At 32.8% G+C, this 144,179-nt stretch overlaps 2 protein-coding genes across 2 annotated transcripts; both read right to left on the reverse strand.

Moving 5' to 3' along the window:
* Positions 1-17,350: 17,350 nt before the first annotated feature.
* On the reverse strand, positions 17,351-17,722 carry LOC126890213 (uncharacterized). Its single transcript, XM_050659067.1, has one exon. It carries the CDS (start codon positions 17,720-17,722, stop codon positions 17,351-17,353), a length of 372 nt encoding a protein of 123 aa, XP_050515024.1.
* A 733-nt stretch (positions 17,723-18,455) lies between these two features.
* LOC126889358 (larval cuticle protein LCP-30-like) lies at positions 18,456-106,228 on the reverse strand. Its single transcript, XM_050657604.1, has 4 exons — positions 105,885-106,228; positions 66,190-66,397; positions 53,718-53,985; positions 18,456-18,802 (listed from the first exon to the last, which is right to left on the reverse strand). Exons 1-4 carry the CDS (start codon positions 105,912-105,914, stop codon positions 18,568-18,570), a joined length of 741 nt encoding a protein of 246 aa, XP_050513561.1. The 5' UTR covers positions 105,915-106,228; the 3' UTR covers positions 18,456-18,567.
* Between the last annotated feature and the right edge of the window lie 37,951 nt (positions 106,229-144,179).

A 144,179-nucleotide genomic window follows, 5' to 3' on the forward strand; every position in this document is an offset into this window, starting at 1 on the left:
CCAGGTGCATGGCGCTCAATATTATTACTTAAAAATAACAGTATAGTAATAAAATAATGACAAAAATTTCTTCAGTATCTTGTAGGGGGGCATTAAACTTTGATTTAGTCACTTTCTGACTTTCATAATAATAACTTTGTTGTTTATTTGGGTTTATATGACTGCGGACACTAAATCCATTCGCCAAATAATAACTTTTAACGAGTTATTAAGCCTTGAAAATCGCCATTTTTCGTTTTTTTTCAATTTTAAATCGCTTATAACTCGAAAACGATCAACTTTAGAGAAAAATTATAAGAGACCTTTTTTATCCAGAATGGTATAACAACCTACAAAGAATTGTCCGGTCCAAAAATATTGATTTTTGCAATTTGATTTTGCAAAAAATTTTTAAAAAAAATTTGGCCCACTTTTCACGTGGACGACTTCTTGAACCTTATTCTGGGATATCTCACGAATGCAATTATGCAAAAAAATCTCATGGGAATATTTTTCCTAACGAACCCGCCGTTTTCGCCTTGTCTAGTTTATTTACAAAAACTTAAAATTTGTATACAGTGTAGAAGCCAGTTATAGAATAAACTTACTTCTGCCCTTGTTTCAAAAAATAATAAAAATGCTGAGACCCGTCCGTTTTTAAATAAAAATGTGCACTTTCTGAACATAAATTTAAATTTACAGGGTGATTCATGCAAGTCCAGCAGAGTCCATATGCTTTATTTTTAATGGAACACCCTGTATATTTTTATATTTTTAAAAGCTGCTATACCACCTGATTTCAACGAAGTATATCATGTAGTGTGTATTATGAATAATACAGGGTGAAATTTTGAAATTTTAAAGTATGGAAACCACTTATGGAATAAAATTGCTTGTGTCCTTATTTTAGAAAATTATAAAAAATGCTCGGACACGTCTACTTCTAAATTCAAAAGGGCGGTTTACAAACATAAATTTAAATATACAGGGTGATTCACGCAAGTACAACATAGTCCATGATCTTTAGTTTTAATGGATCACCCTGTATATTTTTATTTTCTTAGAAGCTACTTTACAACCTCACCTCAAAAGAGTATATTATGCAGGGTCCATTATAAATAATACAAGGTGAAAATTTGAAATTATTTATAAATTTCGTCCAGACCTTACTTACAAAACTCAATAGATTTATACTTTAAGTTTAGAAAGTTAGTGTATGCCTTTATTTAGCTAATTTAAAAATAATACCATTATTTAAAGTATGATAGATTATTAATTTCAAAATTTTATGTAGGTTTTTAATATCTTGACGAAAATTATTCATACTTTTAAAATTTCACCTTGTATTATTCATAATAGGTCCTACATAATACACTTTTTTGATGTGACGTTGTTTAGCGGATTCTAAAAATATAAAAATTATCACGGTGTTTCATTAAAATTAAAGATCATGAACTATGCTAGACTTGCGTGAGTCACCGTGTATATTTAAGTTTATGTTCAAACTGTGCATATTTGAATTTAAAAGTTGACGTATCTTAGCGTTTTTTTTAATTTTCTAAAATAAGGACACAAAAAATTTTATTAAGTGGTTTCCACACACTATAATTTCAAAATTTCACCCTGTATTATTTATAATATACCAAATATGACATAGTTCGATGAAATCAGGCACCTTTTACAAATATAAAAATATATAGGGTGTTCCATTAAAAATAAAGCTTATGGACTATGCTAGACTTGCGTAAATCACTCTGTACAATCAAATTTAGGTTTAAAAAGCGTATATTTATATTTAAAAATGGACGGGTCTTAGCATTTTTTTAGATTCTTTAAAACAAGGACAGAAATAATTTTATTCCATAAGTGCCTTCCACCCTATATAAGTATTTATTAACCTTTGGATGACCAAGGGGGGGGGGTAAATATTCACCCCAATTCATGGTTTTATTTAATAAATTCAAAAATATTTTCAATTTTAAACTCATTATTTTTTATTTGACTTTAATATCGTTCTGTTTTAGATACCTTCATATTTTGTAATAAAAAAAATTTCCTATATTTTACAAAAAAAAATATTGAATTTGGGACCAAAGACGAACTCTCTTGGCCTTCCATATTCCAATTTTATATTAAGTAAATACCGTCTATTATGTGGAACTGTATGTAAGAAACATTCCAATATTGAAAAAAAAAATTTTTGTTAAACCTGTGGCGACGTAAGTTTAGTGTACCTATATTTTAAAATTTCTTCAGTTCTAAGTTTAGAACGATGATTCCTGTTTTTGTTCAATTGAAATCAAAAATAAGTTTTACTAAATAATGGTTATTTATCATTTATTGATACAGTAGTAGCATTATAATTACGAATACATTATTTTATTTCATAAAGCAACGTAATTTTTTTGTCAATTGTCATTTTTGACTTGGGGCCGTTCTTGACCCCCGTTTGTCATCCGTGTAACAAAAAAAGGTTGGTCATCGGAAGGTTAAAAAATAGTCTGTCGAATATCGCATCATAGTAAAAAGAAATCAAAAATAATAATCCAATTTTTTTTCAAACTTGTTTCCATTCGGTAATAGTCACTAGAGCCCTGCGGGCTCTCATGTCTATTGCCAAGCAACAAGTTTTCAAAAAATTGTTGGAAAATTATTTTCAATTTATTCTCACTCTCTTATGATATTAATGTTGACAATAATTTGTCTCAAACGCACTTATGTATACAAAATAAGTTGAATTGTTTTCTTATCACTTATCACACATATTATTATGTCATTATGTAGTATGTATCACAAAGAACTATTAATAATACAAATTGTGATAAGAATATTACACCTATGACCCCGTACGTTGCAATTATCATGTAAATCTGTTGTATTTATTTTGCTGTTTCCTAAGTTACATTGATTTCATAATAATAGTAATTTCATGAATCATAGCAAAGCAGATTAAATTAATATGTATTTACGATACAAAACATTTATAGCTTTTTTTAAAATAACGACTACAAAGGAATACAGCAACGCCTTTTAATTAGTAAAATATAAGTAACTTTGTTTGAATAAAAAAAATTATTTCGGTTTCATATCGGTTATAGATTTCAAAAAAAAAACAACAACCTTACGTATAATAGTCTAACTATTGTGGTATTTTCCCTCTAAATTTTTTATAACTGAAGCAATTTAGTCTGAAATATTATTTATAGTTGTTAGGAAATTAGTCAAAAAAACTTATGTGGTGTCTCTGTCCCATCACTGTGGTGGTTGATACCTCTTCTCGTGCCAATCACTTTGAATGTGGTTGAAATTGGTTGAAATTGTTTCAGTATACAGTATATATTTCTCACCTTTCTGAAGACAATGGGATCTGTTTCAAGCTTTTAGTCTTATTCTAATAAAATTTATGAATTTTTTAAAGTAAAAGTGGCAGATTCCTGAATTGCAAAGTTTAATCGCAAAAGTTGAGTGACCAAATATGAAATTTACCTTTTTAACCCGGGAGCATTCACGCTTACTTCTGTCACGTAAGCAGTCGCGCGTAGAACAAAAAATCTAACAATACGAATTTAAATACGAATTTCTATTTTATAATATTTTTATTTACTTGTTATGTGAAAAATATCTATTTCTAACAATTTCAAAGCTAACTGGTTCTCACCAAAGCCATAAATTCCAGAAAAAAGAACTAAAAAAGAATTTAAAGGAATAAAAAAAAAATAAAAAAAAACAATGAAAAAAATTCCCACGCACTACTACAATCTTTCTCGTGGCACTTCAAGTGGAAAGTGATGCTGAAAAATTTTTCATCAAGTTATCACGGAAAAGGATGAACTGTTAGATCTATTCTAACGGCGCGACTGCTCCCGGGTTAATCACGTTTATATTCAAGTATGAAGTACAAAGAAATTTTCTGGGAAGTTTTAGAACAAAATGTTTTATAAAAAAAAGATGGTGCACCTTTTAATATCGACGTTATACATTCCCAAAATAACGCTTATTTTTAGATATACTGTCACCACATGGGTCTTCTTCTTTGAGTGCCTCTCCTATCGAAGATTGGATATCATTAGGGCGATTCTAATTTTGTTTACTGCTATAATAATTCGTTAGTGGTACAGCCAAACCACTCTCTCAAATTTCTCATCCAGGACATTCTTCTACGGCCTGGATTTCTTCGTCCTTGGATTTTTCCTTGCATTATATTTTGTAGGAATGTGTACTTTTGTCCTCTAATCAGGTGGCCTGAGTATTCAAGTTTTCTCTTTTTTTATATTCAGTAGAATTTCTGGCTCGTCATTTATTCTGCGTATTACTTCTTCATTTGTAATTTTATCCACCCAACTTATTCTTAGTATACGGCGGTAGCACCACATCTCAAAGCTTTCAAGATTTTTAATATTCCTCTGTTTAAGAGTCCATGACTCGACACCGTAGAGCAAAGTATTGAACACATAGCATTTTAACATTCTAGTTCGTAGATGAATACTAATATAACGATTACAAAATAATTTTTTCATGTTTATAAAAGTAGACCTGGCAATTTCAATACGTCTTTTTATCTCGTGATTTTGGTCACCTGTTTCATTGATAAGGGTTCCCAAGTATTTGTATTCGTTTACTTTTTCAAGTTGGGTACCGTTTATTGTGATACTAGTGTCATTTATTGGATTCTTACTGAAGGTCATATCTTTGGTTTTTTTGACGTTCATCCTTATGCCGTAGTTATTACATATCTCATTCATACTTTCAACTAGATGTTGTAGATCTTCCGCTGTTCTTGCCATTATCACAGTATCGTCAGCATATCGAATGTTCTTGATAACTTCTCCATTGACTATTATCCCTTCGTTTGCATATGAGAGAGCTTCTTGGCATATTTGTTCGCTGTAGATATTAAACAAGAGCGGTGACAATATACAACCCTGTCGTACCCCTCTACGTATTTCTATTTCGTCCGATGTTTGGTCTTCTATTTTTATATTAGCTCGCTGATTCCAGTACAGATTTAATATTATTTGTATGTCTCTGGTGTCAATGTTCTTACTCTCCAGGATTTCTTTGAGTTTACTGTGGCGTACTTTGTCAAAGGCCTTTTCAAAGTCTATAAAGCAGTTTTAGCATGTTTTACGAAATTAATAGAAAAAAAATGTTTGCTCTACCGTCTTAGATGCAGCACAAGCATTGGACAGGGTATGGCATGAAGATCTTGTGCACAAATTGAAATTAACACTACCAAAACAAATATCACTGTTATTCGAATCATATATTACAAAAAAAGTACTTAGAGTACTACAAGGAAATGCGTATTTAGACCCTAAAGAAATCAAAGCAGGAGTGCTACAAGGAAGTGTGCTCGGCCCGGTACTCTACCTTATATATACAAGCGACATTTCTCTTTCTGAAAACAAAACAACTGCTATCTTTCCAGATGACACTGTCATCTCAGCAGTAGGAGAAAATTAAAATGATCTCAGCGTCAAGAAAATTACAAACAGAAATGAACCAAATAAATGGTTGGACAAAGATGTTTAGGATCAAATTAAATGAAATGAAATCTGTACACCTAAAGTTCACAAACAAAAAAGAGCAATATATACCAATTAGAGTCAATAATGCCGATATCCCATTTGCTAACACTACAAAGTATTTGGGCATTACACTAGACCAGCGTTTCCCAACTGGTGGGTCGCGACCCACTTATGAATGAGGGATGGGTCGCGAATAGGAAAAAACATCAGAAGGTCGGTCGGCAGACATAAAAGGTTGGGAACCTCTGCACTAGACGATGGATTTAGATGGAAAGCCCGTGTCAAAAAGAAACGAGAAGAACTCGAAATCAAATATAGAAAAAGGTATTGGATGCTTGGAAGAAATTCCATGTTGTCAACATATTATAATAAATAACTTTTATATAAACAGATGATATCATTAAGCCAGTATGGACATATCGTCTGGGTATCAATCAAAGCAATATTATTATGATACAAAAATTTGAAAATAAAGTGCTGAAGAATATTATAAATGCTCCCTGGTACATCAGAAACAGCGATATCTGCAGAAATCTAGGTATGGAGACTGTGGATTAAACTGTAATCAAATTTTCCAAGAGTCACGAGCAGACTCCACCAACACGCGAATACCGAGGCCATTCGGCTTCTTTACAACAAAAACCTTACAAGAAAACGCAAGCCTCAAGGAGGAAGCCTTTTGAGTTGGCAATGTGATCAGTGTTCCGGCCAGAATTATATCAGTAATCAGTGATCAGTAATAACGTAAATCCGGCCAATAACGTTAATAACCAGTCAATATCGACAATGGCCTGTTGAATTATTCATTGTCGGCAATGCCGGATAATAACGTTATTGTCCATAGAAACTGGACATTGATGATAATTTTAAATTCTTGATAACATTTCCATCATTGTCCGGTCAATGTCAATAACGCCTGTTGTTAATTGGTCCATGTTGAAATTTAGACTTAAAGATAGGTTATGTTTATTATTTGTTTGATTTCTGTGCTCGTTCATGCTGAAATTACTACATACTAGTAAATTTATATAGAAAGTGTTACAAAATGCTATGGTTCACTATCTTGTCAAAATAAAAATGATTAACCTTCAAAAGCTATCTTATATAAAAAAAATAAGAGTACATCATACCTAACTTTATTTATTTGTCAACATTGGTCATTTGCTTTTGGCCACTGTCGATATTGACCGGTTATTGATGAAAACTCTAATTTTAGGTTCTTTTTTTTTACAACATTGGCCAATAGCTAAGGTTATTGTCGTTAATGGCCGAGCATTGTCGCTAATAATCAGGGAAAATGGACATTCACGACAATGCCCGGTTTTTAACGTCAAAGGACAATTTACATCATTGTCCGTAACATATATATTCTTGTTCTCATGATCATTTTTCAGTGCGTCACAGTTTTTCGATTTTTCTCTAATGCATTAAGTTAGATGAGATGAAAAAAGCGGTAGCTCCGTGATTAAACACAAAAATAATGCAGCATTACAATGGTTATATACATAAGATGTCTATTATTAACATACGTTTGATTCGTTGATATTTAGAATGCGCGTTTTTTCTAGCCAATCAAATACACGTATTACGAACATTTGACGAAAATTTCGTCCCTTTTGGCCATTTTTTAGAAGTGTCAAAGAGTCAAGTGACGGTTATTATTCAGGTCAGTATTTTGTGTACCTGTCATTTTGAAATTTCGAATTCGACTTCACTTGTGTTTCACAACGTCTTTGTGCATTATTTTGTGTTTTGGTTTAGAATTTAGTTCGTTAAAAGTTAGACATTGGCGTGAGGAGACTAGAGACATTCGAGATGTACCGAAGAGTGCTAAATATCTCATGAGTAGATAGAATAGCCAACGTGGAGGTAATGAGACTTACGCATAAGGAACGAGAACTAACAAATAAGAAAAAACTGAGATATATGGGACATGTGATGAGAGATGTATATCTAATACTCCAGGTCATTATGCAAGAAAAAGATCCATAGTAAGGAGACGTAACTCATGGTTGAAGAACCTTAGGAACTGGTTTGGATGTAACAACAATGAATTATTTAGAGCCGCGGTTTCAGAAATAAAGATCGCTCTGATGATCACCGACTTTTGAAGCGGAGACAGCACCTAGAGAAGAAGATAAAAACACAGTTTATGGATAGTTTTGTGTCATTTTTTAATGTTTCCATATTTATAAATTTAATTAACAATATTGTTTACTTTTTAATTTTATTCCCCTTTATAAAAAATACCTACTTACATGTTAACATATTGTAGCGTGATTAGTGTAATTACTTCTAATTACAATAAAACTAGCGGTTCGTAATTTATATACGACTTTATTTATATAAGTTACAGACGAATTTATCTTATACACTAAACTTATTCACAAAATATGCCCGTATTTATACCCAGTTGTTATTCTGGAACAATCGACTCCCATCTCGAGCTATCGGCTTGTTCCGCCTACGTGACGTACCTTCCAGAATTCTCCGGCGAGGCCTAGCACATCCGATTACGTCATTCTCGAGGTGTTTACTGTTATACGGGGATCGGCCAAGATTTCTCTTCCGCTACAATATTGTGTAAAAATCAAATCTACTAAATTACTAATTAGTTTAATTCCACAAGCTTTTCACCTATGGCTAAGTACGATTGTGGCATCTGTCAGATTCGTCAATAATTACATGAAATAAGTCTCGACACACCCAATACAGTATATGACGTCATAATTAATGACGCACTGAAAAATGATCATGAGAACAAGAATACTACCCATGTAGTAATGTACCTAAGTGAGAATATAATTATACATTGATCAAAAGTTGTGATCAGACTCTTATAGTAATAATAACCGCCACTAGTTGGTGTGTTAATTTAAATAAAAAAAATATATACATAAATATAGGATTATAGGGTTTAAAATTGTTACAATATTTTATGTTTTGACAAAAGAGGATATTCATAAGGGTTGAAAACAAGCGAACAATGAAAATAGTTATTTATGTACCAAGTGAGTAAAGTGACTCTTTATCGAAAGAGTCTGATATTACGAGAAGAGCGAGAGAGGCGAGTAACAGACGAGTTCGATAAAGAGTCTTTACTGACGTGGTGCATACAAAATTTTATCACCAACATAATTTCATATTGGTTTTAACACTTACTTGGAATTTATAATTTAAGAACTGTGTAATTTTAGACGTAATAATAATTTCATAACGGTGATGACAAATAACTTTTGTAAGGTGGCCGCTACTTTCGATTTAAAATCGATAATTATCGATATTGAATAATTACTAAACCGGTAAAGTTTTAATTCATTTTATATGAACATAATTAAAAAATACTACAGAATTTCACTTTTTGGCCTAAAAGGCCTAGCCGGGTAAGATGATGAAAAGTGCCCCCAACTCGATTCGAATTCCATATAGGTCACAATTAGCATATATAGTGAAACTAACTTTCTGAAATTTTTAGCCCCCTAGGTGGTCATGTGACCCACCTAGAGCCTAATTGGGCTTTTTATGTTTTTATTTTTTATCTCAGCCGCATCGAGAACTAGCGAAAAACTTAAAATAAAAAATTTGTAATATTCAAAAAGTTCTGTGCGACAATTTTTTTTTTTAATTTTTGGGGGAAATTTAAATTTTACGATTTTAAAATTTTAAATGAGTATAACAAAATAACTTATAAGACATTATTTTTCACGAAAAAAATATATAACATGTATTTTTGCATAATATTTCACCCTAAATTTTTTCAAATTTTTAAAATTGGTGAAACGTACCTTTAAAAATAAAAAACCGCATTTTTCGGGTTTTTTTTTTTCGTTTTTTGATACAATTTTATACATATTTTTCAAAAAAGGTAATACCGTCACTAGAATAGGTAAAAAACTGAAAAATAATTGAGGTTTGCTTAATAAAAATTTTTTGTAGTCCCATCCATTTTCAATATACAGGGCGTTGAAGAAAACAAAATTTTACACGTTTTTTACGATTTTGCCGAAACTACTGGCAACATTGTAATAGAATTTGGCGGGTTTTAAGAGGTAGTTGATGTGCATTTTTGACATACAATTAAGAATTTTATATTTATCATTGGCGCGTATACGGGTAATAGTCTGAACTTTTTAAAGAAAAAAGATAGTACGCCACTGACATATTTCAAATTAACAATCCTTTTTGAATTCCTCGTTTAATTTGTGACAAAAAATCTATCTTCCTATTTTTTCATACGACGCGCCATTTTTATTCAAAAAATAAAACATCTTAACCCTTACAAAGTATTCGAACTTCTATTAGTAGTTTCTACATCTATACGTAAACTCGTACGTCCATTATAAAAACTAATTCGAATACTTTGGAAGCGTTAAGATATTTTATTTTTTGCAGCAAAACGGCGCCTCGTATGAAAAAATGATAAGATAGTTTTTTTTATCGCAAATTGAATGAGGAATTTAAAAATGATTGTTAATTTGAAATATGTCAGCGGCGTACTATCTTTTTTTCTTTGAAAATTCAGACCATTACCCCTAAGCGCGCCAATGATGAATATCAAATCCTTAATTGTATGTCAAAACATGCACAATAACTACCTCTTAAAACTCGCCAAGTTTTATTACAATGTTGCCAGTAGTTTCGGCAAAATCGTAAAAAATGTGTAAAATTTTGTTTTCTTCAACGCCCTGTATCTTGAAAATGGATGGTGTTACCAAAAATTTTTATTAATCAAACCCCAATTCTTTTTAAATTTTTTACCAGCTCCAGTGACGGTGTTACCTTTTTTGAAAAATATGTATAAAATTGTATCAAAAAAAACCGAAAAAATGCGGTTTTTTATTTGTAAAGGTGCGTTTCACCAATTTTAAAAATTCGAAAAAATTCAGGGTGAAATATTATGCAAAAATACACGTTATAAATTTTTGTCGTGAAAACGAATGTCTTAGTTATTTTTTATACTCATTTAAAATTTTAAAATTGTTCTAAAATTTAAATTTCCCGCCAAAAATAAAAACAAAAAAATTTCTGACAGAACTTTTTAAAGCTTGCAACTTATTTATATAAAGTTTTTCGCTAGTTCTCGATTCGGCTGAGATAAAAACAAAAACTTAAAAACCCTAATTAGGCTCTAGGTGGGTCACATGACCACCTAGGGGGCTAAAAATTTCAGAAAGTCAGTTTCACTATATATGCTAAACGGTGACCTATATGGATTTCGAATCGATTTGGGGGCACTTTTCATCATCTTACCCAGCTAGGCCCTTTAATTGATAACATCGCAAATTTTATACAATATTTTTAACAATTAAAGTAAATAAATGTTAAGTTCATTCAAATAAACAATGGGTTACTGCCATCGACTACTTTACATTAAATCTCGGTTAATTTAATTAACAATCCCGTCAGGGAAAGTAAAATTCTTCCTTCAGAACAATTTCTTTACTGCCGCAAATGAGGGCAAATGAGTTCAATAATGGATGGCTTTAGTGACGGTTGGCGATAAAATATTTTAATTTTAAGAAAAGAATTTTGGTTTAAATAAATAAATTTGGGAATAAATTTCGATTTAAAACTTTCGAAGTTGTCGAAAATTTTTGACATGGTGGGTAGTCCTTAATAGTTAAAGTGAGGCATTTAACCAAAATCATTTTATACAGTGCGCTGGAATGTTACCCCCCCTTATTAACTTATTTATTTTTAGCACATAAGCAAAACGCTCGGAGAGGTCGATTTTTAATTTAACCATAGTAAATTGTAGCATCAATGTTTCGAACTTTACGCGATTACTCTTCAGGTGACAGGCATAACTTTGATTTTTTTAAATGGGAAAGTCAGCATCATAAAACACCTCATTTAAAAGCTTTTGAAATACTTATTACAAAAATGTATAATACTGTAATTCTTTTTGAGAGCGTAGGTGCAAAATTTCGGTCAAATTATTTTTAACTGTACCTATTTATTTTTTTCGAATCCTTAGAAAACTAATAAGTTTTTCTGAAAAATTAAAACGCAGAATGAAATACTACATTATTACTGAGGGTTGAAGGCCCCTTAGAATAAACAGAAGGTTTCTTTTGAGTGATAATTTGAAATTAAAATTACACTATATTTTTTCTTTTTTTCACCCCTGAAACTTATTAAAATAAACATTATAAAAGTTCTCAGGGACTTTATACCCTCGGTAATATTGTAGTCTTTCATTCTGCGTTTATGTTTTTCAAAAATACTTAAGAGTTTTTTCAGGATTTGAAAAAAAAATTCATTTAAAAAGCATTGGAGCCGAAATTTTGCGCCTACGCTCTTAAAAAGTGTTAAATTATTATACATTTTTGTAATAAGAAGTTCAAGCTTTCAAATGAGGTGTAACATAATGTACTTTCCCATTAAAAAAATCAAAGTTATGCCTGTCGCCTGAAGAGGGTTGCGTAAAGTTCGAAACATTGATGCTATAATATACCATGATTAGTTTAAAAATCGACCTGGCCGAGCGTTTTGCTTATGTGCTACAAATAATTAAGTTAATAGCGGTGGATCATTTATTTCAGTGCACTGTAGAAGCAGATAATATATTGTAGATGATAGACAACAAAAAACGTTTGAACTTGTTAAATTATTTTTTACAATTATTTTTATGAAAAGGAGTGGTTTAATATCATCCAAGCAAAATTATTGACCTGTTTTCCTCTACAGTGACTGGACTATAAATTTGATTGTTAAGAACACACGGAATATAGTTAACTTTCAAGACGTAATAAGAATGCGAAAACAGTATAAATAAGACTAAAACTAAAATAAATTAACTGCAGTTAAATGGAAGAATATTGACTACTGTTTGGCTATTGAGCAAAAATGACGGTTTAACTGGAAAGGAAAAATTATGGAAACGACACATAAAAACATAAAAAAATTACCACAAATAAAAACAATATAAAAGAAGAATAGAAAATAAATCAAATAGTAAAAAAATTAAAATGGCATAAACAATGCAACGCCCATAATATTTCTTAAAAATAAAAAAAAAATGGATATCTTTCCTACTTACCAGAAAATGACTTTTGATAATTTACACCGAAAAATAAGCTCAATAGTGCCATAAGCTCAAAGCTTTCAGTAAAAAAGAGAGCGTTCTTCCGACAGCACTCCATTTTCCGAGAATGTTTAGGTTACCGTTAATATTGATGGTTAGAGTAGCAATGGCGAAAATTCTGAGTCACAGGTACTGAGTACCTAATAATAATTGTTTTATCGATTTTGGACGCTAGATTGTTGACTAGCAGTCCAATAATATCTAATAATATGACTTATCAATAATTGGCCAAATAATTTGCAGGGAATCTATAATGTGCCAGCTTAGACTGTTAAATATTTTACTTTTTATCAGCACCAATTAATTATTACCTATCCTTGTCAGCTAAAATTGCCACAAACAAAGATCGTACCATGGATGCCGTTTGAACAATTTTTCTGATATAAGTTTATTGAAATATTTTCCGTATGCATATAGACGAAATAGATATATAGAGAGTAATTTAGTGCTAAATATTTATACAGTGTAGGTACACAAAATCTGTTAAAAAATAATATTTTAAATGTTTATTTTATGTCTAGCTCAAGTGAATCGCCTTATCTAAACAAACATACTTTTTAATTGAGCTTCAAATTTTAAAAGATAAAATAATAATAACAGTTTACATTTATTTAACAAATACTATATTTATACACATAACCAAACTTATATGGAATCAACTGATATTTCTTATTATTTCTTGTGAATGTAGGAAAACAAACACACGAAGTCAAACAGTATTTATTTTAAAGCAATTTAATCACAAATACATATCAATACTCGTAATTAAACAAAACGATAATTTAAGAAACAAATTGAAACTAGTGGTTTTAAAGTCAATAGCATAAAAAATTTCAATCTAAAACGAATAATGTTTAAATTGTTCTTATTTATTAATTTTTTTGTTTTTTTTTTGTGTAGTCAAAGTTATCATCTCTAGTTCTTGCTGTAAGCTTCAATTTGCGTGGGCACGCTACTAATCAAATTATCAAAATTTTGTTGTGATACGTTGCTCCATTCTTCAAGAGCAACTTGTACTAGCCGTGCGTTGTTTTGTGAATTATCCCGGCTAGCTCTAATTTTTCTTTTAAGTATATCCCACAAATACTCTATAGGGTTAAGCTCGGGTGAGCAAACAGGCTACTCCAAACAAAGGAATTCTTCTGCTTCAATGATGTCGCTAGTCGATCTAATGGTACATGTAGGTCCAGTATCATGCAAAAAATTAAATGTTACCTATCCAGTGCCTAACTACAGGTTATCAACATACCTGTGAGCAGTTAAAGTTGATTGGATTAAAATTAAAAGAGTTTATATACGGATCACAATGCCCCTCCAGAACATTACACTTCTCCTTTTATATATGTGAACAGATCTGAGAGTTTTCATTCTTGCTTGTCTTCCTCGACCTCTAAGTACACGATTTCATGGGTCATCTGATTTTACACTGTCTTTTTCTGAAAATAGCATATCTTGTCAATTCCCAATGTTCAAGTTTTGGTGGTGAAGACACCAATTTAGGCGATTAATTTTGTTCTGCCTGGATAACTCAGGAACCCATAACTCTATCCTACCCTACTGTATACTTCTTGGCACGAACTCTTCTTCTTATCGTTTCAACTGAAACAGTTACATCTGTAGCTTCCAAAAGCTGCCTTTGGAGCTGCAGGTGAGAAATGGTTGGGTGTATTCCAGCTGATTGGACAATTAAGCGATCGTGGCGAGCCGTTATTATTTTTTGGTGACTTTCCCTTGCTTTATTTTTGAGCTTTGCTAATTCCTGTTACCTAGCATAGGTTTTGGACAGAACGACCTGTGTTACGCCTAGCTCTGCAGTTATGTCCCACTTAGAACATTACTTGGTCCACTAGACCAATAATACTCTTTCCCCGTGGGCGCAAAAGATAGTTCATTTATTTTCGTTCAATTTGCAACTCAATGAAATAACCTATACCGTACCGAACTGTACTATCTAATTGTCTTATCGGTTTGTTTACTTTCAATATGAACCTTTATTCTTTGCAACAATAACAAGTTTTTTCAAAAGAAATAAATATTGCTTTGAAATGATTTCATATAAGTTTGGTTGTGCATATATGTATTATATACCTACGGCACCTACGGCAGCTATGGAGGCATTACTGGATCTCCCTCCTTTACATATAACAATAAGAGGTGAGGCGAGAATGGGCTATTACAGACTGCGAGAAAAACTGAGCAACGTACCAGTTAAATCAAGACATAGTAAAATAACGAATGAAACTAATGATGCCGAATGGATGATGATTTCTGACCATATGACATCAAGATATATGCCTGAAGTACCTTTTCAAGTGGACATTTGCCCACGAGACGAATGGGACAGAGGAAACTCTCGACCCAGACTGCAGGGTTGCACCTGATATACGGACGGGTCTAAAACTGTAGACGATTCGGGCGCAGGAATATTCTGTAGTGATGGAAATTTCAACATTTCTATTCCACTGAGAGAATGTACCTCCGTATTTCAGGCAGAGATTTTTGCAATCTTGCAGTGTGCAAGAGAAAACAACCTGAGGGCATTCGAACTGCAGCAGGTTAACATATGCACAGATAGCCAAGCAGCCATTGGGGCTCTTATAAGCCCTAAGGTGAACTCTAGGCTGGTGTGGGAATGTCGACAAGAACTTGATAGACTGGCACAACATAACAGTGTTACACTGGTATGGGTTCCAGGTCATCGGGGCATATACGGCAATGAAAGAGCTGATGCACTTGCCAAAAGAGCATCAGCTACAAAATACCTGGGTCCAGAGCCGGCCGTGGGAGTGCCAAAAAGCACCGTCCGTGAACGAAAAAAAGCCTGGATCCGAAGCCAACACAACTCAAACTGGGAGAGTGTACCCGGTCAAACACATGGCAAGATGTACATCGGACGGACATGTGCTAGTAGAGCTGAGTTACTGCTGAAAACAAGCAGGAATCAGCTCAGAGTCATAACAGGTTTCCTCAATGGACATGCGCCAGTTAAGGGTCACCTGCATACAATGGGGCTGTTTCATGGAGACTTGAGCTGCAAACTCTGTAACAGAGAACCTGAAACAGTCAACCATATTTTGCATGACTGTGAGGCATTGGATCGGAGGCGGCAAACACTTTTCGGAGACATCGAAATGACTCCAAATTTATATGGCACCCACCCACTAGACCTGTACAAGCTGGTACAGGGTTCCAGAATTCTGGAATGGGTTTCATAAACGAATGGAAGATGTACAATAAGCCAAGTGGCTGCAGTACAACCGGTTCAAAACAGACGGCTTCCAGGAAAAAAAAATATGTATTATATTGCTATAATTAAAATAGGGCTGCCATTAAAAAAGGCCATTTCTAAAGAAGGCTAATAGCAAATTTACAAAGACGAATGTTGTTCTGAACCTATTTTCTTGTGGCATTTTTGTAATTAACTACTTTTAAGGGGAAATAAGCCACACTTTGACTAAAAAATGATTTTATTAAGGTTTTGACTCCAAATCGGATGCCGTTGTCAAGACACCTAATAAAATAATTGTTTTACTAAAATTGTGGCTATTTCCCATTAAAAAACAGTTACTCGTACAAAGACGAAATAGGAAAATGTTAGAGAACCATTAAACACGCAATTTTCGGCCTTAACAGAAATAATTCTGAAGAGTGCAGATAGGTAAATCAACACGAACCAAAGGCCGACTAGGCTCAGTTCTATAGATTGGAAAATAGCCACAATCCCAGGACCAAGCAAAATTAGATGGGCTATAAATAATTTCAGTAATACATGTCTCCTGGGATATATGTCACACATTAGATACTTCGGCATATGGTATTAGAGATATTGATATCACATATATGCGGGCTCCTCAAAGTAAATTTAGTATGGACGTTTCTACCAAAAATATGGATAAAGCTAAGTCATATACTTGCTTAAAGATAACGTATCAAATCTAACACCAAAGTCATATATACCAATAAGTCTGTATACTGTCCGCACTCCCTTTAAGGTGAAAATTTACTCATCCCAGATACCTAGGTTATCAAAAGAATTGAGCTCTGGTGGGACTCTTTCCGTGTCCTAGGTGACTTGTTACGCCGGAGTATCTTCCAAAAACTATCGTACCCATCTGGACGTCGAGAGTAGCACAGCTTTCTGCATAGTATTGTAAAGATGAGGAGACTAAAGACTAAGTTTTCAATCTAATTACATATAAAATAACATAATGTTACTCTACATCCCACCAGACTGAAAACAATGGGAACCTTCTCTGGTTACACCTCCGAGGCTTCTACAATTTGCAAGCCGTAACGGATGCTGAGACTAAGGAAGATGAGGGAATTTTACAATTTATAATTCACGTCCCATCTGCTCAGCGCGGTAAAGTTCCAACGAGAATGGTCCCCTTCGTACTCCAATCAGAGTAAATGTAAATCAAAAATGAATAACCATTTTCAATTTCGTTGCAACACGAAACTACAGCCGCGCCATATTCTAGCCTAATCAGAGAGTGCCGCAAGCACCTCTACCGGTTTCGAAACTTATTAGTCTCTCATCAGGAGGCACATATGCTGCTCTCTCTGATCCAACCAAAACAAACCCCGGCGTGCAGTCACGGATTGCAACGAACGAAATGGCATAGGTGCCCTAGCGGCAACTGCTACCAAAAGACTAAGTTTTCAATCTAATGACATATAAAATAACATAATGTTACTCTACATCCCACCAGACTGAAAATAATGGGAACCTTCTCTGGTTACACCTCCGAGGCTTCTACAAGCTTCTCCGAGCTTGAAAATGGTTATTCATTTTTTTTTTGTAAAGATGTTTATTTAGACACTGCTTTTTTATGTTTTCTATGAGGTTCTTCGGAATGACTCCAGTAGTTGGAAGAATAATAGTTATTTTCTGGGTGCTTTCCATTCTCCATTGTCTTCTTATTTGTATTTCAAGATCTCTATATCTGGCGATCTTCTCGTTATGCCTAACATGCAGATTATTGTTGTTAGGTATCGCCACCTCTATTAATGTTCTTTGCCTAGTAAGTTTATTAACTGGTATGAGATCCGGTCTATTTTGTGCCACTGCTTGGTCTGTGAGCACAGTGAGATCCCCGTGTAGCTTGTAGTTGTCGTTTTCAAGCATTCTATCAGGGACGTATTGATAATAAGGTTTAGAGAAGTCCAAGTTTGGTAGTTAGTTCTTGGTGAAGAATTTTTCCTACTGAGTAATTGCGTTCGTTATAACCAGTTCCGACAAACGCCTGACTGCCTTCGGTAAGATGTTGGGTAGATTCTTGGGCTTGCCATCCATATCGGCATTTGTCGTTTTGGACCTGAGGATCTTTGACAATGTACTTCAGATAATTTCTATTTGGAATAACCTGATCCTGAATTGCAAGTAGCAAACCCTCTGTCTTGTGAAACATCTTTCCTGATACCAACCAATAGTTCGACGCTCTATTGTTGACATATTCTTTGTTGACCTTATTGAGATGCCGCACATGCAGTGGTTTACCCATCAAGGGGCGCATTTTTTCGTCCTTAGATAGGTGGTTTATGCGCGTTTCTTGTTCCCTCAGTTTAAGCGGCATTGAGTCATCTACTGCGCAGATTGCACGCAATTTACCACATGTCTGGAAAAGGGAAAAAGGGTGCCAAAATTGACATACTAAAGTTTTTTAAACAGTAAAAAAATTGCAAATGTTTTGCAATAACACTTGGGCAATAGTTCGCCCCACCTGGTAGTGGTACTAGGTGTTTTAAAATTAACCTCGTATTAGGAAGCTTGATTGAACGATTATTATAATTCTTACCAATTTTTTAAAAATGCGTATATTACAGAAATTATGTAAAATAATAAATATGTACAAAATACATTCTCTCATACTAATTTAATCATATTATAAAAATTATTTGTGATTTCAGTTTAAATTGATCTTAAAATTAGAAATAAATTACTAAAATATTAATTTAAAAAACATAAGAAAATTATTCTTTTAAATCTCTATTTAATGTTTCTAGAATCGCCTTTTGTAAGACAGGATGAAGATGATCTCCTTTTGGAATAAATCCGTTTTCATCAGCAGTGTATTCTACGTTATAAACTCTATTGTCAGCACCTGTATATTGGTAAAATCCTTTTGTTCTAATAGCTTCATTTTCTCGTCCACTATTGTAAATTTGGGCATTTTCTTCTCCTTTTATTTCATTTTCCGTCTCATACCTTAAAAAATTTAGAAATAGTTTTATTGTAATTGAAAATTGTACAATTTTATAGACAAATATTTAAAACCGTCGTAAAACAGAACAATAACAAATAAAATTTATTACATTAATCGTCATTATGAATAAAAAAAATAAGAATAATAATTATTAAGTAAAACAAAACAATATATTGCAAAATTTAAATAAATTGCAAATAATCAAACAGGCTTTGGCCACAGGGGCGATTTTTTACGGCGCGATAATTTACGGCTCCCATTGGTTTGACTACCTCCTCCACCAATTTTAGATGAAGGGATTTGTTGAAAAGATGAAATATTGTTACTAACTCATGCGTAAATTGTCTTCCCCGCACTCCACTGCTTGCCCGAACTCCGCTATCGCGTCGTTCGGGTCAACAGCAGTCTCGTGCGGGAAAGTATCACTTTCCGCACTAGTTAGGAAAATAACTATTTCAGTGCTTGTTAAACCTCATGTAGTACAGAAAACATATGGCATCAGTGGTACATTTATTATTTTAACTATTTATAGTGGGAAATAAGCCACAATATTATTAAAAAATGATTTTTATTAACGTTTCGACGCCCAAATCGGGTGCCGTTGTCAAAATACAAAATACTACTAATATAAACAAAAATGTTGTTGCTTAGTAAAAAAATTCTTCTAATAATTTATTTAATTTGACTCATTTATATCGGCAATTCAGATACATATGATACATTTTAAAGTAGAAGACTTTAAAATGATATTGCCAATATTTATGAGTTGCGTTCCTGGGACGACTTTACTGAAAGATAGTTCATTCGATTACATGAAATCAACCCCAACTCAAGAATATCCGTCACAAAAAAATCATAGCATGTGATCTGCCTTTAAAAAGACAACCACATGCAACGGTGACATTAAAATTCTCGCGTTAGAGATCTCATAGTAAATCACGAGGGAAAACCAGGAAAAACCTCGTGATACTATCCCGACATCGTAAGTATTGGTCTTACATTTAATTTACTCTCAAAATTAATACCAAATTCTAAATTACTTTGATATTAAATAATTAATATCAAAATAAGTATAGTCCTGAAAGAAACAGATAGTAAAAAGAGAAAAATCAAAGAAGCGGCTCTAATTGTGCTAAACGAAATCAATTGTGTCGCAAATTCCTCGGTGGAATGCAGTAGGATGTGGATACCCATACTGAAAGAGGAAGTCAATAGAAAGAAAATACCACAATTAGTAAGTCAATAGTCGAGTTAGTACATATTTTATATTTTAGTATTACTTATATATCCACGTATTATTGATATTATTTATAATTTAAACAAAATTATAGTAAAGTCAGAATTTGGTATTAATTTTGAGAGTAAATTAAATGTAAGGCCAAATACTTACGATGTCGGGATAGTATCACGAAGTTTTTCCTGGTTTTCCCTCGTGATTTACTATGAGATCTCTAACGCGAGAATTTTAATGTCACCGTTGCATGTGGTTGTCTTTTTAAAGACAGATCACATGCTATGATTTTTTTGTGACGGATATTCTTGAGTTGGGGTTGATTTCATGTAATCGAATGAACTATCTTTCAGTAAAGTCGTTCCAGGAACGCAACTCATAAATATTGGCAATATCATTTTAAAGTATTCTACTTCAAAGTGTATCATATGTATCTGAATTGCCGATATAAATGAGTCAAATTAAATAAATTATTAGAAGAATTTTTTTACTAAGCAACAACATTTTTGTTTATATTAGTAGTATTTTGTATTTTGACAACGGCACCCGATTTGGGCGTCGAAAAGTTAATAAAAAATCATTTTTTAATAATATTGTGGCTTATTTCCCATTATAAATAGTTAAAATTGTAAAAATGCCACAAGAAAATAGCTTCAAAGTACATTTATTATTTAAAAAGCCGAACCGATTTTGAGATAAATTATTGTTTTTAACTAGAAAGGAAATTAGTCGGGCGTTTCTGTCTCTCAATAATTTTTGAGAGTACCTACCGGTAGTAATTCGATAGGTCTATAATTGCAGGCATTAGATTTTCACCACCATTATAAAGAGGAAAAATGATGGCTGTCTCTAGGTACTCTGGAAATTTACCCTTCTCAAAAGTATTATGAGAAGGTGAGAATTTAAGTGATATGAGGACTTGTAACACATATTCTGGTATATTTGAGTACATTTTTATGGATAGTTTATCACTATTTATCAGTAAAACAGGAAGATTTGCTTTTGATACTATTGATTGTTTGGATCAGTTCAGATTTATCAACTGGTCTTGTGAAGAATGAATTCGAGACTTTTCCTGAATTAGTGAGATAGGAAATGGGATCTTCTTGTGGCAGAATAGTTGCTGTTATATTTTTACTCATATACATATAAGCAATTATAAGTATCCATTTAGATTTTCAGGGTCAGAAAGGGAAAAAGACTGAACTGTGTGAGTTTTATTTTGAAGGGTTATTGTGGACCAAGTTTCTTTTGCAACACTTTTAGAGCTTTCCAGACGATTTTGATAGTAGACCTTTTTAGCTGATTTAATAAGTTTTCAGATAGGTTGTCCTATACTTGGTGATATATTCAGTGACAGAGACGTTGGTAATAAATTTCTTGACATTGAGTACTGAACGCATATTCCTGGCTGATATAAGTCCATCGATTAAAGAAATTAATTTAAATTTAAAGAAGAACAAAGAAGAACGTTGCGTTAATTTGTCCTAGAAATGTTAAAATTAGTTTTAGATTAATTATTATAACAGCAAAAATTCCCAGTGCTTGGCTGTAAACCATAGTTTAAAAAACGATGGACGGAAGGGCCGCGCGAGAACTTTATCGTACGGATCTATTATCGTTATCGTATTAGATACTGGCATTCTATAAAAATAATAAAGTTACTCGTTATTTTGATATTTTAGAAACACCTTGTATACTTGAAAATATTTTATGGTTCTACGCATCATTAATTCCTGCATTTGAGAATATGTTCGATGCCATATTTCGGGGGGACACTATAGATGTATAAATTATTACATAAATCAATAGAATATCATGGTAGGTGAGCCCAAGCGGGGATTTTTGCAGTTACTCAAGCGCGTCAGATTATTACATGGAGAGAAACCTTGTACCCCGAAAATGTACCTCTACCATATATTGGCTCTTAATGCAGGGGAGTTGGTTAAGGGGGGCCGAAAAAAATATATCCTTAGAAAAACTCGAAATCGTCATATTAAGATACGGTAAGTTCAGTACATGCAAAACAGTGTATATTTCAAAAATCTGACCCAAATCTGAGTCCCAAAATTTCACAAGAAAAAAGCGAATATTTCGCGAAATATAAAAATCTATCGAATGATACCAAACACGACTTCTCACGGAGGGGGGGGGGGTAAATTTAATATTTTAAATACGAATCCCGCGATATTTCGCGAAATAAACATCAGATCAAAAAACTGAAAAATACACTTATTCAATATTTTTGAAAAATCTATCCAATAGCACCAAACACGAACCCCCACGGAGGTGGGGTGGGGGTTACTTTAAAATTTTAAATGGAGCCCCCATTTTTTATTGCAAATTTGGATTCCTTACATAAAAATAAGTAACTTTTATTCGAAACATTTTTTCGAATTTTGGATAGATGGCGTTATAATCTAAAAAAAAACGATTGTTGGAAACAGAAAATTAAATTTAAAATGGACAAGTCCCCAATAAAATGGAAAACTTTACTTAACTTTTTTTGGTTTTAGGGCCTAACTTTAAAGCGCTTGAGTGACCGCACATTTAGCATTCTTTGCTTCCCTACCATTATAGTCATACTTTTATTTCAAATTAGTTAATTTTTCTGAGAAATTAATAGTTTACAGTATTTGCATTTCATTCTATTTCTATTACGCCAGTCAATGCGCGAGATTAAGAACAAGATATTACCTCCGAATTCTATCCTACTGCATGGATTTTAATGAAATTTTGGGAGTAGCCCAATCTCCTAATTCAAAGTCTATCCTATATTATACTATGGCGCTTTTATCATATGGGCGGTTCCCACTACTTCTCGGGGGTGGAACATTTTTATTTTCGAATTACATGGAGAAAAAGGAAGATTTTTAAGAAAATTTAAAAATGCATTTTATAATTTGATCACATTTGTTACAAAAATCATTCATTTTAAACCCGTTCAACTTTTTAAAAGTAGAAATAACACTGTATTAAAAGGTATTGCAGAAGAAAAACAATGCATTGAAATTCTAGTGGATGAGGGGTTAAATGTATGTACTTCTCATTTTTCCTTAAAGTACATTAGTCATATATTTTTTGCACCATATCTCGCTTAGTTTGAATGTAACCGACATTTAACGGTGCTCGCTTTAAATGCCTTTTTAAACACTACAAAAGGCGTTGGTAGCATTATAGACCCAAAACCTACCATTCCTCTGTTATTTCAAGTTGAATACACCAATTTGAGCATTCACCAGAAAACAAACTCTTTTCACCTACCATATCTCTTTTGTATTATAAATAGAACATTTACAAAGTAACGAATCTCTTTGTTATTTATAATCTAAAAAATGTTTTATATAGTGTTTTTAGTTCGATGCATAGTTTTTAAGGTATTCACAAAAAACCGTCCGAAAAGGTGTCATTTTTCAATGAAAATGGCCAATTTTCAACTACGCATAACTCAAAAAGTATCGAGTTCTCAAAAACAAGTATAGACCAGTTTTTGCTTAGAAATAGGTTCTCTAGCCACTTCCGTGCTTATTTTGACCAACAAAATTTCCACCCCCTTGAAGTGGTGGGAACCGCCCCAAGATAAAAAGCGCCATAGTATATAGGGTAGATTTTGTTTCTTGAGCTATTCCCTACTTACTGTGAAAATATCAAGTGCATCGATGTAGTAGGATGAAATTCGGAGCCAAATACCCTCATTGACTGCCCTATAATAATGTTCTGCTACTATCGCGTGAGAGAGGACACACACAAGATTATAGCAAAATTTCTATTTACTGTAACTTTTCGAGATTTTGAGCTCTATCAACCAGTTTTATGTCATTGGAAAGGTAAATTTACATTCTTTCAAAATATGTAAAAATATACAAGGCGTATCTAGAAAAAATAAGATTTTTTTTTCATTTCCGGTTCAACCGGAAGCCATATTTTGGGTAAGATTTATTGTGATAATAGATAATAAATACCATATATATGTCTGCAAAATTGCAAATTTTAGTTTCTATTACAAAGGAAGTTACGGGTACTCAAATATTTTTTTATAAAAAATTCATAACTCCCCTCCTATGGGGAGTTAAGAAATCTGACTAATCTCATTCAATTTACCGACAGGATATCAAAATTATATCAAAAAATAAACAAATTTCTTTGAGCCATTTTTGAGAAAATCTTGTTCAAATTTATGTCAAAATTTGACCCCCTAAATACAGGCAACCCATAACTTTTTCTGAAAAACGATAGTATTCTTCTTATAGCCCCATCTTTAGGATATATAACAACTTTTTCAAATTAAACTTATCTTTAACAAGTTTTCTGATAAGTATGGAAATGTGTCGGGTGGGCGGTCGGCCATGTTGGCCGCCATTTTGAATTTGGAAATAATTCCGTATTTCTATTTACCTATCGATGAGCTAACTTTTAGTTAAATTTCATTCATTTCGGTCAAAATTTGCAAAAATGGGTCCCAAATAACCCCCCTATTTCGGCCCCCCTTTGAGAGGTTTTTTTTAAAAGCTTAGTTTCTCGACAAAATTCTCTTAAACTTACTCATACCGAATTTCATCAAAATCGGTCCGGTAGTTTTTGCTGGGCGATAGCGACATACGTACGTACGTACATACATAAGTACGTACATACATACGTACGTACATACTTCCGACATGTTTTTTTATTTGCTTTTTAGACTCAGGGGGTCTCAAAACGTCGAAAAAAAGTGAAACCTGAAAAAATTTTTTTTGCACGATCCTATAACTTTATCTATTATACTATACTATGTATGTAGTACGATAAAGTAAAACAGTTAACTGGTAACTTTTCTCAGACTCTTATGTCTAGTTATATACACATTTAAAAAACAATCAAAAAATGCTTAAGAGCACAGGCGCCAATATTTTACGGTCATCCCTACTTTTTCTTGGTTTACACGGCAAATTACGTGTAGTAAAATTTTCACTGGTGTGGATATGTACATAAAGATTATTTGACAGTGACATTGTCACCAATAACTTAGAGATGACTTTTGAATGTTCTTGGATAACCGTTACTTGTATAATTGCATAAATTATTAATTCAGTTAATTAATAGGATATTTTTTTCACTAACTATGTATTCAGTGATTAAAATAATTTATACTAGGTATTTTATACAATAATACCTAATACTTAATCGAAAAAAGAGGAAAATTTATAAAGTGATTTTTTTAATAATACATATTGTTACTATGGAACGCTTAGATAAAATTTGAACCTATTTAATAACAAAATATTTGGATCACAGAATATATCCTAGTGTATTCTCTGCTTGGAATCTTTCATAAATAATAAACAATAAATAACTTTTTATTAATTTTACGTTTTAAATCAATTATTTATCAAATACACTATCGATATTATTTAATAAACAACTCAAAATATTCCCGAAGCCGTGCCAAATATCTAAAATTTTCACTCTCTGACTGACACCATGCTGACAATATTCTATTCGACTGAGTGCGTTGTATGACAAACATAGATTTGGAAAATATTACCACGGATATTGTGTTCATTTTTTTTTAATCCTGAAAAAACCAATAAATATTTTTGAAAAATTTAAACGCAGAATGAATTCTAAATTATTACCGAGGGCCGAAAGTCCCTCGAGACATAAATACTAGAGACTAGAATACATAAAAATTTTATTTTGAATGAGATATTTGAAATTAAAAATCACACTAAACTTTCTCTTAGTTTTTCACCCCTGTAACTTATTAAAATAAACATTATAGAAGTTCTCAGGGACTTTTGCCCTGGCTAATAACGTAATCTTTCATTCTACATTTACATTTTTCAAAAATACTTATTAGTTTTCTCAGGATTCGAAAAAAATTTAAAAACATGTGAATAGCATTGAAGCAGAAACTACCCCTGCAGAGACTACCCGGCAGAAACCGATCCCCTTTGGTCTGATAAAATCAAAATCGTTATTTTGTTTCAATTTTAATTTTTACAACATTTAAAATAAAATTCAAAGGTGTTTAAACATTTTTTTCTACAACCGTGTTAAAAATGCAATTTTTAGCACTCCATACGAGCGTTAAAAATGCTAGTTTAAAGGCACTAGTGCTTTAAAAAACTTTTAAGGCACTGCAGTTCGTATTGACCGTATATGCAGTTTTGATGTAATGTCAAAAAAATATAAAATTGGAATGTCAGTCAAGTTCAAATAAAATTTTTTGTAGATATTATCCTGTAATTACGTTTGTAGAAAAAATATTGTATGATATGCGTGTTAAAAAGTACATTTTTAAGGCACTCATGTGAATTGCAGAACTCGTTTTCGCTCATTCTGCAAACTTTCACGTGCGTGCCTTAAACGTGTACTTTTAACACTTATATCATAAATAACTATTAAAGTGGGTATATTCAAATGCTCAATTGTTCACTGATCCCATCGAAAACGTTTTAAAAAACGTTTTTGTGCACGTCCAATCATGTGAGTAAAATTAGCCTTAAATTTTATTTGCTTTTATAATTTTATTTAGTACAAAAATATTTTTTATGATAATAGGTAGTCTAAGATCTTAAAGGTAGCTACATATATTATATGTACAATTCATTGTAAGAAATTGCTGTATTAGTTTCATTTGAGGGATATAAATATAGCAAATATTTTATGGCTACAGTGTTACACGAATTTGCTGATAACTTGTCAGATATCCAGGATATAGCGAACTTGGCGATGAAATGGAAGGCAAGGTTGAAGAAATTAATTTAGAAGACCACAACAGCGACCTATGGAAATACAGGTGTGATTATTCATTATACATTGTCGAATATAAGGAAAATATTAGGAAATAAGAGTACTAAAGCAACACCAGGTAATTAGTACTAGGCATAAACATAAAAAAGAACACAAAATAACATGGATGATACCAGGAAGAATGGATGAAAACCAAATAGATCATACTCTAATTTCGAAAAAGTGGACACGAATAGTACAAGACGTAAGGTCATATAGAGGGGCAAATGCGGACACTGATCACATATTGTTGATAGCAAAACTTAAGATGAAAATAATCAAAGCAAATAATCATAAGGAAAGAAAAATGAGGAAATGGAATATAGCCAAACTGAAAACGCAAGAAAAAAAGCAACAATATACAGAACAACTGGAACAGAAACTGGGCAGGTACGAGAACATAGAAAAAGAAGAGGAATGGAAAACCACTAAGAACAGCATAATAGAGACAGCAAAACATATAATAGGATTGAAAAAAACAAAGAATCGAAAGATTGGTTTGATGACGAATGTCACCAAAAAAGTCAATTGAAGCACCTCGCAAGAAACAAATGGCTACAGAGTGCCGAACAGGAACAATTGGACCAATATAGAAAAGAAAAACAAGAATCATTGAAACTCTATAGAAGAAAGAAGAACACATGGATCATTGAACAAATGCAAGAATTAGAATCGAATAATAAAGACAACAAGAAATTGTTCGAATACATAAAACAACAATACAACACCAAAAAAAAACTCACAAAAATAAACAAAAAAGATTGGGAAAAACACTTCACGAACCTACACAAAAACAACAACAAGGCAGATTCAGAGGATGAGGATATAAGAGATAACAGAGATGAAAAGGAAGGTGCACCTACTTATCAGGAATTCATGGAGGTACTAAAACAACTAAAAGTAAACAAAACGTCAGGGCCAGATGAAATCAACAACGAACTGATCATCAACGGAGGACAGGACCTCACGAAGAGAATGCACAAGTTAATGGTTACAATTTGGAAGGACGAAAGCATGGCCATAGAATCGAAAAATGGGCATATCGCACCAATCTTTAAGAAAGGAGATCCAACTAAGTGCTGCAACTACAGAGCAATTATGCTACTAAATACAACGTATAAGATATTGACCACAATTATAAGAAACCGACTAAATCAATACACAGAAAAAATTATAGGACCATACCAACAGGGCTTTAGAAAAGGAAGATCAACAATAGATGCAATACACGTCCCAACACAAACAATTGAAAAAAGCTATGAACATGACATAGAATTACACATACTATTCATCGATTTCCAACAGGCCTTCGACAGCATATACAGACAACAATTATTAAAAGAAATGAAAAAAATGGAGATACCGGCAAAATTAATAAGACTAACTAGAATGACAATGAAAGACTCAACAGCAAAAGTTAAAACAAATGAGGGAGATACAAACGACATCAAAATAGAACTTGGGGTAAGACAAGGAGACAGTCTGTCAACGACACTATTCAATATCGCTCTAGAAGGAATAATTAGGGACACAGGCCTGAAAAAGACAATTATTCAAAGCTCAACACAGATCATAGGATATGCGGATGACCTAGGACTGATAGCACGAGATAAAAAAAGACTAGAAGAGGCACTTTTAACCCTTGTAAGAGAAGCAAAGACGAGAGGATTAATAATCAATCAGAATAAAACAAAATACCTTATAAGCACAAGAGACAATGTAAATAGAATAACAGAAATAAAGATAGGTGAAAATACATTCCAGAGAGTAGATTCCTTCAAATACCTGGGGGTGATGGTGGACGGCAAAAACGGAAGGAGTATAGAGATAAACGAGAGAATTAAAGCAGGTAATAGAGTATATTGGAAATACCACCGACTACTCAAGGACAAAAACCTGAGCAAAAAAGAAAATCAAAAATATATACAGTAGAAATTAGACCACTGATAGCCTATGGAGCAGAAGTAATGTGCCTTACGAAAAAGACGAAGAAAAGTTAAGAATAAATGAGAGAAAAATTTTGAGAAGAATACATGGCCCAGTGATGACAGAAACAGGGGAATATAGAAGGCTGATGAACCATGAAATACTAAATATAACTGAAGGAGAAGATATAGTAAAATTCATTAAAGCAAAAAGACTCAGATGGTTTGGACACACACAAAGAAGAGGGGTAGAAGAACTGATCAGGAAGATAGTGAACTTGACACCACTAACAAATAAACCAAGACAAAGACCAAAAAAGAGATGGGAAGATCAACTGCTAGACGATATATCAAAGATGGAAATTGCAAACTGGAGAGAAAAGATTCAACACCGGAGTGAGTGGAAGAAGATAGTAGAGAAGGCAAAAAACATCACAACCTATGACCGATGACCTAAAGGAAACTGCGGACTAATCCACCGCGTGAAATGAATTATAAGAGCTCATAGTATTTGAGCGACCTATACTCTAATAAGAGTGAACGGTCCATATATTTATATATAAAGCAACACCAGGTAAAATCAAAAAGGATCAGCAAAAATGTCTCCACTAAATTCTAAATTGACGAAAGACTGATATGTTGTAGAATAATATTTTATTTTTGTACTTGTTATAAATAATAGTATATTACTTTATGAGGCGGAGAAGCATAGTGAGGCGCGTAATAGAGGGCAAGTCAAGAAAAGTCGCTTCTTTGCCGAATAAAGTATACTATTTTTTCTTCAAACGTAGCAATTTTCAACCATAAATAGTACAATTCATACGCTATTTTTACTCGAAATTAACTGTGACAACTATCAAAGTCGTTACTAGATGTTAGAAATTAAAATAATTAAGTCGTCGGAATGATTGCTGAAAGTTGTGCTCGACCATCAGTATCATCAACAATTACCAATGCGTATCAAGAGTCGGGAACATTTTTGCACGGTTTCAATTTTGAAAATGCCTTATTAACTAATTGTACTTTTAATATTACTATAAATAAAAATGATGTTTAATTGTTGTTAATGACATTTGTATTGTTGCTTTGTGACATGTTTCATATTGTTGCCATGACAACATTTTTCCCTCCGCCGTAAAGAAATGGGAAAAAAACTGCTGCCGGCGGAGACATCAAACTTTGACAGGATCAAGTTAGATAAGTAATGTCATCATTATTTGACGTTTGAAGAAAAAAGATTTTATTTACCTATATCAACTTTTTAATTATTTGTAATAATGATAAGTATGTATCTTTTTAATTTAATTTATACATTTTTCTGCCGCCCCGCGCCCTCTCTTGTGATTTTTAAAAGCGCGCCCGCACAAGTGTTAAAGACTAGATAAATTTATTTACTAAGACCAATGGAAATACAGTGGTATCTCGATATACGAGCGTCCTATTATACGAGTGTTTTGAGATACGAGCTGCCGAGCGAGCGATGTTTTGCTTTGATATGAGAGCAAAATTTGAGACAAGAGCAACCGATTTTTATTAAAATTCATGCCTCTTTTTGACTACCTACTTCTAACTTGAAGGAGGTGATAAAGGGTATAATGCCAGCTAAGGGCGTTACAATAATTTCCAAGCTCCGGACGTCTCTCCATGAAAAGATGGAGAAACTAATGATGGTGCGGGTGACAGAGCAGCAGCTTCGAGGAGGAACCTTAACACAAAGCATCATATTATGTGAGAAGGCACGAGCGATTTATGAAAGGGAGGAAGAAACAAACCTCTTTGGAAAGTTTTTTAAACGAGCTGCAGATGAAAATGAGCAAAATGTGACGAAAAAAAAAAAGCGAAGACCACTGACGAAAATTAAGCGCTTCCGTAAGCACCTCACTTTTTCTTATGTTTTTACAGAATATGTATGTATTTTTTGTTATTGATAAATAAATGGTTCTTCTTGTAAAAACATTTTTCTTAATTAAAAACACCTAACAAAAACAATTAAAGTGATTTTTTTGGGACTGGAACGGATTACTAACATTTTAGTTAATTTCAATGGGGAAAATTGCTTTGACATACGAGCAATTTGACATACGAGCAAGGTTACGGAACTAATTACCCTCGTATGTCGAGGTACCACTGTACTAATTTAAAAAAAAACTACATTAAATGCTCAAAATGCTCGTAATTCACATCTTAATAATATCCTGACAATAGTAGTCTATAGCAGCGGTTCTCAACCTTTTTGAGTGATGTACCACCTACAGTTATTTTTATTATTTTTGGTACCACCTATATTTTTAAATTGTAAAATCAATACTTACTAAGTACTACTATTTTAATTTTTTCTGTGTTTTGTGTACCACCGCCAATAATGATATGTACCACCAATGGTACATGTACCACAGATTGAGAACCTCTGGTCTATAGGACTATTTATATATTAAAATAAATATAGGCAGTCTATTAAAAAGTCGATGACGCCATAAGTTCTACCAATACAACTGAAAAAAATGGATATGCAACAAAAAATTAAAATTAAAAAACAGAAATTGGCCCATATTGTGTTTACCAAACCGTATCATGAGCAAAACTATGAGTTTTATGCGTTGCTTTTGGAACACACTGTATTGTATAATAAACTATCTACATATTATTAATTATTATCATTTATTTGCTTGATAAAAAAATGGTACTAAAATTTGGACAATATGAATTTAGTTTTAGAATTTTATGAAAAAAAGTTTATTAATAGCAAGCTGAAAATTGAAATAAATTAACGGTGTCTAGTCGGACAAACTTTGATGTATGGGAACACTGGACAAGGAAACTTTTATTTGTGGAACGTGATTTTAATTATGGAACGTGTCATTCAGACAATTTTATGATTGTGAAAGCTAGCAGGTTGTTTTATTCTTCTTCTTTTTTCTCATAATCCTTAGTGCCCTTCAGGGCGTCGGATGTCGGGTTCCGCCTTTTATCCATTTCTTCCAATCGCTTCTATTGGTGGCCAGGTTCTTCATATCTCTCATACACATGTGTCTCCTTTCACCTATATCCTGAATCTGGTCCATCCATGTCTTCCTCGGCCTTCCCTTTTTCTTTTCTTTCCCATTTTGGCTTTATGCACCTTCTTTGTAACTCTTTTTTGTTCCATTCGTTGTATGTGTCCAAACCAGCTTAATAGTTTCTTTTCGATCTCCTCATTATCGGTTCTTGTTCCAGCTCTCTTCTTATATCCTCATTTCTGAATCTATCAAACTTCGTAACTTTAGCTATTCTTCTCATGTATTTCATCTCGGTCGCGTTTATCATTGATTCACCTTTCTTTTGCACAATCCATATTTTTGCCTTATATGTCATTATCGGATTTACTATGTTGTTATATACTCTAAGTTTAGTTTTGTTGTTTATTTCTGACTTTCCAAAAATTGTATTATTTAAAGAGTAATACAGGTTAGTTGTCTTCTTCAGTTTATTACTTATTGCCAAGTCCGTTTTCCCATCATCTCTTATTATATTTCCCAAATATTCAAAAGTAGATACGTATTCTACTACTTGTTCCCTTACTATTATATTGGTATTCCTTTCTTTTTTCTTATCTTCATTTATTATCATAAGTTTTGTTTTGTTGAGAGTTATTTCCATTTTTAAATTCTGTATCTCTTTTTGCTAAATAACTATTAATTTTTGCATTTTCTGTACTGTGTCTGTGATTAAAACTATATCATCAGCCTATAGAAGGGAGTTGATCTTTATTGGGTTGTTTTATTCAATAGCAAAATTTATATAATATATCAAAAAATGTTGGTCCGACAAATAAAGTGGACATTTTAATAAGTCCGACACATAGAACATGTCAAATGAAAGGAAATATACTGGCCGACAAAATACATGAGACGTTTTCGTAGTCTGACGTTCGAAACCTGTAACCTGTTCCACAATTTAAAATTCCCTGCTCCAGTGTTCCCGTACATCAAAGTCTGCCCGACTAGACACCGTTAAGCTACTAATAAATAAATGTTCAGCTTGCTCTTAATAAACTTTTTTGGTACGCGGATCCAGACCTAATTTACTTTATTAAATTGTAATTAAATTTATTCTGAAGAAATTTTCCTATAAATCAATAATTATTTGTAAATGATGTTTAGGTGCTACGGTAAAGACAATTTAATATTATCGTTGATTTATCCTCACGACTTGAATATATAATAAATAATGTATACATTTTAATTAAAACAATGTATTCTTGTCGGTAAAATGAAAGAGCTTTTTAAATGTTAACACTCGTGAGAAATATTATAAAAATAATGAGAGTATTTTTATACAGGGTTGGGATAAAATATAAAAATAACTCTATACATAAATATTTATATCCTTAAAACAAAAACGATGCTACTTATGAACTTTATGCTAATTTGTTACCACTCTACGGGAAAATATCCATAACATATTTAATTTAAAAGGGGGACCCTGTATATTTTTGCAGGTTTTAAAAGAATTTCTTATTTCTAATTTATACACATCAATTTTTGGTATTGTAAAAACGAGAAATAAATCACTTTATGATTAAAGGATAGGTAGATTTTAGCGGCTTCATATCAAAAACAGACACGTGTAAAAAAATTAAAATTTAGTTAGCAGTGGTTTCTTACAGAATTTTCCTGTTCTTTTCAACGGTGATGATAGTTTTTTTTAAACACGGACGCAAATACGTTATTTTTATCTTCACAGTTGAATGTTCGTTTAAAAAAGGGACTCCTGCTATAAAGGTTTATTTCAAAAACCGACATCTCGCCAACAGCCCCAATGAGAATGCTGTATTGTGATCACATGCCTGAGAAATCAACAAATTTAATCAACTACAAAATACGAAGTGAGATTTTCATAAAAAGAATAATAGCAGTTGTCAGCATTACACCTAAAGGTAGAAAGGCTTAGGACTAAGAAGAAGAAGCAGTTGTGTACAAAAAAACCAATTTATCTCAATTTTTCTTACATGGCACATGTCCGTCTTTGATATGAAGCCACTCATTTATTTACAAGCCTAATAGGCCTAGATCCCGCGTACCAAAAAAAAGTTGATCAATAGCAAGCTGAAAATTTGTTAATAGCGTAACAGTGTTTAGTCAGACAAACTTTGATGTACGGGAACACTGGAAGAGGGAAAATTTTAATTGTGGAACAGGTTAATAGTTTCGAACGTCAGACTACGAAAAGGTCCCATGTATTTTGTCGAACAGAACTTCCAATTGATTTCTTATCCTTTCATTACACTTTAATGCAAAAATCAACATAAAGTTAGCTATAGAATAAACTTAAAAACAACCTGCTAGTTTTCAAAATCATAAACTTGTCAGGATGACACGTTCCACAATAAAATCACGTTCCACAATTTATTAAGACTTCCCCCATTCCAGTGTTCTCATATGTCAAAGTTTGTCCGAGTAGACACTGTTATACCATGTATTAACAAATTTTCAGCTTGCTATTAATCAACTTTTTTTCTGTATAATATTCGAAACGAAGGACGGATTATCAATGAAATTCAATATGTTTAGACATTCCATAAGCCGCCAAAGATAAACTGTTTCACATAGATAAGCTTTTCGTCCAGATAAACTGGACGAAAATGATTGAACAAGTGAAATTTAAGGTTTTAATAATTTTCTACTTTAATGACAAAAACAGGAAGTTCATTTGCGGAACCGAATTCCAAGTTATTTTGCACAGCATATTTGAAATATTATTTCGTTAAAACATCTCATTTTTGTTGACAAAAAAATATATTAATTGGTCTGGACTAAAGTACAGTTCTGTTGATCTTAGAAGAGATATGTTAATATTAACATTCACACAAACTATGAATGGCATATGTTGCCAAACTGAATGTTGTTATATTTGGTGTAAATTTTTCAGTGGATTCTCGCGCCGACTATACGCGGGATCCAGGTGTATAATAAGAATAATAATTAAAAAAACAATTCAAATATTTGAAATGCAAAACCCTTCGATGATAATGAGAAACCGCTCCATCTTGTTAAAACCAAAAAGCTATGCTATAAGCTTATTTTGGACAATTTCTATCCAAACATTAAACTTTTTGGATGCTAATAATAATAATATCGTATTGCATTTTTCCGGAGAGATCCTTTCGGATTGTTCCGGAGCCAATTGCATCTTTAAGGGCAAAAATAGACGAACTACTCTGCAGCGCCACGCTGTAGATCGACAAAGTTGTTTCCGAGGATTAGCCGGAAATTCTTGTAAATTAAAAGTACCATCCCAGACGAGCGATTGTGGCTGGCCACAAAAAATATATTCTTTATGTGCCTCTATATTGTGGTCACTGATCTCTACTTATTTCGTACAAAAAGTCGCATTTTGCGCACGAGCTGTAATAGCTATTTATGTATCAAGTATAATAGAATACCCGGAGGTATTCCAATTGAACTCATTAAGCACAGCACGACACAGGCAAAAGAAATTTTAGTTGAAATATTCAACGGATGCCTTTCAGGCAATAGTGGCGTGCCCTCTGAGTGGAAAAACTCCATAACTACCCCTATATACAAAAAGGGTGGTAGAAAAAATTGTAATAATTACAGAGGCATTAGTGTGACCAGCTCAGTTGGAAGACTGTACGGACGAATAATAAAGAAACGGATAGAAAAGGAGTGGCAAGATTCCGAAGAACAAAGTGGATTTAGGGCAGGTAGATCATGCACAGATAACATTTTCTGCATAAGGCAATTACTAGAAAAACGTTCTGCTAGAAATCTAGAAACTCACATGGTATTTGTAGACTTAAAAAAAGCATACGATACCGTTCCCAGAGAAAAAATGTTTGAGGTATTACAACAAACCACTTTAAATAGAAAATACATCCAAACAATAAAAGATCTCTATGCTAATGCAACAACAGCAATTAAAATTGGAACGAAACTTTCAAATACCTTTGAAACTTCGAAAGGCCTTTTGCAGGGATGCTGTCTGTCGCCCACTTTATTTAAAATTTACCTTACACATGTGTTAAAATATTGGACTAGGAAATGCCAAACAATGGGGATACCAGTAGGAGATTCTTATTTGTATACGTTGCTATTTGCTGACGACCAAGTTGTGATTGCTGCTGATAAAGATGACGCCAGTTACATGATTAGAAAATTGAAAGAGGAGTACCAAAAATGGGGTTTGGAAATGAGCATGGAGAAAACTGAATACCTTGTAGTCGGAGGTGATACTGAAGACTTAGAATTAGAAGGGGAATACATAAAAGGATGTGATGAATTTAAATATCTAGGTTCAATTTTTGACAAAAACTCCACATGCGATCAAGATATAGAATATCGAATAAGCCAAGGAAGAAAAGCTATAAAACAGCTAAATGGCATTTGGTGGAGTACAGGACTGCAGAATCAGACAAAGAAAAAAAATCTACCAAACTATCGTGGAAGGAATTGTCCTGTACAACTCGGAAGTGTGGGAAGTAAAAGACCGACAAAATAAAAGACTTCAAGCTTTAGAAATGGACGCGCTTAGAAGAAGCTGCAGAATATCTAAACTGCAGCATATCCCAAACGAAGAAAAAAAGAAAGAATGGAAGTAGAAAAGGATATTATAGACAGAATAGAACAAAAAAGATTAATATGGTACGGGCATGTCCAGAGAATGGGACCAACAAGATGGCCCAAGAAAATGATCCAGTATGTACCACCCGAGAGAAGAAAAAGAGGCAGACCGAAGAGAACATGGATACAAGATGTAGAGAAAGCAATGAACAGTAGACAACTCAACGAGGAAGATATTCGTGACCGAAAAGCATGGCGAATAGGATGCGGGAAACGGCGAATGCTGTAGAACACCCGATATATATATGTATCAAGTGCATTAAATAGATGTTTTGTTTATACCCTGATGTTTATACCCTAAGAGCGACAAGATTATAATATGTCGCCAGAGGGTATAAACATCTAATAATGCACGTGGTGTATACAAAACTGTATTAGTCTAAGAGCTAGTGAACCCTCCGACTAACGGTCTTCCTGTAAGGCTAGAAATTTGTATAGTGATAATTCATAGCACACAAGGCGTAAAAACCATGACCTGGCAGGCATCAGCCGTGCACGTGTATCTACCAGGTGAATCGAAAAGTGCATAGTTTAGGGGAAAAATAAACTTTCCCCTGTAAAGTTTAAATTTAAGTATGAGTTTGAGTAAGTCATTTAGATGAAATTTGTACAATGACAGGCGATTCTGAAGAGCATAAGACCTTGCCAGGCGAGGGGAAGGATTAGGGATTTTCCTAAAATTATTTTTTTCGCATCGAAAAAAGTTTTTTTAGGTTTTTTGAATCATTCCAAACAGAAAAGGTCTTTAGTGTTTTTTCTCTTAGTTTAATAGTTTTTGTTATATAAGCGATTATACATTTAACTAAAAATTTTAATATTGCCAAGGTAGGTAGATATTCTTTAAACATTGACTGATAAAATCCCGAAGAGTTTTTTGCAATACAATATCGAAAACCCCTTTGTTTTTTAATTACTAATCAAGCGGGCGCGACACTGTAGTATAAGTGAGGACGTTTGAGTTTGCATAAGTTCATTATCTCGAGAATGGGCAAATTTGAAGAGAAATCCTCAGACAGGTCGATTTTTATTTTTAAATTAGGACTTTTTAGCATATATATAATACTAGTGACGTCATCCATCAAAAGATCAACGACATATCCTGGTGCAGATATCGGTTCAGACCATAACCCTCTAATAGCTGACATCCAAGTGAAGCTCAAAAAAGTCGAAGAAAACCCCAAAACACCAAAATTACATATATCAGCATCCAAAAAAACGCTAATAGAAAATGACCTGAATAATCAGCTAAAGAATTCAACAAATGAAAACAGTACAGAAATATGGAACACGTTTAAAGGTCTTACCTGGAAAGTAATGGAAAAATATACGACAACGATGCAGAGGCACAAAAAACAACAATGGATGACTGATGAAATCCTGGAATTGATGGAGCAGAGAAAAAACTGAAAGATAACAAAACAGAATACAAATAAAAACAAAAACTAATTAAACAAAAAATAAAGGTAGCTAAAGAAAAATGGATGGAGGATAAATGCAAGGAATTAGAAAAGTTGAATGAAAAACATGATACGTTTAATATGTTTAAAAAAGTTAGAGAAGTAGCTGGTCTTTATTATAAGAAAACTCCACATACTATAACCGATTCGTCGGGAAAAATGATAATAGACGAACACGAAATCCGAACTACCTGGTATAATTATATAAATGAACTGTATAATGATGATAGACCCGAAGAACTGGACACTTTAGACGAAGGTGAAGGACCAGAAATACTAAAATCAGAAATACAACATGCTATAAAATTGGCAAAAAACAAGAAAGCCGTTGGTCCCGACAACATACCTACAGAAATGTTAAAGCTCATAAATGAGGAAAACATTGGAATACTAGTCAAACTTTTCAATGATGTTTATTCGACTGGTGATATCCCTGAAGATTGGTTAAAGTCCGAATTCATAACCCTACCAAAAAAACAACGTCCGAAAAACTGTAGCGACTATAGAATGATAAGCCTTATGAGCCACACCTTGAAAATCTTTCTACGTATCATCCACAGTAGAATCAGAGATAAATGTGAAGAAGACCAGGATGAAACACAATTTGGCTTCAAAAATGGACCGGGAACCCGGGACGCACTCTTTGCACTAAATGTGTTATTGCAGAAATGCCGAGATCAAAGGAAAGACGTCTTTGCTGTATTTATTGACTATGAGAAGGCCTTTGATCGAGTAGAACATCACAAATTAATTAAAATACTAAAGGATAAAGGAGTTGATAGTCAAGATGTACGAATCATAGAAAAATTATACTGGCGTCAAACAGCGACAGCTTGCATAAATGGAAAATCAACAGAAATATGCAAAATACGAAGAGGCGTCATACAGGGTTGTATACTGTCCCCACTGTTATTCAATTTGTATTCAGATAGAATATTTAAGGAAGCGCTGCATAATTTGGAATGGGGTGTGAAGGTTAATGGAATTCTGATAAATACAATCAGATATGCAGACGATACAGTTATTTTAAGTGATGATAAATATGAATGGATTACAACACCTTTTAAATGCCATTGACAGAGTGGGAAGAGAGTTTAGCCTAAATATAAACTGTTCAAAAACAAAGTACATGGTATTTAGCCGTTTGGCCCATCAAGATTCACGGTTATAATATAACATATTATGTTGATGGTCATATGATTCAAAGAGTACCCAGTTTTAAATATCTTGGTTGCCGTATTACTGAACAACTAGATCCAGATAAAGAGACAAAATGTAGAATCGAGATAGCCCGCACGACATTTTTAAAAATGAAGTCATTCTTCAACTTCGAAAGCGCAAGATTAAATGCTACATTTGGTCAGTCCTCTTGTATGGTGTCGAAGCATGGACATTAAAAATATCCACCAATAACCGCTTGGAGGCCTTTGAAATGTGGCTGCACAGACGTATTCTAAAAATACCATGGACGGCTATGCTGACAAATGTGGCAGTCCTTAAGAGAGCAAATGCTACCCGCGAGCTGCTTGATAACATCAAATATAGAAAGATGGCCTATTTTGGACACGTAGTAAGGGGAGACCGGTATAATATTCTTCAACTTATTATGATGGGTAAAATCGAAGGACGCAGAGGAATTGGTAGAAAGCAGGCCTCTTGGTTGAAGAATATCCGGGAGTGGACAGGAATAAAGAAAGCAGAACACCTATTTAGAACAGCTCGAGACAGAGACAGTTTCGCCATGTTAATCGCCAACGTCAAGGGGACTTGATAGGGCACGTTAAGAAGAAGAAGACGTCATCCATCTGGGCGTGGTGAAGTAATCCATGAATTTTTTAAATAAGAGTAGGGGTTGTGTGATAGCTCATTTGAAAGGTTATTTAATTCTGTATTCAGTAATATAAACAATAACATAATTATTTATACAAGGTGTACAAAAAAAATTTTTATTATATTAATTTAGACAAAAAGAAGAAAAGATTTTTTGTACACCTTGTGTAAATAATTATGTTACTGTTTATATTACTGAATAGAGAATTAAATAACCTTTCAAACGAGCTATCACACAACCCCTATTCTCATTTAAAAAAATCATCGATTACGTTATCACGCCAAGATGGATTACGTCACTAGTTTTATATATATGCCAAAAAGTCCTAATTTAAGAATAAAAATCGACCTGTCTAAGGATTTCTCTTAAAATTTGCCCGTTCTCGAGATAATGAATTTATGCAAACTCAAACGTCCTCACTTATATTACAGTTTCGCCCCCGCTTGATTAACAATTAAAAAACAAAGGGGTTTTCGATATTGTATTGCAAAAAACTCCTCGGTATTTCATCAATCGATTTTTAAAGAATACCTAACCTAATAACCTAACCTACCTTGGCAACATCGAAATTTTCAGTTAAATGTCCGATTTAGGGTTAAAAGTGGCCGATTTCTCAATTTTCAAAATTTTTAATTCCTTATATAACAAAAGCTATTAACCTAAGAGAAAAGTCACTAAAGATCTTTTCTGTTTGGAATGATTCAAAAAAACCTAAAAAAAACTTTGTTCGATGCAAAAAATATAATTTTAGGAAAAACCCCTAATCTTTCCCCTCGCCTGGCCTGGCAATGTCTTATGCTCTTTAGAATCGCCTGTCATTGTACACATTTCTTCAAAATGACTTACTCAAACACATACTTAAATTTAAACTTTACAGGAGAATGTTTATTTTTTCCCTAACCTATGCACTTTTCGATTCACCTGGTAGATACACGTGCACGGCTGATGCCTGCCAGGTCATGGTTTTTAGCCTTGATGTGCTAGGAATTATCACTATACAAATTTCTAGCCTTACAGGAAGACCGTTAGTCGGAGGGTTCACTAGCTCTTAGACTATATGTCATACTGGTTCATTGCATTAATTAAAGTTTTAATTTTATTTTATATTAATTAGAAGTAATATTGTATCGCAGCAGGTATTTAGTACCGTTGCTAGGAAAGTGATATTGGTTATCAATTTGTTATTAACGTAAACAAAGTTTTTGTATGTGATATTGTAAAAAAAATCAGAATGCAGGGTAAATTCAATATTTCTGAAGAAATAGTTAAAAATGCCAAAAAAGCGACTGAGAATCTGTTACCGAAAAAATCCAAAGAAACGTATGACAAGGAATAGGTACGCTAAATTTCAAAAATGGATGGCAGAAAATAATACTGAATGCGTAAATGAGACTACTGGCATACTTTGGAGACATATACTTTATGCCCTTTTTATTCTTTTTATTCAGCCTTCAGTAATCCAACTTTGGATATAGTCCCCCAGTTTAATCCAGTGTTGTCTATTTTGCGCGACCTGTTTCCAGTTGTGTCCCGCGCGGGCATAAAGTATACCATTATGTGGTTCGTAAGTAATAAATACACAATATTAAACCGGTATGACATAATAGTTATTTATGTACCAAGTCAGTAAAGTGACTCTTTATCGAACAAGTCTGATGTTATGAGCCGAGCGAGCCTAGCGAGCGAGGTGAATAACAGAAGAGTTCGATAAAGAGTCTTTACTGACGTGGTGCATACAAAATTTTATCACCATTCATAAAAAACATTAACACTTACTTAATTATATCCTAATGAAAAAATAGTGTGTGTATTTGGTACCCACGAAAGACGTTATACTTCTACTTTTATGATTTCAACGAAATAAATATATTTTAAACAGGTAATTCGTATTTTTATTTAAATATTAAACCAATTTTAACACTTAAAATAAAATACCAAAAATAAAATAAAATAAATACCGGTAATAGTTACGTTATGTTTATGAAATATAGCCTCACGCTCGCAGCGCTGTTGCTTTTCCCTTGATGAATAGTAGAAAATTTAAATAATATATTTGCTAACAAATTATAAGCAGTAATTGGACAAGAGCTCTAAAATTATCGATTTCTTCCCGAGTGAACTTTGACAGTTTTAATTTCACGACCCGAAGGGGGATGAAATTATGTCAAAGTGTCACGAGGGCAAAAATTCGATAATAATTTTAGAGATCGAGTGCAATTTGCTGCGATTATTTCATGAATAAAACTGTTCAAATCCAAAATTGTATTATAATTTATTTATGTAAGTACAAATTAGTACAATTAAATACACAGTTGTTATAAATATTTGACGGTTGAAAGTCATCACTTTTATAATTTTTAAATCATTAATTGTCATTAATGTCACTGAATGTATTTTTTTGTAGCAACGAAGGGCATTTGACGTAATATACTTGACCACGGGATATTATTAAAAATTATCAGTTTTTTTTTATTTCTGTAGCTTTCTATTGGTCAGAATCTCCTATGAATGAAATAATCACTAATATCTGTCACCGTTCTACATACATTTAATCGAATTAACAAAAACACCATTTCAATTTGTATTTGCATTAATAAAAAACTTAAAAGGTTTAAAAATTTTATTAATTTTAGATGAAATAAGAATTTCGTATGACAGTGACAGTAATGACGATGACAGAAAGCTTTTGAATGATGGCCGATTTCGATGTTTAATCGATAGTTGTTATCAATATTGAATAAGTACCTAATTGCTAAATCTGTAAAGTTTTGATTTATGTTTTATGAATATAATTGCAAAATACTATAACTCAGTAAATGAACGGGAAATACGGCGATACCGTGTAATTTTCAGGGGCAACTCCGAATTGCATGAAAATTTGGATATAGGTTCTACTTACCCTCCACTTCAAAGTTGAAATTGTGCCGTTGGTTGCTTTTACTTGGGGGGTGACAGTCACCCCTTCTCGGGGATGAAAAAACATATATTCAAGATAAGACCGGAAATGGATAAATTGACTAATTTTAAGCAACTTTTGTTCTATAGAGTTTTGTATCTAAGTCAATACTTTTTGAGTTATTTCCGATTGAATATGTTTATTTTTCGACAAAAAAACTACGTTTTCGGACGGTTTTTCGCAAATAACCCAAAAGTAAATACTTGATCGAAAAAAATATCCTTAACAAAAGTGTAGCTTATAAAAAACTGAAAAAAATGTGTATCAGTAAAGTCTATCAATCGAGTAAAAACAAAGTTGTAGCTCATGAAAAATACGTTCTTGTGCGTCTAATTCCAAATCGAATATTTCAAGGTGAAATCACAGAAAAATTAAGCACTTTTCGGGAAAAACCTATTTAAACTTTTTTAAAGTGTTTATAAAAATCTTCATTATCATTGTTCATAAAAGTTTCTAGCAATAAAAATAAGCGAGTTTCGCTCAAAATAAAGTTGGCTCTCTTTTTTTTTGTAAAAAAATCATGCAAATCTCCCAGTGTTTAGCTCCTCAAAAGAAATTAATCGCTACTGCTTCACAAACAATTTACTTACTTATCTATTTTTTATATGATCTGTCAGTCTCACCGGTTTAAAGTGCTTATTTTTGAAAGGGTTATAGTTAAACAAGCTTAAACGGGTCACTAATCACGAGTGTATGCAAATTTTGAACAGCCATATCTTAACCAATTTTTGTCTTGCAAAAACTAGCATATTTACAATAACAAAATCTATATTTTTTACTGTTTAAGATTTTTCTTATCACTAATACTTTTTAAGTTATTTTGAAAAAAGGAAATTTTTCAAAAATTTTTAGAAAATTTTGTTTTACTATTAAACCAATTTTTTTCAAAAATAAGCACTTTAAGCCAATCAAAACTTACAGATCATATAAACAATATACATACAGTTAAAATAAATGGTAAAGCGGTGACGATTAACTTTATTTAGGGTGCTAAATAGAGGGAGGTTTTCACAATTTTTCTTACCAAAAAAGGGGCAAACTTTTTTTCACTGTAACTCGTTTATTTTTGGTGCTAGAAACTTTTGTAAAAAACAAATATAAATCTTTTTTGGGTACTTTAAAAATGTTAATAATATTTTCCCGAAAAGTGCTTAACTTTCGGTGATTTCGCGTTGACTTATTCGATTTGGAATTAGAGGAATAAGAACGTATTTTTCATGAGCGACAACTTTGCTTTTTCTCAATTTATACACTTTACTGACACACCAATTTTTTTGTTTTTTTATAAGCTACACTTTTGCTAAGAATATTTTTTTCGATAAAATATTTACTTTTTGAGTTATTTGCAAAGAACGGTCTGAAAACGTAGTTTTTTTGTCGAAAAATCAACATATTCAATTGCGTATAACGCGAAAAGTATTGACTTGCGTAAAAAACTTTATAGAACTAAAGTTGCTTATAATCGATCAATTTATCTATTTCCGGGCTTATTTTAAACACGCGTTTTTCATCCCCTGAGAAGGGGTGACTGTCACCCCCCAAGTAAAAGCAACCAATGGGACAAATTCAACTTTGAAGTGGAGGGTAAGTAGAACCTAAATCCAAATTTTGATGCAATTCGGAGTTGCCCCTGAAAATTACACTCCAAAACGGTCATTTATTGGGATACTACAGAATTTCACTTTCTGACATAAATTTAAATAATAATAACGTAAATTTTGTACAATATTTTTAATAAAATTAAAGTAAATAAATTTTAAGTTCACTCAAATATATAAACGATTACTGCCATCGACCACTTACATTCAATCTCAGTTTATTTTGATTAATCGCGGCAGGTAAAGTAAAATTTTTCTTTCAGTACAATAAAGTGATACTTTACTGCCGCAAATGAGGGCAAATGAGTACAATAATGAATGACTTTAGTGACGGTTGGCGATAAAATAAGATATTATTAGATGTTTGGGGATTTGAATTAAAAAAACTATACTTTATAGATAATAAACTAATAAGTATTTTTGAAAAATTTAAACGCAGAATGAAATATTATGTTATCACTGAGGGCAAAAGGTTCTTAAAACTTCTATATTGTTTATTTGAATAAGTTACAGGAGTGAAAAAAAATTGGTGTGTCTTTTAATTTCAAATATCTCATTCAAAAGAAACTTTTTAGTAATTCTAAAAGACTTTCGGCCCTCTCTAATAATGCAATCTTTCAATCTGCGTTCAAATTTTTCAAAAATATTAATTAGTTTTCTCAGGATTAAAAAAAATGAATACATTTAAAACACATTGAACCTTTTGACCTGCGACATATTGCGCCTATGTCCTTAAGTTATGTTTTTATACTCCATAAGTTGTTTTGTATTTTTATATTTAATTTATACATATAACTTCTTCAGCCCCAGGAAAAAAGGTTTTTATTATTTTAATAATATTTTCTATTTTCTGTCCTCATTTGTGAAAATAATAAACGAAAATCTATAAAGACTATAAAAAAATCATTTGACACACATAATATGACAGGTCCAGCATAATGGACATCAGGACTTAGCTTTCATATAATTTAAGTATGAAACTGAAAAACAGTCTGGTTCAGGAGAAATACACATATGCATTTTGCATTTTATACAAAAGAATCTCGTCTTCTTAGTGCATCCAAGAGGTTTAAGGCAAGCGTCCACAGGTCCTCATCGTACGCATCGGACGCATCGTACGCATCGGATTAATTTTTCATACTGCGTCCACTGTATCGGCAGCGATCGGATTGCCGATGCCACTACCTGCTAGGGTAGAAAAATTACTAAGGTAGACTTTAAAATTAAATTTTAAAGTCTACCTTAGTAATTAATATACAAATTTTGTTGTTTATTTATTTATTGGTTGTTTATTTAATTTAATAATTAATTTATGCATATTAACTACATTTATTAGTATGATAGTTTAATGTATCTGTTTAGTAATAAAAAATCCACAAAAACGTAAAATGTTGAACGAAATATCTACAAAACGAGATATACAACCTAATATTAAAAGAAAGCCTGTAACATTTACTACAAAATATAATACTAATATATGTTGGAATTCAACTTTATTATTTTTGTTAAGTGTTAGAATACACATGTGGGGTCTCTCTTCATGGCTGGGCCAATTCTCCGAATGCATTAGGGCGATAAACTCTTACCTAAGATTGCACATGTTACAAGGGATGTGAATGCCAGAACTGTATGTTAGTGTTAGTTCTGCGTTCGATAAGTAGTCTGGAAGTATACGTTGTAGAAGACACATCTTAATTTCTTTGTTTGTATATTATCATAATACGGTTCGGTTAAAATAAACAGTTTGTTTAGTATTATTTGTACCTTTTATTATCTACTATTTCTAATAGGTTCTGGGCTCAGTTACGTTGTTAGCTTACCTGTATTAAGATAATAATTAAAAGTGTACAGTCGCGAAATTTTCGTGTTAACCGAATACATAATGGCGGAGAGTGCGAAATATAACGTCGAAAAGTTGAACGGCAAGAACTATCAATCTTGGAGTTATTTAGTGAAAATGTTACTCATCAATGCTGATCTATGGGAAATAGTTTCGAGTGAGTTACCATTAGAAGCAGATCGAAGCAGTTCTTGGAAAAAACAAAATGATAAGGCTTTGTCAACTATAGCCTTACTTGTTGACGTTAATCAATTAGTGCATATCCGGAACAGGGAATTCGCGCGCGATGCGTGGATAGCGCTAAGGGAGTATCATCAGAAATCAAGTTTGTCTAGTATGGTGTTTTTGTTAAAGCAAATCTGTAGGCTATCGCTAGAGGAGAATGGTGATATGGAAGCACACATTAGTTTATTCCTAGAATCGTTGAATAAACTGGCCGCCTTAGGGGAAGAAATAAAGGACAGGTTCTCAGCAGGAATTTTGCTGGGAAGTCTTCCAGACTCATACAGTTTTTTGATTACAGCGCTGGAAAGTAGGCCATCGAGTGAATTTACTCTAGAATTTGTTACAAGTAAATTAATAGATAAGTACAGGAGACGTCAGGGAGCTTTGGGAAGAAATCAGGAGGAGTCGGTGATGAAGTCAGTATACGAGGGTAACAAAAATAATGGTACTGCAAGGGCAGAAGCAAGGCAGTGTTATTTTTGTAACCGGAAGGGCCATTTTAAACGAGATTGCTTTAAGTACAAAGCGTTTAAGAAGGAAAAGGCCAATAAAGTCACTGAAGGTACTGATGATGCATGTTTTATGGTCAATTATAGCTCAAGGGACGGAAAAAGGGATTCTGCTTCGTGGTATGTGGACTCAGGAGCTTCGAGCCACATGGTTAATTTCAAAGGATTCTATACCCAATTTGGCGGTAGCAGAAAAGGCGTTGTAAGTATGGCGGAGAAAGGGCAATACTCCGAGGTTCAGGGTATAGGAACAGGATTTATTGGAATTTATAGGAAAATTTAAAAATCGACGAAGTGTTGTATGTGCCGGGATTAGACTCAAATCTGCTTTCGGTGAAAAAGCTAACAAGTGCGGGACATAATGTGCAATTCCATAAAAACGAGTGTAAAATCGCTTTACACGGAACAGTCGTCGCGAGTGCGGTGCCTTCACCGGACTTATACAAACTTTCAACTGTGGACCATGGATTGAGTGCTGTGGAGCACTCCAGCAACTGTCAACATGCATGGCATAGACGGTTTGGACACAGGGACATGGATGCAGTCAAACACTTAATGGAAAAGAAAATGGCAGTCGGGATTAATATGACAGACTGTAGGATTAGGGAAACTTGTGAATGCTGTATGAAAGGTAAAATTTTACGTAAGAGTTTTCCAAAATTTTCTCATAGCAATACATTTAATATTCTTGACTTATTACATTCGGATATTTGCGGGCCCATGAAGACTGTTACTCCAGGGGGTAAACGTTATATTTTGACTTTAATTGATGATTTTTCTAGATATACAACTATATATTTATTAAATCATAAAAATGAAGCGGTAAAATGTATAAAAGAGTTTATAGAATTTGCGAGTAATCAGTTAGGTAGGGTTCCAAAAGTAATTAGGTCGGATAGGGGTGGCGAGTACGTAAATAATAATTTAAGGGAATTTTTAAAGGGTAAAGGTATAAAAATTCAATATACAGCGGGGTACTCTCCAGAACAAAACGGGGTTGCAGAAAGAAAGAATCGATCTCTAGTTGAAATGGCTAGGTGCATGTTAATCGATGCGGGTTTAGAAAAGAAATTTTGGGGGGAAGCGATAGTGACAGCCAATTATTTGCAAAATCGATTACCTACTAAGTCGAAAGAAAAAACGCCCTATGAATTGTGGCATAAAGTAACACCGAATGTGTCGAATTTGCAAATATTTGGGTCTACGGTTTATAGCCACATTCCCAAAGAAAAAATGAAGGATAAATTTGATCCAAAAGGTGAGTCACTGATATTTGTAGGTTACTCTGATGAATCAAAAGCGTATAGATTGTTAAATGTAGATACAGAACGTATTACAATTAGCCGTAGTGAGGTGTTTTCCAAGAGAAATATATGCTTCGAGAAAAAGAAGGCAAAAAGTGAGGAAATATCCATTGGGTCCATGATGGAACGGGAAAAAATAGAGCCAAACGACGTAGAAGACAGAGAGGTTGCAAATTTTGAAAACACGGAGGAAATAGAAAATTCTACGGACACATCTAACACGTATGAGAACTTAAGTTGGGAAGAATCCCATGACGATGACGGTGATTCTAACTATCAATTAGATACAGATCTCGATATAGAGAATTCAGGTGATCGTAGATCTAGCAGAGTAAATAAAGGTGTTCCACCTGAGCGCTACATAGCAAAGTTGACAAAATTCCAAGAAGAAGAACCAAGAAACTTTAAAGAAGCGCTTGAAAGAACTGATAGTGAAAAATGGAAGCAAGCTATGCAAGAGGAAATCACGTCATTAAGGAAATTTTTTTGTAAAAGCAATATTGATACATGTTTATATATCAAGGTAATAAATAATGAAAGGGTTTACGTACTTATATACGTGAATCACATTTTAATAGCAGCAAAGGATACACAGGTAATAATTGATATATTTGAAGAGAAACTAAAATGTAATTTTTATATAAGGAGTTTGGGATTATTACAAGATTATTTAGGTATGAAGATTGAAATGTGCGATAAAGGGATATGTAGTTTAAATCAGGCCAGTTATATTGACAAATTGCTGAACAAGTTTATGATGAAAGATGGAAAAGAGTTCAATATACCGCTGGATCTTGGATACTATAAGCCTAGCAGAGAAAAGCCGGTGAAAAACAGTGAAATATATCAACAACTGATTGATGGTTTATTATATATTGCGGTAAATACTAGACCGGATATATTGGCAAGCGTCACCATACTAAGCCAACAGAATAAAAATCCAAATGAAGTAGATTGGAACGAAGCAAAGAGGGTGTTAAGATATTTAAAGAAAAGTAAATATAAAAAGCTTATTTTAGGACAAGAAGGGACATTATACGGCTATGCAGACGCTGACTATGCAGAAGACAAGGAGAACGGAAAATCAAATAGCGGGTATATATTTTTATTACGGGGTTCGCCTATAAATTGGGGATGTAGAAAACAGAATTGCGTGTCTCTATCATCAACTGAAGCAGAGTACATAGGATTGGCTGAAGGATGTCAGGAAGCAATTTGGTTAAAACAGGTTATAAACGAATTTGTGGGTTTAGAGCCGGAATTAGTTATATAGAAAAAAGGGGTTGTTAACTTTAGGTATTGTCCTTCCGAGGATATGATAGCCGATATGTTGACTAAACCGCTGAGTAGGGTTAAGTTAGAGTACTTAAGTAGTAAAGGGGGTCTGTTTGACTAATTCAAAAATAATTTTAGTTGCGAGGGGATGTTGGAATTCAACTTTATTATTTTTGTTAAGTGTTAGAATACACATGTGGGGTCTCTCTTCATGGCTGGGCCAATTCTCCGAATGCATTAGGGCGATAAACTCTTACCTAAGATTGCACATGTTACAAGGGATGTGAATGCCAGAACTGTATGTTAGTGTTAGTTCTGCGTTCGATAAGTAGTCTGGAAGTATACGTTGTAGAAGACACATCTTAATTTCTTTGTTTGTATATTATCACAATACGGTTCGGTTAAAATAAACAGTTTGTTTAGTATTATTTGTACCTTTTATTATCTACTATTTCTAATAATATACAATATACAGGGTGTACCGTTTAAAACAATGAAAAAAAGTGTATTTACACCTAGTGATCACATTGTATTTTATATTGATATACCTATGTCAAAGATATTAAATTCTCTCTCATCTAAAAACTCTCATATGTCATTTTAAATATTTCAGCTTATACACCAATTCTCTCGGTAGACCGCAAGCTATAGCAGAAACACGACGGTAGACCGCATAGTATCACCCATTTTCTAACTAATTATACATTTTGATATAAAGGAATACACAAAGCTGTTACAATTTGGTTTAAATGGAAAATAGTAACTACATCAGTAAAAGTTTCTTAAAGATAAAGATAATTAAAGTTGCCTTTCTGAAATCGATAAAATACTTTCTGTGTTTTTAAACAGTTTGGCCAAACTGTACTTGTAACACACTTTGAATGAGTAATAATTTTAAAATAAGTAATATTTATGATATTTTAATCCCCATAATTAACTTATCATGGTCTGTAATATTTTTACCTGAATATACCTATATATAAAATAAAAGTTAAAACTGAGTTTACTTGTTTCATTACGAAGATCATCATCAAATGCAAATTAGCCGTTGATTAGCTCCCACTGGGCCAAGCGAAATTAAGAACAGAGTGCGTCCACTGGTCGGCATTTCGAATGATTCATCGGCACGCATCGCAAAAGTTGCCTCTCGAAGGAACCCTTCGGCATTACCGATGATGCGATCCGTACGATGCGGATCAGTGGACGCAGTTACATAAGTTTTTGTACAAGGCAAACTAAAATCCGTTGCGTACGATGCGTGCGATGCGTACAATGCGGGTCTGTGGATGCTTGCCTTTTGGCAACGCGATAAGAATTTCTATGGCTGACAGAGCATATTGGCAAATGGTCATTACTGGTTTTTCTTACATCTATAGGCGGTAACTGGGAAACTGTAGACTTTGTACAGGAATTATGGTCACTTCATCTTCAGATGTCTCTGGTTATCTTGAAATAGACGCACTAGCTTGTCTCCCACTTGCAGGCATACCACATAAAGCTAGTGACCTTCCAACATACATCTTAAATTCCTGTAAATCCATTTCTTTGATCATTATCGCTATCTTCACTGAGTAAAAAATCGTTAAAATCGCCTCTGTCAAAATAGCCTCCAATTCACGTTCCATCAATATCCTTTTACTATTTGTAACTAAACTTAATAAACGTGAGTATGGTGTCATATTTTGCTAAGTCTAATGTCCGAAATGCTGAACAAAAAGTTTAGAGGATCCCTCACGTGTCCAGTTTTCATCAGTAATTATTTTCAAATATATATTTACCACAAATACGTCCAATCATCAAGTAACATCATTAAAAACAATCAATACGGTAAAGTACAGAAAAACACTACAACTTACTGTATTTTTGTGGAGCCACCATGATAACTTAAAAAATTTCACCACATGTAACAACAAACTACCGAGGTAGACGATATTGTCAAATTTTTCAAACGAGTAAATTTGACTGATAAATAGGAAGTCCAATATGCTTCAATATAGGACGCACCGATGCCCAACCCGAATAGTCACCGTGTAATAAATTAGTAAACATTGTCCAGCTGGCTGGACCTATAAACTTGGGAGGATAAACGCTTAGGCCTAAATGGCGTCATAGAGGACTCGAAAGCTCGGCCTTGTGAATATCGACGCGGTTCAACCGGGAAGCCTGGTGGGTTTAATTAATGAACTAATCCTTATAATAGTATTGGTACGTATTATTTTAAGGATTAATGGCACTAACTGCGGAAACCTTTCAAAACATATATCATACAGTCTTAAAAGACCACTGTTGAGCATGGGCTTCCTCCCCTTGTTTCCTTGTCTATCCTGCGCCGATCTCATCCAGTTTTTATTTATCCTTCTTAAATCGTCGGTCCATGCTGAAGGCGATTGACTGACGCTTCTCTTGTCTTCTCTTGGTCCCCGTTCCAATAACCTCTTTGTTCATCGCCCATCTGTCATTCTGCTCATGTGTCCTGCCCATCTCCATTTTAGTCTGGCTATCCTTTCGATGACGTCAGTTACCTTTGTTATTCTCCTGATCTCTCCGTTTTTGAGTTTATCTCTGTATCACTATTAGTTTGGTAGTTGAGACTTTAGTTAGGGTAAGTGTTTCTGCTCCGTATGTCAATACTGGAAGGACGCACAGATCAAATACCTTTCTCTTTAGGCATGTGGGCAACTCACTTTTAAATGTTTCTCCATAGGGTTTCCATATGTTGCCCACTCAAGACCGATTCTTCTCTTCATTTATTTTTTTTTCGTTCTTTCGTTCTCTTTCTTTCCCACCAATACTGATGTTCTGGTTGGGTACAAAAGTACCCCGCAGAAACCTTATGGGAAATGGCTCTCTGTCAAATGCTCTGAAACTTTAGGTTCTGGTAGTCCTTGATGTGTAGAACAAAATCCGCAATGAGCGCGTTGCTCCAAAAAATCATGGTTTCAAGATATAAGCCTCTGAAGTGATAGGTACGGTGAGGAGGTTTGAGTTGGAATAAATTCATTTTCTCGAGAACCGGTGACTCTGGAGATAAATTACGAATCAGGTCGATTTTTGTTTTTAAATTATAATTTTTTGGCATATATATCATACTAGTGACGTCATCCATCTGGGCGTGATGACGCAATCGATGATTTTTTTAAATAAGAACAGGGGTCGTGTGATAGCTCATTTGAAAGTTTATTTAACTCTCTATTCATTAATATAAACTCTAACAGAATTATTTATACAGGGTGCTCAAATATTTTTTTTATTAAATTAATTGAGAAAAAAGAAGAATATAATATATAATTTATTTAATTCGAAATACATTTTACTGTTGTCCGAAAACAGAAAAAAAAATGTTTATTTCATAAATAAATACAATTGTTTTTCGATTAAATTCAATATTAGAGCTGCCATCCACTTGCCTTTTAGCAGTTTGAACATTTAATTTAAGCGATAAGCAATGTTTATTTTTCAAATTAACATTTTTTTTCTGTTTTCTGCCAGCAGTAAAATGTATGTCGAATTAAATAAATTATATACATTCTTCTTTTTGTCTCAACTAATTTCATTTGAAAAAATATCTGGGCACCCTGTATAAATAATTATGTTAATATTTATATCAGTGAGAGAGAGAATTGGAGAACCTTTCAAATGAGCTGTCACACGACCCCTATCCTTATTTAAAAAAATCATGCATTATCAAATCATCAGATCGATGACGTCACTAGTATGATATATATGCCAAAAAATTATAATTTAAAAATAAAAATCGACCTAATTCGTAATTTAGCTCCAGAGTTGCCCATTCCCGAGAAAATGAATTTATTTCAACTCAAACGTCCTCACATTATAACTTCAGAGGCTTATATCTTGAAACCATGATTTTTTGGAGCAACGCGCCCATTGAGGATTTTGTTCTATACATCAAGGACTACCAGAACCCAAAGTTTTAGAGCATTTGACAGAGAGCCATTTCCCATAAGGTTTCTGCGGGGTCTTTTGTCATTATTTTTATTTTTGAGATGAAACCTACATTTTCTATAGCCACAACGAGTTCCTGTACCAGCCTTCTTGCCATACCTAGATCCTCAGCTAGACTATATCATGGCGAAACGTAAGTTGTTTAGGTATTCTCCATCTATTTTTATTCCCAGTGTCATCTAATCCAAATTCCTGAAAGCATGTTCTAAGACCGTATTAAAAGGTTTCGGTGACATTAGGTCTCCTTGTCTAACCCCCCGTTCTATTTTTGTATGCAATTAATGTTAGTATGTAATTTGACAATGGTTGTTCCTGTAAGTGTAATTTGTATAATAATTTTGTATACCCATAAGCTATCCGAACATATTATATGCAAATAAATACTTATTAGAATATAATAGAATACTTACTCCCAATGGAATCCATCATCTTTAACGTTATTGGCCAACTTGATAATTTTCCAGCGGTTATCATCATATGTTCCAAATTTAACGGGAGATGTATTTATGAAATTAGGTTTTGGTTGAACATATTGAGTTTTTGCTGTACTTGCAGAAGGAAAATTCCCTTGTAATGATTTATCACTAAGTAGTTTCTGTGACCTTATTATTTGTTGTGATTTAAAATTGTTTTGTGGGTTATAAGGAAATTGTTTATCCCTTTGATGACGATATTTATCTAAAAAACGATAGAATTATCCTTTAAAAAATATATGTTTATAACTTGCAAAATAAAAACTAAAAATCATAATTTAATTTACCTAAACAATTTAGTTTGTTTCTATTGCCAAACAAAATACAATATTTACATGATTATTCTATTCTATAAAAACATTCTTATGTTCTTTCGTTTTTTTATAGATTGGAATAATTATTTAAATATTGAATTTATTTGGCAATAGAAAAAAAAATGTTCTTTCGTATCAATCATCGAAAAAATGCACCGGGGTACGACCTCATAAGAGGAGAAATTTTGAAAAAGTTGCCCAGAAGAAATAGTTAAGCTATCAAATGTATTCAATGAATCGACTAGACTTAAGTACTTTCCATGATGCTGGAAAGTAGCGGAAATAACTATGATAGCAAAACCTGGGAAACCATCAAACGAGGTAACATCATAAATATTATCGGCCAATATCATTGTTGTAGGTAATTTCAAAATTGTCTGAAATACGCTTATTAAAAACACTAAAGCCTAGATATATGTAGAATAAAAATTTATTTTCTCTCTACATCAATTATTTGGGTTTAGAAATAATCACGCAACACTAGACCAGGTCCACAGAATCAATGATCAAATAGAAAAAACACTAGAGGGAGAAAAGTATGTTCGGCAGTTTTTCTGGATATTGCCCAGGATTTTGATAAAGTCTGACATGATGGGCTAGAATACAAACTAAATTTAATTTTACCTAAAGAACATAGTCAATTACTAAAATCGTTCAGTAGTGAAAGATTGTTTGGAATAAAATATGAAGACTGTTAATCTGAATTAAGAACAATAATTAGTGCTTGAGTACCCTAAGGTAGTGTTTTAGGTTTATTACTTTATCTGCTGTACACCTACGACATACCGGTATTAGATATAACCACAACTGATACGTTTGCTGATGACACAAACATATTAGCAGTTGATGGTAATGAAATTGAAGCAAAAGTAAAATTGCAAGAGACACTCAATGAGGATACTGCATGAACCAAGAAATGGCGTATTAACTTTTCGTTACTAGCGCCAATTTTTTGTGATCGAATACTCGCGCACGGTGCAGAAGACCGGGTCCAAAAATATGGGTCAGCAATATTTGAAATTTTTTTTTGCAAAATTGTGTACAAATATATTAGTTATTGAATATATAATCATATAATTTTGTAGATATGCGTTTGTGTCAACATTATATTACTTTAACAAAAAGTAACTTTGTTCATCACCATCTTCATACGTTTCCTCGTCAGTCGATACTTATTCAAATAATTTTAATAATCTTTGTTTCCCCTTCTCGTAATCCATATCTAAATATAAATAAACAAATATATAAACATTGAAAATAAAGAATGATCTTAAATTGTCTTACTAATTAAAACTTACTACTTTTAATTACCTTACTAATTAATAGGTGTTGCCTAATAATAAAAGTACAATGCTCTTTTTTACACTGCACGTGGACTTCAAACACAGTTGAATGATGACTGAAGAGGTGTATGCAGCAGAAATTCAAAATCTCCACTACAATCAGAGTTATAGCAAGTTATTTAGAGGGCCGGTCACATACACCGTGTGCGAGTAACGGAGGGTTAAACTCAATTGGGACTAAATCAGTACATGTAGATTTCACCAACAAAAAAATAAATAAAACTCCAATAGTAATAAATGGCACTACTATACCATATTACGTCAATACAGCAAAATATTTGGGTATAAACCTAGATATATCAGGCTGAGATGGAAAGAACACATCAATAAGAAAGAAATAGAATTGAACATCAAATATAGAAAAGTGTACTACCTGCTCGGAAGAAATTTAGAACTGTCAGTACATAAAAAGCTCATGATATATAAACAATTACTAAGCCGGTATGGACATATGGCTGGGGACATATACAGATCTGGAGATGTAACATCAAAATGATCCAAAATTTTCAAAATAAAGTACTAAGAGATATTGTAAATGCTCCCTGGTACATAAGACGTATCTACACAGATACCTAGGTGTGGAAATCATGGCAAATATCATTAAAGTATTCGCAAAGAGACATGAAAACAAACTTCATAACCATGCAAACGTAGAGGCTATTCAACTCCTGGATCAGCATGGAATAGTGAGAAGACTCAAAAGAACTAAACCTTTCGAGTTAGTGCTAGTTAAGTGCTAGGTTTAAGCTGGCTAAGAAAATTCAGGAATACCATTGGGGAGAACTCAACAAAAATTAGTTTTAAGATTGCCAATAAAAAAAACTTGTTCGTTAGTCTAATATTTTGTGACTAGTTGTAAATAACCAAGATACCGCCTCGTGGTAGTTTAAATTAAAAAAAATGTTATTTTGTAGAACATGACACATAGGAGATCGGACCTGATTCAGAACTACATCGCCGGTCCAGAAAAACAATAACTGCAAATTTTGTCAATTCCTGCTTATTGGGAAATTAACTTCAAAAATACTGTGTACAGATAATACAAAACGACAGAACTGTAACTAGGTGCTAAGCCACTGCAAGGTAGTTGCGTCGTTATTGAAATAGGTACGTACCTTTGTATAGACCTTGTTTCAGATGCACGACTACGTCACTGTAGATAGGGTTGAAAATGGAGGATTAAATTATAAAAATCAAATTTGAACTAATAGGGATAAAAATAAAACATCGTTGTAAGAATAAACGCCATGCCAACTATTTAAAAATCGTTTTTTCGCACAGAAAAATAATTTTCTATATAATACAGCAAAATAATCGTTTTAAGATGTAAAATGTCGCAACCGTAGCTAGGGTTGAAAATGGGGGGATTAAATTAAAATAATGAAATTTAAATCAATAGGGATGAAAACAAAAGCCATTGTAAGAATAAATGCCATGCCGATGCTCGTACATGATTACTTCTCACCTAATTACTATTTTAGATATGTAAAAAATTAAGACGAAGAATGACGCAACTGTAGATAGGGTTGGAAACGGGGGAATTAAATTAAAATAACAATTTTCGAACCAATAGGGACGAAAATAGAAATTATCGCTTTAAAAATAAACGTTATACCGAAGCTTCTGGATATTTAATCCCTATTTGAAATATTTAAAAATCGTTTTTATTTGCTCTCCTGAAGAATGTTGCTTTTTCGGTTACGTCATTCTTTTTCCGGACCGGCGAATATAGTGTCCTTAATTTCATTTCCGATATATTTGCCATTTTATAAAAGTAGTTTCACTGTAGTAAATTATTTACAAATAGTAGGTACATGTTTTGAGACCGCTCCTGTAAAATTTCTAATTGGGTTTCTTTGCGGATTCCTGTTAAAAAAATGGCCCCTTTAAACAAACCAGAAGTCGAGTAGACGCACATAATTAACAATTAAAAACAATGATCTAAATTGAAGTAAGCCCCGTCTATTCATCAGAATCTTTAAATTGAATAGGCCTGGATCCTGTGCTTTAAAAAAAGTTTATTAATAGCAAGCTGAAAATTTGTTAATAGCTTGAATAGGGCAGGTTTTAATTGTAGAACGTGATTTTAATTGTGGAACATGTCATCCTGACAAGTTTGTGATTGTGAAAACTAGCAGGTTGTTTGCTGCAAACAACCGTTTTGCTAGCAAAACAATGCTGGATAGAGCTTTTCAATGAGATAGAGAATTATCCGTGGGGCAGACCATATAAGGTAGTTGTGACTCACCTGAAAAGCCAATCAATGCTTACTCCTACATGTCCTCAACTTCTAGAGAAGATTGTTACTACACTTTTCCCCCAAAAGAATTTCTTTCATCAAATCGAGTAGTATGTAATAGAGTAGGAAACAATAAAACTCCAAGCTTAGATGGAGTCCCAAACATCGCTTTAAAAGCAGCTATCAACAAATCACCGGAAATATTCCTGGAGGTTTACAATACATGCATCAAAGAGGGCACTTTCCCGCACATATGGAAGCAACAGAGATTAGTGCTTCTCCCAAAAGAGAAGAAACCACCGGAAGAACCTTCATCTTATCATCCTCTCTGTATGCTAGATACAGCTGGCAAGATTCTAGAACGAATAATCCATCAAAGAATCTAAGCGGCAGTTGAACCACTACTCAATAGCAATCAGCATGGTTTTCGAAAAGGTCGCTCAACACTGGATGCAATTAATCTTGTCGTTAACAGTTAACACAGCTAAGGGTGCGATTGCAGGCACCAGATGGAATAGGGGTACGAAGAAGTATTGTTTCGTACCCACAATGGATATCAAAACTGCTTTCAACTCCGCCAACTGGGATTGCATTATGCGAGGTCTTATCGAAATTAATGTACCGGCATATTTAACAAGGATAGTGACGAGCTACTTTACTGATCGACTTTTAAAGTATGACACAAAGTCTGGCCCCAAGGAATTCAGAATCACTGGAGGAGTACCACAAGGTTCTGTACTAGGACCTCTCTTGTGGAATATTATGTATGATGGACTATTAAAGGTAGAATTACCAAGGGGTGCTAGGCTCGTGGCATATGCCGATGACGTGGCTGTGGTCATTGTCGCAAAGTACCTTGAAGAAATGAATCTCACATTTGACATCATCTTCGATAGAATCTGCCAGTTAATGAATACAGTTAATTTAAAATTAGCTAAGCACAAAACTGAGGCAATACTTATTACTAGTAGGAAACAGATGGAAACTGTCACGCTGAATATGAGAGAACATAAAATCACATCACAACCATTCATTCGTTACTTGAGTGTGATGATTGATGCCAAACTAAGTTTCAAGCAGCAGGTGGAGCATGTGAGTGCTAAAGCGTCAGTAGTCAGAGCAGCCTTGTCACGGCTAATGCCGAATATAGGTGGCCCAAAACAAATCAGGAGAATATTACTGTCGTCAGTAATTACCTCAGTATTAACCGATAGAATATCCATTTGGGCTGACGCCCTCGGAACTCAAAAATCACGGAGAAAGATTGCATCAGTGTATCGCTTGAGCGCACTGAGAGTTGCCAGCGCATTCCGCACAGTATCTGATGATGCAATACACGTCATAGCCGGAATGCTACCTATTGGAGTGTTTGCTGAAGAAAGCTTAGTTTAGAAGCTAGCTTTTATCGGCAAAGAACTGAGAGAGATGAACATAGAAGAAGAGAACGCCAAAACAGCATTAGACGATGGCAAATACAGTGGGATTCCACAACAAACGGCAGATGGACACATCGTCTTATACCACAGCTAAATGTCTGGCTGAATCGCACACATGGTGAGGTCAATTACTATTTGACGCAGATGCTCTCAGGGCATGGCTGCTTTCGAGCATACTTATACCGCTTTAAAATAACGACTCTCCAGAGTGCTCATCCTGTCTCGGAATAAGTGAAGACGTGGAGCACGTGTTCTTCGTGTGTCCTCGTTTCAACTTGCTGCGCAATTCTCTGGAAACGATTATCAACCAAAAAATCTGACCGGAGACCTTAGTAGGAACAATGCTCTCATCGACAGCAGCTTGGGATGCAATCAGCACCTTTGCGATGCAAGTTCTCCAGGAACTTCGTCGAATTGAAAGGACACGAGCAGAAAATAGAGACGATTAGAAGAAAACTTTGACAGCACGAAGGAAGAGCAAAAAAAATTTAGATCCTCCACCCGTGCAGTAATACCTCACGGTAGGTCAGCGGGGGAAACAAAGGCAGAAGAAAGGGTTTTAGTCGGCATTGTAACTCACGAGTCCGACATACCAGGCTGGTCATCTAGTGCTGATGATACGTAAATATATTTCCTACCTCTATAAAAAAAACGCACACACACACAATAGCAAACTTTACATAATATATGAGATCTTCGTCAGACAGATATGTTGGGCATTTTAATAAGTTCGACACATAGAACATGCCAAATGACTGGAATTATGATGGTGATAAATAGCAGTCTGATTTTTGCATGAGAGTTTGAAGACTCTCATCATCTCAGAACTGAGAGTTCGAAGTTCTGTCCGACAAAATACATGTAACGTTTTCGTAGTCGGTCGTTCGAAACGTTCAACCTGTGCCACAATTAAAACTTCCCCTGTTCCAGTGTTCCTGGACATCAAAGTTTGTCCGACACCATTAAGCTATTAGCAGTCTGGTTTTTGCATGAGAGTTTAATGAAAGGGTATCAAATCAATTATAAGTTCTGTCCGACAAAATACATGTAATGTTTTCGTAGTCGGTCGTTCGAAACTTTTAACCTGTGCCACAATTAAAATTTCCCCTGTTCCAGTGTTCCTCGACATCAAAGTTTGTCCGACACCATTAAGCTATTAACAAATTTTCAGCTGGCTATTAATAATTTTTTTTGGTACGCGCGATCCAGGCCTAGAATGTTTAAAATTCAATTTAAAACTACCAATTTTTAGAAAAATGACAGGAGACCTTTTTTATTTAGCATGACCCAAAAAACCTAAAGAAATTTATAACGGAAGATTTTTCATTTCGTTCGATTTTTGAACAGGATTCCGCAAAGAAACCGAATCACAATTTTTTTCATACGGGAGCGGTCGCACATTATAGACTAAAAAGTGATATTTTTTACTTTACAAAGTTAATGTTATAGAAAACATAAAAACAAAAATATATATGTATTCATTTTTGAAATCAAACTAAATACAATCATTAATCAACACATCGGACTCGTTTTTTATCAACATCCATTAAAGTCAGAGCCGTACTTAGATATGGCTATTATTAAAATAAAGTGTTTTATTTTAAAACTTAGTCTTTTGTTTTATTTATATTTAAAAATAAAATGGTGAATAATAATTTATCAACAACGGAAATTCCTATCACTTCTCAAAACAATATACTGTACTGGTGTATACTGTTGCATCTCAATAAACTAGGTCCAAATAATAAACCTAGTCGAAAATCTCCACTAAAAGAACAAGCTATTATTTTCGATTTAATTATTGGCGCAAAATTGCAAGACTATTATATTTACTGCAACTAGAACCACTGAGTGGTAGCGGGTAGTTACTTCTCTGCGATCCCGGTAGGGAATAGATCTACTTCAGGAATAGCACACCTGCCCTACGCGAGCTCATGGATTTCCCCAACATCCCTTTACCTGGGAAACCATGTCCAAACCCAAAGCATTCCCATCTCCACCATTTCCTCCTTCCACATCCTAACCAACTCGCCAACACGCACTAGCCAAGCGTGGCGTTTTAATGGCTAAAACCCCAAATTCAAATTTCCATGAAAGACGAAACTACTGAACGGCCCTCAGTCTCCGGCGGCTCCAACACCCCCAGCCAAGGTAGCGGGTGGAAAAGGGTTGGAGCAGAGGGTGCTAAGAATCCCCGGAAAAGATCAGGCTACCACAAAGAACTACAAATGCATATCACCTCATATAATGTTAGAACTCTTATATCGGACCAGAAGTTGATGGAACTGGAGGAAGAACTGAAAACAATAAAATGGGACATCATCGGCCTCAGTGAAATCAGACGAAGAGGAGAAGCGCAAATTACCCTTAAATCGGGGCACTTATTTCATTTTAGAGGAGAAGAAGACACTTCAAATGGTGGAGTAGGATTCATTATACATAGAAAGCACGCCCAAAATATAATTAAAATTAACAGCATAAGTCCCAGGATTGTGTACCTCATCTTCAAATTAAATGCAAGATATAACCTTAAGATAATCCAGACATATGCTCCAACGACTAGCCACTCGGATGAAGAAACTGAAATATTTTATGACGACCTACAAACAGCATTACATACTACACCAGCATACTACACAATAGTTATGGGCGACTTTAACGCGAAAATGGGCTTTAAACAAGATGATGCAGAAGTAGCAATAGGCAAGTATGGCTACGGCGAAAGAAATGAACGAGGGCAAAGACTGCTTAACTTCTTACACCAGGAAAATTTATCCGTGATGAACTCTTTTTTCGATAAAAAGCCTCAGCGTAAATGGACATGGATAAGCCCAGATGGCAGTGTCAAAAATGAGATAGATTTTATCATAACGAACAGAAAAGAAATAATTAAAGATATTGAAGTACTTAACAAATTTTCGATAGGAAGCGACCACAGATTAATCCGAGCAAGGATACAATTAAATGTCAACTTGGAAAGAACAAAGATGGTCTTCAAAACACGAAAGAAGAAATGGATTCCTCCAGAAAACAACGACCTCTATGAAGATATACTAACCAGACGTATACAAGACTTAGAAAACGAAATAGAAGACATCGAACTAGCAAATAATCTCATAACGGAGGCACTTAAAGAAACCGAAAGGGAGTGCTGCCCGACGGTCGTGACCCATAAAGAAAAATTAAGCCAAAATACCAAAGAGTTAATAAGTAAAAGAAGACAACTGACGGAAAAATACGACTCCAACTACACAACACTGAAGAAATTAAATAAAGATATCCATCGGTCGATCCGAAAAGACATAAGAGAAAACAATACAAGAGAAATAACTCAAATAATTCAAGAAAACAAAAGTTTAAAAGTTTTGCGGCGAAATACGAATAACATTGGCAACAAAAATATGTACAGAATAAGAAATAAAGACAACAGCATTGCTACGGATAGAGCCGAAATCCTTAAGGTTGTCGAATCGTTTTATCGCGAAATGTATGAGAGCACCAACGCAGGGCAAGATCAGCTCCTGTCCAAAATCACAAACCAGGGATCAGAATTAATGCCAGAAGTAACACCATACGAAGTTAAAAAGACACTTTCAGAAATGAAAAATAATAAATCCCCTGGCGATGACGGAGTAGTGATCGAGGCAATCAAACAAGGTGGAAATAAAATTATCCAGGTTTTGGCCAAACTTTTCACCGAATGCATTTACCAAGGAAAAACGCCTTCTCAATGGAACAATGCAGTCATTGTTTTATTGCACAAGAAAGGTGACATAACAGATCTAAAAAACTACCGTCCTATCAGTCTGCTATCACACATATATAAACTTTTCACAAAAATTATCAAAAAGAGACTGGAGGCTAAGTTAGACTTCTATCAGCCTAGAGAACAAGCTGGCTTCAGATCCGGATACAGCACTAACGACCACTTACTGGTAATAAAAAACTTGATCGAGAAGTCTGCGGAATACAACAAACCATTGGCACTGATATTCGTGGACTACGAGAAAGCGTTCGATACGATAAACCAGCAGAAAATGTTAAAAGCATTGACAGAATGCCGAATAGATTATCGCTATACTAACATGATAAAATATATCTACCACAACGCAACGGCTAGCGTAAGACTATCTGATCAACAAACAAATAAATTCTGTATACAGCGAGGAGTACGGCAAGGAGACACCATCTCACCAAAGCTGTTCACAACCCTTTTGGAACACAGTTTTAAGAAGGCAGATCTGAACGAATATTGTATCAACATAAATGGAGAGAAGCTCAGTCATTTGAGATTCGCAGATGACATCGTCCTTATAGCCGATCGTATGGATGATGCAATAATAATGTTGAACAAGTTATATCACGCTTCCTTAGAGGTCGGACTAAAGATTAACATCAACAAGACGCAAATAATGACTAATCTGGTGCTAAATCGTAATATTGTTCTTGATGGAATGAATATTGAGCAGACTGCATCTTATAAGTACTTGGGACATGAAATTCGATTGGGAAGAGATAACCAGACGTGCGAGCTCCCACGTCGCATAGGATTAGCCTGGGCAGCGTTTGGTAAACTGAGCTATGCATTTAAATCGGACTTACCCATATGCCTGAAAAGGAAAATCTTTGACCAGTGTGTATTGCCTGTACTCACTTATGGAGCGGAAACATTAACACTCACAAAAAAGGTAGTGAACAAGATTCGCATAACTCAAAGGGCTATGGAGCGCCAGATGTTGGGTGTCTCCCTGAGGGACCGAATCCCAAACGAAGAAATACGTCGTAGAACAAAAACAGCGGACGCCGTCGAAAGAATCGCGTCGCTTAAGTGGAATTGGGCAGGACACGTCGCCAGATTGTCAGACAACCGATGGACAAAACGTATTGTCGAGTGGAGGCCACGGGAAGAAGCACTACGGAGCAGAGGACGACCACCAACCAGATGGGCTGACGATCTGAAACGTATCGTCGGCAACTGGATGCAAGCCGCACAAAACAGAGAAAGATGGAAAGAGCTGAGGGAGACCTATGTCCAGCAGTGGACGCGTACGGGTTGATGATGATGAACTAGAACCACTAGATCAACTAAAACATATTACTTATTCGTCAAGAATTTCTAACAATCGAGTATGCATTTTTTTCCAATAAAACTGTAGTTAATGACTTTCTCAATAAAACAAAACCCATAAAAAATAATGAAGTAAGTACTTGCAGGACGGAATTCTAAATACAGAAAAAAGTGAAAAAAGATAGGACCAAAAAGCAACTATAAATTTATTCAAAAATTATTAAGAAAGCGAGGCTGTGCGGGGAAGAATATTAAAATTATAGAGGTAATAAAATAATAAATAATGGTTTTGCTTGTTTCGATTCAGAGGGTTGAAAGTGCAACCCTATGAATCGAAAACAAGCAAAACCATCATTTATTATTTTATTTCCTTTACTCGGTTTGAGTACTGAAAGTTTCTCTGCTGTCCTTTTCCTAGACGAATGAAGGCGGAATGTGATCGTTTCCCTTTCGTTTTCTATATTCGTCGTCTGCTGTCTTATTAATTGAAAAAGTCGCAGATTAAGGATGTACCAGTAAGAACTTTTAACGCGAAAAGTCTCAAGTTTAAATCACTATTTACCATTTTAATTTTTATTAAATTGGTGCATTCTGCATCTGAGACTCTTCAATTTGTATAGAGGTAATGTTTTACGTGCAAAAAAACTAGGAGGGGAATGTCGATAAGACTTAAACTGCTTTGAAAAATTTAATGCGGATATAAGGGCTGAAATACTTGCTAAATTCAGAAGCATGCTTACCAACAATGCACAAGATTACAAGGACTTATGGGAAAGTGTGGAGTGAAACAGAGACGATCTCTAAACGAAGATCCCGAGAATAAATGACATAACTTTAGTCACTCCCTGACAGGCTCGGATGGTAAAATTATTATTTGCAAAAAAGCTTTCATGGAAATTGATAGTGTATCATAAGCAAATTAGAAGAATTTCTAAACTTTTTATGCAAGTAAAAGCACCACTAGATAAACGTGGAAAATATGTCATAGAATGATAAATCTGAGAATTTAGTATCTACATCAGATTCAGACTCATATTAAGAGTTTTCCTACTAAGATTGCACATTACACAGGAAAAGGAATCATTATTTAGACCAAAAAACAAATTAAATTTGCTAATAATTTGCTAACAATGATTCATAAAAAAATAATTATTTAAAGATTTTTCCAGGAACATTTTCCTCTGCTTTTAGCACGTCCACAGGTAGACACCTGCTCTGAATGTGCAAAAGATGTGCAAAAAAGTTCTACAATAAAAGAGCACGAATTGCAGAGATATACCTAAAACACATATGCCAGTGTATGTGGTCTGACGTTTGACTACAAGCAAAATCCTCAACTTCCACTTACTCAGGAAACTTTTTTATTTACGCCAAGTAACCTACAACGTCTTCGGAATTCGCAATAATATTTATATGCAAAAAATTCAGGGGATTAAAAATTGCACCAAGTATCTTCACATAATATATTATTTGTTTATGCTTTGCCATGCATCTTCTACTTTTCTATCTCTTGTTATATTTGTTTTCTTTAGTTCGTTGTTATGTTTATTTGTTAATTTTTCTTTTTCCTTTGTGTTAAAACGTGCTTTAATGTTTCTTTAACATTTTGCGTTCTTGTCTTCAGTTTATCTTAAGGCAGATTATACCAAGTGTTTGATATCACATATTCTTCTTGGCAAATTTATATTTAGCGGGTGCCTCCTTCATTTTTGGTTTCCATTTCTTATTCTGCAATGACGTCCGTTACTTTTTGCCGATTATTGCAATAAATAAACATAGTATACGGTTGACATGCTATTTCTTAAGGCGTTTTGTAATCGACATTATTAAGACATAAAATTCTTCTCTTATCAATGGTCTTGTGTATGATAAACGCCATACCATCTTAGTGGGTAGTATTATATACTCGTTCAGAGACATATTATGTCTATTAAAAAATTTAACAAAATATTAAAGCAATAAATAAAACACAACGTTTAAAATCTGTTGAAATAAAAAGAAAACCGTACCTTCTAAGTGTGCATATTTTCCACTATCGTCTCCTGAGTACCGACCAGTACCATCATCATGGTATGCACCACTATAATCAGGTACATATTTGCCAGAATCATCTGGGACATATCTTCCTTCATCATCTGGATGATATTGGCCATTATCTTCATCGTTGATAGCTTCTGTTAAAGTTGATGCTAGCACCACAGAATAAAAATACAAAACCTAAAACAATAAATTATTGCCATAAGCCATAGACACAAAAATAATCGGAATATTACAAGTATTACAAGACTCAAAATGAAGACCAGAAACATAGTTGCGTGATGATAAAAGAGTACCATGTATTAAAACTATTAATTCTTTAATTCCCTGTTGAAAATACAGGGTGTAACAAAAATACAGGTCATAAATGAAAGTACCTATTCTGGAACTGAAAATAAATCGAATGAACCTAACTTACCTTAGTGCAAATATGCACATAAAAAAGTTACAGCCCTTTTAAGTTACAAAATGAAACTCGATTTTCTCGAATATATCGAAAACTATTAGAGATTTTTTATTGAAAATAGACATGTGGCATTCTTATGGCGGGAACATCTTAAAGAAAAATTATAGTGAAATTTGTGCACCCCCTAAAAATTTTATGGGGTTTTGTTCGTTTAAACCCCCCCAAACTTTTGTGTACGTGCCAATTAAATTATTATTGTGGTACCATTAGTTAAATTCAATATTTTCAAAACTTTTTTGCCTCTTAGTATTTTCTCGATAAGGCAGTTTTTATCGAGATGCGGCTTCTTTTTTAATATGTTCACATAAAGAATTTATGGAGGTTTTGTGTCTTTAAACCCCCCAAATGTTCGTCTACGTTCCAATTAAACTAATACTGCGATACCATTAGTTAAACACAGTGTTTTTAAAACTTTTTTGCCTCTTTTTCGATAAAACACATTTTATTGAGATGTGGCTTCTTTTTTAATATGGTTCAAAATATACCTAAAAATGTAAATCATAAATAAATTTTCATATTATCACCAAGTCTCCGTAATCGTACTTAACCATATACAAATATGTGGTGGATTAGAAAAATATTCAAAATATCTCGATAAAAACTGAGTTTTCGAAAAAGTGTTTTTTAAAACACTGTGTTTGACTGAGGGTACTACAATAATAATTAAATTGGAACGTACACAAAAGTTTCGGAGGCTTTAAAGAAACAAAACCCCCATAAAATTTTTAAGGGGTGTCCAAATTTCACTATAATTTTTTCTTAAGATACTACCATCATAAGAATACCACATGTCCATTTTCAATAAAAAATCTCTAAAAGTTTTCGATATATTAGAAAAAATCGATTTTCATTTTGTAACTTCAAAGGGCTGTAGCTTTTTTTATGTGCACATTTGTACTAAGGTAAGTTAGGTTCAATCGAACTATTTTTGGTCCAAGAATATGTGATTAAATTTATGGCCTGTATTTTTGTTACACCCGGTAGATTTCAACTTTTAGATCATCTCAATCAATAATATAAATATTGAAAAGCCTAATGTATACTAGGGGCCATCACGCCTATACAAGTATAAAATTATGAAATGTTTCATCATTTTCTGAACTTTTGAAGGAATTTTAATTTCTGGAAAGTAATAATTTTAGATATTGATTGCTATAGTGTCTTGTTTTTTTGCTATAATTATGTTTTGTTGACATTATTTTCTACATTTTTGTTTTGATTAGGTTTAAATTTGAAATACAGGTCACAATATATTATAGAAAATAATATTGCGGAATATTCATTTTCATCACATTACTCATCACATAGCTTACCTTAATCGACAACAACTATGAGTGGCAAATAGAGAGGTAGGCTTATGGGATGGTTTAAATATTCCAAAAAGGAAAATGTTTGAACTCTCTTTTTATTTATTCTGTAGGAGTATAATATATGTGTCGATGCTTTAAAATCGCATCATTTATATGTCATAATAAAATATGCATTTTTATGCAAACCTGTGCTTTATTGATGGTGTATTATTTTTAAAATATGTAATGTATTCACGAAAACAATCGATCTACTAATAGCTATTTAAAAAAAAATGCATCAAAGCCAGGCAAATTATAAAACGGTTTATAACCATTTTGTACTTCTTCTTGATGTTGCCGTGTCCGTTCCGAACATTGGAAATTAACATGGCTATTCTAAATTTGTTCACGGCAACCTCGGCTTGTAATTTTTATCAACCTACTATAAATATTTTCGACTTATTTCATTTAAAGCATTGTTTTTATTTTCCGGGAAGCTCGGATCTGTTCGAAAAATATTCCCATGAGATATTTTTGCAAAATCACATTCGTGAAATACCTCAAAATAAGAGTCAAGAAGTCACTCATGCAAATAGAGATTTCAATTTTATTTAAACAATTTTGTTAAAAAACTGTAAAAATCAACTTTTCGTCTCAAACATTTTATTTGTTTTTTTATCGTTCCAAACAAATAAGGGCTTCTGCAATTATTTTTTAAATTTAATCGCATCCTGTTATAAGCGCTTCATTAACGATTAAAAAACAATAAATATTTTTAAATAGAATAAGCCCAAAATACTTACCAGCAACTGACTGAACAAGGTTTGAACTTGAATTTACGTACGTAGTGAATAAATAGTTATTTTCCTAACTAGTGCGGAAAGTGATACTTTCACGCACGAGACTGCCTTTGACCCGAACGACGCCATAGCGGAGTTCGGGCAAGCAGTCGTGTGCGGGGAAGACACTTTCCGCATGAGTTAGGAACAATATTTTTTTAGGGCCTACGTTTGGGAAAAAGCCACACAAAATAGAGTTATATCAATTTTTATTTAGAAGTAAAAATACACAAATTAATTCTTTGACAACGTTGTCAAAACCAAACTTTCAATATAATGGGTTACCACGACGACGATATTGGTTTCCAAAACCATTGTAATTGTCTACTGATCTGACATTTAAATATTATGTCAAAATAATTTTATTTCATCGCATTATCAGTAGTAATTGCACAAGAGCTCTAAAATTATTGAATTTTTCCCGAGTGACACTTTGACAGTTTTAATTTCACGAGCCGAAGGCGACTGAAATTATGTCAAAGTGTCACGAGGGCAAAAATTCTATATTAATTTTAGAGATCGAGTGCAATTTGTTGCGATTATTATTTCATAAATAAAACTGTTCAAAACCAAAATTTTATTGTAATTTATTTATGTAAGTACAAATTAGTACAATTAAACACAGAGTTTTTATAAATATTTGACGATTGAAAGTCATCACTTTTATAATTTTTAAAACATTAATTGTCATTAATGTCACTGAATGTATTTTTTCGGAGCAACGAAGGGCATCTGACGTAATATACTTAACGACGGAAGATTATCAAAAATTATCGATTTAATTCAGATTTTTGTAGCTTTCTATTGGTCAGAATCTCCTATGAATGAAATAATCACGCTAATTTCATTAAGAGAAAACAGTAGCGATCAACAGGTAGCGAAAACGCGTTCCAAGATTGCGGCTGTAATTTTAAATATTTTTCGAGATATTTGGCACCCATATTCGTAATATAATAAAGAATGGTGGTACAGAGCCCAATTTGAAAAATATATTAATATGTGGAAATTACTCTGTAATTAAATACAATATTAAAAAAACAAGCCTGTACCGCCATTAAGAAGAACAAAAAAATACACTTTCTTCAAATAAACTTTTTTATCCGATGCCTAGAGTTTGTGTCATTTTGGAACTACTAAATTTTTTTATTTCATTGCCAAAATGACATAAAATCTAGGCATCGGATAAAAAAGTTTATTTGAAGAAAGTGTATTTTTTTGTTCTTCTTAATGGCGGTACAGGCTCGCTTTTTTAATATTGTATTTAATTACAGAGGAATTTCCACATATTAAGATATTTTTCAAATTGGGCTCTGTACCGCCATTCTTTATTACATTACGAATACGTGTGCCAAATATCTCGAAAAAATATTCAAAATTACAGCCGCAATCTTGGAACGCGTTTTGGCTACCTGTTGATCGCTACTGTATCACCTTAAAACATGAACACAATAAGATAAATTTGAAATAAATTAGTAAATAATATCTAAATATTAGTTTATTGCACGTATTATAATATATTGTTATGACAGTTCCGTAGATTGTTCCTACATAGAAAGAGTCCCTCGACGTGAAAGAAGAAGTAGTCACGTACGAGAATATTCTGGATGTCATGGAATAACCCAGAAATGTCTGGTGACATCTAGAACGTCAGAAAACTATATAAACATTATGTGTTTGACATTCTATAGTTCAGTTGTAATTCAGATTTAGTAGTTGAAAGTTGTCAGTTTGTTAAAGTTTATATTGTATTTGAGTTTGAATAAAGTTACTTTGAAAAAGTTGTAACATTGGTGACAGCGGTGGGATTTAAGAGATATTGAAGAAGATATTGAGAATTGTTTATGGTAAATACCAGATCATCTAAAGTTGAGAAGGAAATGGATACATCCGGACCACCAGCATGGTTTTTAAAAATGAAAGAAAATGAAGAGAAACGTAGGCAAGAAGAGAAAGAAAATGAAGAGAAACGTAGGCAAGAAGAGAAAGAAAATGAAGAGAAACGTAGGCAAGAAGAGAAAGAAAATGAAGAGAAGCGTAGGCAAGAAGAGAAAGAAAATGAAGAGAAACGTAGGCAAGAAGAGAAAGAGGAAGATAAAAAGCTTAGAAAAGAAGAGGAGGAGAGGCGTAGACAAGCAGAGGTAGAAATTATGAATAGTTTGTCCCAAATTCACGAGCATTTTCAGTTAGAGCTAAGTCGAATTACTAATAAAATAGATATATTAGAAGAAAAACAAAACTGTTTAGATAATAAAATAGAACAACAACAAAATTATTTAGAAAACAAAATAGACCAACAACAAAATCATTTAGAAAATAAAATAGAACAGCAACAAAACGATTTAAAGCAGCAACAAAACGATTTGAAATATAGTTTAGAAAAACAAATAGTAGAGTTAGCAAACAAAATTAATACCCAAGCTTCTTTATCTCATATTGTTTCAGTTACTAATGTCGAATCCGAACAAACAGCCATTTCCTCTTCCATCGTTGATCCAGGCATAATTAGAAGTAGCAAAATTTTAAAACCACCCACGTTTGATGGCCAAACAGCGTGGGAAACTTATCGTTTTCAATTCGAAGCTGCAGCTAGAGCAAATGGCTGGAGTGAAAACGAAATGGCAGCTTCCTTGGTGGTGTCGCTTCGAGGCCAGGCAGCAACCGTCCTTCAATTCCTTCCTCAGGATTCACCTACTTATGACTCACTTGTTCAAGCTTTAGAAACAAGATATGGCCAACAACATCTGAAGCAGGTTTTTCAAAGTCAGCTTAAAGTTCGGTATCAAAAACATAACGAGAGCCTACAAGAATTTGAAGCTGATATTAAAAGATTACTACATTTGGCATACCCTCAGGCACCTAAAGATTTTCTTGAACAAATCGGTATACAGGCATTCATAGATGGACTACATGATATCGAAATGCAACAGGCTCTCCGATTACAACACCACAAAACGCTAAATGGAGCACTAGTTTCAGCCCAGGAGTTTGAAGCGGCTAAAAGTATTTCAAGATCTCGCCCAAGATTAAAAGAAATAAGATTTCGAGAAGATGAACAAGTCCCTACCACAGATAATCAACAACCTATTTTGTCCCAGATGTTGAACATACTCCAAAATCTTCAACAAAATCAACAAAAAGCTCAAAATCAAAACAGAAGATGTTTTAACTGCGGAAGAATTGGACATTTGCAGGTCAATTGTAGAAGTGGATCCCAAGCGAGAAAAGAAGAATACAATAATGATGTCAGAAGGTCGCCTAGATCGACATCCAGAAGCCCATCATATAGTCCTACTAGAAATATTAGTAGAGATAGGTATGTAAGAAGTCGATCTCCTACAACTGACCACAGATATTCAAACAATAGCCAGGGAAACGAATAAAAGTCGACACTAAGGGGCGGGCGTCGGCTGAATCTAATAAAAGCACCCAAATTCGCAGTTATACTTTAAACAAAAATGAACAGAACTTATTACTTAAGGGCTACGTTGACAATCAAAAATGCACTTTTCTTATTGATACCGGTGCAACAAGATCTTTTGTTCGCAAAGAACTTCTGAACAGAAAACTACAGCCATGTAAAACAAACTTAGTTCTTGAAACAGCTTCAGGTCAAACTATTCCAATTCATGGAGAAGTAACGGCGACCATAAAGATTGGCAACACCTTGATAAAACACATATTTCTTGTAGCCGATATTAAAGATGAATGCATTCTTGGAATGGACATTATGCAAAACAAATTTATCATAGATCTTCAAAATAAAATTTTGTTTATTGAAAATGAAGAAATAGTCCTAAATTTTGAAGAGTCTACACCTCAAGTAAGAGTTATAGTTAGTGAAGATACAGAAATTCCTCATAATTCTGAAAGTATAGTCCTGGCGAGACTGAGTCAAAAACCTGAAGGTTTACATTTCGGCGTTGTTGAAAGCGAGGAACTTGTTAATGACGGAATCTTGATAGCCAGATGCCTCGTGAATGTAGATGAGATAATTCCAGTAAGGGTTGCTAATTTGTCCAAAAAGCCTTTTAAGTTGAAGAAAGAACAACAAATAGCACTCTGTACGCCAATAGAAAAAATAATCAAGTGCGAAAAGTATTTGAAAAAGAATACAGCTTTAAGTTACCAAGTTGACGCTAACCTGGCGAAAGAACTGATCAAAAATGTTGATCACTTAACAACTGAAGAAGTAGAAAAAGCTAATGAATTTATTAATGAAAACTACGACATTTTTGAATCCGAGAAATCTACAGGGCGTACTAGTCTAGTTCAACATAGAATCGATACTGGAGATGCAAGACCAATTCGTCAAGCCCCACGCAGATTACCGTTTGCTAGACAAAAAGAAGTTGAAAACATAATACAAGACATGATAAATTCCGATATCATCGAAGAAGCTTCGGGCCCCTGGTGTTCACCAGTAGTCTTAGTAACTAAGAAAGACGGATCTACTCGTTTTTGTGTAGACTACAGAAGATTAAACCATGTTACACAAAAGGACAGTTATCCATTGCCACGAATAGATGATACACTAAACACTTTATCAGGTGCTAAATGGTTTTCGACTCTAGATTTAAAAAGCGGCTACTGGCAAGTAGAAGTACATCCTGATGATCGAGACAAAACAGCTTTTTCAACTGGCCGTGGTCTCTACAGGTTTCAGGTTCTACCATTTGGTCTTTGTAATGCTCCAGCTACGTTTGAACGCCTGATGGAAATGGTTTTAAGAGGACTTACTTGGAAAACATGTCTAGTATATCTTGATGATATAATGATTATGTCCAAAACCTTTGATGAACATCTGAAAAACTTAGGCGAGGTATTTGAAAGACTGCGAAATGCCAACTTAAAGCTTAATTATAAGAAATGTTCACTATTTCAAAGAGAAGCGTAGTGTCTAGGACATATCGTTTCAGCAGATGGAATTAAAACTGATCCAGAGAAGATTTCAGTTATTAAAGATTGGCCTAAACCAGGAAATAAAAAAGAAATTAGAAGTTTTCTTGGACTCTGTTCATATTACCGAAAATTCATAAAAGATTTTGGCCGCATCGCTAAGCCTCTTTATCGACTAACCGAAAACAACATTGAATTTGACTGGACACCGGATTGTCAAAATGCCTTCGTAGATTTAAAAAAACTACTTACAACAGCACCTATCCTAGCCTATCCACGAGAAGATGGAAAATTTCTGTTGGATTGTGACGCATCTCAGCATGGTATTGGCGCTGTTTTATCACAAGAACAGGAAGGTGAAGAAAAAGTTATGGCATATTTTAGTAAAACCATAGGAAAGGCAGAAAAGAATTATTGCGTTACCAGAAAAGAGCTCCTAGCTATTATAAAAGCTCTAGAACACTTTCATACCTTCCTTTATAACAGAAATTTTGCAATCAGAACAGACCATAGCGCTTTGCAGTGGCTAATGAATTTTAAAAAGCCAGAAGGACAAGTGGCTCGATGGATAGAGAGACTCCAACAGTATAACTTCGACATAGTACATCGAAAAGGGCGTCTCCATAACAATGCCGATATTCTTTCTAGGCGACCCTGTTTAGAACGACAATGCCAGTACTGTAAAAGACTTGAAGAAAAAGAGAGCGTAACTGAAGAAGTAAGTCTCTGCATGACCACGGTTGAACAGGAAGAAGATAATAATCAGACTTCCCTGGAAAACATTAAGAAGAGTCAAAAGAAAGATAATGACTTAAGAGTCATACGAGAATGGCTTAGAAATGGAGTAAGACCTCTTTGGCAGGAAATATCTAAATATAGTCGAATTATAAAGGCGTACTGGGCTCAATGGGAATCTTTGCATCTTTCGAACGGTCTATTATATCGGAAGTGGGAAAGTCCCGATGGAGTACGTATAGTTCGACAAGTGGTACTGCCAAAATCACACATTAAAAGTGTGTTGCAAGAACTTCATAGCAGCCTGTCTGGAGGACATTTTGGGGTAAAAAGAACACTGGCCAGGGTTCGAGACAGATTTTATTGAATCAATTGTCGCCGAGATGTAGAAGAATGGTGTAAGAAATGCGACTTATGTAACGGTAGAAAAGGCCCTAGAACAAGAAGTCGTGGTAAAATGGCACAATATCTTTCCGGAGAGCCTTTTGAACGACTTGCAGTTGATATTCTCGGTCCACTTCCAACGACAGAGAGAGGTAACAAGTACTTAATGGTTGCAATGGATTATTTTTCAAAATGGCCTGAAATTGCACCTCTTCCTAATCAAGAAGCGACGACTGTAGCAGAAGCATTCATAACACACGTCGTATCAAGACATGGAGTTCCTTTAGAGTTGCATTCTGATCAGGGACGAAATTTTGAATCCGAATTATGGCAAGAACTAATGAAAATCTTGGGTATTAAGAAAACTCGAACTACGCCTCTCCACCCACAATCAGACGGAATGATCGAAAGACATAATAGAACTATTTGTCAATACCTCTCAATGTTTGTTTCTGATAATCAAACAGATTGGGATACCCTAATACCTCTATTCCTGTTAGCCTACAGAAGTTCTGAACATGAAGCAACCGGTTATTCTCCATCAATGATGATCACCGGAAGAGAAATGAAGCTTCCTCAAGATCTTATTTTCGGAAAATTGCCTACCTGTGAAGAAGAACCTTCATCCCTGACGTACCTAGAAAGCTTAAGAGAAAAACTGGAAAAAGTCCACGAATTTGCTCGTAAAAGTTTGAAGCTTCAAAGTGATAAAGCCAAGTCCAGGTTCGATGTGCAAGCTACAGGGACAACTTTCGAAAGAGGTGATCCAGTATGGCTATACAATCCCACACGCAAGAAAAGACTTTGTCCGAAACTTCAACGAAACTGGGAAGGCCCGTACACCGTCTTAAAGAAAATAAATGATCTGGTCTACCGCATCCAGTTTTCAGCGAGAAGTAAACCCAAGGTAGTTCACATTGAGAGATTAGCCCCATATCATGGAACTGATCCACCCTGTTGGCTTCAACCAGACCCTGATAGACCAGTTATTCGAGGCGAATAACTATAAAGGAGGGAGCAGTTTTATGACAGTTCCGTAGATTGTTCCTATATAGAAAGAGTCCTTCGACGTGAAAGAAGAAGTAGTCACGTACGAGAATATTCTGGATGTCATGGAATAACCCAGAAATGTCTGGTGACATCTAGAACGTCAGAAAACTATATAAACATTATGTGTTTGACATTCTATAGTTCAGTTGTAATTCAGATTTAGTAGTTGAAAGTTGTCAGTTTGTTAAAGTTTATATTGTATTTGAGTTTGAATAAAGTTACTTTGAAAAAGTTGTAACAATATTCTTATGCCATATTACAAGGTATTTTACTTTCCCGCACACCGTGCGGGAAAGTGCAACTTTCGGAAACGAAATGCGTGCGTGAAAGTGGCTCTTTTAGCACGGCCGTAGAAAAATAGTATGTTTTACTTGTGTCTATGAGCCTTGAAAATCATGATTCTAGTTGTTTTTTTATCTTTAAATTGTTTATAACTCGAAAATAAATAACTTTTGAGAAAACTTACAACACATGTTTTGTTCAGAATTATCCAAAAAATGTAAGAAAATTATCCGGGCCGAAAAAAATTATTTCTACAATTTGTTTAAAAAAAATTGTTTGGATAAATCGGGACCACTTTTTGCATGGGCGATCTCTTGAACCTTATCCTTTCACTAAAAAAGGCGGTTATCTGCATTACTTATATATTTAATAAAAAATCAGTCAATGTTCAATATAATATGTTAAACGAATTTAAATTATCACTCTTATAGTTGTAAGTAATGAAATGTTTTGTCTTTTGTCCATATCTAATCTTAATAAATTTACAGTTTTCTCCTGAAGAAGTCACCAAATAGTGACGAAATATTGAGACCTAGAACAAATAGAGTTTTATTTCATCTGACCGAATTGCCGTTCAGCAAGCTAATAATAATGACTACAACTTACAAGATTTAAATTTACTAAACCACCTCTGTGGCTCAGTGGTAACAGAGCCTAACTTTGGATTCATGGGTCGTGAATTGGAATCTCATCAGTGGTAGGAAAGGGCCCCGCAGAAACCTTATGGGAAATGGCTCTCTGTCAAATGCTCTGAAACTTTGGGTTCTGGTAATCCTTGATGTGTAGAACAAAAGACTCAATGGGCGCATAGCTCCAAAAAATCATGGTTTTAAGATAAGTACAGTGAGGACGTTTGAGTTGGAATAAATTTATTTGCTCCAGAATGGGCGACTCTGGAGATAAATTACAAACCAGGTCGATTTTTATTTTTAAATTATAATTTTTTGGCATGTATATCATACTAGTGACGTCATCCATCTGGGCGTGATGACGCAATCGATGATTTTTTTTTAAATAAGAATAGGGGTCGTGTGGTAGCTCTTATAAAAGGTAATTAAATTCTCTATTTAATATTATAAACATTAATAATATTATTTATACTGGGTGCCCAAAAAATTTTTTTAATTAAATTAATTGAGACAAAAAGGAGATTGTATATACAGTTGAGTCCGCGAGGCTTTACCCGTGCGTCATCATTTAAAGCATACGAAATAAGTCGGAAATTTACTTAACGCAACAGCAAATGGATATTATTCCGATCACGGGTTATTATAAAATTGACGTTATCAAATAAATGTCAAATTTAAGTTTTGCTTTAAAATTTTGGTGCGTAATTACAGCTACATTTTTTGAAGTAGCTTAATAAATTATTTTATTATCACTGATTAATAAATAAATAAACAATTTATAAAAAAATTCAATAAAATATATTCTTTTTGTTATTTTATTCACTTTGGCGGAACCTTAGACACAAGCATTCAACTGTGTCAACAATGAGGTTAGCTTTGTACGTTGTCAAAATTTATCGTAAAATAACATAAACTTATTACAAAATTTCTAACTCCAATATAAAATTAGTTGTGACAACAACTGTTTGTATACTATAAAAAACTTCAAAATGCAAAAATTCGACAAAATAACAGCAAAAAATTCAACAAACTGACAGCCACAAAAGTAAACAAACCAAAACGTCAGAAATTGTACTTAAAATATGTGAAGACATCCCCAATCGTCTTTCTTTGTATCTATCTCTTTTCAATACACTGAGTCTAAATCGTTCATAAAAATAACATGTGTTTTTGCTTAGTAACAGACGTCAGCTTGTAATATAGTTGGGACAACCTATATAAATTAAGTTGTAAATATCTTTATCAAAATATAATGTAGTGTATTAGCCATGCTCGAAGACAATGACTCCTGACCGTGAATTAATACGTGAGGTTTACATATTATGTCGTGTATAAAAATGCAGTGTAGGTAAATTCAAGAGTTGTTATAATTAGAGACTTGATATGTACAAATGTGTGGTATAGGTAATGATTCGTATTTGTAAACAATTATGGTTGAATCACCGTTTACACGATGTAAATATAAAGTTATCCAAACAATAGAGTTTTAATTAATTGGGACCAAAAAGACATTAACATCACACTATTTAATACATGCCTGATCCTGCAGATTAGAGGAGGTCTTCTAAAAGGAGCAGAGATGGCGGTAACAAATTGGAAACGGAGACGGCGAAGATGGACCAGGACGAAGATGCAGAGAACCCAGGGAACAAAGACAAAGTGATAAAATGTAAGTAAGAATGTCTATCTTTATTAAAAATGCTTCCCTCGTTTTATATTATTATTGAACATTGAATATTTATATTTGCTGATTTTTGAATAATTTATGAAGTATCTATTTTTTTTATCTATGAATTTTGAAATGTGAAGTGATTTTTGAATTGAATATTTTTATCAAAGTTTATTATATATGCTATTACTGAATTTTTATTGAATTTTGAATTTTTATTGAATTTATTTGAAAAATCTATCCGATTTCGATTTTTAGTACGGTTATTTTTGAATATTTTATGGAATATCGAATTTTTTTTCAAAAATTTCTATCGAATTTTGAGATATGAACTTATTTTGAATATTTTTATCTAACTTTTGCATATGCTATTTTTTTCTTGAATTTTTGTCGAATATGTATACTATTATTGAATTTTTATTAGCCAGTTGTTTTTATTTCATTTTCATGCCATTTTCATCGATTTTGTGTTAAATTTTGTTTGATATGAACCTGAATTAATAATTTTGTGTGATAAATGATATATAAATGATTTTTTTTAATGAATAATGATTAGTGATGACATACGTTAATATAAGAGCTTAAGACAAACATTGCTATAAGCAAGAGATTTATTTTTAACGAACCGACCTGATGCGTCGAGATAAGGAATTTGGAGAGGAACTATATAGATAAGAAGAAGAACTAACAATGGTATAAGCTAAATATTATGAGACAACTTGAGACAATAAGAAACCCACTGCTCTTGTCAAATTGGGAAGGTACTAAGTGATTTATAGAAGCTTGGAAGCTTATTAGAGACCCACTCTGTGTTTTGAGAGTACCTATTTTATTCATGATTATTCGTGAATAAACAACGGCCTCAAAGCAAGGGATTGAGGTTGTGATATTTTTAGAAGAATTTGAACCGCATAAAATACCTATTTCGTGTTTTGAGTTAACTATACCACCTTAATGGTGCGTACAGATCAGGGCGAAAATTCGGGGTAATATTGGCGGAGAACTAAGACATCCGAGTGAAACCTCTTTTATTAAGGTAAAACGAAGATATCGGAGCTAGTATATGAAGTGATGATTATGATGTTATATTATGAAATGATATATTGATGATTAAATGACAAATGATTGTTATACGAAGATGAATTATGTGCACTGTAGAAGTGTTATATGTGGAGAAAAATGAAAAAATATATAGTTATAGTACCAGACAAGAAGAAGAGAGAGAGAGAAAAAAAAATTATTAAAATATGTGGGAAAAATGAAAGAAGGAACATAAAATTTGTCAGAAATGTCAAAATAAAGCAGAATTAAGAATAATATCAAATAAGTAGCTAATCATTAAATTATGTCTAAGAATTAAAGTTGTAAAACATTAAAAGGGTAAACCCTAAATTAATAAAAATAAATATAAATAGTAAATTTTTTTTCTCTAAAGTAACGTAAATTATAAATAACTTATTTTTTGTATATAATGAATTCAGGTTAAATTTTCGCGGAAAATGGAAGTGTTTGAATTAAGGATAGACAATATCTTACAATAGTGTTAGTAGATAGTAAGCAAAGGGGCACAAAAAGTGAAGTTCTTAGAGAGATTAAATCTTTATTATAGGTACAAGAGAGTTATTAGAAGTTTTTTTAGAGACACATATTAAAAGTTTTAGAGAGATTACATTTCTATTATAGGTACAATATTTTAAAGTTAGTAAGGCGTATATAAATAAATCAAAATAAGACTGAAATAATAAGATGAAATAGTAAAGTAACGTTAAATTGTTTTTTTATATACCATTTAATAGAAGTTTAGGTAATATTTAGCTTAGCTTAGGAAGTATTAAAGTCGAGATTTTATTACAATTAGATTAGTTACGGCTTATAGGCACTAAAAGACTATTTAAAAGTTAGGATCAATTTCATTCACTGTGGACACTGTTTTGATGAAGTGAATTAGTGAACGAGAAAAAAAAAAGGACGAAAAGACACGACGTGAAAGTACGTGAACTAGTAATAGGTTATAAAATACCAGTTTAGTATAGGGAAAATATGAACTTTTGTGTAAAATAGGCAAAAGAATATACATGTTTAGGGAAAAATTGATTGATCTGAAATGTACCATGTTACAGTTAGTTAGCATAGTTAGGAAATTTAATTTTTCAAAATAGTATTAGGTAACCATAAACATTTTGTAAAAGGGAAAGAGAAATATATCTCATTTTAAAACAGGGAGATGTAATATAGTTGGGACAACCTATATAAATTAAGTTGTAAATATCTTTATCAAAATATAATGTAGTGTATTAGCCATGCTCGAAGACAATGACTCCTGACCGTGAATTAATACGTGAGGTTTACATATTATGTCGTGTATAAAAATGCAGTGTAGGTAAATTCAAGAGTTGTTATAATTAGAGACTTGATATGTACAAATGTGTGGTATAGGTAATGATTCGTATTTGTAAACAATTATGGTTGAATCACCGTTTACACGATGTAAATATAAAGTTATCCAAACAATAGAGTTTTAATTAATTGGGACCAAAAAGACATTAACATCACACTATTTAATACAAGCTGGTTTGTCATTAATTTCATGCGTGGAAGAGAATGATGCTAAATAAAAAGTATGTGTTTTATCTCACCAGGTATTAATGACGCACGGGTAAAGACTCGCGGACTCAACTGTAATAGGGAACTTGCATAAAATTTTAAATTCGAAAAAACTGTTATAAATCACAACAGAACATAATTTAAAACATGTATCAAAAATATTAAAAAGTTCTGTTTGGCTTTCGTTTGGCCCCTAAAGATGATTAAAAATTCAAATTAAAACAGGTAGTCCAAAACGCGTCGTGACGTCATTCGTTTAAATTATGTTTACATTCTTCCAAAAAAGTAAATAAAATTTAAAATTAGACATTATAAAGTCAGTAGAAAATACAATGTAACCTTACAAGTGTTTTTGATCGTTTGAACTATTTTAAATGTCATTTAATAGTGTCAGTGTCAAAACGAATGCCAAACCTAATAGGGAACTTGCACATTTTTTTATCGCATAATAATATACAGTTTCCTTTAAAAATAAGGTTTCCAAAATTTCACGCCTTAAAACCTCATAATAACAGAAGTACAAATTTAAAATCTATATATTTTTTTTTGTTTTCTGGCCTTGGTTTAGAGAACCTTTAGTCAATTTAAAATAGTTCAAAGGATCATTCACTTGTGAGGTTACATAACTGTATTTTCTACTGACGTTTATAATGTCTAATTTTAAATTCTGTTTACTTTTTTGGAAAAATGTAAACATAATTTAAACGAATGACGTCACGACGCGTTTTGGACCACCTGTTTTAATTTGAATTTTTAATCATTTTTAGGGGCCAAACGAAAGCCAAACAAAACTTTTTAATCTTTGATACATGTTTTAAATTATGTTCTGTTGTGATTTATAACATTTTTTTTCGAATTTAAAATTTTATGCAAGTTCCCTATTTATTTAATTCGAAATACATTTTACTGTTGTCCGAAAGCAGGAAAAAATGTTTATTTGATAAATAAATATTGTTTTTAGCTTAAATTAAATATTAAAGCTGCCACCCACCTGCTTCTTAGCAGTTTGAAGATTTAATTTAAGCGAAAAGCAACGTTTATTTGTCAAATAAACATTTTTTTCTGTTTTCTGGCAGCAGTAAAATGTATTTTATATTAAATAAATTACTACATTCTTCTTTTTTAGTCAATTAATTTAATTAAAACAAATTTTGGGCACCCTGTATAAATAATTATATTAATGTTTATATTAGTGAATAGAGAATTAAATAACCTTTTAAATAAGCTATCACACGACCTCTTTCGCTTAAATTAAATGTTCAAACTGCTAAGAGGCAGGTGGGTGGCAGCTTTAATATTGAATTTAAGCGAAAAACAATATTTATTTATCAAATAAACATTTTTTCCTGGTTTCGGACAACAGTAAAATGTATTTCGAATTAAATAAATTATATCCCTTCTTCTTTTTGTCTCAATTAATTTAATTCAAAAATATTTTTTGGCTACCCTTTATAAATAATATTGTTAATATTTATATTATTGAATAGAGAATTTAATAACCTTTCAAATGAGCTATCACACAACCCCTATTCTTATTTGAAAAAGTCATCGATCATCAAAAAGTCATCACGCCCAGATGGATGAGGTCACTAGTATGATATACATGCCAAAAAATTATAATTTAAAAATAAAAATCGACCTGATTTGTAATTTATCTCCAGAGTCGCCCATTCTCGAGGAAATGAATGTATTCCAACTCAACCGTCCTCAGTGTACCTATAACTTCAGAGGCTTAAAAACATGATTTTTTGGAGCTACGCGCCCATTGAGTCTTTTGTTCTACATATCAAGGACTACCAGAACCCAAAGTTTCGGAGTATTTGACAGAGAGCCATTTCCCATAAGGTTTCTGCGGGGTCCTTTTTCACTTATTAAAAATAAGTGAGAATATTTTCTATCCTTGTGGTATCGGAGGGGGCGCAGACATTCGGATACAATTACCGTTTCTTTGTAAATAAAATGAAGTCGACTTTTCAAAGTAACAATATATTTACTCAAAATACACACTACACACTACACCAGGTATCTAATTGCAAAATCAACTGTACCATGCTAATGGCCGTTAGTTGTCGAGGCATTAAGCTAAGTAAAAAAATATCAACAAACAGAAACCTTAAGTGTCGTAGGTCATACTTCTTGTAAATAATATTATATCTGAGTATAATACTGTTATATTGTAGAAAAATATTCTAAAAATATTTTTTATTCTTTATGAGATATCCAATTTCAAATTGGAGTTATAATTAATTATAGTTGAATATTAATTAATTATTATATGTATTTATTATTGAGAAATTTGTTAGATTTATTTGAGGATTCGAGTTAATATCTAAATTAATATTCTAATTACATATTATGTAGAAATATTTCGGTTACTGGCGTTAAAATTAGAATTATTTATTGGTATGGAACATGATTATGTTTAGCTGTATTTTTGGCTCTTATGATAATCACTGATGATGATTTACATTCACAAAGGCGAGTAGAGTTGCAAAGCAAAAGATATGGGAAAATCATGTCGAGAATATTTTCTGAATTTGGTATTTTATAAATAATAGTAGTGAGAGAAATGGCAGTGAATGAGAATAAAAATACAAATAAAGAGCGACATTATTACAAAATAAACGAAAATAAGAAAAACAGAGATACAAAAATGGATGAATTCCCAAAAACCAAAAAGGCTTTAAACACTATAAAAAAAAAGACGGAGAGGGGAAAATACATAATAAAACAAAATAATGGACGACGACAGCAAATTTGCTTAAACCCCGGACCTGTACCTAGAAGAGACAAGAACTTTAAAATATAGAAAATATTAAGAGGCCCGAGACAAAACTTAAAAGAGAAATTAAACTAGGTCATAAGATAAAGAAATTAGAATAAAAAATTAGAGGCTATAAGAAACTTATACAATAACAATAGGAACAATATACTACAATACAATAATAAGAACCGCTCATAGAAAAAAAATGCGCAAAAACAAATCATTCATCAAAAACAAATAATACAAATACACAAATACCAATACGGCAAGAAATCCCAGAAAATGCAAGAAAAGATTTGCTTCCGAATGCAATGGTATCTTACATTAACTTATAAAACAGGAATCACAAACATTATCTAATGACCCAATAAATATTTCACAGAGAATTAAAAAAATAACAGCTTCAGAAAACTATGTTCAAACTACCAAGGAATGAGAAAAAATGGGTAGATACTGTAAAAACCAGAAAGATTTTATAGCAACTATGTCAAAAATAAACCAAGTTTATACAATCAAACAACTGCTTAACCCTCGCAGGACCAAACTTTTAGTAAAAACAGCGAGGACCAAGGAGGTCCAATAAATGTCCACACATAAATTAATCAAAAACGTGCTTCTTTATTTAAACTAATTTAAAAATAACACTTTTATATTATTTCTAGACGTTAATGGAACAGTTAAAATATAAGAATTTATAATTTACCCGGAGTCTTCGGCTTCAGTGGAGTTGGCATCATCGTAGGATACAGAAACATTTTTGATTTCTTGCTGTGCTTATTGCGTACATACTTGCATTTTGAACAAACTATGGTTGTTTTCTAAACTATGGGTGTTGAAGGTATTCAAGGAGATTATTTATAGTTCACTGTCAAGTTTTTATAAAAGTATGAGGAAATGAATTAAATTATAGAAATGCTAAGGCCGTCCGCACATGGGGCTACGCTCGAACTACTCGACTCGATTCCAGTCGCGTAGGTCTCTCCCCGCCAGTCAAGTTCCTTCGTTGTGCCATTGAGCTCCGTATACGGAGCGTTTAGTATTGCAAATCTCCTCGTCTCGTCCCTTACGATCCGTAGTGCACGAGAAAGTTCTAGTGAGACGCACGTTTCCAGTCATATAGGTAGTTTATTTTATTTTTGTTTCCTTCGTTTTTTGTTGTTTTTGCGCTTAATTAAATTTTAGTTTTGAAACTAACGTCAGAACGTGTATGTATCGATCTGTAAATTGGTGCCGAAATTTGTAATTATTACTGTAAATATTAGTTATTAAAATTAGGTTTCGCTCAAATAGTGACTAATATAGTCGGTTCGCTAAACTCAGACGCAACTGGCTAGATATTTTAGTCGATAATTTTTTTGTTTTTTAGTGATTATTAACTATTTAGTAATTATTTTTTGCCAATTTTACTAAAATTGGCAAAATTACCGACTAAAATATCTAGAAAGTTGCGTCTGAGTTTAGCGAACAGACTATAACAAGTGTGTTACCTGTTAATCATCAAGAACAAGCTGTAACTTCAGTGTCAAACTGTCAATAGTTTTTCACTGTTGCTATCCCGTCTCAACGGACGTCAACGGTTAGGCAACCAGTATTGCAGTGGTGTATCCAAGGTTATCACTTATTTCCAGACATCCAAAGCGTAATATAAACAAATTCAAGTTACTTTTAACTACATGAGTAACAATTTAAATCAATGTTCCCCCACTGTTAGTATCACCATGTCTGGACCCAATTCTTCCAGTACCTAATCTTACTAGTTCATAATATGCAACTGCTACTATAACTAAACAACGTCCGAAGTATACCAAGAAGACCGAAGCAATTTTATAATTAGTTGTACGTCTCTATAGTATCCAATGATTGTATATCCAATTTTTTTTCTTCAAAATTTTTACCTAATGTTATGTAAGATTTAGAAATTAACTCTTCTAATAATTAGTTTTAAGTCCTTATTGTAATTAATTATTGTATAACCAATATTGCTTGTGTCAATGGCCATTGCTGCCGAGACACATAAATTTAAATAAAAAAAATTAGTTTTATTTAAAGATCGGTGCATGTTATGTTCGTTGATTATAGTACTACCTACTAGCTTTTTGGAAATATATTGTTTGCAATATAAAATTCTGAAATCATTTAATTTTTGTTTCTAGGTGTTTAAAAAATTCGTTGGGGAAGTAGAAAAATACCCTCAATTGTATAATGCTCATTGTATACAAATTATACTAAAAATGTAACAATACCGTACTTTTACAGATCGAAATATTCGTTTTGGTTGATATATTAAAAATGCGTTCTTCCCGGTTGAAAGATGTGAGCAAACTGAATCGACAAGTGTGCGGAGAGCAATCGCATGTGCCGCAGGGTTCGTACAAGACGAGGAAGACGCGCGAACTTAGATACGTGTCTTCGATCGACCCATGTGCGGACGGCCTAATTATGACATCTAAAGGCGCATTTAAATCAAAGCGAACACGAACGAACGAACGAATTCGTTCGTTAACTTTATTGTATTTGTACAGCGAATCGAGCACGACCGAACGAATTCGTTCGCATTCGCACATGTTCCAACCGATGTCGGTAAGTTAGCGAATCATCAAAGGAAATCGTTGTTCATTGTGGACAGTGGATAGACGGTAGCGAACGAATTCGTTTAGAAGTACCGATTTAATTTATTTACAAACATTACTTTGAGAGGTTTGTTTATTGTATAGCCGTGAAAACATAATTTTGCAATATGGAATGGACCAATGAAAAGAACTTCAATTAATTGAGTTGTATAGAAATTAAGAATGCCTATGAAACCCGAAATCGAAGCTATATAAAGTAATAAACAGAAAAACTGATGCTTGTTTTAACATTTCTATAGGAATGGGTTGTGACGTCTCTGAACTAAAAAAATGAATTAGCTTCTGGCATCATTTAGACGAGAAAGACATATAGGGGGTTCGAAGTGGTTTGCTTTTAAAGGTCTAATGTTTTTATTGGATAAATTTCAACACAGAAAGGCTAATGAGGTAAGCAAATCAAATTAATTGCTAAAACTAATTAAAAGCAAATTTATTTTGATACACCAATTTTACAATTTATTATTTGAACATAATATAGTCATAATACCAAGAGCAAGCAACTTTTTCGAGGAAGAATTTTAAGAAAGCTGGTTCTTTAATATATTATTCTCTATGCTCCCTCAAACAGCGTATATGTAACTGCTACCTGGCTGCTGATACAGATTGCGTTCATTAGTTCGAAGCACATTACAGGTACCTACCTAAATATATTGAATTCAAAATTATTTTAAGAAGATAATTTTTTTGTCATTACTTTTGTCATTATTAGAAATATGAATACAAATATTTTGTCAGCAATTTATTTGCTAAAAAGTGTTACGTTTGACCTGTGCTCTTGTGCAGAATGGAAGCATGGACGTTAAAGGCCAGTTCCATTAACAAATTTGAATTTTAACTATTTAGAATGGGAAATAAGCCACAATATTATTAAAAAATGATTTTTATTAACGTTTCGACGCCCAAATCGAGTGCCGTTGTCAAAATACAAAATACTATTAATATAAACAAAAATGTTGTTGCTTAGTAAAAAAATTCTTCTAATAATTTATTTAATTTGACTCATTTATATCGGCAATTCAGATACATATGATACATTTTAAAGTAGAAGACTTTAAAATGATATTGCCAATATTTATGAGTTGCGTTCCTGGGACGACTTTACTGAAAGATAGTTCATTCGATTACATGAAATCAACCCCAACTCAAGAATATCCGTCACAAAAAAAATCATAGCATGTGATCTGTCTTTAAAAAGACAACCACATGCAACGGTGACATTAAAATTCTCGCGTTAGAGATCTCATAGTAAATCACGAGGGAAAACCAGGAAAAACCTCGTGATACTATCCCGACATCGTAAGTATTTGGTCTTACATTTAATTTACTCTCAAAATTAATACCAAATTCTGACTTTACTATAATTTTGTTTAAATTATAAATAATATCAATAATACATGGGTATATAAGTAATACTAAAATATAAAATATGTACTAACTCGACTATTGACTTACTAATTGTGGTATTTTCTTTCTATTGACTTCCTCTTTCAGTATGGGTATCCACATCCTACTGAATTCCACCGAGGAATTTGCGACACAATTGGTTTCGTTTAGCATAATTAGAGCCGCTTCTTTGATTTTTCTCTTTTTACTATCTGTTTCTTTCAGGATTATACTTGAATCTCTCCACTGAACTCTATGTTCATTATCCCATGCGTGTTGACATATTTGAGATCTATCAAATTCTCTATTTTTAATATAAGATTGATGTTCACTTATTCTAACGTTTAATGGTCTTGATGTTTCACCTATATAAAACTGTTCGCATTCACAAGGTATTTTATAAATACAATTCTTTGTCCTTTCTTGTTCATTGTTAGGTTTAGTTTTAGATAGAATAGATCTCAATGTGTTGGTTGTTTTGAATGTTGTTGAAATGTTGAATTTATTTCCTATTGTTTTAAGTTTCTCGGATAGTCCTTTTATGTATGGTATTGATATTTTCCTCGTATTATTTCTTGTGAATGTTGTAGGATCCCGTTCTATGTTGTTCTGTTCCATTCGATCCAATCTTGACAATTCCTTATTTATAAACGATAAAGGATAATCATTTTTTAATAAAACAGATGTTAAGAATTGTTTTTCTTCTAAAAAGGAATTTTCGTTAGAACAAGTAATTTTGGCTCTATCATATAAGGATTTTATGATTCCCTTTTTAACGTTGATGTTGTGATTTGATTTGTAATTGAGATATCTGTTGGTATATGTTGGTTTTCTATACACTTGAGTCTCATATCCAGTATCCTTCTTTAAGACTAAAACATCGAGGAAAGGCAGGGTGTTATTATATTCCTTTTCCATTGTAAATTTTATTGTCTCTTCTTGATCGTTTATAATATTCAGGAATGTATCCAACAATTCTGATCTATGAGGCCATATTGAAAACACATCATCTACATATCTCCACCATACAGTGGGTTTTAAATTTTGTTTAGAAATGATATTAGTTTCGAAATCCTCCATAAATATATTAGCCAATAATGGAGATAAAGAGGAGCCCATTGCTAGACCAAAATTTTGTTGATAAAATTCATTATTTAGTTGAAAATAGGTATTATTAGTACATAATGTCAATAACTCCATTATAGCTGATACATTTAGTTTTGTCCTAGTTGTCAATGTATCATCATTCTCTAATTTCGTTTTGATTATGTTTAAAGTTTTATCTAATGGCACATTTGTAAATAAACTGTTTATGTCAAAACTTACTAAAATATTATTTGGATTAAACTCAATAGTTGATAATTTGTTTACAAAATGTTTTGTATTTTTTATAAATGTGTCATCATTATTAGCAAATGGTTTTATAATGTTTAATAAAAATTTTGATAGTTCACTACAAGGAGAACTGATGGTACTACAAATGGGTCTAAGTGGTATGTTCGCTTTATGAATTTTCGGTACTCCATAAAAATGTGGTGACTTACTGTAATGAGGTGTAATTAATTTTCGTTGATAGTATGTTAGATCATTTTTAAATTTGAATAAAGTTCTATAGATTTTGTTTTCCAGTGTTTTCGTTGGATCCTTCGTTAATTTGGTATAAGGTCCATTTGTAATTAGATCTGTAATTTTGTCCTCGTATTGTATTTTATCCATTATTACAGTTGCATTTCCTTTATCCGCTGGAAGGATCGTTATGGAGTCATCAGTATCACGAGGTTTTTCCTGGTTTTCCCTCGTGATTTACTATGAGATCTCTAACGCGAGAATTTTAATGTCACCGTTGCATGTGGTTGTCTTTTTAAAGACAGATCACATGCTATGATTTTTTTTTGTGACGGATATTCTTGAGTTGGGGTTGATTTCATGTAATCGAATGAACTATCTTTCAGTAAAGTCGTCCCAGGAACGCAACTCATAAATATTGGCAATATCATTTTAAAGTCTTCTACTTTAAAATGTATCATATGTATGACTCAAATTAAATAAATTATTAGAAGAATTTTTTTACTAAGCAACAACATTTTTGTTTATATTAATAGTATTTTGTATTTTGACAACGGCACTCGATTTGGGCGTCGAAACGTTAATAAAAAATCATTTTTTAATAATATTGTGGCTTACGTCGAATGCTTAGAATATCATGGACGGGCAGAGTCAGAAATTATTAAGTATTAAGAAGAGCGGGTTTGCAGGATAGGGAACTTTTTAATTATGTAAAAAGTAAGAAGACTGCATACTCGGGGCACAAATTACGAGGAGAATGATACACTTTTCAGCAACTGATACTCGACGGAAAGATATAGGGTAAGAGGGGTCTGGAAAAAGGATGTCATGGCTGCGTGATCGCAACCGCCAGTGGACAAGAATCCACGGCTATAAAATGCTTTGCAATGCTGCTAAAAACAGTAATATTTTATAAACAAGACAATGTACGGTGGACACCTACGCAGAAATGCACGGCACCTTAAGAAGAAGAAGATATATGAATTTATAATTGCTAAACATTTTTGGACGTTTTATTTATCTCAAACTTTAGATGAGAATGCCAGATTTAAATAAAATATTAATAAATAAAACTTTTCATCCAAACTTTCAATAAAATAATAAAAAATACCTGGATAAATTATTTTTGAGTCTGGAAATAATTTTTATTTTATTTTAATTATTAAAATCAAATTTTTTAAATTAAATAATTATAGAATAGAGACAGGACAAAATGAAATTATTGAAGTCGTATTAAAATTTATAGGTACATACTTATATTTATGAATATGACATATTTTTTTCCTTACAGACCACACATTGCATTTTAGAAGCTATTATTGTATTAAAATTTACCCAACAAGAAACACGACAGACAATAAACTTAAACACAATGTGTGACTGGCCATGTTAAAAACATCTGCGGGCAATATGCACTTCCGATCTTCAACGAATGCGAACGTTCGCTTCAATGTAAATGGCCCTACTTTGTAGCGAACGAATTACCAAGCGAACACCAACGAATTCGTTCCTTCGTTCGTTCCTTCGTTCGTTCGTTCGTGTTCGCTTTGATTTAAATGCGCCTTAACAGGGCAGTAGTACACCGAAAACTACTAATTATTTGAGATTTTTAGGAACAAAGATATTTAGAAAATCGGATGTAATGCAATGTTGGGGATACTTTTTAACCCTTCTTGGTCCTTCTAGGGTTAAAGGAGCAAAAAAAGTTGATGCACATATGAGAGTTGTGCGTTGTCGGAGGGCTTATGAGTGAGCACGATGATCTGAACTCTAGAAAATAAGATACAAATTGAAAAAAAAAAAGTAGAAATTTAGATATTGATGTAGTCAATTCAGACTTCTCCAAAGCTTTTGATCGTATTCCCAAACGTCAACTAGCTAAATTGGATCACTATGGTATCCGCGGAAAGTTAAACATTTGGATTCAAATGGTATCTGCGGTGAGTTAAACATTTGGATTTCTATCCGACAGGCACTTTCGGGTTCATGTTGGGGAAGCTTATTCACTAGTTAAACCAGTCAAGAGCGAAGTTCCACAAGGATCAGTACTTGGACCACTACTCTTTTGTAACTAAACTAATGATCTTCTTCTCCTTGTATCCACTAAGTTTTCCATTTAAACTGATGATACCAAATTATTTTGTGAATCCAATTATTGACCAACGTGTTCTTCAAACCGACTTGACGCAATATTCAAATGGTCCTTAGAGTGGTTACTTGTTACTTCCACTGAACATTGAAAAATGCGTCGTATACAAAAATAACCTATTACTACAGTACTTTATTCCTGGATATACCATAGAATAGAATCAGTAACCTCCCATAAAGGTCTTCGAGTGTTAATTAACAGTGACTTAAATTAGTCTGATCACATGGTGCGGGTGTGTAAACGTGCAAACTCGAAACTGTTTCTAATCCGTAAATGTTCTACACGAATATCTCTAACCTCGATTAGTAAACTTTACTCTATATAGGTTTATAAGACCAATTCTTGAGTCTGCCAGACCAGTGTGGGGTCCAGATATTAGTCGTGATAAAACCTTACTTGAAAATGTTCAGCCCCAAGACTGGCATTTGGCCGTGTACGACCTAATTATGCATATAGACTCTCCATGACTCATCTAACAACATTTGAGCATCGACGTTCTCGAGTTGACCTAATGACGTCCTTCCGTATTTTAAAATATAATTTTGGAAACCTCATCACCATATTTACACTAAATTAAGACGAACGATTAAGAAACCATCGTTACAAATTAAAGAGGGAACAGACGGCAGCAAAATTCAGGATGAACTTTTTACCCAACAGAATATTTTTAATATCTGAAATAACTTGGATCAAGACACCATATCGGCAACTAGTGTTAACATTTTTAAAGATCGACTTGATTTTTCTTTATTTTCATTATAGGACTGAATTTTAGGACGGCATAATTTATTGTTTCAAAATTGTGTTTGATGCTAACAATTATTGTTATCTTTATAATTTTTATTAATCTTATAGACGGAGAGGCAACGCTGAAAAACCTCTTTGAATTTACTAAAGCTAGATTTTTCACAGTTGATAAAGCGAAACGTAGAACAGGGGTTACTGAGAGGGTATCAAAGTTGCTTTCCTACGAAAGTAATTATTTTCATTTACTAAGGCTGAAAATTAGTACACACATTCTACATTAAATATAAATAAAAGCTATTATAGTCGGTCAGCTGTATGACGGGACAGAGCCGGTCGGTCGGCCCCAATATGTAGTCGATTGAGGAAATGAAGCATTCTGGCTCGCAATTTTTTCGTCCAGCATGGATTTACTTGAAATTTTCACAGAAGGTAGCGAACAGTCCAAGGATCATTTTCTATATCATGCCACTATCATATGCTGAACCCTTGGGGGTGGTTGCCATCTCGGGGGTGGGAATTTTTTATTACATTTTAACCATGTAATTCGATAGAAAAGGTTTTAAGAAAATTCTAAGAAAAAAATGTTTTATACATTTTCTTCGTAAAACTAATATTTTTCGAGTTATTCGCGCTTTAAAATCTTCAACAAAAATCGACTTTTTTAGAGGGTTTTTTGAGAATACCTCGAAAAATATGCATTTAATAAAAAAAAACATAGATATCAAAATTGTATATTTTAGTAACACAAACCAAATTATTTTCCAAATAATATCTTTAAGACCAATACAAACCTAGATACGGCATGTTAAAGGTTAGCTTTTTTCGTCAAATGCATCATTTGAAATATTCAAAGCCAAATAATGGGAACAATTTGCATTTTTCGAGGAAAACTTAAAAATTTTTCAAAAATACAATTAGACCTTTAAAAAAAATAATAAAAAGTTTCTAGCATGAAAATTAAGCGACTTATAATCAAAAAAATGTCGGTACCTGGTTTTCTCTACGAAAAAATCAGTGAAAACAACCACTCAAGGAGTTTGACCTATTTAAAATCCCTAATTTAAAGAAAAATTGGAGTTTAAAAAAAATTTTTTTTCAATTTGGTATTTTTTTACCTTTTACTTCAAAATATCTCCGAAAATTCTGAAGATACGAAAAAAATTATAAACTTCTAAATTGTAGCTTTTTTAATGACTAAAATTACTCTCTTCATAGATTTTCATTACAGTGAAAAGTTAGCCAGATATAGCTGTTTAAAACCTCTATTTACCAGCAAACATTTTAACCCTTTAAACCCGCCCCAATTAAAAATTAAGGGATCTTACGGAACTTAATTTACACAGTCTTATAGCTCTTTCAAAGTCCTACAAAATCATTTTTGAAGAAACTTTTTATCGCCAAAAATATATAGTATATTTTTCGAGGTATTCTCTAAAATTGTAACCCTCTAAAAAAGTCGATTTTTTCGTCGAAAAACTGTTATTTTCAAGCGCGAATAACTCGAAAAGTATTAGTTTTACGAAGAAAATGTAAAATAGATTTTTTTCTTAGAATCACTTTATCCATCGAATTACATGGTTAAAATGTAATAAAAAATTCCCACCCCCGATATGGGGTGGCAACCACCCCAAAGGTTTTAGCGTATGATAGCGGCATGATATATAAAATGATCCTTCGACTATTCCCTATCTTCTGTGAAAATTTCAAGTAAATCCATGCTGGACGAAAAAATTGCGAGCCAAAATGCTTCATTTCTTCAATCGACTATTGGGGCCGACCGACCGGCTCTGTCCCGTCATACAGCTGACCGACTATAATAACTTTTATTTATATTTAATTTAGAATGTGTGTACTGATTTTTAGCCTTAGTAAATAAAAATAATTACCTTCGTAGGAAAGCAACTTTGATACCCTCTCAGTAACCGCTGTGCTACGTTTCGCTTGACCGACCGCAGTATGTTTCTCTAAACACTCACAGTAATCAACTGTGAAAAATCTAGCTTTAGTAAATTCAAAGAGATTTTTCAGCGCTGCCTCTTGGTCTATTATAACGAGATTTTTGTTTGTTTTGGGCATAATAGGAGCTTTATAAGATTTAATTTTTTTGGGCACTATTATTGTTTCAGTATTTTGTTTGATATTAGTTAATTGTAACTTTATTCTTAATGTTTATTAGTTGTATAATATTATTTTTCTTGTTTTTTTTTTGTGCATAATCCTTATTTGTTTTATAATTAAACGAGAAAATTGTAATGAGCGTATCGACGAACAGATTAAGATATGATAGGTCCAAGACCATAATAAAAGCAATACATTTTACTACATACTTTCCCAGAGGCGATTTCAAGCGTAAAGGACTAAGAATCACGTGCCCGAACAGACACTTCAGGCATGTTATGTTCAGGAATAACGACAAAATAAAGGTTGGGAACAAATACAACATACGGATTCAAATACAGACATTTCGACAGAAGTAAAGAAGAATATAATAACAACAATTACATAAATACAAACAAAAACGTAAGACAACAATGACATAAGGGAATCCGATTTTAAAGAAACAAATGAGCATGGCAAGCTCAACGAGGAGGAAATAATTATCAATGGTAGCAGGAAAGAAACAATAGAAACAAATGAAACAAATAAATACAGTGCTGGAAATAGATTTTTTTTCGGAGCCCCACGGATAGAAGCAAATAATTTCTAAAAAACGTTTAAATTGTGTACAGGGTTATTTACTATATTTTGACCCCTCTCTAAACTGCTTTATTTACAGAATTAGAAAAAAATGTAAAATAAAAAGTTTTTCTATTTTTAAAATATGATTTTTGAAGTTATTCTTGTTTAGGCGCGATTGAGAGTAAAATTTCATAAATCTGCGCGCATGCGCACACAGACAGTATGTAGTTCCTTGCTAATCTTTCAAGATAGGTAGGTATATATGTATCTGTATCAGCGCAAATAAGTCATTAAAAGAAGTAATCAGCGCAGTAAGATAATAAAATAGTATGTACCTAGGTATAACATTTTTATATGTCTATTTGTCACCGTGTTGTGTAATTATATCCGAAACTTACGTGTCAGTTAAAAGAAGCTCCGTGGTGTAGTTGGTAGAGCGTTGGGTCAGAGATCGGAAGGTCGCGGGTTCCAATCCTGGACGATTCATATTTTTTTTTAATTTTTGGTTGTTTTAATAAAAAATTTTTGAAAGTGGTAGATAAGAAAGTTAGTTTAATATTTAAATAAAATACAAATAACCTGTTAAGTATATTTACTTCGTTGAAATTATATAATAAAAGAATAACTTCTTACGTGCGTACAAAGTACACACACATTCTTTTTTTGAAATATATAACATACTAGTGACGTCATCTATCTGGGTGTGATGACGTAATCGACTATTTTTATACATGAGAATAGGGGTCGTGTGCTAGCTCATTTAAAAGGTAATTTAATTATCTATTCAGTAATATAAACATTAAGATAATTATTGATACAAGGTGTCCAAATTTTTTTTTAATTAAATTAATTGACACAAAAGGAAGAATGTATGTAATTTATCCAATTTAAAATAGATTTTATAATTAATGTTTATATTATCTAATAGGGAATTGAATAACCTTTCAAATGAGCTACCACACGACCCCTATTCCCATTTAAAAAAATAGTCGATTACATCATCACGCCCTAATGGATGACGTCACTAGTACGATATATATGTCAAAAAATCATAATTGAAAAATCGAATAACTTTTGTATTTTACATTTTTTCCTAATTCTGTAAATAAAGCAGTTTAAAGGGGGTCAAAATATAATGATTAACCCTGTACATTAATCAGCTGCAAAGGAAATCATATAAGGGCCGGTTGTTCGAACGCTAATCAAGAAGTTAATTATAATCAATCAGTTTATTGTAATCAATTTTCTTGATGGGAATCAATCGAGACATCAAAAATACATGTAAAACACTAACCATTCATTGATTGTAGGTAAAGGAGTAATTAAAATATAGCCGCAGCTGTTAAATTATTAAAAATTGCTTATTACTATTATTGATTTGTAAGTAAAAACAAGAAATTAACATCAGAAAGAGTTTAATTATGGTTTATTTTAAATTAAAACCAAAATAATAAAATAAATCAGTAAAAAATGTCAACATAACCTCAAAATGTGACATCTGTCAGAAGTACGCTTAATCAAATGTAATTGTAATTAAATAGTTGATAATGATCATTTTTGATCAGCGTTCGAACAACTGGCCCTATAACTATTAATAAATTCAGATGCATCAGTAAACGTATGATTCAAACCATGTTTGGACAGTAGCAAAGAAATAAATACTACCAGCTGTCGCGTATGGCAGCGAAACATGGACGCTAACAAAAATAGAAGTAAATAAATTGCTGGTGTGAGAACGTATAATCTTTCGACCGCTAGATATAATATGGCACTTGCCATAATATATGACAGCGTTAACGAATGGAGGCGCAGACATAATAACGAGTTTGAGTCTCTCTTGGGAAAGGAAAATCTAGTCAGATTATTTATATACAGGGTGTCTGGTAAAGAATGGGCCATAGCTTAACCTTAGATTCCTGAGGTTACAATAGGTCGATTTAAGCTAACTTACCTTAGTACAAAAGTTGATAATAACCGAAATACAGGGTGTCAAAGTTAAACTTTTATTTTATTTATTTTTGAATATTTCCTGACAGGCATGGGACAACATGAAATTTGGTAAGAGGTGCTGGTACTGTACAGCCTACTAAATTATGTTAAACAAACGTTTCTGGCCACTACCAGAGGCGTACAACGGGGGAACGTAAATGGTTGACCCTTTCCAAATTCTACGCCACTGGCGGAATTTCTATTTTAGTGCAATTTTTTTATTCTCCAATACTTTATATGTAAATAACATACTACTCTTCATTCGTAACGATAAAGCCATTAGTTTTCGAGATATTTGAAGCTAAGAACGAAGGAAAACATTAATCAAAATAAGTGTGCCTTTTCATTTCTAAGTTCAAATATCTCAAAAACTAATGACTTAATCATCGTTACGAATCAAGAGTATATTATTTGCATAGAAAGTATTGGAGAATCTAAAAATTATGCTAAAATAGCAGTTTCATCAGTGGCGTAGAATTTGGGAAGGGTCAACCATTCACTTTCCCCTGTTGTACGCCTCTGTTGTACGCCACAAACGATTATTTAACATAATTTAGTAGGGTGTATAATTGTACAGTACCTACACTTTCTGCAAAGTACCATAAGGATATGTCAAATAGTTTTATAGTACCGGGCACACATAGTTCTTAACCCGAGAGTAGTCGCGCCGCGAGAAAAAATCTCATATTTTATCCTTTTCCGTGATAACTTGATAAAAAATTTTTCGACATTTAAGATCGTAGTAATGCGTAGAAATTTTTTTTTATTTTTTTATTTTTTTTTTGTGGAATTTATGGCTTTGGTGAGAACGAATTAGCTTTAAAATTGTTAGAAATAAATATTTTTAACATAACAAATAAATAAAAATATTATAAAATAGAAATTTGATTTAAATTCGTATTTAAATCTAGATTGTGAGATTTTTCTCTACGCGCGACTACTTACGTTACAGAAGTGAGCGCGACTGCTCCCAGGTTAAAGATTTAAATAAAGAATAAATTATTTAAAAAAAAAGAATACTTTAAAATAATTTAACATATCCGTGTGATACTTGACAGAAAGTGTAGGCACTGTACACCCTACTAAATTATGTTAAATATAATCGTTTCTGGCTACTACCAGACGCGTACGACAGGGGAAAGTGAATGATTGACCATTCCCAAATTCTACGCCACTAATGAAACTGCTATTTTAGCATAATTTTTAGATTCTGCAATACTTTCTCTGGAAATCGTATACTCTTCATTCGTAACGATAAAGTCAGTAGTTTTCGAGATATTTGAAGTTAAAAATGAAAAGGCACACTTATTTTGATTAATGTATTATGCTCCTTCGTTTTTAGCTTCAAATATCTCGAAAACTAATGGCTTTATCGTTACGAATGAAGAGTACGTTTTTTACATAGAAGGTATTAGCAAATCAAAAAATTGCACTAAAATATCAATTCCGCCAGTGGCGTAGAATTTGGGAACGGTCAACCATTCACGTTCCCCCGTCGTACGCCTCTTGTAGTAGCCAGAAACCTTTGTTTAACATGATTTAGTAAAGTGTACAATACCAGCACCACATACCAAATTTCGTGTTGATTTCCCATGCCTGTCAGGAAATATTCAAAAACAAATAAAATAAAAGTTTAACTTTGACACCCTGTATTTCGGTTATTATCAACTTTTCTACTAAGGTAAGTTAGCTTAAATCGACCTATTTTAACCTCAGGAATCTGGGTTAAGCTATGGCCCATTCTTTACCAAATACCCTGTATATAGTCGGATATGTAAAGGTCAATAGAGACTAAGGTGGCCAGGGTATGTGACACGCAGTAACGACCATTGCCAACAATGTATTTGGAGAAAGACCAGATGGTAGAAGGTCTGTAGGACCGCCTAGAAAAAGGTGGAAAGATGCAGTCAGAGAAGATGTGGATAAAATTAAAGTGAGAAAATAAGAAATAGTGACACAGGAGTGACCAACATGGAAGACAATAGTAATCGCGAAAGACGCACAAGAGTTGTAATGCCATTTATGATGAAATAAATAAATAATCGGAACCAGATCAAGTTTAATGGAATGGCGGAAGTAGGTTTACAAGCGGTATATCTTGTATGACCTTGTAATATTACCTATCTACATAAATCTGAAAAGATTAAATTGGTACACGAATTTGCAGTTATGACAAAATTGGAACAGAGTTCTTATCGAAATACTGCACTATCTACAATACAAATATGCACTTATATTAAAAACATTAATGTCCGACTGGTCTATTATTTGACAAATAATGACATTATTTCGAAGTCTATTAAGTACGATATAACGCCCAAGGGCGTGTTATTGAAAAATAACGCCATAGGGCCTATTAAATTTAAATAACGAGTTAAATACTGTCAAGTTGACAAATAAAACTCTAAGTAAAACTATGGTTACCACAATTACGTTACGACTATTTCTGGTAAATGTACTTATTTGAAAACTAATTAATTCAAAATTCATTCAAATTTTTTGCATATAAAGAATAATTTAGTCGGACATTAAACCTTGAAGGCACCACGGGTATTATAATAATAACGCTTTCGGTCAACGTTATACATCGGGCCGAAGGCCCTCGGTCTATTCACCATTGACCTCAAGCGTTATTATCCTTATAATACCCTTGGTACCTTAATAACTATATTAAATTAATTAAAACTTTTTTCTTAATAACTACAACAATATTTGTATAATGAAAAATTATACCCCATTCCACGAATATACGACCCTCTTGGATTATCGCGACAACGAATACTTTACTGTGCAAAATATGAAGAACGAAAGTAGGTAAATTGCAAATTATATTGTTGTTTATTGGAGTAATTATTGTAGCAAAATACTTTCGTACTTCTTATGTTGCACGCTAAAACATTCGTTGTCGCGATAATCCAAAACAGTCGTATATTCGTGGAATACACCATATTACTAATTATTGTAAAACATTGCTGTATTATTTAATCTAATTATGATAAAATAAAAGGATATTCATTTATTTATTTCAAAATCAAACATATTATGGTATGTTTCAGAAAACAGCCAAACTCTGTACTCTACTAATAAATTTCTAGATATTTAAAAGGTCTTTACTTTCAAATAGTCATAATAAATTATTTAAATTCCTCTAGGAAGGTTAAATAGAATATTGAACGAGTGAGTCACTTGTAATCATTGGATGATAAAAGTCTTAAAATGAATAATAACTATATGCGTATTGCTGCAATATGTGGTGTTTTATATTCCTCCTTAGCGATTATTCCAAAATGATTTTAACCCATTGTTTTAACACCTTTCAATATTGTTTTATATACTCACGGGCAAAAATATTGCATATTATGCATGTGGAATGAAATTTTTTGTGCTGCTATGCTTATCCCCCCTGTATCATAGAAATAGGATTTCTTTTTGGAGTGCGATGCTTTAAAGTATCACATAAATGCTATAATCGGATTTAAATCTGATCTGGGCTATATACGGGCCAGTATACATTAGCACCAATATGTCATATCCAATATGGCTTTTAAATGGCAAAACATGATCTTCTAAAATGTTTTCAATGTACAGATCAGTTGGCATTCGCCTAATCATCTTCACGTGTTCGGTATGTTACTATTTCAAAACAATACTGCTCCGTAACACTATGCCGCCACCACCAAAACTAACGGTCTGTATGAGACAACCAACTGACATACTGTTCTCCAGTTCTTCTGTAGATGAAGTTTTGAAAATATTTTTTCCATATCTGGTGAACGGTATGCCAGATGTAACCTCATACAGAGTGTTAATTTTGGTGGTGGCGGCATAGTGCTATGGAGTGGTATTTCTTGGAAAGGAGATACCGAACTTGTGGAGGTGTTTGGGTGAATGACAGCTGATATGTAGGTATATTAAAAACATTTTAGACCATGTTTTGCCATTTGCCAGCCATATTGTATAACAAATTTGTGTTAATGCACCACGACAGGTATTCATGTCGGTAGAATAGTGAATACTTACTTTGATGAGATTCAATTTAAAAATTGGGACTGTCAAACTAACGTCAGAACGTGTACATATCGATCTGTAGATTAGTGCCGAAATTTGTAATTATTACTGTAAATACAAGTTATGAAAATTATTTTTCGCTCAAATAGTGACTAATAACAATTGTGTTAAGTGTTGATCATCAAAAACAAGCTGTAGCTTCGGTCAGTAAGAGATTTTTTACGTAATAATCTTCCAACTTAAACACATTCAGTGTGAAACAACTGTCAATAGCTAGTTATCACCTATTTCCAGACTTCCAAAGCGGTAATATAAACAAATTAAAGATACTTTTGACTACATGAGTAACAATTTAAATCAATGTTCCCCTACTGTTAGCAACACCATGTCTGGACCCAATTCTTCCAGTAATCTTACTAGTTCATAGGCAACTGCTACGATGACTAAACCACGTCCGAAGTATCAAAAAAAAGGCCGAAGATATTTTAATTCATGCAGAACCAAATTTAGTAATTCTCGACTATGTCAAGGCCATAGGTAATATTGTTAATCCGAAAAACATCTGCTTCGCCTCAAGAATTTCCAATAACAGAATCTGTATCTACCTAACAAATTCTGAACTTGTTGATCAAATTATTACTGAACATCCTACAATTAAAATAAATACAATTGAACTACCAGTACGGAGACTATTACCCCAGCTAAAAGGCTTATAATCTCCAGCGTTTTTCCATCAATTCCACACGACATCATAGAAAAACATCTCAAGGATCTAGGTCTACAACTCGTGTCACCGGTGTCATGTCTAAAAGCTGGAATCCTCGGTGATGTATTTACCCATATTATGAGTTTCAGAAAATAAGTATAATATGTCACTCCATCCACAGAAAACTTTGAGCTACAAACATCAATAATAATCCCTTTTGACAACAACTCCCACAGAATATTCCTCTCTACGGATAAAATGGTATGTTTTTTATGCCAACAACACGGTCACACAGCAAGTCTACCGTCTAATAAATTCAAAACCTCTCTCGGATTTACCGAGAACGATCCAATTAATTATTGAAATCCAGAAATCAACCTAAAGAAATACCAAAACACTTCCATATAAAATTCCAGCTAGCCCTCCTTGGAGCAGATAAATCCTACATTTAAATACTTCTTTGTTGGCCTACAGCAAACACGAAACTCCGAGCATTGTAATAAGACAATACTTTGAAGAAATTATAGAAAAGAACAAATTCCAAAAAATTTTATACACAGATGCTTCCAAAAGTGAAATAGGAACTGGATGTGCTGTTACCACAGTTGATAAGACAATAAAATCATTTTTATTACCAGATGTATGCAGCGTATATACTGGTGAATTATACGCGATATTAGAAGATTTTAAATCCTTAGAAATCGATAGTAAAAACCAAGCAATATGCACAGATTCCTTATCATCGCTCTTATCCATAAAAAGTTTATATGTTCAACATCCTTTAGTTCACGAAATCCATAACATCTATAGTACACTTGCTTCTCAAGGCGTAGTTGTTACTATCATCTGGATACTATCCCAATCGACATCTCCGGTAATGGAAAAGCAAATCACGTCGTAAATTTAGCCTCTACCCTAAATGATCAGCACTCAAAAGTACATGTATAAATCCGTAGTAATTTGAAGCAGATGTTTAAGCAGCAACAAAATTTCTCTTGGCAAATCCACTGGAACACAATCAAAAACACATTGCACGAGATCCGGCAAACTGTCACTATATTTGAACTCCCAACTATGACTAGAAAAGAAAAAGCAGTCATTCGAAGGCTGAGAATTGGATATACCTGATACACACACGAATACTTAATGAAGTCTGAACCGAAGCCTAATTGTCAAATTTGCTTTAGTGTTTTAAGCGTGAAACACATCCTTACTGAGTGTCCTCAGTATGTGACTCAAAGAAATCGACATAAACTTAAGCCATTTTAAACTCGTCCGATCAACTTCATAACCTAATTAGTTTCTTGAAAGACATTCAATTATTTAACACAATATGATCTTCTGACTTTATAATCTCTACCTTTTATTCAAAATTTAGTGATTAATAATTAAACATTATAATTAATAATTAATAGTTATTGTAATAATTAGTTGTAAGTCTCTATAGTATCTAACAATCGTATATCCAATATTTTTGTCATAATTTTTACCTAATGTTATTTAAGATTTAGAAATTAACTGTTATAATAATTAGTTATAAGTCCTCATTGTAATTAACTATTATATAACCAATATTGTTTGTGTCAATAGCCATTGCAGCCGAGACACATAAATTTAAATAAAAAAATAATAAAAATTAAATTGGCCACTATAGAGCCCATATTAAATTTATATCCGATTATAACATTTATATGATACATTAAAACATCGCATTTGGAAAAGAAATCTTATTTCTATGACACTGGGAGCAGCACAAGGAAATTTATTTCACAGGTTAATTTCAAATGTGCAATATTTTTGTTCGTGAGTGTATACTGTCAAAGTGTTACTCGGGAAACAAATCGATAATTTTAGAGCTCTTCTGTAATTACTACTGATAATTTTAAGAAAATTTAATTCAATTCACCTAGTCCCAAAATGCATCCTAAGGGAGCTAGAGCTCTTTGAAGATGGCGTCTTCTAATTAGTTTTGTTTAAATACCTCCAGAACGCTTCTATTTAGAAAAACGAAAACTGGTACGCTTATTTATAAGCCTATTATCTTCCACGATTTTGCCAATTGCAAATTTCTAGTACCGGTCATAGGCATCCGTTTTGGGTAGGGCAACAAATATTTCATCTCATAACTTTGTTGCCTTTAATTTAAGTATTTTTGACACTAGATTATTAAATTAAAAGGTAATATAATACTAAAAGTTACTTTTACTTTAAGTCGGTAAAATACAGCGTTTTTGATTGAATTTTTTTTTCAATATCAAAAAACCAATAATTTTCAAATCTATTTTTCTAGAAACGGTGTACTTTGCCGACTTAAAGCAAGAGTGCCTTTTGGTACTCGACTAGAATACCCGACAATTTAATATTCCAGTATCAAAATTGTCAAAAAGTTAAAGAAAAAAAAGTTATGCGATAAAATAATCATTGCCCTAACCAAAACGGACGCCTATGCCCAGTTCTATAAATTCGCAATTAATGAAATCGATTTATCTCTGGAAGATAAATACGCGTACCGGTTTTCGCTTTTATAAATTTATCGTTCTGGAGGTATTTAATAAAACTAATTATAAGACCCTATCTTCAATATCCTCTAGTTCCCTTAGGAATCGTTTTCGAGCTAGGTAAATTGGATTAAATTGTCTTAAAATTATCTGAGGAATCTCCGGTCTTCGTTTATCAAAAGAGTTTCTGGAATATGTAATTTTACTGATATTTATTAAAAAAGTTTATGATATTTATCTCGAAAATAAAATATAATGCATTGCCCCAGGCTGTGGGTGACAAAACCTGTTCAGGAATTTTTGAAACCTATCAGGTGTTGTAAAGAACGAGGCCAGGAATAACTTCTACTAAAATGTAACCAAAATTTTGTGCGTTTTTTTTTCTGCCGTTTTTCATTTGTTAAATTTGCAATTTTTAAAGATTTTAAATTTTGCAGCTTAGGATATTCATTTTCGAGGAAACTCTTATTTAGAATAGAGGAATTAAAAAATGTAGTATATCAAAGTGTGTAAATAATTTATTTCTTTAGCTGAGTGCTTCGACATAAACGTCATCATCGGAGCTAATGGTCAATTGTTAAAAAAAGTACCGCTACAAAATTGAGGTGTTAACATTTGCATCTTGTGAAAATAAATTTTGGTTGGATATGCTATGTACTCCGTACAACCCCAAACAGAAAAAACATAAAAACGGCCACATCACACGTTACACAAACACAAAAAATTTTTTTTCCATGGTATAGGTATCACCCATCCATTGTTGGCCCAGTAGAAACAGGTCAGTCAGCTGTTTCTACTAGGCCAACAATGGATGGGTGATACCTATACCATGGAAAAAAATTTTTTGTGTTTGTGTAACGTGTAATGTGGCCGTTTTTCTGATTTTACTGTTTGGGGTTGTACGGAGGACATAGCATATCCAACCAAAATTTATTTTCACAAGATGCAAATGTTAACACCTCAATTTTGTAGCGGTACTTTTTTTAACAATTGACCATTAGCTCCGATGATGACGTTTATGTCGAAAGCGCTTAGCTAAAGAAATAAATTATTTACACACTTTGATATACTACATTTTTTATTTCCTCTATTCATTCAAGTGTGTACAAACTTATCAGTCTTTCAACTATTTCTTATTTAGAAGGTTGTAGTAACTTAAAACAGCCTACAATAGGAGCTATGACAAGTTTAATTTAAAGGTCCAACATGGCCATTTTTTGCAATTGCATTATTTATTGTAAAAATAACTTTGTTTTATTTCTTATGGCTTTAAAATGAAGATCCTTCAGTTCCAAACATAACAAATAACGATTTTTTTCAAAAAGTTGTAGTCTTCGATATTTGACCTCTCGGGATAAACAATTTATACGTAATATCTAAGCAACAAGTTCACCAATCGAGCTCAACATTTTTTTATATGTAACAAATTTTCTTAATAATGAATATCCTAAGCTGCATAATTAAAAATCTTTAAAAATTGCAAATTTAATATATAAAAAACGTCATAAATAAAAAAGCGCACAAAATTTTTGGTAAAATTTTAGAAGTTATTCCTGGCATCGTCCTTCACAACACCTGATAGGTTTCAAAAATTCCTTAATTATATACTAAAATCGACCTATTTTTCACATACAGCTTGGACTACATAATATAATTATGAAATTGTAACACAAATCATTAATGTTCTAAATTCTAAAGAACTTACCCACTTCTTCATTTTAAAGATATACTGCATTCACTCTTTGTCACGAACTGTGTGAACTCTGCTGTAATACATTGCTTAAATATCGGCAAAATGCAGATTAGTAGAAGTCTTGGGATGAGCCACTATTCATCAAGATATCAATGTCATTGTCTATAGAAATGTTACTTCCGTTTTGGTAATAATTGATTTCGTTTTATCTTCAGATGTACGTATTGTATTCAAAAGATTTTGAAAATGATTAGATTGAAGATTTTATTTAACACTGCCGATTCGTCCTTGCGGAAAATTGTTTAGTAATAGGGCAAATAGTTTAAATTCTATCTACTAAACGGAGCGTGAATATCATCACCTTCTTAAATTGTAGTTTAAGTGTGCAAACATTCGTTTTATGTAACAAAATTTTATGTAAAATAATTATGTTTATCACATTAGGATTATAGATAATTTTTAAAGTTTTGCCATTCACGTTTTGCATTTTCTAAGGAAATTTTATTTTTATTATTTTATACACATTATAGTACACTATTGAGTTAAAAATATAGGTACAGTGAACTCTCCCTTGAACGGACAGTAGTCGTTCCGCATAAAGTGTCCGTTTAAAGGAGGTGTCCGTTGAAGAGAAAAAAATATGTTAACTTAAAATTTTTAAAAATAAGTGCATGTACATAATATGTATGCATAGACATATTAATGGAAATATTAGTTGTGGATGTAGAAAATTAGATGTGGATGTAAAAAATGTTATTAGGAAATAACACAAGTTGTGGATGAGACGCAGCATTGTTTAGGAACAAAAGAACTTTTCGATTTTCTCTCTGCCTTCTATCAAATTAATCGAGCCAGTATGCCATGATTTCCATTGTCATTTGTCATCCACGACTTCTTATTGCTGTACCACTCGATATGTAATTGCTCTGCGTGTGAAACCTTGAACCGACGTGGACTTTTACTGTTCCCGGTTACCAGTGACCTTTCTTTGTCTCCCATTATATTGGTGCAAAATATAATTGTGATCCTATCGTTAGACGCCTTACCTACGTCTTAGAGAGTATACTCTACGTCATGTCTCGCGAAGAGTATTTCTTTCGTTAAAGTGAGCAGATTTTCCTTCCAGTTATAAGCCACTAATAAATCTACAGCAGCTGGTTCGCTACACACAGATTTGAAGGAAATATATGGTGTCGCTTACAAAATTTCTCGAGTCATCCACTAGAAGCTTTCACATCAACGCTTAGTTTGCTTGCAACTTCTAATGCATTTTCTTTCGACTTTTTCTTTCAAACTTAAAACTTCCTTTTGGCGGCCCCCTAATTATTCACGTTGCAAAAAAACTCATAAAAATATAACTACGTCTATTGAATAGGCTTAATCAGGCATTTCGGTTAAAGTTCGGTTAAATGCTTGTTCCAGTCAAAACAATCATTTAATGAGTTCCTGGTGTCGCATTTCTTTCATCGACGGACACACACAGTCCCGGCGCAAATTGATCCTGAGCGAACACAACCTGGCACCTGCGAGTTGCGTAGAGAGTTCTGCGCATCTTAATATCAGTCAATACGGTGCCAGGTCTAGCCATGCGAACGTTTGTCATCGGCGTACAGTTTTCTGGTGTCGTGGGACGCGTGACTCAATTCTCAGTTGCGGTTTTGTTTTCGAGATGGACGTAGAAAAGCTAATAGAACTCGTTCGGAATTACTATTATTATAAACAACACTGATTGTGATTGGATTGTCGTTGCAAAAACTGCTTACCTATTACATATATTTATATCTTGTCTACATATTTTATTTATAAGCATGAACAACCCCGGTATGATGACACATTTTATTCGAGGATTATGCGATATTCACAGATATGCTTAACGGTTTTTAGTAATGGATCATTTTTAATGATAATGTTGTGTAGATTTAAGAAATGAATGATATTTACAAAATTTTCATACCTATAGAAAAGGGATTACGCCATCATTTGTGACATAGTATTTCTAGGCCTGGATCCCGCGTACCAACAAAAAGTTGATTTATAGCAAGCTGAAAATTTGTTAATAGCTTAACGGTGTCTCGTCAGACAAACTTTGATGTACGGGAACACTGAAACAGGGGAAGTTTTAATTGTGGAACAGGTTAAAAATTTGGAACGTCAGACTACAAAAACGTTCCATATATTTTATCGGACAGAACTTCCAATTGATTTGTTACCATTTCATTAAACTCTCATGGAAAAATTAGACTGGTGTTTATCACTAACTGGGCATTTTAATGAGTGAAACAGGAAGAACATGTCAAATAACAGGAATCATGTTTGTTAGTAATAGCAGTCTGATTTTTGCATGAGAGTTTAATGAAAGGGTAACAAATCGATTTTTTGTTCTGTCCGACAAAATACATGGGACGTTTTCGTAATGTAACGTTCCAAATTTTTAAACTGTTCCACTATTAAACCTTCCCCTGTTCCAGTGTTCCTGTACATCCAAGTTTGTCCGAATAGACACTGTTAAGCTACTAACAAATTTTCAGTTTGCCGGATCCAGGTCTATAAAATATGTTTTGCTTTTAAAATAAAAGATGTCCTTCAATTTGTGTAGGTTCATTTAATAAAAATAAAAGTTAAGTTTCTGTAATAATCAAGAGGCGGCATTTCGAAGACTTGCATCATATTAAAAAGATGTACCGCACAGCTCTGTAGTTAGTGTGGCTTTAGCCAATAAATCAAAGTTATGCGTTTACAAGAGCATATTATTTGAAAAATGAGGAGTACCGTAATGTGTCATAATTATAATCTCCTTTATACAGATCAAAAAATTGTTTAGTATGTACCTATTTCTAAATCCACACAATCATTGGAAAATGATTCATGGTAAAAAATATCTATTAATGACACTGCTATCGACAAAGTCGATCAATTTTAAACTTGGCATCATATATTTATTAGACTTTTGTTTATCGTTAAAAATTAAATGATGGTTGTGAATTGTATTTTTTGTGCTATTTAATATTTTAGCAAAAACATAATCAGCAAAAATCTTATTTAAAACATGCGAACCGTTTTTGCAATCGCAATCAATGCAGTGTTTAACTTATGCTTGTTATTATAAAGGTATGTAGAAATAGAATACTCAGTGTAAGGTATCTTTTTATGCAGCCGCTTATGATCAAATTCGATGTTTTCGAAAGTCATACCGCTACGACTACTAGGGACGTGTAAGATATTTTTAAAACGTTACTAGTTACATGTACGGAACTACGGTTTTTTAGTTGCCTACTCAATTCAGTACAAGGATCAGATACATCAGTATTTTGTAATCAGTATTTGTACTCAGTACCACTGAGAACCGGTATCAATAGTAGCCGTTACACGTTTGCACTTATTTTGCCCATCTCTATTCGTTACAGCGACAGCCGGATCAATATGCGCCACGCTAGAAAAATAACTGCACAGGTCACCGGTCCCACCAGCGCAGGTTGTGACTCGCTTAGGTTCAATATGCGCCAGACAAATCTTTATTACCTAGTGTTGATAACGTGAACAGTATCAAATATCACGTCGTAAACATCTGTGTTGATTTGAAATAATAAATGTATTATACACATTTACATTGCAAAATATTTGAAAAAAAATGTTAAATTTTTTAATTTACTGTTCGCATTTCCCCTTATTTACTGTCCGCGTCCGTTGTTGAGATTATCCGTCTGAGTTAAAGGGTACAGGTTCATATACATGTAGCCGAATGATTTTTGTTTTAAAAATCGTCCGTATAGAGGACGTGTCCGGCGAAGAGAGGTGTCCGTTAAGAGAGAGTTTACTGCAATAACAAATACTATGGACTATAATAATGTCTTAACTTTGGGATATCAACGATTTGTGTGAAAACATTTTACGTTTCTTTCTAGATGCCTAGTAAATATGTAAGAAGAAACATAGTGACACTCCAAATTTTTGCTAACCACTACCTTATCAAATTGTTACATATTATGTACCTATTTTAAAAAAATCGGGTACCCCATAGAATGGGTAACTTTTGATGACTCTGATTTTCTAAACCTTTTTCGGATTTCCTAAACCAAACTATAGCTTCAGCTTTTCTTAACACTCTGTTTTTTATAATAAGAAAGTTAGGTACCTTAACAACTAGCCATGTCCTTCATAACTACGGGGTGTTTCTAAATAAGTGCCACAAACTTTAAAGGGTAATTCTACTTGACAAAATAATGACCGCTTGTTTTATAAACAAATGTCCGCAAATGCTTCGTTTCCGAGATACGGGATATTGAATTTTTTCTTACAAACTGACAATTTATTTATTGCTCTAAAACCGGTTGAGCTATGCAAATAAAATTTAATCGGTCTTAAGAGGTAGCTATTGTGAATTTTTTGACATACAATCAAGAATTTTATATTCACCATTGGCGTACAAACGGGTCATATTACCCGTATGCACGCCAATGGTGAATATAAAATGTCAAAAAATGCACAATTACGACCTCTTAAAACCTACCAAATTTCATTTGAATATCTCAACCAGTTTTAGAGCAATAAATAAATCGTCAGTTTGTAAGAAAAAATTTAGCATCACGTATCTCGGAAACGAAGCATTTGCGGACATATGTTTAGAAGGCAAACTTTTATTATGTTTTCATGCAGAACTACTCCTTAAAGTTTCTCGAACTTATTTGGAAACACCCGTTATTGATGAAGAACATGGCTAGTTGTTATAAGTGAGTACCTAACTTTTTTATTATCCAACTTAAGCGAGTGAATTAAAAAACAGAATGATAAGAAAAATTGAGGCGTTAGTTGGGTTTTAATTTGAGTATTTTATTATTATTATTATTATACAATAATATCGAGCCAAAGCAAAGCTTATATGGCTCAAAATACAAAATAATTGTAGGTCTTAAACTAAATAATATAACATAAAACAAATTCTTGCAAAATAAAAATCAAATTAAAATAAATATTCAAAAGAATAAAGACCAAGCAGATACTCCAAATTCTAGGTGAGGTCCTATAACTTTTATAGTGTTTCAATTTCAAAAACAAGTCAGGAGACATTCTGGGAAAAGCTTTTGCTATGAGGTATAAAGCAGAGTTAGCTTTACCGACTGCTTTTGCTGTTTGAGTAGACCAACTTAACGTTTGGCTGACCGTCACGCCCAAATCATTAACTTCCACTACCGATTTCAGAGGAACTCCATGCAAAAAATATGTTATACAGGGTGGTGAATTGGAAAACGGGCCATAGGAAAATCAATGTAAAATTCTAAACTGTTGAATTCCTGCTTCCCTTATTATTCTACATCAAAAGACATGAGAAACTATTTGTAGAGGATTGAAATCTTTATTGAAAACAATTGTTAAAATTGTTCTACGAATTAAACACATTCCAGAATGTTGTAAAATATAATAAATTTTATCAAAGTATTTGCCAAATTTAGGCTACACACAGTGCAACAATGTGTATAAGGTTGCCTTCGGTCACAATGAAATTATTATATTAACAATATTTTGAACTGTCAGTATTTTTATTTTATCGTTTTTATTGTTTAAAAAACAATAAAGTCGAAAAGATGACCTCAGTTGAGGAGAAAGTAGTAATAATAAAGATGTTTTATTTAGTCAATAGTTTGCGTACTGTTAGAAATAGTAACGTGTGACCTTTTACGCACTTACTTAGGTATGGCAAATGTATTCTATTTTTCAAAATTTTGGACTGTGTTTAAATCGTAGAACAATTTTAACTTTTGTTTTTAATACAGATTTTAATCCTCTACAAATAGTTTCTCATGACTTTTGATGTAAAATAATTAGGGAAGCAGGAATTCAACAATTTAGAATTTTACATTGAGTTTCCTATGGCCCGTTTTTCAATTCACCACCCGGTATATGGATTATTATATCCACATTGAACGACACAACACTTACGCGTATTTATTGGAATAGCCCATTTCATGCTCCATTCTGATAGCTGGTTAAGGTCACTCTAAAGAGTATTAACAATATCGGGACAGTAATATAACTTTAAATCGTCGGCATATGAAACCGATTTTGACTGCCATCCGCACGTTAAATCAGATACATACAGCAAAAACAGAATCGGCCCTAATATTGATCCCTGAGGGACACCACTGGCTACCGCACGAGGAACACTGCAGTCATTTTCCACTTTGACCGAAAAAGTTCTTTCAGAATGGAAGTTTTCCAACTACAATAACAACTCACCACGCACACCGTAATGTTCTAGCTTCAGCATTCATTTTTTTATGGGTACCTTATCAAATGCACGGGGAAAATCTATATAAATAATGTCAATCGGCTCATATCGGTCCAAAGATAAAGTCCATTCATTAAGAGAGTGAAGAAGGTTGCTAGTTACAGAACGGTTCGGCAGAAATCCGTATTGAGAAACTGGAATAACATTATGCTCTAACCAAAAGGATACTAATTTATTAGCTATTAATCTTTCCATTACTTTTACTGATGTTGGTGGAACTGTTACTGGGCGATAATTAGACGAAAGAAGTTTATTTTTACTTTTATATATCGGTGTTACTATACCAGATTTCCATGAAGCTGGTATTGAATTAGTATGCAAAGATTTGCCCAATAAAGCTGTGTACAGCTTTATTGGCCTTTATTTATCTATTTTATAAATGATGTGTACAGGGGAAAAACAAGGAATGTCACTTTTTCATTAATTTTGGCTTTCCTCGCCATGTGGAAGCAAAAGCTGAGTACTATCGACTAAGCTATCGATTCAGGACAAAAAACAGAAAGATCAGTCTATATAAATTTTCTAAGAATTTCTTTCCAAGCTAAGGACCACGATTGTCCGCACGCCACTGAAAAAAAATAAGGAATATTAGCAGTTTTTTGGGCATTATTAAATTAATAATTGAATATAGGTTGATATTATATTAAGATTATAGAATAATAATTACTAGAATTCTGCTAAGAATCTCCTAAGTAGTTTTTAGGTATCATAAGAATTAAACCTTTATTGGTGTTTATCTCAATAAGTATAAAATGTGACATTCCTTGTTTTCCCCTGTACTCTTCAAATGCTAGAATATTCTACAGGATGTGGTGAACTTTGAGAAAAAAACACAATTTGATTGTTACACCCGGTATTCAATGACAATTTACCTCTCTAGCAACAATAATATTACAACGATATTATTAAAGAATAAGGATATAACATGTTAAAAAATGTGACAATAGGTTTAGGAAATTCGAGACATCAAAAATTAACCATTTTGTGTGGTGTCCGTTTTCTCTAACGCGCAGGGTATGAACAGCGTAGGCGCACATATTTTACGGCTATCCCTACTTTTTCTGTCTTTACACGACAAATTATATGTTGTAAAATTATCACTGGTATGGATATGCAAACATTACTTGACAATGTCATCATTAAATTTAAAGAGATGGCTTATAAATGTTCTTGGATAACTGTTACTTGTAGTGCAAAGGCCATTCCATTTCAAATCACTCAATTTTAGAGCAAAAAAAATTTTGGACCTCCGATTTGTCTGAAAATTGGTATATAGCTTCTACGGGACGTAAAAATAAGATATTTAAGGACAAAAAATTTTCTTCTTCTATTTTTCTCAAAATGTTATTTTATGCGATTTTACAGTGATTTGGTTACAGTGATTTGGAAAACATAATATTTTAATAGAAGGGACTCAAAAATGTCATTATATGGCATTATAACAAGTTACTTTGATTCAAAACAAGCTTTTGATCAAATTTTATAGTGTAGAAAACGTTAAAATACCGTTTTTTTACATTTTTCTCCATTCCCAAAATACATCATAATCGATTTGGCTGATAATTTGCCCACAGATAGATAAAACACAGGACTTTAAGTGGTGAGAAGGATTTGAATTATATTACAATACCAAAAAAGTTACATGCAATATTATAGTCAAAAATATAGGCGTCTACTGTAAGTACAATTAACTCGAAAATATCGACCTCACGACAAAAATTGTTAAAAAGAAATTGTAATAATTGTAAATTCGATTTATTTGGAACAATTTCAGTTCCTACCATTTTTGTCGAAAATTTAAAAATGGCGGAGATATTGAGCAAAACAGGTTCTCCTTTAAAATCAAGATGGCTGCTAACGTAACGGAGGAATTCATTCGTGATTTTAAATTTAGGCTACTATGGACTCCCCTAAAGATCAGAAAAATAAAATTTTGAGCAGCTCGGCATTCAAGGTCAAATGCTATCCCGACTGGACTAATATACAAGCGCGGCTCCTCCTTAGGGTCAATTGGTCAATGACCCCCCTAAAATAATCTCATAAAAATACCAATTTTATTAAAAATATCTTTTATCTAAAACTTCACTCTGAAATATAAAATTCTCTCTCAGCAGTCTGCATTGGCAAAACAAATATAATAGATATAATAACGTCGCGCCTCGCGCTATACACAAGCCCGTGGCTGGGCCGTATTTTAAATTGTCTATATACAGTTCTTATGGCTTATGGACAAATGCATGTAAAATAGAAAAGAGACGGCAGATAGCAATTTCGTGGGCGAGAGTGGGAGTGACCTTTCCGTCGTATACCTCTAGTAGAGTCGACGGCCTCACGTTTAGTTAGTTACCGTCTGCTGACCGCACTTCACGGCAGGTCTATATCGATCGCGGCGTATTTGCGTAATTTATTTTGTTTTGTTGGATTTTTTTGTGATTGTAACAAAAACAAGATGAGTGTTGTTGACGAAATAATTGCCTTAAAATCTGCTGGAACACTAAATTATGAACGGCGGCTTGAGAAAAAAGAAAGTGGTCGACCAAAACCAAACATGAATTTAAAACAAACAACAAAGGATAGGGGTAAGGACATTCAAAGATATTTTAAAGAATCAATGTACAATTTGTGTGATTGGATTTGTGGCTGCAGTGTGAGAAATGCATTTTTTTGCTATCCGTGTTTACTGTTTTCGAATGACGCTGTATGGGCGAAAAATGGAGTAACTGACATTAAGCATTTAAAAGTGAAAATTACAAAACATGCCTCTTCAACTACTCATATAAATTCATCAATGAGTTACGCAAGTTTAGGACGTGTTAACATAAGACAGCAACTTGATAGTGTATATCGTAAATCTGTGCATGACTTTAATGAATTGGTATCTAAAAATAGGTATATTTTAAACAAACTAATCGACTGTGTAAAATTTTGTGGAGTTTTCGAAATTGCATTGCGCGGTCATGACGAAAGTGACAGCTCCAATAATCGTGGAATTTTTCTGGGCCTTATCGATTTTGTTTCTGAACTGGATTTAATGTTTAAAGAACACATTGAAAAAAGTACAGTATTTAAAGGAACATCGAAAACAATTCAGAACGATATTTTAGAATCAATGTTAGCCATTGTGCATACTCATATCATGAAGGAGATTGGCCAGACAAATTTTGTGGCCATTCAAGTAGATGAGACCACAGACAGCTCCAATAAAACGCAGATGATTATCATATTGCGATATGTATTAACTGGTATTGTACATGAAAGATTTTGGAAATTTGTTAACCCCCTAGGTACTACAGCACAACATTTAACTAATGTAATATTGGAAGAACTTCAATTATTAAAAATTAATGAAGCACCTGAAAAATTGATTGCCCAAAGTTACGATGGTGCATCAGTCATGAGCGGTAAACTGGGAGGAGTACAAACAAAAATTAAAGAAATATACCCAAATGCACACTTCATTCACTGCTATGCCCATCAATTTAATCTTATCCTCCAAAAAGCGGCGAGTCAACACAAACCGATAAAAATATTTTTTGCAAATTTACACGGATTTTCGTCCTTTTTCGGCCGATCTCCAAAACGTACGATGGTTCTGGATAGAGTGGTTAAAGTAAGGCTACCTAAAGCTGCGCCTACTCGATGGGCTTTCAATACAAAATGTGTTGAAATTGTATACACTTATAAAGATGATTTAAAATCTTGCTTAGAGGAAATTATTGATGAGGAGCAAGATGGTAACAATATAAATCAAGCAACTGGTTTAAAAAGACATTTGGAAGATGAGCATTTTTTATTTTGGTTAAATTTTTTCCATAAAATAATGCCCCATGTTGATATATTGTTTAAACAATTGCAAATGCGAGACATTGATGTTATATCTGTCAAAAATTGTATCCTGTCTTTTAACAACAATATCCAAATAATTAGAAATACTATTTTGGAATCAGAAGTACCAAGCACATCAACAGCAAAAAAAAGAAAAACTACTGCAGAGGATCCAAAGCGACGAACTGCACTTGAAATTTGTGATATTATTATATCTGAAATAAATCACAGGTTTAGTTTCAATGATCATCTCATGATTTCACAGTTATTCTACATAGAGAAATTTGAAGCATACACTACCAACTTTCCGCAAAATATTTTAAAAATGGTGACGGCTAATTATCCCACAGTGAATATTTCCAAACTAAAATCGGAACTTGAAGTCTTATATTGTCGTGAGGATTTTCGCAATAGTGCTGGTGCAGTAGCCATACTTCAGCTTTTTATTAACATGAATTTGTCTGAAACATTTTCTGAAGCAGTGAAGTTATTAAATATTTTGTGCACACTCCCTATGACAACCGTGGAAAGTGAGAGATGTTTTTCTACTTTAAAAAGAGTAAAAACATTCCTGCGTAATACGATGGGACAACCTAGACTTAGTGCCTTGTCTATGCTGAGCATCGAGAAAACGCTTGTCAAGAGCATTCCAAATTTCAATGAGAAGGTCATAGACTATTTTGCAGAACTAAAGGATAGAAGAATTGACTTAAAATATAAAAATATTTAAAGTAAGTTTCGTTTTAATAAATTTACAATTTATTATACTATAAATATTCCTATCTATATATCAGTCAATAACCTGTTCATACCATTTTTCCTATATTTTTTAAAAGATTTACTCTAAAAAAAGACAAATTTAATTTTCGGAAAACTAGGGTAAATAGTATTGAGTTTTATCTAAGTCTGTATTTTTTATCTAAAATATAAATGCTAAAAGATCTTTTAAATACTTTAAAAAATCAACAGTTTGAAGTTTTCAAACCAAAATGACCCCCCTGAAGATTGACCCACGAGCCGCCGCTGCTAATATATACTTTTGAGTCTGATATTACTGCATGTAACTTTTTTGGTATTGTAATATAATTCAAATCCTTTTAACCACTTAAAGTCCTATCTTTTGGCTATCTGTGGGCAAATTTTCAGCCAAATCGATGATAATGTATTTTGGGAATGGAGGGAAATGCAAAAAAACGGTATTTTAACGTTTTTTACACTATAAAATTTGATCAAAAACTTGTTTTGATTCAAAATAACTTGTTATAATGCCATATAATGACATTTTTGAGTCCTTTCTATTAAAATATTATGTTTTTCATTGATACTTTACGACAGAAAATGCAAATTTGTTTAAATAAACACTAAATCACTGTAAAATCGCATAAAATAACATTTTGAGAAAAAAAGAAGAAAATTTTTTGACCTTAAATATCTTATTTTTACGTCCCGCAGAAGCTATATACCAATTTTCAGACAAATCGGAGATCCAAAATTTTTTGCCTGAGTGATTTGACATGGAATGTACCATTATGACTTAAACTATTAATTCAGTTAATTAATATGATAATTTTTTCACTAACTATGTATTCAGTGATTGTAATAATTTATATACTATACAACAAAAACTAATACTCAATCGAGAAAAGAGGAAAAGTGATTAAGTGATTTTTTAAGAATATATTGTTACTATGGAATGCTTACAATTTTGAACATCTTAACAACAAAATACTTGTATCACAGAATATATCCTGGTGTAATCTCTGCTTGGATCTTCCATAAATAACTTTTTATTAAGTTCACGTCCTAAATCAATTTTTTCTGGGTTAAATCACTATGATTGCTTGCTTATTTATCAAATACACTATCAATGTTATTTAATCAACAACTCAAAATATTCCCGATGCCATGTTAAATATTTAAAATTGTCACTGTCTTGTCACCATATTCTATTGACTCAGTGCGTTGTATGACAAAGATAGCGAATATTCGATTTAGAAAAATCACCACGGACATTTTTTTTTTTTTTTTTTTTTTTTTTTTTATGGCTTTGGTAGTTTGCCATACAGCCAGTTACATGTTTTTTTTTAATCTCATTAGGAGCAGTAAAAAGTTTATGAATTATTTTCAATTAAATATAGACTAGAATAGATAAATTTAAAGTTGGAAATCAATACAACAATTAGTGAAAAGAAGAGAAAATTTTATATATATACATACACATTAACAAGGGTCACACGCTTCACGTCCAGGGGCCCATCAGGACATTATAATATAAAACATATACAGGAAAACTAGGCCACGGTAAGTAGGATTAAACATATAAAGGAGAGAAAACAAAGGTAAACAGTAAAAACAAATTATTATTATTTTTTTTTTAACTAAAGAAAAATATTACATTTGGCCAAAAAATCGATTATGCAGTCGTAAATTAATCTGTTTTGAGTCGCTAGAGCAGATAAAACGTTAAACGGAGATTTACCGGTAATGTGAACTATATTATTATATAATAAGGTGGATTCCAGATTATTTTTGGCACAACCAAAAATTACATGATCTAGGTCACCTTCTACTCCACATTCCACACAGTTTTTACTCTCAACCACATGAATTCTTGCAAGATGAGCAGGAAAGCAAGCATGTCCAAATTTTAGCCTAGATATCGTTGTTATATAACGCCTAGGGACATTATAGGTTCTATGCCAATGTGAAACAGGGACAGTTGTGTGTAAAGAAGTGTATCTATTTGGGTTGGTAAAGCAAAACTCAGACCATAAGTCACTCCATTTATGTTTCAAGGCTGCCTTACGTGTGGCAACCAAATCAGAAATACTTGGTAGATATTCTGTGGTTTCCCCTGAATAAATACTTAATTTAGCTAAATGGTCCACATGCTCATTATGTTTAATCCCACTGTGTGCTTTTGCCCATATAAATATCACATTTTTTTTATTTTCTTTAAATTGTTTCACCAATTTTTTAATTAATATTATATAGGGATTGGAGTATGTGCTTGGAAAAGTAGGTTGGTTAATAGCTGTGAGAACTGACATCGCATCTGTAACAATAATAACGGAGGATTCCCTGTTAGAAACAAAAACTAGGGCTTGATATATGGCAATTGCTTCCGCACTAAATATGGAAATATTTGCTTTTAATTTGAACATTTTTTCTACCTTTTCCATGGGGATGTAAAAGGCACATCCTGTACCGTCTCCTGATTTGGAGGCATCCGTGTAGATAGTACTGTGGTAATCCCAATTGGATAAGATGCTTGTTATAATGTTGTTATTTGCTCTTCCAGTGTTTACATAATTTGGTTTAATAAATTTAACGTCATAAAAAAATGTTTCAAAATCATTTGTATCTGTGTGTGATTTTAAGTTAATAGCTTCATCAGCAGAAACTGTGTTTTCTCTAAGAGCTTCACATAGGGTTGGAGAGTTTTTCTTCATCCAATATTTATTCGTTAAATCATAATTGTTTAAATTTATTAATTCGGTATAAAGGAAAGTGTTCTGGTGTTTAATTTTCAGTAAAAATTTTTCGGCCAGGAAATGTCTTCTAAGAGAAATTGGAGGCTCAAGTGCTTCAACATAAAGAGGCTCAATAGGAGTTGTCTTCATGGCTCCAATACAGATCCGCAGACACTGGTTTATAAATATGTTTAATTTGTTTAGTAAGTTCTTGCTGGCAGATCCATATAACCAACATCCATAATCTACGATAGAGCGAATGTACGTCCTATAAAAAAGTAAGGAAGTCTGAACATCTGTTCCCCACCAAGTTTTAGTTGTCATTTTCAGAAAGTTTAGGCCTTTTTCACATCTATTTAACATATATTCTATGTGAAATTTCCATGTGAGTTTGTGATCCAGTATAATGCCCAAATATTTAACTACCTTTTTAAAAGGAATTTCTCGCTGTTTTACTATGAATGTTTCTATATTGGGAATATTATGTCTACTGAAAATGGTCATTACTGATTTTGTGGTCGACAGTTGAAGGTGATTTTCTTCCAACCATATTTCTACAACATTGTAAGTATCCATTAAAAATCCAAAAGCTTCATCTCTCTTCTTTGTTTCGCAGTATATGCTGAAGTCATCTGCATATTGGATAATCTTAAAAGGATATTTTTCCAACTTTAATTTATGTAGGTCAGCTGTGTATAAATTGAAAAGCAAAGGACTTAAGACAGCTCCTTGTGGAATTCCTGTAAAAACATATCTTGGGCCTAATAAATGGTTGTTAAAATCCCTGACATAAACATGTCTTTCTGAATATAATCCGACAATAGCATATACTATTGCCTTAGGAATTTTAAAATCAATAATCATTTTTTTACTCAAAATATTTAAGCTTAAGGTGTCATATGCTTTCTCAATATCAATAAAAATTGTTGGAAGATAGTTATTTCTAGAGAAATTATTTTGAATATTTGTTACTAAGGTTGTAAGTGCATCTAGCGTACCCACTCCTCTTTTGTATGCAAATTGATAGGGCGTAAGCAGGTCTTTTTTATGTAGCCACCATTCTAGCCTATGTTTTAGCATACGTTCGAAAGTTTTTTGCACACATGATAGCAGAGAAATCGGTCTATACGAATGGGCCAAATTAGGGTCTTTACCTTGTTTAGGAATCGGTGTGATTATAATTTTTCTAAAGTCTTCAATGCATTCACCTGCAAGCATCTCATCAAAAATTTGTAGAAGAAACCTTTTTGCTATAATTGGTAGGTTCTCTAACATTGGATACTTTATTTGATCAAAACCCGGGGCAGTACATTTTTTATTTATTAAAGCATAATTTAGTTCATTAATGTGAAATTTTTTTGCCAAAAAATGATTTTTATCTAAGAACGTTTGTTCGATATTTACAGTGGAAGGAACAGTCCGGGGAGCTACATGATTAAAAAACTCATCTATTAAATCATCATTATGTGGCTTACCCAGGTTTATTGCTTTACGATTCATTTTTTTTGCTTGTTTCCATATCATGCTCGCTGGAGTATTTTTGTTGAGATTGGAACACCATTCAATCCAACTTTTTTTAGCTTTTTCTTTTAATGTTCGTTTAGTAAGTGCCATACATTTTTGGTAAGCAAGAAAATTATCTTCTATGGGGGTTTCTTTGTATACTCGCAGTAAATGTTTTCTTTCAGAAATTATGTTATCACATTCTGCATCCCACCAAGGTGAAGGTGTTCGATTTTTGCACTTAAATGGTCTGTATTCTCTTAAAGTTCTTTGTGCTGCATTATTTATACAATTGATTAAGAATGCATATTTTTCTTTGGTGGTTGGATATTCTGCATCAGTAAAATTATAAAAATAGTCTTCCACAATCTCTTTATATTGCTCCCAATTAGCTCCTTTTAGGTTCCATCTATATCGCGGAACTGTGATATCCTGCGGAATTTGTTGCATTGCAAGAGTTATTTCTATCATAAAATGATTCGATCCTAGTGTGTCAGAGTAAACTGCCCAATCTATATCACTAGCTACATCCGAGGAGCAAAAGGTAACATCTATCATAGAAACATTGCAGCCTGGCCGGGTAATGCACGTAGGTTCGCCCGTATTCATAACTACAAAATCACAATTATTACTTGCTTCGATGAGTTGTTTACCAATAGAATCGTTTTTATGCGATCCCCAGGTAGAATGATGCGCGTTAAAATCCCCACCAATAATACATGGAGTTGAAAATTGCGAAAAAATATTTACCCAATCAGTCGTGTTGGTTTTAATGTCCGGTGCCCTATAAACGGAAACTATACTTAAAATTTTATTGTTGAATTTAATATTAATACCACAAACAAGAAGGTCGACATTAAAATTGGAAACTATGCTTAATTCTAGGTGTGAAATCGATTTTTTGACCAAAATGCAAACTCCAGAAAAACCATCTTGTCTATCCTTACGAATTACATTATAACCTACAAAACTGTATACTTTGTTGGGTTTAAACCATGTTTCACTTATTATTGCCACATCAATATTATTATTTACAAGATAATGCATTAAACTATTTTTATTGGAAACAGCAGAACGTGCGTTCCACTGACAAATATTTAATGTCTTTAGTAATGGAGTGAAGGTTACTTTTTACATGTGTCCTCCAACACTTTATTTATTCTTGTTTGAATTAAATCATTATTTAAATTTTTTATATCTTCAATAGTATGAATACTTTTTAAAAAATCAACTATACAATCTGCAATTGACTTTACAATGTTTTTATTATTTAAATCTTGATAAGTTGGTGGATTATTATTTCGAGGCAGTGGTTGATTAGGGCCAAACTGAAAAGGGAACATCGGTTGTGGAGGAGGAGTGTCATTAGAAATTCGACGTTTTTTATTGCTGTTGCCGGTAGGACTACGTGTAGGATGTGTGGGCAAAACATAATTGCTATTTTTTTTAAAATTGGAGTGTAAAAAGGAGTTAGAATTTCCAGACCTGGATTCAACTGCTGGTAAAGGCGGAAAATTTTCGTTGGACAAAATAGAAAAACTATTTTTAACAGATATTCCCGAATAAGACATTTCATATTTTTCTCTTGCTTCAATAAAGGAAATATTCTCCACAACCATAATATTCTTAATTTTACGTTGTTTCTCATAATGCGGACATTTTCTTGAAATGGAAACATGGTCATTAGTTTTGCAATATATACAGCGAATTTCTGAATCGTTACAAACGTGATTTTCGCCTTTTACGTTACTACATTTAATGCACAATTCCTCAACCCTTTTACAGTTCCCGGAAATGTGTCCAAAAAGCAGACACCGGAAACATTGAGTAATTCTGCTGAAAAACCGCTCTACCGAAAAATAAACACTATTTATTGAAATATAATTGGGTAAAATATTCCCTTCAAAGGTTACAATGACGGTTTTTTTGGGGACATACTGTATATCACCATCCTTTTCTATTCTACGATGTGTACGTTTAACATCAACTACTGTTGCGGAAGATGTTATGTTATCTAAAATATATTTCGTATCGTATTGAGTATCAACATCTCTTATCAAACCCTTAATTTCCAATAAATGATTTGGTATAAACGCTACAAGATCATTTTCTGATAAAAGAGGATTGTTTACCAAAGCATTGGCATCAGAACATGTTTTTAGACAAACTTTTATTCTATTTTTTCCAACGCTTCGAATTTGAATAATATTCTTAACGTTCAATTTCTTATGCAAAATATCTGCCACACATAAAGGATGCAACCGACCTGCATTTTGAATATTTTTCCGTTCGATATAAACACAAATATTATTCAAATTATACTTATCTCCATTCCTTAGGTTAAAAAGTTTAGGTATTTTGTTTTGTTTATGAATATCCTTTTCATTATCACTAATGAGCTGACGACTGGTTCCAGCTGTTGCTACAGAACAAGCAGTGGTATCCATCTCTTGTACGGGGACCGATTCATAATTCGCATCACTTTTAGAGTTATTTACACTCACTGTCTGGTTAATCGTTTCACCTAACGGCGTCTTTATATTTACAGCTTCCCCCATTTAGGGGGAGCTATTTACACTCCGTACACTTTATCGCAAAAAGAGTTTAAACTAGTTTACAAAGTAAAAATTAAATAATTAATAGCCGATATCGGTAATTATCACTGGTTTTGTACACGGACATGGTATCAATTTTTTTCGAATCCTGAAAAAACTAATAAATATTTATAAAAAAAATTAAACGCAGAATGAAATACTAAATTATTATCGAGGGCCAAAAGTCCCTTAGAATAAATAAAAAGTTTCTTTTGAATGATATATTTGAGATTAGAAATCACACTACATTTTCTCTTAGTTTTTCACCCCTGTAAGTTATTAAAATAAACATTATAGAATAATATTTCATTCTGCGTTTAAATTTTTCAAAAATACTTATTAGTTTTCTCAGGATTCGAAATAAATGAAGCCCATTTAAATAGCATTTGAGCCGAAACTTTGTAACGATCCTCTTAATACAGTTTAATGTTTGTTTTAAGTTCACCTTGAATATACAAATTTAATTATAATTTGGTTTTTGTCTAAAATCTATAAATTTTCCACATCGAAAGGGTGATATTTTTCTATAGAATGCTTTGTTGAATGCGTTGTAGTATTGAAAACTTTTATTGAAAAGTCCTCCAAAAAACGCATAAGAAACAATATTATTTAGAAAAAAAATAGTGCTGTTTGAAATAGTTAAATCATAAATAGATAAATGAATGATACATAATATTTCATAGAAGAGCAGTTGCTAATAATGCATTGGCTAGTGACTATGGTGAATAATTAAATACCTACCTTAATGTGAAATATCCCAGGTTTACACAATCTCTAGTTTATAAAAACAATAAACAAAAATGGTAAAACTATAATTCTTTTATTCAGTGTACTCGAAAATAACCTGTCACTAAGTTTATTTTTAAAATGTCTTCTTTTTCTTCTTCATCTTTTTATTTAGACATGACTCTAACGGTTTTTCAATGTGCCTTCAGTAAGTTGTCATTCCATCTTTTTCGTGGTCTTCCCACTGATCGTCTTCCTATTGGGGAACCGTCTCTCGCCGTCCTTAATACTCTATTTGTTTTAATTCGCCTTATGTGGTCGTTCCATTCTACTCTTCTGTTTTTCACCCACTTATTAATGTTGTCCACCTTGCATCTCCATCGTATATCTGCACTTCTAGCTCTATTCCACAACGTCTTACCATCGATTTTTCGCAGTGTTTTCATCTCTGCTGTTTTTAGCATTCTTTTTGTTATTTCTGTATAAAGTCGTGCTTCTGCCGAGTATGTCATTATTGGTCTGATTACTGTTTTGTAAATTCTGCCTATCACTTCTTTTCCGATGTTTTTATTTCTCCATATTGTTTAATTCAGGCAAACTGCGGCTCTGTTTGCTTTATTCACCTGATCTTCCACTTCTGTTTCGAGCTTTACGTAGCTAAATAGTGTGATGCCTAGATATTTAAACCCCATCACTTGTTCTATTATTTGATCCTCCAGCTCTAATTTACACATTATTAGATCTGCTGGTATAACCATGCATTTAGTTTTTTTGGGGAAATTAACATGTTAAATTTTCTAGTGGTTATATTAAATTCGTGCAGCATATGTTGTAAATCATCTTCACTTTGAGAGATTAGTATTGCATCGTCTGCATAGCAGATTATTTTAAGTTGTTTTTCTCCCATTTGGGTTCTTTTTTTTTTGTTCTCTCTTTTTTTATTATTTCGTCCATGATCAGGTTAAACACTAGAGGACTCAGGGAATCTCCCTGTCTTATCCCGTTGCCAGCTTCAATTGGGTCAGTTAGTTCTTCATCAACTTTTACTTTTATTGTGATGTTCTGATAGATATTTTCGATCGTTTTAATTATTCCTAGAGGTACCTCTCTTGCGTACAGTCAATGGATAACGTCCTTAAATTTGACCCTGTCAAATGCCTTCTTAAGGTCCGCGAAACATAAGCATGCCGGTTTGTTGTATTCTAATGATTTTTCTTAAACCTGCCTCATTATAAATACAGTAGAACCCCGCAAATCCGAACCCCGCTAATCCGAACGTTCGTCAAATCCGAACCAACGGAAAGTGAAAAAAATTAAAAAATTCAAGACAAAAACTTAAAAACATGTTTATTATACAGAGTAAAACCAGAAAATTGAACAATGTAGGATTAATAGAACTTTCGACATTTAAAATTTCTTAAAAATAAATACGTACTTTAATATGTAGTGCTTATACAGGTTAAACATAAACTTACTTTGGTTCTCTCGTAGTCAACTTGAGTCCAAAATTATTGTCCACACTCTTGCGAGAACGTTTTGCGACTCAAAATCAACAACAATGAAAGCTTTGAATTACTAGTTAGGCTAAATTTCGGATAATCCAAACTTTTCGGAATCCGAACAGGCTGTCCCCCCAATTAGTTCGGATTTTCGGGGTTCCACTGTATAGCGTCGATGCATGATCTTCCCGACCTGAAACCTTGTTGTTCTTCTGCTAATGTTATAATTTTATTCAGTTTGGTTGTTTAGACTTTGGTCGTTAATTTTGGTGTTGTGTTTTTAAAATGTAAGGTTGTTAATGTTAACACAGTCGTTGTATAATTCGAATGCCCTTGGGCCGGACTTCTAAGTTTAATCCCAATTTATAAGCTCACAATATAAAACAAGAATATGTATGAAAACCCTAACATAACTAAAAAAAACACTGTTCTTATCTCTTAATATTGCATCTACCTTCCAGTAAACACGTTTGAATAATGAGAAATTAAAATTAACGAGAATGTTATTAAAGAAAGAAAATTCATCTGTCCTGCCAAAAGGTTTCTTACACCTAAAGTTTGTCTTACTACTTTGCCATAATACCATATATTATTAGGTACTAATCTTGTGGTTCAGAAGACTAAATCCCAAGCTTATAAAACTGGTGTCAGATAAAGCTTTCACAGGAAATTTTCCACTTACGATTCCCAGAATGCGATATAGAGATATAGATTCTCAGATCTCATGTGATATAGATTCCTATATCTACAAAAAATAAACATTCCACTTGACTACAGATTTATGGAAGACCTAACTAATTGGATAAAAGTTATGCAGTTTGTCAAGACCCACCCAGGGTTGTAGCACTACTCGAGGATTATGATGATGACTATGATATCTTTCTTAAGAGCTGGTGTTTATAATCCCCAATATAATCATGTCCTTAGTTTTTGATGGCAGGTATGTTATATTCCTATAATTCAAATATGGTGTTTTTAAAATTAATTACCATTTATTCGAAAATACGTCCTATAGAATTTTTCTCTTTGGTGGCTACCATCATGATTAATGTCACATCACCGCTACCTATGCCTTTAATATTTATTCTTCTTATTCTCCTTCTTCTTTCTCCTTATAAGCAATTCTGCTGGTTCATGGCGGATTGAAACCTCTATGGAAGGTTGTCACTCCATCTTTTGCGCGGTCGGCCAATGCTTCTACTGATTGGTGATTATTTATCCCTTGATATTTTGACCACATATCTCCCCATTTCTGTTTATGTGGCTATTTCATTCTTTTTTCTATTTAGTGTCCATTCGTTAATACACTGTAGGTTAATTTCTTGCTAGGCTAATTTATTGCTAATCTGGCAGGGGTGTTTCCTTATAAAGTTGATTAAGCTCGTTCTTGTATCGAATTCTGAAGATTCCGTTTTCCTTTACATTAATATCAGAATTCGGTACAAAACGAGCTTTATCAACTTTACAAGGAAACACCCCTGTCAGACTTTATTAAAATACAAAGATTGCAATGGGCCGGACATGGGATAAGAATGAGAGAGGATAGGCTATCAACAAGAGCACTGATCGCTTGAATGCAGTGAAAGACACCAGATGGAAATCCAAAAAAACGCTGGGAAGCGACACAGTAAGCAGCGACGCACAAGCATTTTTGGAAGTCCGCTATTGAGAAGAGCAACCACAGACAAACAAGGCTGGAGGCAAAAAATAAAGGAAGCCAAGGACCAATTTGGGTTATAGTGCCGTATAAAAAGAAGACGAAGTGAAGAAGAGGAAGAAAACAACCAACCAGCTAGCTAGCAACAACAATTAGCAGGAAATTAAAAGCAAGAAAAAGGAGAAAAATTAGAAAAAGACATACAAACAGTACAAATAATATTGTAACAGAAAATATATTTAAAGCGCTAGAAAATGAAGTAATCACTCCCAAGGAGAACGACACAGCAAACCCTCCATCAATTTGCATACACGGGGTACAAGACTATCAAAAAATGGTACAAAAATTAAGGATGTAGCAGAAAGGAACGATTTCATACAAAAAGTTTAAGTACCAATGTCATAAAATTAAATTATGGCACGCCAGATATATTTAGAAATATGGTTAAATATTTTAATGAACAGAACAACTAACGCCATATTTATATGTACCAGCTAAGACAAGATCGAGTTGTAATAAAATACCTTTCCCATTCTACTAACACCGAGGACATAAAAAACGAACTCCTAAAAAAAGCTTATGAAAAAATAATAATAATAATTTTAATATAGTGCTCAAAGCTATTTCCTTGTGGCATATTAAGCAATTTATTACGAGCCATCCGCAATTATTGGGATCAAAGCTAGCCGTGCAAAAAAATACGTATGTCTTGTTTTAATCTGAATTTATATCATTGGTTTATCAATTAATTTTGATTAACATTATAAAACATAAAAATCAGGCAAAATCTTTAACACAGAACTTTAATCAAAAATAAAAATAATTCCCAAAATTATAAGTAACAATAATAAATACAATCAAACAAGATGCTGTATATGTCCACCACCAACATCTCGACATAACCTAACTTGCCTAGTTAAGTTGACGTACACTGCAAAGTTGGCGTAAACTGGAAAGTATATCTGAATTAAGAATAGACATGCACTGTATAGCTATCTCTGTCGTTCAGAGCCATCTATGGTGGCAATAACTTTGGATCACACGGTATTTTACTTGGTAAATAAGCACAATTTAAGTTCTAAATTTCAAATCAAAATTTTATATGTGTATTATTTTAAAATATATTATTTATTATGTATCCTCGATAGGTTATGTACTTACTAATCATGGTATTTTCTTTCTATTAATTTCCTCTTTTAATATACGTAACCACATCCTACTGCATTCTACCGAGGAATTTGAGACACAATTTGGTCTCATTTTTAATATAATTAGAGCCACTTTTTTGATTCTTCTCTTTTTACCATCTATTTCTTTCAGGAACATACCTTCTCGAATCTTTCCACTGAACTCTATGTTGATTTTCCAATGCGTGTTTACATAATATTTGAGATCTATCAAATTATTTATTTTTAATATAATGATTTATTTATTTTTACAATTTTTTTAAATAAAAATTAACAATATTTTTCGTACTATTCTCATACTACTATTATAGTATATTATAATATATAGTATATCATAATATATCAATAAATATGATGTCACTACATGTGTCATAATGAACTTCATTATGATACAGATTTTCATTACGATACAGATTTTAACCAATAGAATCGCGATATGGCATTTTGTAGCTGCCGCAGATGTTTACGAGAATTTATAGGGTGAGCACCTAAAATGAATGTCGATTCGGAATGGTTTATGATTGAAGTGCAAAACAGACCGGATATATGTGATACAAGAACCCGATGGCATATTTATAGGACATTAAAAGGAAAAGCGTGGGATCGTCATCTTTGAATTATTTGTTTCCGATTTTAAAGAAGGTAGCCCTATCGAAAAAAATAGATCCCATAAGCAATGTTTTCTCTATTTATACAGGGTGAGTCATGAGGAACTGTACACACTCCTACCTCGTATAGAAGTCCCTATGGGGAATAACAAATGACCATTAAAAAGTGTCTGCTCCCATTGTTTAATAATATACAGGGCGAGTTTCGCGTTTTGACAGAAATTTATATTCGTCATAATTTTTGAACGGTCAGATCGATGTGTCTCTTATTTTGGTTAATCGTTACACTATTACCACCTAATCAACTGATTTATTCAAACTAGAAAATAATCAGGTCCGGCTTTAAAAAAATTAGTTCGTTTGGGTCTAAAAAAAATTTCACCCTGTATACGCTTTTTAAAAACTCTAATATGAATTTTACAAATTCGTCAAAAAGGCAATTAAAATGGCATATTTATATTTTCCCCACAGGATTACTTAATTTTTTATTAAAAAATCAAATTTTTCAAAATCGGAATTTTAACCTAAAAAAGAAAAAAAATGAAATCACGGTTTAACTCGCTACAACTCTGTTCCATTTTAATATTTTTTTTTCTGAATTTTTTACAGCACATATCTCTTACCATTGTGAAGACTATGAAAGTTGTTGTAGACTTTCAGTCTTCTTCTCGTAAAAGTTATGAATTTTTAAAAATAAAAGGTGCAGATTCGTGAATTGCAAAGGTAAATCGCAAAAATTAAGTGAAAAAATTTAAAATTTATCTATTTGATCACAACTATATTATACAATAGAGTCCAAAGAGAAGTGTTATGGGGTGTTTTAGATCTAGACGTGTTATAGTAAAAAAGGGTGAAATTTTTAATTTTAAGAAAAACGTTGTTTATTTTTTTTATTTTTATGGTAAAATTGCGATTTTGACAAATTTGATTTCTTAATAATAAATTAAGTAATGTGTGGGGAAAAAATAAATATGCCATTTTAATTGCCGATTTGTCTAATTTGTAAAATTCATATTAGAGTTTTCAAAAAGCGTATACAGGATGAAATTTTTTCTAATACCCAAACGAGCTAAATTTTTAAAGCCGGACCTGATTTTTTCCAGTTTGAATAAATCAGTTGATTGGGTGGTAACATAAATTAAATATTTGTTTAAAAAAAAATTATTTTTGTAATAAAAGTTAATTTTTTTAAATCTATGGTTTACTTTACCAAACTTTTAATTCATAGTCAAATTTGTTTTTTTTTATATAAAAAATTAAGTAATCGTGTGAGGGAAAAAACAAATATGCCATTTTAATTGTCGATTTGTCTTATTTGTAAAATTCATAATGGAGGTTTCAAAAAGCGTATACAGGGCGAAATTTTTTCTAAGAACCAAACGAACTAATTTTTTAAAGCCGGACCTGATTTTTTTCTAGTTTGAATAAATTAGTTGATTAGGTGGTAATAGTGTAGCGATTGACCAAAATAAGAGACACATTGATCTGACCGTTCAAAAATTATGACGAATACAAATTTTTGTAAAAATTAACAATTCGCCCTGTATATTATTAAACAATGGGAGCAGACACTTTTTAATGGTCATTTGTTATTCCCCATAGGGGCCTCTGTACGAGGTAGGAGTATGTACAGTTCCTCATGACTCACCCAGTATTTAGATTTTATTATACATTGGATGCATTTGAACTGAACAAAACAAATACAATATTGTTTGTTTATTTATGTTAAATAGTGGGGTCCCATCCTAGGTCAAAAAAGGTTTTATTGTTTGTTGTTGAAAACAAAACGATAAGATATCAGTTGAAAGGGGGTTGCAAGCTAACATGTTTTTCACCTTCACTCAGTTATCAGGTTGTATCAAACTATTTTACGCTTGTAGGATACCAGATAGACTGGTTGATTTTTTATATGCTTCTTTCTGTGATATAGCTGTTTTTGTCTGGTTCTTTTTAATTCCAAATATGGAGTTTATTGGTATTTTTTCAAAAGCGTTGAAATTTTATAAAATATTTAAAACTATGGACATTACAAACACTGACTTTGACGAACACACTTTTTTAAGAAAATATTAGCCGGCAAGTTTTTAATCATTTGAATAAACTTACTGTTTTTTTTTTCACCCATTACATTAAACGCCGTACCCTTCCAAACGATCCAGTTCGCAACGTAGTCGTCGGCGCTAGAAAATCGCCTGTTTCAGCCACTCTGTGAATCCACAGAGTAGCGCTGCAGAGTGGCCCGTCTGGTTTGGGCCTTATATTAACAACTTGGATATCTAAATAACTTTTTGCAACTTTAAGTAGGTACAGAAACATATTTAGAGAGTAATATTAAAATTGCCGTTATAAAAATAACCATTAATATTAAACGTAAATGGAAACTCAGCGTAGGTTGATACAAAAACCGAAGGAACAACTTTCAGGTAAAACCAATTAAAACTGTAATAAACTCGCTTAGATATATAATATGATGTAATTGTTGGTTATCTTTAAACTATGTTAATAGACCGCAGCAAAAATTTATTTAAATAAGGTTCACAGGTCAAATCTACTTCGAAAGAAAATCAATTAAGTTAAAAAAATAAAAGCATAATCCGCCAAGCACGACTTACGGCGTAAATAAAATTTTAAGCCAGATATAGTGTAGGAAACAGAGGTTGGACCTGGTTTTGGAAGTCTGGTTTTATTTTTTTTTCTGGTATATTAAGGGGTGCTTATTATGAGACTAAGTTTTTCTTAAAAAATTTCGCCCGGAACCCCCCTTTTCACCCCTTTAAAGGGGGTAATTTGTGGTTTTGGCAAAACGTAGCCATTCTTGTACGTTTTGCAAAAAATGTCGTTAATAGAAATATGAAGAGGACAATATTTCCTATAGTCTTTCAGCATATGTCTATCACTTACCATTTAGCGGGGGTGGCGCCCCAAATTTGACAAGTTTTTAAAACAGATGTTTTTAAAACAATTATATTTTTCCCTCTAATGGGAATCAAGAAGAAACCCTGCGGCGATTAATCACAAATAAGTGGCTGATTTTTTGGTATAGGTTCCATTTAAGGGCATTTGCCCATTTTTTAATTACAGGGTGTTACATTTAAAAAAAAAACCCCTTTTATACCATCTGAACCGCTTATGCTAGAGTAAAAAACTTTCAGTGATTACCCAGGTACTGGTGTTATTTACGTTGTATAACGCATCCCCATTTTTCCCCAGAACCACAAAAAAAATGAGAATTAAAAAGAAAGTGAATTTCTTAGAATCCTTCACACACCATGCCCTTTATTAAAATGTTTCATATAGGATAAAAGCACCAGTTATTGGCCTCTTAAGGAGAGCACGTCGATATATCTATGAATTTTTTTGACACTGTGGCCTAGAATAACTATTTTTAACATCATGGAATTTTATTATTATTTCTACATGTTTTACAATTTTATTATGTTAATCTTTCATGTCTGAAAATATTTTACATGTGTTCTTTTGTAAATGTGCACTTATTGGCCATATTGTTCCAGTTATTGACACCATATGTGTTAGTGATTGGCCATCATTTTTTATAGTCATATTAATTAATTTATGGCCAATTAATTTATAAGTTAAGGTAGGTAGATAGGTAGGTATTTGGGTAAGCAAGGATTTTGTGATGACTGTGGACACAAAAAAAGAGCATGTCTAAGTAAACTTTTATTTTTTATTCTGACAAGATTCGCAAATATATACTTGATCTGTGTCGCCATAGAATCTTGCTGTGCAAGTTACATCATATGTTTTAAGACACACTTGGCATCTAATGCCTTCCTTGCACTCTGTAATATATTATATATATATATATATATATATATATATATATATATATATATATATATATATATATATATACATCCCGCTATTAAATTGGCATCTTTTCACGTTGCAGTCATTTGGCATCACCTAGAAATGCTATCATTTTCTAGGTATAATCCGTGAATGTTCGCTTAGTACACTTCTTTAAGCTTGGCACCGTTGTCGGATATTCAGTAATCCGATTTATTTATATATTTTATTCCTTACACTATAACGACAATTTGACCCCCGTAGGTCAAAAACATTGCTTAAACATCACTTTGGCAACAACAGGATGTTGCCAAGATATACATTTTTACGGAAAAGACAGTACCTAGTTAGATACATAATATCGATCGCTTCACGTTACAAGTCTTCCACTCGCACTCAGGTAAAAACCAGTTGTAGGCTCTTTTGTCTGAACGGGTCCCTGAATGAGTTTAATAATTCACTTTTATTGTGTATTTTGTTTCGTTTAGTTGAAATATCAGATTTTGTTTGTAACGAATTTCATAATAGATATTTAAATTATTTTTTTGTTAACAAAAACAAATTTTAAAGTTTGACATTTGAAAAATTAATTTTATATTGCCATTTTCATGACATGGTCAATGGTTAATTGCATTTATAATAATTTAATGGGTCATTGCGAAACAGTGCGTCCATAAAGTAACGCATAAATTCATTATTTCACAAACCGGACACTTTCAGGAAAAATACCGAAACAGGTCGATTTTTATTTTTAAATTACAATTTATTGGCATACATATCATACTAGTGACGTCATCCATCTGGGCGTGATGACGTAATCGTTGATTTTTTTAAATAAGAATAAAGGGCATGTAATAGCTCATTTGAAAGGGTATGTAATTCTCTATTCAATAATATAATTGTTAATATAATTATTTATACAGGGTGTCCAAAAAATGTTATTTAAATTAAATTAATTGGTATAAAAAGATGAATGTATGTAATTTGTTTAATTCTAAATATATTTTATTGGTGCCAGCAAACATAAAAATGTTTTATTTAAAACCTAAATATTGATTTTCGCTTAAGCGTAATCTTAAACTTCCAAGAGGCAGGTGGATGGCAGCTCTAACATTTAATTTTCTGACAAAAGTAAAACGAATTTTGAATTAAATAAGTTACATACATTTTTCTTTTTGTCTCAATTAATTTAATTAAAGAATTCTTTTTGGACACCCTGTATCTATAATTATGTTATTGTTTGTATTAGTAAATAGAGAATTAAATACCCTTTCAAATGAGCTATCACATGACCCCTATTCTCATTTAAAAAATTCATCGATTACGTTATCAAGCCCAGATGGATGACATCACTAGTATGATATGTAATATGCCAAAAAATTGTAATTTAAAAATAAAAATCGACCTGTTTCGAAAATTTTCCTTAAAGTCGCCGGTTTACGAAATAATGAAATTATGCGTTACTTTATGGAAGCACTGTATGTTACAATGTGTAAATTTTTCAGGAAACGTAAAAATCTTTCCATTAGTAGTTAGAGATTCTGATAGTAATACTATATTTTATATAAGTATTATGGGTTATAAATGCATCTATTAGGTCTGGATCCCGCGTATGAAAAAAAAGTTGATTAATAGCAAGCTGAAAATTTGTTAATAGCTTAAGGGTGTTTAGTCGGATAAACTTTTATATATGGGAACACTGGAACAGGGGCAGTTTTAATTGTGAAACAGGTTGAAAATTTGGAACGGTCACACCACGAAAACGGCACATTTATTTTGTCCGACATAACAGACTTAAACTCTCCGAATAGAGATTAAACTCTCATGCAAAAATTAGACTGCTATTTATCACCTGTCATAATTCCTGTCATTTGACATATTCTACATGCTCTACTCATTAAAAGGCCCATTTGGTGATAAATAGCAGTCTAATTTTTGCATGAGAGTTTAATCTCTGTTCGAAGAGTTTAAGTCTGTTCTGTCGGACAAAATACATGTGCCGTTTTCGTGGTGTGACCGTTTCAAATTTTTAACCTGTTCCAAAATTAAAACTGCCCCTGTTCCAGTGTTCCCATATATCAAAGTTTATCCGACTAGACACCCTTAAGCTATTAACAAATTTTCAGCTTGCTATTAATCAACTTTTTTTTCATACGCGGGATCCAGACCTATATCTGAAAGACCAAAAAAGTTTAAATGTTGCTTATTTTTTTGATATTATGTTTTAAAGTTTGTGGACTTATGTTGTTTTCGAAATGAAACCATAATTGGTAAAGTTTTTTCTTTATTCTCAACAAGAAACAGTCATAATACGGACAACGCACACATCTTATGGAAAATATAATGTCACTCAAATTCAATAAAATTTATACGAATAGATCCGTTTTAATTTACCGATCAAATCTTATCATTGCGCCAACTCTTAATTATGATTAATTACGGCGCAAATTGCAATTAAAGTTTATCGAAATCGCATTTTTGGAGTCCATAAAGTGTTAAAAGTGTTAAAGTTACAATCATTATTGCTCCGAGTGCTATTCATAAGAGCTTAAATCCCGCTGGGCCTAAGCGGATTAGTGAAACTAATCCGCTGATTTATGGAGTACCGAAAATCTGGGTAGTTTAAAATATTTTTTCTCTCTCTAACTTATGTACCTACCCATTTGATTTCAGATTTATTTGTATCAATTTCTGCTCTTATTTTTGAAAATAGAGAGTTGGCGCAATGATAAGATTTGATCGGTAAATTAAAACGGATCTATTCGTATAAATTTTATTGAATTTGAGTGACATTATATTTTCCATAAGATGTGTGCGTTGTTTTCGAAATGAAACCATAATTGGTGAAGTTTTTTCTTTATTCTCAACAAGAAACAGTCATAATACGTAGAAATTTATACTAAATTTAAAATCCAGATTCAGTAGAAATAAACAAACCAAGACACGTTAAATGCTACTAGGAGCACTCCCGAATCATAATTATTTACAATGTATTGTTATATTTCTATTTGATATGAAAATTAAATTTTGATGGTTGTAAACAGGATTCAATTTAATATAAAATATTTTCAATTTTCTCAACCACGGGCATATAAATTTAGAACACCCTGTATACAACAAATTGTTATATTTAATTTTAAGAAGTGATTAGACGGAACTCGGGACAGTGCGCTTAAAATAAACAAAGTGAATGACGCGTACCATTATCGTTCTTCTCGGAAGGTCGATCATTAGCCTATGCTAAATAAAACTCAGTGAAATAGATGATAGTTCATTATCTTTTTTCGCGGAAGGTTTCGATCATTAGCCTATGCTAAATAAGACTCATTTGAAAGAGAGAATAGGTCATTAAAATTTGTAAATAGTAGAAAGTGATTTTAGAATGGGAATTAAATATTTTCTTTTGAAATCCATTAAGCATATTTAGAAAGATTAAAAATTGGTTTTTGAGGAATACTGAGAATGAGAGTTGGTGGTGGAAGGTTGATTTGTGAATCTGGAAGGGATATTGAGAAAGTAGGTGAATGAATGACAAAGTGGGATCAGAATGTTTTGAGCTGTCGAGAAGTGAAGTCGAGTAGTAGACGGTAGTGTTCGAGGAGTGAGAAAGCCGGTAGTTCCGTGAGTGTGGAGTATCTATCGTGGAACGAGAAGTAGGCCAGGTCGAGAGTAAAAGAACCTCCTTGAGCCCAGAGTGTCCCGGTAGCTGATAGCAGTTTCGAAAAAGGTAGAACACAGCATCACGACAAAAGCAGGAACGAGAGCTATTCGAGCTAGTTTTTCAAAGGAGAACATCACTGGAAGCCAGGACGAGGTTTGATCGCAGCCAAGGATAGCAGGAAAGGGTTTTGTGTGAGGACATTTTCAGTTCACCAGGAAAAGGTCAGTCTCATTTGTTTGGACATGAATGTATGGGTTTTTCGTATTAAATTCCACATAAAAAATTGAATAACATAATCAATAATATCAGAAAAGCTTCATCAAACTTAAATAGAGTTGTCCCTAATAACTCCTAATAGTTAAATGTTAATAAAAACTTTCAATAGAAAACCAAAAGGAAATAAAATTCCCAGTTGTAAATGTTATGTTTAAGAATAATATGAAATAGCAAATATTAAGCATTGATTGCCTTTTGAATAAAATAAAAAATATTTTGATTATAATTGTAACCCATATTTGTATTTTTTTTTACTCTTTTCTTTTCTATCCCGATTAGGAACCATTAAGAAATATTCAGAAGCCACGAAAGTAAGTAATTAATTTATAATTCGCCCTGAGATTGAAAACATATTGATATGTGATCTGGTTAATTAATTAGATTAGTATTAATACATTGATTAAATTAAGTGACATATAAGAATATTATCTCATATCAATAATCAAGATCACATCAGTATATACATTGTAAATTCCAAGTCATGATTTCCAAAGTTTACACATTGTAAATTATGATTCGGGAGTGCTCCTAGTATCATTTAACGTGTCTTGGTTTGTTTATTTCTACTGCATCTTTACTGTTTCTGTTAACTAATCTAAACGTAGAGATATTTTTTGAGATTCTTTAACTCTTTCAATGCTGGGGTTTGTCACATCCCACCTGTCTGTTAGTGGCAAAAAAGTTCACCTGTCGGATGCCGGGTTAAAACATGACAAATTAGATGTGGAATGAAAGCTTATAACCCAAAGATGGTACTAAAGGTGAGAAATTTGGCCTCCGACTTCAGGATAAAGAGTTGCAACCCGAAGTATTGTTCTAAATTCGCAGAAATAGTACAAACTATGTATTACTCGACGCGCCTTAGAAAGACGAGAACAAATATTTATGCCTGTCCGGTTTTATGCCTGTCTGTCCGTCCGTCTGTCAGATATAATCACAGAGGTTGAATGAAAGATTATAACCCATAGATGGTACTAGCGATTAGAAATTTGACGCGCATTAGAAAAATGAGAACAAAGAAATACTTTTTTTAGTTTTACACCACTTCCGGTTAAAATGGTGTACCCGGAAGTGACACACATAGTCACAGAAAAATATACTTGATCAATTTACGTGTATTAAGAGGTCGAAACCGAATTTTTTTAATTCTGGTTTTGATGTCATATGCGGTTAAAAAATTGTCTGGAAGTGGAAGAAACCAGTTTAATAGTTGTCCCCTTCGAGTAGCGAAAAATAAACAATACTTTGTAAAAACATTCAACATTGGTTGATATTCCGCTGTTTTCATATTATTTATTGACCTAAGTTTTTGTAAAATGCACTAGTCTTTTTTAAAGATATCATTGGACAATTTACTCACTGTTTTTGGATTTTACAAAATCGCTTGGATTGGCATGAAATTTGACATAAGCATAGCTAACATGTCAAAGAAAAAAGTGATATTGTGCCAGTGTGTGCTTTTTTCTGGGGATGAGTACCACCCCCTTCTCGAGTGTGAAAAAATATAGGTAAAAATATGTCCGTAAGTGGATAAACTAATTAAATTCCTTGTATTTTTTGTTTTTAGATGGTTTTTCGTAAATAAATCAAAAAGTAAGTATTTGATCGAAAAAACTATTCTTAGCAAATATAAAGCTTATAAAACAGTAAAAAAAATTATGTATGTATGAAGTCTGGACACACAATAAAAACAGAGTTGGAGCTGAACAACAGTTGGTTCTTATTCGTCGAATTCCAAATCGACTAGTTCAACGTAAAATATCCAAAAAATAACGCACTTTTCGGGGAAAACTCGCCACAAATTTTTTAAAGTGTTTAAAAAAGTTTTATTTTTGTTATTTAAAAAGTATCTATTCTATCACCATCAGCATCAAAAGTAAGTTACGCTTTAAATAAAATATGTCCCTTTTTTTGCTAAAAGAAATCGTGAAAATCACCACCTAATTAGCATTCCATATGAAATTAATAGTTACCGCCCTAGTTAATTTACTTATATTATACTGTTTATATGATCTATAAGATTTATTGGCAAGAAATGCTTATTAAAAAAAATTGGTTTTAAAATAAAAAAATTTTAATTTTGAAAAAAAATGCCTTGGTTTAAAATAACTTAAACATTAGTGATACTAAATATCTCAAAGAGTAAAAAATGTACATATCACATAAACAATACATAAGTAAATTAGGCGGTGATTTTTACATTTTTTTAACAAAAAAGAGACTTCATTTTGATGCTAACTAACTTTTGATGCTAGAAACGTTTATAAAAATACAAATAAAACTTTTTAGACATTTTATAACAGTTGTAAGTCATGAGTTTTTCCCGAAAAGTGCTTCGTTTTATGGTTATTTCATGTTAAAATATTCGATTTGTATTTTGACGAAGTAGAACCTGCTTTTCATTAAGGTGATACAGTAGCGATCAACAGGTAGCCAAAACGCGTTCCAAGATTGCGGCTGTAATTTTGAATATTTTTTCGAGATATTTGGCACACGTATTCGTAATATAATAAAGAATGGCGGTACAGAGCCGAATTTGAAAAATATATTAATATGTGGAAATTACTCTGTAATTAAATATAATATTAAAAAAACGAGCCTGTACCGCCATTAAGAAGAACAAAAAAATACACTTTCTTCAAATAAACTTTTTATCCGATGCCTAGATTTTGTGTCATTTTGGAACTACTAATGAAATACAAAATTTTAGTAGTTCCAAAATGACACAAAATCTAGGCATCGGATAAAAAAGTTCATTTGAAGAAAGTGTATTTTTTTGTTCTTCTTAATGGCGGTACAGGCTCGTTTTTTAAATATTGTATTTAATTACAGAGTAATTTCCACATATTCATATATTTTTCAAATTGGGCTCTGTACCGCCATTCTTTATTATATTACGAATACGTGTGCCAAATATCTCGAAAAAATATTCAAAATTACAGCCGCAATCTTGGAACGCGTTTTCGCTACCTGTTGATCGCTACTGTTTCCTCTTAACTACAACTCTACTTTTACAGGGTCTACAGACTTCATACATACACCATTGTTTTCACTTTTTTATACGCTATATTTTTGCTAAGAATATTTTTCGTTAAAATACTTTTTGAGTTTTTTTCTAAAACCGTCTAAAAACGTGACTTTTTTGTTGAAAAACGAACATAATATATTCACTTGCAAATAACTCAAACAGTATGTTAAGAAAAAATCTATAGAACAAAAACTAGCTTAGAATTACTCAGTTTATCCACTTTAGGACTTATTTTGAATGTATGTCTTTTCACATTATAAAAGTGGTTGTACTAACTCCCAAGGCAAAAGCACACGTCGGCACAATATCACTTTTTCTTTGACCTGTCAGCTATGTGCATACCCAATTTCATGTCAATCCAAGCGGTTGTTTAAAATTCGGAGGTTTTGCAATATTTACCGTGAGTGGATGGACTACAGATATATGTATATTAGATAAAAATTATAGTCTCAGCGAATCTTTGAAATATCTCCATTCCTTTGAAATGTTACATTTTTTAAGCCTTGAGGGAGTAGGCGCAAAATTATGACCAATGCTATTTAAATGCATTCAGTTTATTCGAATCCTGAGAAAACTAATAAGAATTTTGGAAAAATTTAAACGCAGAATGAAAGATTACATTATAACCGAGGGCGAAACTCTCTAAAAACTTTTATGTTTATATTGATAAGTGAAAGGGTGAAAAAAAAGAAAATTTAGTGTGATTTTTTATTTCAAATATTTAATTCAAAAGAAATTTTTGTTTATTCTATTCTTTTTGACATGAGGCTGTATTTGATTTCTCTATGTCATTGTATGCTATTGGTTAGTTCCTATCATTTCAGCCGACGTACGTCACGATTGGATCAATAGGGCCGAACATACATAACTAAGGCCCTTTTGGCATGATGCTGTATTATTTTGAAGTCGATACAGCCTGAATATTTTTTTTTATTTTTTTACGTTCTATGTGATTAAAAAAATTAAGAATCACCGCAATTTTAGCCCACCACCCCCTTCCCCTTTCCCCACATCAAAAAATGTCAATTTTTCGATTTTATTTTTTTTTAAGTTGGTTTGCAATTAAATTATAAATTACAAAAAATTCACACGCACAGCTGAGGCTTTTACAAAACATATATTTTTATGGACCCGAAGGTCGAGTGTACATAACCTCAATGTTTTTTGTTTTTTTAATAGGTACGTATAACTTTTTTTGGCGATGGCTGCATGTCTAATTTTTTTGCGTTTTGTGAATTTTATCAAAATCTGTATTTCTGACTTTTTTCAGATTTATTCGTAAGGTGCGCCATCTTCAAAAATCCGGAAAACTGGTTTTTTCGGTAGTTTTTTGGGATTTTCTCCATTTTATATACTTCAAAATAGACTAACTCAAGGTTTTTTATAGGTTACGTATATATAATTTGAAATAACTGAGTTTTTAGGGATATTCAAAAATTGTGTAAAACACCTAAACCCCCCAAAAACTATGTTTTTTCAAATTCTTAAAAGTTTCTTAATTCTTTCGTACCCCATGAAGTTAAATTACAAAGCCATTAAAATATAACTAGAGGTGATTCATACCTACTTACCATCTCAATTGAATGCAATCATCGGCAAAGCCATCTTTTAGTGTCATTGTGTCATCCCCAAAAATCTACCTGGGTCTTAAAATGCAGGTATGCATACTTGTTCCGTTATAACTCTTATCTTTTAAAATTTTGTAGTAAAAGCATTTCTATAGCTATAGTGAGTTTATTGCCCTACCTCTTTATGTGGCTTAATGATTTGGATTGTAAACACAGATAAGAAAGGGTGTGATAGACCAGAGAAATTAGCAAATAAATGGCCTCTTTCGTGACATCCGTTGATACAGGTATCTAAGAACTGCTTATGGCATTAGGGTAAATTTAGTTACAACAGTATCCAATATAAAAATTATGCAAAAAATCAAACGTACTTTTTAACTTATAAACAATATATAAACAATTAAAGATCGCTATTTGATTGTAAATATTAAAGGTGGAGACCGGTATGCTGTATGGAAAGGTGATACAATTTTACTGAAGAGCATAGAAAATTCTTTAAAATGAGTGTTTGGAAAGTTCTTGTTGTTAATTTGTTGCTTAGTTATTGGGAAAATAGCTTCAAAAGTCGATTTTTTGAAAATAATTAATAACTTTTCTAAAAATACACTAAAAGCTTTATTTTCGCGTAAGTAAAGGAACAATATTAGAAGTATTCAGCCGTTAAAATTTCAAGAAGTTTTACCTAATAGTTATTGCAAAATTGAAATTGTTTATCCCAAAAAGCTTCTATCTACAGCGTTATTATGCATAAACTATTAGGTCAACATAAATTCTAAAGACATCAAACCAAAGAGAAAGGTTCAATTTATCAAATTAGATCAAGTCTTGAATAAAAAGTTTATAATAAATATTATAAATAATTATAAAATAATTTTGAAAAAGTAGTGTTATTTTAAGCTTATTCGCGAACTCAAGCGAGGGTGCTGCCGCTTATTTTGAACTAGAGGAATTGGGATGAAGATTTAAACAAAACATCCGTTAACCTATATATCAATGTCGATTGAATGCTTGTCTGGTGTGTTCATTTAATGAATGATTTATTTATATTAATTAATTACATCAATAAAAATATTAATTATATCAAAATGCATTATCCCAATTACATCGGCCATTTTCATGCAACTGCACTGCCACCTATAGTCGATTGAGTTCGCGAATAAACAATTAAAATAACAACCGCATTAACATGTGGGAATTAACTAATTTTGATGGGAAATAAGCCACAATTTTACTAAAAAAAATGGTTTTATTTTGACAACAACACCCGATTTGAGCGTCGAAACGTTAATAAAATCAGTTTTTTTAGTAAAATTGTGGCTTATTTCCCATCAAAACTAGTTAATTCCAAAAATGCCACAAGAAAATAGCTTCAGAACAACAACACGTAGGAAGTTAATTTTTTTTATTCGACATGTTGGTATTCTTATAGAAACTGAAACAAAAATTTAATGCCCTACAACCCTTAAAACCCGAGTTAGCCACTTTTTTCAAAAATTCACCGGGGCTTTGTTTATAAATATTAGAAAATTTGAAAAGCAACATTTAAACGAATGAAAGAGCATGTTTATACAAAAAAAAATTAAAACGATTCTTTTAAAAACGAGCCGTCCATGATGCGCCAAAAGTGAAGAGTTTAAAAGTAAAGCGATTCTTACCCTCTTGATTTTATTATCAAAAACTTAATTCACAACTACACATTTATAAAAGGCGCAATACCTCCGGTAAGATTTAGGTACAAAATTAACAAAACCCAAAAAAAAATATATAATACAATATTCCAGTTACCCGTCGTTTGTCACCATTAATCCCTTTATCCTAAAGATAAATAACAGTTTGTCGACGAAAATTCCATTCGATCAAATGTTCGTCGATGAATTGTCCATTCGATGAATTGTGCATTCGACCAACTGTTTGTCGACCAACTGTTGTCGACCAATTTTCCGTCGACGAAGTGTTCTCGACCAGCTTTCCGACACCGGATTTGGGTGTCATTGTATTCTGTTGGTTAATTCCTACCATTTTAGCCACCGTACGTCATGATTGGAAAAATAGCAGCGAATATACGTAACTAAGGCCCTTTCAATATTTTACTGTAATTGATTTTTCTGTGTCATTGTATTCTGTTGACTGATTCCTATCATTTGAGCCGCCGTACGACACGTTTGGACCAATGGGAGTGAAGATACGTAACTAATACCTAACAAGAGGTTTACTCAAACTTCTTTTTTGTACTTATACCACTCGGTAAAAGTACAAAAAAAAGTTTGGGTAAACTTTTGCACAACTGTGTAAATACTAACGAAAAATCTAAAATATTAAAAAAAATTAGTGGAATCCGTTAATCTGTTCTCGAAAAAATTAGCTATGAAAATGAGCATAATTTTCTATATCCCTAACTTTTGACGAGCAGTTTAGCTTAAATGGGGAAAAGCGGTAAGCTTAGACCAAACACCAGTAGGAGGCATTCAATTAATTGAGGAAAAAAATTAAATGGATAACAATATTTATTTCAGTTACACAAAAGGCATTGTCCCGCTAGAATGTTTGAAATCACAATTAATAGTCCTACAAAAAAGACAGGCGTTTAAAAGTGATAAGACCATTGAACA

This window comes from Diabrotica virgifera, chromosome 8 (genome assembly GCF_917563875.1).
Source record: "Diabrotica virgifera virgifera chromosome 8, PGI_DIABVI_V3a".
Taxonomy (NCBI): domain Eukaryota; kingdom Metazoa; phylum Arthropoda; class Insecta; order Coleoptera; family Chrysomelidae; genus Diabrotica; species Diabrotica virgifera.

Bases quoted from the DNA above. Each gene is read 5' to 3' on its own strand.
- LOC126890213 (XM_050659067.1), bottom strand. From the start codon at position 17,722: ATGCTTGAAAACGACAACTACAAGCTACACGGGGATCTCACTGTGCTC.
- LOC126889358 (XM_050657604.1), bottom strand. From the start codon at position 105,914: ATGCAGTATATCTTTAAAATGAAGAAGTGG. The intron at 66,398-105,884 runs GTAAGTTCTTTA...TTATTGTTTTAG, and splicing joins TCTTTAAAATGAAGAAGTGG to GTTTTGTATTTTTATTCTGT. The intron at 53,986-66,189 runs GTACGGTTTTCT...ATCGTTTTTTAG, and splicing joins AAAATATGCACACTTAGAAG to ATAAATATCGTCATCAAAGG.